General features: G+C 33.6%; 1 protein-coding gene across 1 annotated transcript; it reads left to right on the top strand.

Moving 5' to 3' along the window:
- The first annotated feature begins 18,023 nt into the window (after positions 1-18,023).
- On the top strand, positions 18,024-90,745 carry LOC127564916 (sodium-coupled neutral amino acid symporter 1-like). Its single transcript, XM_052001765.1, has 15 exons — positions 18,024-18,303; positions 22,350-22,484; positions 27,651-27,766; positions 43,583-43,656; positions 44,571-44,663; positions 45,019-45,100; positions 45,965-46,047; positions 61,838-61,896; positions 62,008-62,124; positions 64,549-64,628; positions 66,241-66,341; positions 76,239-76,354; positions 88,184-88,325; positions 88,421-88,518; positions 90,454-90,745. The coding sequence occupies exons 1-15, from the start codon at positions 18,289-18,291 to the stop codon at positions 90,553-90,555; spliced, it is 1,413 nt and encodes a 470-aa protein (XP_051857725.1). The 5' UTR covers positions 18,024-18,288; the 3' UTR covers positions 90,556-90,745.
- The last annotated feature ends 19,778 nt before the right edge of the window (positions 90,746-110,523 follow it).

Genomic DNA, 110,523 nt, shown 5'->3' on the forward strand with positions numbered 1-110,523 from the left:
AGTCCCTCCTGGCAAGGGACTTCCAGAGAGACTCGTAGATGCTTTCAGTGTGGAAAAGTAGGGCATCTGAAAGCTCAATGTTGGTATAGAGACAGAATGGGAAAACAGGGCAGGAGAACAAGACCCAATACCCCATGTCCAAAATGCAACAGAGGCTTCCATTGGGCCTCAGAATGTAGACAGATTCAGGGAAAGGGGATGAGGGGCCCAAGGCAAAAAACACTTGGGCATGATGGCAGCCAATGGTCACCCAGAGAATGCCTAGAAGTCCAGTACCCAGACATGGTCAGTCAGCCAGAAAGCCATATGATGGGAGAAGGGGATTACACAGTCAACCAGCCAGGAAGCAACCTGATGGCAAAAAGAAATTACAATTGGGGAGAATAGAGCTGTCTACAGCTGGGACAACTGAGATACCCCCTGGAGAGGTGAAATCTGTTCCTCTCCAGCCTATGGATCCCTTACCTGCAGGCACAGTAGGCTTGACCATTTCACCTCCTTTTTATACGTACAAAACAGTGTCCATCCACACATTGATGTGGGAAACTGGGGAATGTGTAGATAATATTATCCCAGTCACTAATACAGGTAGACAATATGTGACTTATTATCACCCAGAAGAAGTAGTAGCATCAGGTTTACTCATACAGAATCCTAATAAGCAACCTGGTGATAGTCACCCAGATTCTGACTCCAGACCACAAAATCCAGGAATATACTGGACAACAGCTGTAACAGCTGACCGACCTATGCTCACGATCTATATAAATGGCCTACCATTGGAAGGATTGGTAGAGACAGGTGCAGCTCATACAGTTATTAGAGGTGCCAATTGGGCCAGTCACTGGCCAAAGATTAAAGCAGACACCTTCATGTCTGGCGTAGGAGGATTAATAGTAGCTGAAGTTAGTGCTGCTCCTATGAGATAGACTTTTGAAGGCAAAACAGGAGTTTTTACTCCTTTTATAGTTGAAAAAATCCCCATCAATCTATGGGGAAGAGATGTTTTACAGCAATTAGGGTTAAAAATGAGTACTTTGGTTTTTTAAGCAGGGCTGCTGTTGAAGGCCTGTCAACACTTTCACCTGTTCCTATCCAATGGAAAACTGATACACTGGTGTGGATAGAACAGTGGCCCTTAGGTCGTGATAAAATTCAGGTCTTATTAGATATAATACAGGAACAACTTGACCAAGGACACTTACAATTTTCTCTAAGTCCTTGGAATTCCCCAGTGTTTGTTGTAAAAAAAGAAATCTGGAAAAATGGAGGATGTTGACTGATTTAAGAAAGGTAAATGAACAGATGGAAACTATGGGAGCTCTTTAGCCTGGACTTCGATCTCCTACTCAATTGCCTAGAGAATAGCCTCTTTGGGTTATAGATAGTAAGCATTGTTTCTATTTTATCCTTCTGGATAAGGAAGATATGAAAAGATTTGCCTTTTTTTAGTGCCCAGCATTAACTTAGCTGAGCCTTATAAAAGATATGAATGGACAGTTTTACCACAGGGAATGAAAACCAGCCCCACTCTGTGTCAAATGTATGTTGCTGCTGCTCTTGCTCCAGTAAGAAAAGCATTTCCAAAAGTTATGCTATTACATTATATGGATGATATATTGGGATGTGTAGAAGCATGTCTACAAAAGACCATAGAAACACTAAGATACTACAAATTGTACATAGCTGAAGAGAAAATTCAAAGATATGCTCCTTTTCAATATTTAGGATATGAAGTATACCCTAAGGTGCTTACAGTACAAAAACTGTCCTTAAGTACAGAGAAGCTAAACACCTTAAATGATTTTCAGAAATTGATAGGAGCTATCCAATGGATGCGACCAGTGTTAGGCTTGACTACCTATCAGTTACAACCATTATATGACATTTTAAGGGGAGACAGTGCTTTAAATTCACCACGCCAGCTTACAAAAGAAGCTCAAGAGACTTTGAGAAAAGTTGAACTAGCTTTATCCAATGTGATTGAAAGAGTCACTCAGAAACCCTTGAAAATATCAGTTTTTGCCACACAAGAGGCACCCACAGTAGTCCTTCATCAAGGAATCAGTGTGATAGAGTGGGTGAACCTCCCGGCACAACCAGAACAAAGTCTTACTCCTTACCCAGTGCTTGTGGCCAGAATTTTATTAAAGGCCATTAAGCGAGCAGTACAATTATCTGGGAGAAGACCTGATAAGATATATACCTTTTACACCAATACACAAATTAATGTGTGCTGTGAGACCATCCCAGAGTGGCAAATTTTATTAGCCATGGCTCCAAATTTTACACATGAGTCTTCATTAAAGATAACCAGACTTTTACAAAATTGGTGATGGATTCTTGAAGAAAAAGTTTCTAAAGTTCCTCTTAAAGGACCAACTATCTTTATAGATGCATCCAAACACAATATTTGTGCTGTATACTCTCATGACTTAACTATAAAGAGAGTAGTCAGAACTCCTTTTCAGTCCACTCAGCACAACGAATTATATGCGATCATGCTAGCTCTCACTTATTACCCATGCGACATAAATATAATATCTGATTCAGCCTATTCAGTAGGTGTGGTACAAAGAATTGCCACAGCCCAAATAAAATTTGTAGCTTTTAATATATATCAGCTCTTTAAGGAACTTCAGGAGCAAGTGAGAAAGCATCCAGGAAAGATTTTATACCTTGCATGTCCGCTCACATAGTGGACTTCCAGGTCCTATTTTTGATGGAAATTCAAAGGCAGATAGCCTTTTAACTATGTTAGCCAGTACACCTTTATTTCAGGAGGCCCAGGAATCCCATTCTAAATGCCATCAAGCTGCTCGAGCTTTGCATTTACAATTTGAGACACCAAAAGAGGAAGCTAGGAGCATAGTAAAAAGCTGTACAGCTTGCCTTCCTTTCCACGCTCCTACACTGCCTCCAGAGAAGAACCCTCGTGGTTTGAGACCCAATGAAATCTGGCAAATGGATGTGCCCCATTATAAATCTTTCAGTCATTTGTCTTTTATCCATGTTGTGGTAGACACCTTTTCAGGATTCACTTTTGCAATACCAGCAGCAAAAAAGACAGCCCGAGTGGTCACTGAATTCCTCACACAAGCATTTGCCATTATGGGTGTGCCACAAGCAATAAAAACAGACAATGGTCCTGCATATACCTCCAACATTTTGCACACTTCTGTGCACCGTATAAGATTTTACACATCACTGGCATACCCTTTAATCCTCAAGCACAGGCAATGATAGAGAGGAGAAACAGAGACATTGAGATGCTACTCCAAAAACAAAAGAAAGGGGGAGCCACAGATAACCCTAGAGAACTACTAAATCTAACCCTTTATACTATTAACTTCTTGATTTTTGACAAAGATGCACTGGCTCTGGCAGACAGGTTTTATAACCCACCGGAAGGGCAATGTCCAGTGCGAGCAGCTCCACTATCTTTAGATAATCGCCAGGTGATATGGAGAGACTCAGAAAGTGGTGAATGGAAGGGACCAGATAGGCTAGCTGCTTGGGGGAGAAGGTTTGCTTGTATCTCTACAGGTGGAGAAGGAATCAGATGGGTCTCAACAAGCTATATTCGCCTTGTCCATCATAGAGAGACGGAGCAGACCCTTGAAATGAAGGAGAAGACCCAAGAAACATCGGGTGGTTCTGTTGCTGATTGTGCTCACCATTGAAAGAGTGTGGCAGTTATGGCATTTGACTCATGGACATAGAAAATCATTGGATTTCAAAACCCTTAGGAATTATTGGATTCTCTGAGACATGATAAAATTGTTGTAGGACTTTAAATCCCTCAGGAATCATCGGATTCTTTGAGACATAAGACTTGAAAGCCCTCAGGAATCATTGGATTTTCTGAGAAATGATAAGACTGTTGTTACAGGACTTCAAAATCTGCTGGAATCATTGGATTCCCTAAGACATAAAAAGACTCTTGCTGGACTTTAAAAACTTGGGGGGATCATTGGATTCCCTGATATGTGAAGCAATGGACAATAGATTGGTTTTGGACTATCTCTTGGCTGCTGAAGAAGGTGTATGTGTGACTGCTGTTTACATACTCTCCTTCTAGGACTTCTGGCAATCTTTTACAGCACCATGTTGATTTATATTGCTTGTCATACCGTTACTTGAGTGTACAATTCACGTTTGTTATACCACATCAAGCCTGCACTGACTGTGGGGAGAGTCATCACTAACAGCCTCTGTGTTGTTGCTATGTGCTTGTGTAATACCTCCCATGCTGATGGGTTTGTACATAATAAGACCCTTCAGCCCAGAAACCCACTAGCAACCCCTACTTCCCTTTGGTGCTTTTCATTTCCCTTCCTGAGATGTCAGGGAGGGTGTGATTATCTCCTTTTTAGTGCTTTCACCTCCCTTCCTGAGAAGTCAGGGAAGTGATCACACCCCTTGGGGGCTCTGACCTCCCTGAGGAGTCAGGGATGGCATGATCACCTGTGTTCTAAAACAAAAGAAAGCAGGAGATGTAATGGTCTGAGGCTTGAATTGATGCACTGAGGTCCCAAGCACATGAGGCTAAATAGTAATTGGACCATACTCTATTAATATATAAGCTTGGAGAAAGAATGGCCCTCGCCCACTCTTTGTGCAAGTCCTGATGTGTTGTATAGGAAATGACGATTTTGGTGGGTGGAGGCAGGGGAGTGGAAAAGGAAGGGGAAGGAGAGACTGCTTGTATTGCCATTGCGACGGCTTTTCAGCTCAGGTCTCTCTCTGCTAGCTGGCTTCCTGTCACAGCTGCCCATATTGCTATTGCAATCCTTCTTGCCCATATTGCTATCATAATCTTTTTTCACCTCACCTTCAATAAAGATTGAAGATTTTTCCCTTAACCTGAATTCCTGACTCTGGCTGATTTTAAATACGCGGTCATTACAAATATACACTCTAATAATCTGTATTCTTCTTCTTGATTATTTGCTTAATTGTGTCCAACTCATTGTGACTTCATATATCATGGTATGCCAGTATCTCTTATTCTCCACTATTTCTCAAAGTCTGTCCAAGTTCATGTTCATTGTTTCCATGACACTATTTATCCATCTCATCTTCTGTCATTTCCTTTTCCTTTCATCTTCAATCTTTCCCAACATCAAAGTTATTTCCAATAACTTTTGTCTCCTCATTACGTAGTCAAAGTACTAAAACTTCAGCTTTAGTTTTGACCTTCCAATGAATAACCTGAATTAATTTCTTCTAAGTATTGACTGATTTGACCTCCTTCTCCAGCACCACAATTTGAAAGTGTAATTTCTGCAAAGCTTAGCGTTCCTTTTAGTCTAACTCTCAAATACATATATTGCCACTGGAAAATTCATAATTTTGTCACCAATGTAATTATTCTGTTTTTTATGTTGTTCAGATTTGTCATAGTGACAAGTGATCTTTGAGCCCAAGAACATAAAATCTGACATTATTTTCATTTTTTTTTCCTCTCTCAATGTGCTAGGAAGTAATTGGACCAGTTACCAAGATCTTAATTTCTGGGTTATTTTTTTTTCAATGTTAAGCTTCAAGCCATCTTTTATACTCTTCTTCAGCAGTTCTTATTGTGGTGGCAAAAAATAACAACTAGAAACAGTATAACCATTAGATTTCTTACTGTTTTACAGATTTCTTCCCTCAGTGGAAAATTTATGCTTCCCAGACATGTAATAATTTTATGTCAAAGTAATTATGTGATTGGCATGTGATAATTTCACATTTTTTGTTTCAAATTGGCCAAGCAATAAATATGTTAGATAATTTAGTTCCAATGTGTCTAAAAAAATTTAAACCTAAGTCTCTGGTAATACTGAACTAACTTTGTTCATAATTTTAAGACTGAAGTGCATTCTCATTGCTACAAATTTTCACATATTGTTCCCTCTCCCTGACTAGTTTTGTCTTTCCTTTTCTACTTTCTGAACCCTCCTGATTGATCTTCAAGGTCCACCTCAATGTTTACTTTTTCCATGTGACCAACTGTGATGAATGAAAAGTTTGAGAGGCATAATTTATGGGTAATTAATGATCAATTAATTATGACTAGCAAATAATTAATAGATTGAGGTCAGTGGCTTTTTCTCTATAAACCAAAGGTTGGAAATAAACTCTGGTTAATAATCAATGAGAAAGTGGACGTTTTAATGAGATGGGCAAAAAGTCATCAGCTCCTTTTACTGAGTGTATGACATAATCACGAGACTCAGACACCTTTAGTAATCTGGACAGAAGAATCCAGCTCTATCCAAATCATTCTAAGTAGTTTTTCCCTCCAAAAGCTGTATCACTTTATATTCTAATGGAAGGTTCCAAAGACAGGGGCCTATTTCCTAAGCACAGGATCTCATCTACATTCTGTCTGTAAGGTTTTCTAATCTAAAGATCTAAAAACATGTACCCTGAGGATTTGGGCAATCTCATCTATCAGCAATGTCTTTTAGAGAATGACTAAATAACCTATGGAGGCTGGTTTTTAACTGAGGAAATAGGAAGGGCAAACCTCAATCTTAATTTAATAATTGCTTATTATCATAAGAGAAAAATAATAATTTATTTCATTATGTTGTCATTCAGTTTGGTCTTACTCTGTGTGACCCCTTTTGGGATTTTCTTGGCAAAGATACTAGAGTGGTTTGCCATTTCCTTCTCTAGTTCATTTTACAGATGAGGAAACTGAGGCAAATAAAGTTAAGTGACAGTGAGTTAAGGATCACACACAGTTAGCATCTGAGACCAGATTTGAAGTCAGGAAGATGATTCCATAAGATTACAGGTCTGCTACTCTATCCACTGGATAGAGTTGCCCCCATGTAGCCTATACCATTTCTATGTCATTCATTTGTTATTTATTTTGTGAAGATATTAGAAGAAAAAAAAACAACAGCAACAACAAAAAATGAAACTAATATACTTCAAGTTGCATTCAAATTCCAAGGTTCTTTCTCTTGATGTGGATAGCATTTTTCATCATGGATCTTTTGGAATTGTCTTAGATTATTGTTTTAGATTATTCCTTCAGGGGAAAAGGTAGATATTCAGTGAAATAAAGGATTTTCAAATGTTTGTTATGAAAAGATTAGTGCTGAAAAGAAAACAAAACTTGATTTTCAAATAAAGGACTCTGGAGAAGCACATGGAGGAAATCAGGAAAGGGATATCATAAAGTATTTAATAAGCTTTATATGTTTACATTCCTACATGGAAGGATGATCCTTATACTCATTCTAACTTTCTCATTATTAGGGCAGTTAGAAAGAGTATATATAGACAGAAGGTACAGGTGTAAGTTGAATATGAAGGGATAATATCTAAAACTAATAAAATTGAGGAGAGAGGAATGTATTGGGAAAATGGGAAATGGAGATGTGGAATGGTATAAATTATCTGCCATTAAAGAGGCTAGAAAAAAACTTTTACAATGGAGGGGAAGGGGAGTGAGTTGGCCTTATTCTCATCAGAATTGGCTCAAATTAAAAATAACACACACTCAGTATGGATTTAAAAATCTATCTTAATAATGGTCAAAAGATATGAATAGAAAATTTTCAGATGAAGAAATTAAAACTATTTCTAGTCAGTGCCACACCAATCAAACTCCCAAGAAATTATTTTACGGAGCTAGAAAAAATAATAACAAAGTTTATCTGGAAGAACAAAAGGTCAAGAATTTCAAGGAAATTCATGAAAAAATGCAAATGAAAGTTGCCTAGCCATACTAGACCTAAAACTATATTATAAAGAAGCGTGGTCATCTATTTGGAACTGGCTAAGAAATACAGTAATTGATCAATGGAATAGTCAATGACTATAGTGATCTAGTGTTTGATAAACCCAAAGACACCAGATTTTCAGATAAGAACTCACTATATGACAAAAACTGCTGGAAAAATTAGAAATTAGTATGACAGAAACTAGGCAGTGAGCTACATCTAATACCCTACACCAAAATAAGGTAGAAATGGATTCACAATTTAGACATAAAGAATATTATAAGCAAATTAGAAGAACAAAATATAGTTGACCTCTCAGGTATGTAAATAAGAAAGGAATTTGTGGGAAAAGAAGAACAATAATACATTATTGAACACAAAATGGATAATTCTGATCATATTAAATTAAAAAAGTTTTGTACAAACAAAACCAATGCAAACAAGATTAGAAGGGAAGCAGAAAACTGGGAAATTTTTTTTTTACATTCAAGGATTCTGTAAAGGCCTTATTTTAAAAAATATATAGGAAATTGGTCATATTTATAAGAATTCAAGCCATTGTCCAATTGATAAATGGTCAAAGGATATGACCAGACAATTTTTAGATGAAATTAAAACCATTTTTAATCATATGAAAAGGTGCTCTAAATCACTCAGAGTTTGATTGGCAAATCAAGACAACTTTGAGCTACCACTACACACTCTCAGATTGGCTAAGATGACAGGAAAAGATAATGATGAATGTTGAAGAGCATGTGGGGAAACTGGGACACTAATACTGTTGTATTCTGTTGTGAACTGATTCAAGCATTCTGGAGAGCATTTTGGATCTATGCCCAAAAGGCTATCAAACTGTGCAAACCCTTTGATTCAGCAGGATTTCTACTGGGCTTATATCCCAAAGAGATCTTAAAGGAGGGAAAGGGACCCACGTGTGCAAAATATTTGTGGCAGCTCTTTTTGAGGTGGCAAGAAATTGGAAACTGAGTGGATGCTCATCAATTGAAGAATGGCTGAATAAATTATGGTATGTGGATGTTATGGATTATTATTGTTCTATAAGAAACTATCAGCAGGATGATTTTAGAGAGGTCTGGAGAGACTTATGAACTGATACTAAGTGAAATAAGCAGAATCAGGAGATCACTATGTACAGCAACAACAAGATTATATGATGATCAATTCTGATGGAAGTGGCTCTTTGTAGCAATGAGATGATTCATGCCAGTTCCAATGGTCTTGTGATGAAGAGAGCCATCTACATCCAGAAAGAGGACTGTGGGAACTAAGTATCACAACATTGTATTTTCACTCTTTGTTGTTTGCTTGCATTTTGTATTGTTTCTCATTTTCTTTGCTTTTTTTCTTGTGCAACATATTTGTGAAAATACGCATAGAAGAATTGCACATGTTTAACATATATTGAATTACTTGCCATATAGGGGAGGGGATAGGGGAAAGGGAGGGAAAAAATTTGGAACACAAGGTTTTGCAAGGGTGAAAGTTGAAAATTATCCATGCATATGTTTTGAAAATATAAAGCTTTAATAATAAAAAAATAAATCTATCTTACCTTGAAGGAAAGTGGGAAGGGAAAGTTCTATGGGAAGGTGGGGGATAATAGAACATATATTGGGGAAGGGAGTGGTCAATAGCAAAACACTTCTGAGTAAGTGAAAGGAGGTGAAAGGAGAAAGAATAGAATGAATAGTGACAAAATACAATTAACATTAGAAATTGGGAAAAGAATTTTGAACCAAGTTCTCTGATGAAAACATTTCTCAAATATTTAGGGAGGTAAGTAAAAATGTATTAAAAAAAAATAAGAGCCATTCTTCAATTGATAAATGATCAAAAGATATGGACAATGCCCAAAGGGCTTTAAAATCATATATATTATTTGATGTAACAATACCACTACTAGGCATAAATCACAAAAGAGATAAAATAACAAAGAAAAAAAATTAAAAATGTTTATAGCAGCTCTCTTCTCACTGGAATTTGAGGAGATGCCCATCAATTGGAAAATGGCTGAATAAACTGTGGTATGTGATTATGATGGAACATTAGTATTCTATGAGAAATAATGAGCAGGATGTTCTCAGAAAAATCTGGAAAGTCCTCTATAAACTCAAGTAAAACGAAATATACTGTTTACAAAGTAATAGTGATGTTGTGGGATGATCATCTATGAATGACTTTGTCATTCTCAGCAATACAATGATCCACAACTACTCTGAAAAACTTATGATGAAAAAATGCTGTCCACATCCAGAGAAAGAACTGATTGCTTCTGAATATAGGCATGACCTCTTTTTAAAAACTTTTTATCTCAATGGTTTTTTTGGGGGATGTAATGACCGCGTATTTAAAATCAGCCAGAGTCAGGAATTCAGTGTTTAAGGGGAAAATCTTCAATCTTTATTGAGTGAAGAGGTGAATAAGGATTGTGATAGCAATATGGGCAGCTGCGACAGGAAGCCAGCTAACAGAGGGGGATCTGAACTGAAAGGGCCGTCGCAATGGCAATGCAAGCAGTCTCTCCTTCCCCTTCCTTTTCCACTCCCCTGCCTCCACCCACCAAAATCGTCATTTCCTATACAACACATCAAGACTTGCACAAAGAGTGGGTGGGGGCCATTCTTTCTCTAAACTTATATATTAATAGAGTATGATCCAATTACTATTTAGCCTCACGGGCTTGGGACCTCAGTGCATCAATCCAAGCCTCAGCCCATTGCATTCACTTTCTTTTGTTTTAGAACACAGGTGGTCATGCCATCCCTGACTCCTCAGGGAGGTCAGAGCCCCCAAGAGGATGTGATCACACCCTCCCTGACTTCTCAGGAAAGGAGGTGAAAGCACCGAAAAGGAGGTGATCACGACCCCCCTGACTTCTCAAAAAGGGAGGTGAAAACACTAAAAAGGAGATAATCACACCCGACATCTCAGGAAGGGAGATGAAAAGCACCAAAGGGAAGTAGGGGTTGCTAGCAGGTTTCTGGCTGAAGGGTCTTATTATGCACAAACCCATCAGCATGAAAAGTATTACATAAGCACATAGCAACAACGCAGAGGCTATTAGTGATGACTCTCCCCAAAGTCAGTGCAGGCTTGATGTGGTGTAACAAACATGAATTATACACCCAAGTAATGGTATAACAAACAATATAAATCAACATGGTGTTGTAAAAGATTGTCAGAAGTCCTAGAAGGAGAGTATGTAAACAGCAGTCACACATACACCTTCTTCAGCAGCCAAGAGATAGTCCAAAACCAATCTATTGTCCATTGCTTCACATATCAGGGAATCCAATGATCCCCCCAAGTTTTTAAAGTCCAGCAAGAGTCTTTTTATGTCTTAGGGAATCCAATGATTCCAGCAAATTTTGAAGTCCTGTAACAACAGTCTTATCATTTCTCAGAAAATCCAATGATTCCTGAGGGATTTCAAGTCTTATGTCTCAAAGAATCCGATGATTCCTGAGGGATTTAAAGTCCTACAACAATCTAATGTCTCAGAGAATCCAATGATTTCTGAGGGTTTTGAAATCCAATGATTTTCTATGTCCATGCGTCAAACGCCATAATTGCCACACTCTTTCGATGGTGAGCACAATCAGCAACAGAACCACCGATATTTCTTGGGTCTTCTCCTTCGTTTCAAGGGTCTGCTCCGTCTCTCTGTGATGGACAAGGAGAATACGGCTCGTTGGCACCCATCTGATTCCTTCTCCACCTGTAGAGATACAAGCAAACTTTCTCCCCCAAGCAGTTAGCCTATCTGGTCCCTTCCATTCACCACTTTCTGGGTCTCTCCACATCACCTGGCGATTATCTAAAGAGAGTGGAGCTGCTCGCACTGGACAGTGCCCTTCCGGTGGGTTATAAAACCTGTCTGCCAGAGCCAGTGCATCTTTGTCAAAAATCAAGAAGTGAATAGTATAAAGGGTTAGATTTAGTAGTTCTCTAGGGTTACCTGTGGCTTCCCCTTTCTTTTGTTTTTGGAGCAGCTTCTTAATGTCTCTGTTTCTCCTCTCTACTATTGTCTGTCCTTGAGGATTAAAGGGTATGCCTGTTGGAATCTTTACAAACTGCTAACTAATTAGAGTTGATCTAATCTTACAAGAAGATGTTTTGGGCCAGAACCTGAAACAAGGTACTAAGTAGAACTAATTAGTACGATGCTTGTGTTCACACCTTTACTCATCGGAGTTCACAAGTTTGCCAGATTCACAAAGTAAACTTTGTAACTTTGTGAGTTCACACCTCCCTTGAAGCTCTTTGGGCCAGAGAGCACTATGGGAGAAAACCCATAATCCCATTCTCTCAGAAGAGATATAAAGCCAGTGAAGAGAGAGCTATTCCAGAATATATTCCACTTGGCTGGCTGGTCGAAGAAGAGAGTTCAGCTGCATTGGAGAGGAGCACTCTGGTGCAGACACAGAGCACTTTGAGAGATTTCACCTGAATGACATGAAGAGTGGAACTGGCTGGAGGCTGAAGAAAGCAGAGGCAGAGGCTGAAGGACAAAACCTTTGGATTTGGAGACATTTGGAGGGAGCTCTTGGAACCAAGCAGAGAGATAGACCTCTAAGCTAACCGGGCTATATTGGAGATAATAAAAGATCTGAACTTTTATCACCTGGCTGTGTTTTGAGTGCTATGTGTTTATGTAAATTATGTATAATGCTTCCCATATTGATGGATTTATGTATACCATGTATATCTGTTTCAAAGATCTGGCCTATACTGATGGATTTATGTGTACCTGTTTCAAGTGAGCCCCTTCAGAAACCCGCTAATCTGATTTGACTTCCTATTTCCTTTGGTGTTTTCATCTCCCTTCCTGAGGTGTCAGGGAAGGCGTGATCACCCTTTTTGGGGGGTTCTTACCTCCTTGAGAAGTCAGGGAGGTCATGACCACCCTATGTTCTAAAACAAAAGAAAGGGGGAGATGTTGGAATCTTTACAAACTAACTAATTAGAGTTGATCTAATCTTACAAGAAGATGTTTTGGGCCAGAACCTGAAACAAGGTACTAAGTAGAATTAATTAGTACAATGCTTGTGTTCACACCTTTACTCATTGGAGTTCACAAGTATGCCAGCTTCACAAAGTAAACTTTGTAACTTTGTGAGTTCACACCTCCCTTGAAGCTCTTTGGGCCAGAGAGCACTATGGGAGAAAACCCATAATCCCATTCTCTCAGAAGAGATATAAAGCCAGTGAAGAGAGAGCTATTCCAGAATATATTCCACTTGGCTGGCTGGTCGAAGAAGAGAGTTCAGCTGCATTGGAGAGGAGCACTCTGGTACAGACACAGAGCACTTTGAGAGATTTCACCTGAATGACATGAAGAGTGGAACTGGCTGGAGGCTGAAGAAAGCAGAGGCAGAGGCTGAAGGACAAAACCTTTGGATTTGGCGACATTTGGAGGGAGCTCTTGGAACCAAGCAGAGAGATAGGCCTCTAAGCTAACCGGGCTATATTGGATATAATAAAAGATCTGAACTTTTATCACCTGGCGGTGTTTTGGGAAGAAGATCACCACATGTTGGCGCCCGAACAGGGACCGACAAAATCCTGATTCCAGGGAAGGCACCCAGAGAGAACTTTTATAATATTTTATAGAAGAACAAGAACCCAACATATGCCAGTGGTGTGTAAAATCTTATACTGTGCACAAAAGTGTGCAAAATGTTTGGAGGTGTATGCAGGACCATTGTCTGTTTTTATTGCTTGTGGCACACCCATAATGGCGAATGCTTGTGTGAGGAATTCAGTGACCACTCAGGCTGTCTCTTTTGCTGCTGGTATGGCAAAAGTGAATCCTGAAAAGGTGTCTACCACAACATGGATAAAAGACAGACGACCGAAAGATTTATAATGGGTCACATCCATTTGCCAGATTTCATTGGGTCTCAAACCACGAGGGTTCTTCCCTGGAGGCAGTGTAGGAGTGTGAAAAGGAAGGCAAACTGTACAGCTTTTTACTATGCTCCTAGCTTCCTCTTTTGTTATCCCAAATTGTAAACGCAAAGCTCAAGCAGCCTGATGGTATTTAGAATGGGATTCCTGGGCCTCCTGAAATAAAGGCGTACTGGCTAACATAGTCCGTAGAGCATGAGACTCTTAATCTAAGGGTCGTGGTTTTGTGCCCCACATTGGGTGCCAATTGTAATGACCGCGTATTTAAAATCAGCCGGAGTCAGGAATTCAGGTTAAGGGAAAAATCTTCAATCTTTACTGAAGTGAAGAGGTGAATAAGGATTGCAATAGCAATATGGGCAAGAAAGATTGCGATAGCAATATGGGCAGCTGTGACAGGAAGCCAGCTATCAGAGGGGGATCTGAGCTGAAAGGGCCGTCTCAATGGCAATGCAAGCAGTCTCTCCTTCCCCTTCCTTTTCCACTCCCCTGCCTCCACCCACCAAAATCGTCATTTCCTATACAACACATCAGGACTTGCACAAAGAGTGGGTGGGGGCCATTTTTTCTCCAAGCTTATATATTAATAGAGTATGGTCCAATTACTATTTAGCCTCACTTGCTTGGGACCTCAGTGCATCAACTCAAGCCTCAGTCCATTACAGGGGGAGGGAGGAATTTATGTTTTCTTTTACATGACTCTTATGGAAATGTTTTGGATAGTTTCAAATGAACCTTTTTAAAGGGGGCTGAGGTGAGGAGTAAGGGAGAAAGTCTGGAACTCAAAGTTTAAAAACAAATGTAAAATATTATTTTACTTGTAACTAGGGAAAATAAAATATTGAATATAATGAGAATTAAATTTTAAAAAATGGGAACTCAGATGAAACTCTGCTTTAAGGCCTTATTAGATCAGAATTGTATGCAAGAAAAATACCGCTTTGCACAGTTCTGAAAAACATCCAAAAAGTACTCTTCTAATTAGAAAAAAAAAAAAGTCTCATCCAACATTGTGTGTGGTATTTTTTCCATCACAGGCTATTAAATATCATTGCTGATGATCTCATATGTCATATTTCATCTATCACAAATATTTTCATGAACAATATTTTGATTAACATAATATTGACATGTTCTTAAGTAGCTAAAATACATTGTTTTTATAGTAAATTTATTTCAGATTGTGAAAGCAAAAGAAGTTTTTAAAATAGTCTTTTGAAAACACAGGAATGGGATTGAATATGTAAGTTTTGTCATATACACTGTTTTTAACTTATTTTTAAAAACAAATTTATGTATAATCTGGGATAGTTTTAATTGCCAGATCATAAGATGCATAATATAATACACAGAATCCATAAAATTGCATTTTTCAAGCTGTTCTGCATAATTCTAGTGTTGCATACAATGTATATAGGAGTTTCAATAGAATTTCCACTTGTGTTAAAATTTTATCTTGTTCTTATTGCTCTGACTCCTGTTTCCCTTCCAGTCAGTATAGTAAATATCCAATATAAAGTGGCAATAGCAAGAACTTAGATTGCAAAAGGGAATATAGAAGTTATACACAAACTTTCCAAAGATCAAATGACTATAATTTGCAAAGTGCATCACATATTAACCAGAAATTACATTTTGAGACTATGGGCTTAGTCAGGGAAATCCATCTAGGCTTTGCTATCAGGGATTTTTGGTCTTATAATGTGTAAATCTCAGATAAGCTCTACACATAGACCAGCAGAACACCGAAGAGTGCTGATAACTTTGAGATGACGTGAATATTTTAAATTTAAAGTTTCACTTAAATTTAATGTTTTATCAGCAACTTTAAGATAAAGTGATTTGTTCAAAGCTATCCCTAAGATTGCTGGCCTTTCTTTACCACTGTAACTGAGTCTCTATATCATCTGTCTCTATTAACCCTTTTTGATGCTTGTCTTTATAATTTTGTTTTGTTTTTTCCCTTTTTTAATAGCTTATTATTTTTCCAAATACATGCAAAGATAATTTTCAATATTCACCTTTGCAAAACTTTGTGTTTCCCCTTTCCTTCCATAGAAAACATATGATCCAATATAGGTTAAACATGTGCAATTCTTCAAAACATATTTCTGTATTTGTCATGCTGCACAAGAAAAATCATCTCATGATTCAGATCATTTCCAATGATCTTGTGATGAAGAGAGCCATCTACATTCAAAGAGAGGACTGTAGGAGCTGAGTGTGGACCACAACATAGCATTCTCACTCTTTCTGTTGTTGTTTGCTTTCATTTTGTTTTCTTTCCCAATTTTTTTTTCTTTCTATATCCGATTTTTCTTGGGCAGCAAGATATCTGTATAAATATATATATATACATATATTGGATTTAACATATATTTTTAACATATTTAACATGTATTAGACTACCTGTTATCTAGGGAAGGGGATGGAGGAAAGAAAGGGATAATTTGGAACAGAAAGCTTTGCAAGGGTCAGTATTGAAAAATTATCCATGTATATGTTTTGTAAATAAAAAGCTTTAATAAAAAAATTTTAAAAAAAAGAAAAATCATCTCTGTACTTTTTGTGCTATTTTTCTCTAAACCCTCTCAGTTTTATTAAAGTGTGATTACCATCTAGCTTCCTGTTGCCAACAGGGTCTTTCCCAAGAGTACTCAAAGAACTGGACTTCCTGCCTCATTTAATAATCTTAAATTAATTGCAATTCAATTCAATTGGCCACAATAACCAAGGTGCTCTAAGGGAAACTGCATCAGCCAGCTAATTAGCCAAGTGAATCCAACTATTAGATATTTTAGCTAAGAGGTATAGAGGGCTAGTAAACACATTCTTTACTTTTCAAGGGTAATCTTGCCCAATTGTATTGCCTGCTTCCAGAGACAGCAGAGGTCATTTACATCCCCTAGCCTGTTTGGGAACTGCATACTTATTCTCAATTGAAGTGTATGTGTAAAGAGTTAAAGCTGTTACAAGGAATTTTAAAAGGACAGTTTTTTTCCCCCTTCTGTACTTGGTATCTTTGTTGTATTCTTCCCTTCCCCTTCCTTTGTCCCTTCTACTGTTCTCTTCTCATGCACAATAAATTGCTACCTGTCTTCACAAGCTGTAGTCCCCCTCCCGAAATCACCCCAATTCTTCTCCTTCTATCTCTTCCCCACCCCCATTCCCTTCAAGAGTGGTCCTGATGGAGGTGCAGCTTCTAAGAGAAATACAGCAGTAATTCTGAGGCCCCCAGACCTTAGAAGTGCTATTGTTCTAATAATCTATCAATGATCCTAAAGTCTCCGGGCTTTAGGAATATTATAGTACAGTCCTAGAAACGTTCCTGACTGCCAGATAACAATCTGTTGGTCAGTAATAAAAGAGTTTTGTTGAGGTGCATTCCAGACCACCCCTCAGCTCTACCTCTGGGCCATAAAATTAACATATCAGTGACACAAAGAACCAAATCTCACTATCTTTTCTTATAAATTTGTCTTCTTGCTCTTGGTTCTTTCCTAAAATTCCTTTGGAACTTAGCCCATTTCAATTGCTGTTATAATTACAATAAACTTGGGCCCTTGACTTGGAGATGGGTTCAAGCCTGCAAATTATTTTGAGACACCTTGCAACACCGGTTTGTGACCCCAAACTTTTGAATCTCAACAGCCCTTTCCTTTCCCCATGTCCAAAGCAAGCTGAAGCAACCCTATGCCCTGGCTATATTCTCTCACTTCCTCTTAATTCACAGAAATGTTGGTTAAAGAGTAGGGCTTTTAATCTAGGAAAAAGGATCATTTTTGTGCTATATAGAGTTCCCTAAAAAAGCCATGATTGAATCATTTTCCTAAGTTCAAATCCGGCCTCAGATACTTACTAGCTATATGATCCTGGGCAATGAACTTAATCTTGTTTGCCTCAATTTCCTCATCTGAAAAATGAGGTAGAGAAGGATATGGTGAACTCCTTCAGTATCTTTGCCAAGAAAACTCCAGTTGGAGTAACAACTGAACAATAACAACATGTGTCTTGAGTGGTAAGCTGTTTTTTGGCTGGTTGGGAGAGGGAAGATATTTCTTCCTCTCACAGAAGCATAGTCACAGGTGGATTGGTTAGCATCTCCCCAGTGCTGGCAATAGTGGGAATAACCTATCGTGGGCAAGAATAAGCCTGTGTGAGGTAGTTTTAGGGAATATGTAAGTCCAAGGCACATGTCTTCAGGAGACGTTAGGAAAACAGACAGCCACCAACAGAAGACCACCCCCTCTCACTCCATAGTCTTGAACTATTCTAAGAACTATGTGTATCTCCTTCCTGGTTACTGGGTACCCTGGCAACCAATATAGCTACTATATAATACAGAGGCAAGGAAGATGGCTTGGAGCATCATTGTCCTGTATTTACTATTGTTGTTACTGGAGTTATTTTCCTAGTCTGGTGGATTCTGGAGTCTGCTGAATTCCTAGACTGTCCTAGTCTGAGTTTTGTTCATAAATTGGACAAGTTTTGTCTGAGGAATCCCTTATTCCCACACTTGCTGGGGCCCTGAAGTATTTGCCAATTCTGGACATCTATTGAGATTGATGAATGATTGTGATTGCATTTCCTAACCACTTCTTGTCACAACTATAAAGAATTATAAAGGAAAATGTCTTCCGGAGAGGTATGCTGAATATCTACCTTTATTCTGTCCTCCCCGCCCCTTTTTCCCCTTTTTAGAAAGACGAGGAAGCTGATGAAGAAAATTTAAAAAGTAAGGTATCCAACCTCCCAGCAACTGGACCAAACTTTTCTTCTCACCACTAGAAAAACAGCTAGGAGAGGAAGCTGTTGGATTGGAATTTCATGGTGAAATTAGCTTGAAATACAAACCAGTGCGGGCTTTATTCTGAAAATCAGAGAAATGAAACAATTGGCTTTTTTATGTAGGGATGCAGAATGACTGAGTAGCTACCTAAAAAACCCTGGGAAACTTATGAAAATAATTATACTGATGTCCAGAGGGGGTAATCTCTCTTTATAATTGCTCTTGTGGGTTTTCTGGGTTGTGGAATATTACACATCCTTCCTTACTGTCTATCACAGCTAAAGTACAGACCCAGTGGATTATTTTAAAGGAAGGTCAAGCTTTAAACCAGGTCATGGACGGGCACTCTGTAGTGGCTTTATCATAATACTTTGTACCTTATTTGAAGAAGCCTTGGAAAAGACGAAAGGATATCCAACTAGATGAGGAAAGCAACTCTGTGTTCCTGGAAGGGGCTGTCATCCTCCTTCCTGTGATGGCAGGAACTGAGACCCTTTAGATATGCTGGACCTTGTTGGGAGACGCCAAAGTCAGACTGAGACTCAGGTATCTGCCATCCAAAGGAATGAGGATCACAGACAAGGCACAGGTAAGTGTAATAATAATATACCAATCACTGACCTGTGGCCCAAGTCCTAAACTGAGCACGGTAAAAGGCATGTAAGGGATGCTTGAGGCTGAGGATTAGAGGATCAGCATCTTACAGTGCAAGGTACTTCATGGTGGAGAGCAAGGGAATTGGGCTCCTCTAACTGGGCAAGAAATCCAGGCCCCCTGAAGATTTAGTCCTAATACTTTCTAATACTTCCAGAGGCTATTGAACTCTGGCAAAGTGTGAATGGCAAAGTCCTCTGAAGACCCCACAGAAACCTGACAGCTCTAAGGACATTGGGCCCCTCACGACAATCACCTGCTTATGAGACTCACAATGTTGTGGGACTCTGGAAAACAGCAGTATTGGAGTATGGAGCAGACCACCGGATTTCAGATCACTCTAGTCCCAGGCAACTCTGACATATATAGCAGTTATATATGTGTATTGTGTATGTGTGTGTGTATGTATAGTTATATATATGTTATATAGTTATATATACATGTGTATGTATTATTATATATATTATATATATTTGTGTGAATATATATGTATATATGTATATACATATGTATATATAGGATCCACTAATCCTATATAAAGAAAGACAGGGTGCCTACTATCCAAGGCACCCAGATCACTATGGATTTTGTTATGGGAAAAATCAGAGTATACTGCTCCCAGTAGTTTTTATATATACGTGTGTGTATGTGTGTGTGTGTGTGTGTGTGTGTGTGTGTGTGTGTAGTTATATATTATAATTATATATGTGTGTATCTATAGTTATATATTATATATATATATTCATGTGTACATATATGTACATACATGCTGTATACGCATATATGTATATGTGTATGTGTATATATACACACACTCCACTAACCCCATATAAAGGAAGACAGGGTGCCTACTATCCAAGGCACCCAGATCACTGTGGATTTTGTTATGGGAAAAATTAGAGTATACTGCTCCCAATAGTTTTATATATATATACACACGCACAATATAGTTTATATATATAATGTATCTATTGTGTGGTTTTATATATGTGTACATATATAGTTATATAATATAGTTATGTATGTTGTATATTTGTGTGTATGTATTATATATATATATGTATGTGTAAATATACATGTGTGTGTGTATATGTGCGTACACACACACACACACACACATATTCCACTAACCCCATATAAGGAATGAGACATGCTACTATCCAAGATACCCAGATCACTATGAATCTCGTAATGAGAGAAATCAGAGTATACTGTTCCCAGTAGTTATTTTTAATATTTGTGTATATGTGTATGTATAGCTTTATATATACATGTGTGTATATGTATAGTTATATACATATGTGTGTATGTATAGTTAAATATTATATGTCTATTTGTGTGTGTGTCTATAGATAGATAGATAGATAGATAGATCTATGTATATATGTATATATAGGCTCCACTAACTCCATGTAAGGAATGAAAGGCCCTACTACCCAGATCACTGTGGATCATGTTATGGAAGAAATTGGAGGATACAGCTCCCAGTAGTTAGAGTCCCTGAGCAATCCACCCCTTTGTACAAAATTGGTATAGATGTCCTAGGACATTAGTGGGATGCTTGGACCAACCTAAGGTAATAACACTGATGATAGGAAAGGCTAAATGGGAGATAACATTATTACCCTTCTCTATGAGAATTAGTAAATCCCACAGTTTAAGCTTAGGCAAGGAATAAAATGCCTACATTTCATTCTAAAAGATTTAGTCATTGAAGGTGTGATTACCCTCCTTCAACTCACTAGTCTGGTCTGCAAAAAGCAGGCAAAGATGAATGGAGACTGATTGTGAACTATAGAAATTTGAATAAGGTTGTTTTCCTGGTTAAAGCCTTACTATCTAATATTATAGAGGTGAGAGAAGAGGTTCAATCCTTTGACCACTTTTGTTTTGCAGTACTTGACTTAGCCAATATGTTTTATTCTATGACCATATCTTCAGAATCCCATTTGAGGAAACATAATATATTTTCACCAGGCTACCCATGGGATATCTGAATAGTCCCACTATTGCCCATGCTCTGTGGGACTCAGAGGACAACCTGGGACCTGAGGGATCCATAGATGGTACTACATGGTCAGAGTACTCCTGTCTTCATCCAAGCCTATCTCAAAGCTATAGTCAAATTTCTAGCCAGTCATGGTTGTCCAATAGCTCCCATAAAACACAAGCTCCCTCACAGTGTGTGAAATTTTAGGGTAAATATGGATTTATAAGAATAGGGACATCTCTGTCCTGATTTGAGATTAGCTACTCTCTCACAAAGCTCCCACTAATGTTAAGGGAGTTCAATATCCAGAAAGCATTTCTGGGTTTTGAAGAGAAGTTATCTGTTCCCACCAAGGTTTCTAGGGGGAAATTGGAACTTATATGGGTACAGAATTCCTGAAGCATTCTACACAAAGACAAGCCCTCCCCACCCCATGGCTCTTTTAGTCCCCAGTGCAACCCTACTACTTACCACCTCCTTGTCCTTGTCTCATTCTGCAGAGCAAGGCTGATATCCCCAAGGGAATCCTAGATCTTTCAACCACCCCCGTTAAGGGGAATCTCTACGGCTTCTTCCTTGTAGTAGTCAGGGACCGGGGGACAGGAGGGTGAATCAGTGTGAGTGGAAGACAAAAGAGCCTTTATGTCATGGAATCTTCTAATCACAGAGAAAAGGAAATACCCTCAGTACCAGTAGCCAGACCATCTCATTCCATCATGTTCTCCCCAGCCCTGAGCACTGATGGCATGATTCACCATCACCTAGACTCTGTCCTCACTCTCCTGGTAATTACCAAGCCATGGTCTGGGGAGGAGGGAGAGATGAAGGAATTCATAACACTAGGAAAGCCCTTCACCCAAGATGGTTATCAGCTCCAATCAGAGGCACCAAGCCTGTACCAGAAGGAAATTCAACCTTAAATAAGGCAGCAAGCAACACAGAGAATGCCAAAGAAATGGTTTTACTGATGGTACAAAGCACTGGTAGACTCATAAATCTGCAAAATATTACTTGTAGTCCACTAATAACTAATGGACTCATGATCCAGGGGGCAATGACTCCTGGTAAAATGCTTAAAACATCACTGGCTGGGAAAGACAAGCCACCCATATATTCCCTCTGCCTTGTTCAAAGGCCCCAGAGGCCCTCCTGCCTTTATACTAGGTGGTTCTTCTAGTCACCATATCTTTAATTTCCTGTTTGTTATCAGTACCAGCTGTAAAGGAATCCCCTGACTTTCTTCTTTCTTCTACATTAGGTGCCGGAGGTGTCGGGGGTACAGGAGGAGAAGCCTGAGGTGCAGGAGGGAACCGGGGGGCAGCAGGTAGAGCAGGAGCAGTCGAAGGAGATGCAGCAGGAGATGGATAAGACGCAGTTGAGGGATCAAGATCAGGTATAGTAATTTAGGGTACAGTGGTACAGCTTGTATTGGTGGCCAATTGGGAAATTCCTCAGAAAGACCCCTACCCCAGAAACTCCAGAAGCTTTAACTAATGCAGAAGTTCCCAGATGTGAGCCAAAGGACCAGCTAGAACCCAGAGTCAGGACCTAAGCCCCATTAGTCTGGCCTAGGTGCTGGCCTGGGATTTCCAGGATCCCAAACACTGATAAATACAGCCCTCACAGCTGTGTCCATTCCTCTATTTATCTCATTCTTGGGTACATGGCGTTACTCACTGATATCTGAACTGACAAAGGTCAGTTTAACTAACTGGTGAGCTCAGCATTCTGTCCAGGTACAAGTGGGGACCATCCAGACCCATGTACTACCTCCCACAGTCTGGCCACCTTAATATGTCTTATGTGACAAATGAAATTTGAAATAACTGAAAAAAAGGGTCAAGGTTCTGACCATATCAATTTATTAAGCAGTACATGCCAATTGTATAACAAATCAGAACTAGGCCTCTTCAACTTGTACTGGACCCTAAATACAAAGACAGATTTTTATGTATTAAAAGAAAATAATTGACAGAATCTAAACCAGAATGGAAGATTAAATAATCTGATGAACACTTCTGTTTTTTAAAATTATCAGATACTTTAAAATTGGAAAATAATTTCACTTTTTTTTTTACAATTATCATTGCAATTTTATATATAAAATCCTTAATCAAATTCTGAAAGCTTATTACTAAATCATACTCAAAGTCTGAATTTCCTTACCAAATTCTTTTGGAAGTCCATCAAATGTATGTAGTTCTCAGAGAAAATAGTCTAATCCTGTTACTTTTCCAAAATTTACTATTCCATTTAATTAGAAAACTTTTACATCACATATTTACTTTGTTCTTAAGAAAATGAATTCCTCTGCTCCCCTTAGAAGGATATAATCTTTTAGACAAATCTATGTTTGGATTTCAAACAATGTAGCTAATCTATTGGAATTATGCTCTCTGCAGGACAATTTGAATTCTTATAATTCAGCTCAAGAAAGGACCTCAAATGCCCATTACCTTTTCTTGCCAGCTGATCTTCAGATACTTCCTAAGACAATTCAAATGGAAGCAGTTTATTTTTTCTGATATGGCATTGGTAGACCGTCTTTATTTCACAGATATTCCAAGAGTTCAGCACAATGACTCTGTAGTGTGATAGATAACCATAATACCGCCTCTTTCTTGCACTTTTTGGAGCTTCATCATCTGGGTGTACATCCCCGGAAAGTATACTGAGGCAAGTGAACTTATCCACACCATTCAGACTCCACTGACCTGCCACATTATTCTAAGGCAAAATATATATTTGCTCAAAAGACTATTTTACAGAGAACTCATGGTCAGACACTCACAGGGTCTCTCTGAAGAACTTTTGCATTGACTGTGAGACATAGGAGGCACTGAAATAGCACCATCCAGTACGGCATGCCCTCATCAAAAAAGACGCTGTGCTCTACAAGCAAAGCAAAAATGCAGTAGTTCAAAAGTAAAGATTTAGAGACCTCTCCTCTTCAAATGTTCATATGGATTATTTGTGCCCAATTTGTGGTAGAGCCTTGTAAGTTCATAGTGGTCTGATCAAGCACAGCCAGACATGTTGTACATTGACTCCAACATCAAGTCAGTTTAGTCCCCTTCATGTACAAAGGATAACAATAATAGGAAAATATTGTCTCTATGTCATTTATCACAAATGATTAATTATTATGATTAAAATGATATTATTAAATTAATTTGATTAAATGATTAATGATTAAAATGATATTTTTCACTCTTACATCCTTATATAAATTTGCAATGTTACAGTATCAATCTATTAATTAATATACTTAATTTAACATCTCCCAAGCACTTCACAATCACTATTCAGCTTTCATCCTCACAACAATCCTAGAAAATGGATATCATTTTCCTCTCTACTGATCAGATCACTGAGGTAAATAGAGATAAAATCATTTGCCTAAGCAAGCAATCACACAACTAATAAATTCTTGGACTGGAATGTAACAGTTTTCTCTGATCCATGCAATTTTCTGGCTTTTTTTTTTTTGCATTTGATGCCACAATTAATTGTAGTTATCCATTCAGTCATGATCAGAACTGTCTAGGAGGGTTTTCTTGGCAAAGATACTGAAGTGGTTTGTCATTTCCTTCTCCAATGGAGAACCTAGAATGAAAGAAAAGGAGAGATTCCAAGTGGCAGCATCAAATTCCCCAACAAGAGTTGCTTTGGAATTCAAGATTTAAAAACTTCTAGGGGTGTATTCCCCTGGAAAGTTTGTCCTGGAGTAGAGCCTTGAATTTACTCATCATATCCCCAACTAATTTTTATTCCATAGAATTTATCCTTTGCAAGTTAGTATATAACTTTACTTAACTTCAATTAATTGTAATATTGTTACTTTGTGGGGGTTTCTAAGAGTTTGCAAATGTATGCTTTTTTCCCTTATTTTCTTTGGTTATGTTGATTCTAGTTTATTTAAATAATAAATTCTGTTATATAAAGTTTTGAAAGTTTGATTTTGATCTTTCCAAAAGATCTAGTTCCTAATCACCTCCCCCATTCCCATCATTGTTTATTAAATAATGCATACCAACTACATAACAAATTGGAGCCAAGCTTCCTCAGCAGACCCTAAATACAGGGGGAGACATGCATTGTTGTTCAATTGTTCAGTCATATTTGACTTTTGTGACACTTTCCTTCCTTTGCTGAAAAATTTATTTATTCAATATTTTCCCCCAGTTATATTTAAAACAATTTTTTATATTTGTTCTTAAAACTTTTGAGTTCCATATTCTCTAATTATTCCCACCCCAGAAAATACCACATGTGACATTATGCAAAATATTTCCATAAAATGTTGTGAAAGAAAACATAAATCTCCCACCCCCCCAAAAAAAAACCATCAAGCAAAAACAAAACATGTGTGTGTGTGTGTGTGTGTGTGTGTGTGTGTGTGTGTGTAAAGAGAAAGTGCTTCAATATACATATACAGTCAGTTCCTTCTTTGTATATGGATAAATTTTTTCATCATAAGTTTTTCAGAGTATTTGTGGACTGCTGTACTTACTGCTGAGAACAGCAAAGTCATTCACAGCTGGTCATCCCAGAATATTGCTATTATTTTGTACACAGTACATTTCACTTCACTTGAGTTAATGGAGGACTTTACAGGTTTTTCTGAGAGTATCCTGCTCATCATTTTCCACATAACAATAATATTTCATCACATACTACAATTTATTTAGCCAAATGATGGGTAACTTCTCATTTTTTTGCCCTGAGAAGAGAGCTGCTAAATTTTTGTACATATATCTATATCCTTTTTCTTTTTTTTAAAGTCTCTCTTAGGATTCATGCCTATTAGTTATATTGTTATATTTTGACATTTTTCTTGATAGTGGAATGGTTTTCCATTTCCTTCTCTGGTGGGTCCCCATTTTAACAATGAGGAGCGAGGCAAAGAGCTGTTAAAAGACATATTAGTTCACACAGCTAACAAGTATCTGAATCCGGCTTTGAACTCAGAGGTTCCTGACTTCAGGCCCCATGCTCTATACATAGTACCACCTAGACACCTCTTTTTATGCATTAAAAGAAAAATATTAACAGGATATCATTGAGGAGATAAAATTGGGTGATCTGATTTCTACTTGGAAGAATGATTAGAGACTTTCTGGGCTAGAGGGAAATGAGTGAGTTTCAAGAGTTGGAAGGGATGAGAGTGAGTAGGAGGACTTTTCTGGATGTGAAACAGGATGTCACTCAATTCCCAGGATTGACAAACAGGTGGAATTTACAGAATAAAACTCAGGTTTCAAAGTACAATCAGTTTTACAAGAGTGTGTCAGCTTGGTCCACACAATTCTTACAATTCCCTTACCTAAATTCACAAATTCACGAATTTCACAAGCACCCTATAGGGTTAATAAGAGTATGTGAAACTCCAACCATGTAAATCTCTCCAAATTTATTGATCTGTTTTACAAATAGTGTTCTGAAAAGATTGGAATATTATTAAGCCATTATATAGGCTCTCTATCAAAGAACAGTTTCCACATGGCAATAGTCAAAGTTGCTGGCCCTGATGGAATGTTAACCAGTATAGGACATGTTACAAACCATCAACATTTGGGGAAGAATGAGTCACCAACACAGTTAATTGGCTATACACTTAATCTTGCCAAAGTTTTGCCACTAGATAAGGGAAAAACATCAGTCATCCACTGCCCATGAATTACTTTATCCCAAAGCACAGGGCACTACATATATTCCTGACACCAGGAAAGCTCTTAACACATATGCTGTTGAAAAAAGTTGAAAAAGTCATGCAATTGTTGTGATTCCCCTAAAGGATCTACCTTTCTTTCTTCCTTCTTTCCTTTTTTCTTCATTCCTTTCCTCCCTTCCTTCCCTTCCTCCTTCCCTCTTTCCTTCTTTTTTTCCATTTTTCTTCCTTCCTTCCTTCCCTTCTTGTTTTCTCCCTCTCTCCCTTCCTTCCCTCCTTCCTTTTTTCCTTCATTCCATTCTTTTCTTCTTCCCTCCCTCTCTTTCTTCTTCCTGCCTTCCTTCCTTCCTTTTCTTCCTTTCCTATTTTCCTTTCTTCCTTGCTTTCCTTCTCTTCTCTTCCTTCTTTTTCTTAGATAGCAACTCATATTTGTATAGTATGTTAAGGTATATTAAGCAATTTATATACATCATCTCGTTTAACTCTTATAACAATCTTCTGAGTAATAATAATAGTTAATATTTACTTATTAGTTTGAGGTTTCTAGAGTGCTTTATTATCTCATTGTATCTTACCAAAGAGTAGTTGTTATTATTATCTTTATTTTACATATGAAAAAAGCAGCTCAGAGAAACTAATTTGCTCAGAAATGGAGGCATGATTCCTGACTTCATATCCACTATTTTACACTATTATCTTTCAAACCCATATTTATTACATTGCCTATTGTATTAGCCTATATTTTATATCACAAGTATCGTTTTATAAATATAGTGCAAAATAAACTCCTGCCCCAAATGATCTTTTGTGTTCATGTTGTATTGTAAAATTCAATTTATGTGTTATATGTTTTTGTTTTTTTTTACTGTTTTTTTTTTCATTATATAGATCGAAGGAACTTCCTCAATTGGCATATCTATTTTTAATCTAGCCAACTCCATTTTGGGCAGTGGAATTTTAGGACTTTCCTATGCTCTAGCAAACACAGGAATTCTATTCTTTTTGTAAGTATCAACAATGAAGTGAGTATTACATTTTTAGAATAAGACTGGAAAATGTTTTTAGATAATTGAGAATGTTCTGATTTTCTTGCATTTATCAGTAGATAATAGGTAATACTCTATATTTTAAAATTATGTATATATATATATATGTGTGTATTATAGATATCTATAATATAGAGAGATTATATTTATTATCTATAATATTTCATTTGATCCTCACAATGAACCTGGGGGATATAAAAGTATAATTATCCTCATTTTGTAGGTAATAAAAATTCAGTTATAGAGAAGTTGGCTTGCCAGTAAGAGGCAAAATTCATGTTTTCTAACTTTAAATTGTCTTTCTTTGTCTATCTTACCATGGCTGTCTCTCATTAACTTTACTGATTCACTAGTTTTTGCTCAAAAAAAATTCTAAAGTCAGTGTCTGACAATTAGGTGTGACAGTCTCAAAATGACTATTATTTGATTCCTTAGAGTTCGCCTACTAAGTAAAAAGGAAAAGGAAAAAACATTTTTAAAAGAGTACTGTGCCATGCATCATAATAACATTTGAAAATGGAAATGTAATATATGTTGTCTTTGTGATTTCAAAACTAGTTCATATGGACCTGGTCATTTGAGTTCAGCAAGAACTGTTATGTGGTCTCTTATTATCTCCTTACTGTTAACTAACAGGTAACTTTCAACTTCCTATTAACCATTTTGTTATCATTAAAGAGAAAACAAAATTAAAACAAACTTGAATAGTTTTGTTTTTTCTTTGTTATCCATTATTATTGTCACATCCATGGGACCTTCTCCCAGTTGTTGTGTAGGAATGATATGATTTTCAGTATGTTAGAAAGAGACAATAAAATTCTAAATTCTCAACTCTGATATTGATTTCTTGTGGAATTTTGGAATCACTTTCATCTCCCTCTGTATGTGAGACTTCTACTTTCTTTGCTCCTACCTGATCTCCAGCCTCAGGTGAGAAGAGGAATGATCACTCTCCCTCTGTCTCCTACTACATATAGCCCCTGGAAGAGGAAGAAGAAAATTAGTGGAGAGTGAGACTTCTAACTCCTGCTGTGCAGGTCTATCTCTTGGTGCACTTGGCCCCTGACAGAAGAAGGGGAGGAAAATTAGTGGGAAACAGTTGTTCTATCTCCTGTTACACTGTCTTCTGTCTTTTGAGAGGAAAAACAAAAGGGAAACATTGTAACCTCTCTTCTTAAGGTTTGTGTAATCTATATTTACCTATGTAGCATCATCTTCTCCTTAGTCCCTGGACCACTTATCATATCACCCATTGCTCCCTGCCAAGTCTGAGCTTTGGATCATTCCCACTGTCTGATACCTTTGCTCTTAACACATATGCTGCTGAAAAAGGTTGAAAAAGTCATGCAATTGTTATGATTCATCTAAAAATTTGTTATACTGATTTCTCATTGTTGCTCACATCAATTCATTCTTCCAGTCTTCACAACCAGCTCTCCCAAACCTCATCCCTTATCAAATGATCTACCTCCTCTCACCTTCTCAACTGAAAACCTCATTTAATATTTTATAGGAAAAAAATATGAGGCTTTCTGGTGCCCCTTTTTTCCTTCCTTCTTCATCTACCATCATTTAGGTCCCTTCTGTCACTCATTCTTCCTTCATCTCACATGATGATTAGGCCTTACTCCTTACTAAGGTTCATATCTCTTCATGTCAAGATTTTATTTCATCCAATCTCCAACAGATTTCTCCCTCTGTTATTCCCATTTTCTCACTGATATTCACTCTTTCCAATTGTTAGCTCCTTCCCTATAGCCCACAAATATATCCATGTTTTCCCTATCCTCAAACTCTCATTTGGTCCTTTCATCCCTATTAACATCCAACATTCTGCCATTTGTTGCTAAACTCCTTGAGAAGGCCATCTACATATATGCCTCTTAGTTTTCTCTCTTCAAAGCCACAGAACTAATTCTGAAAACAACAGCATGAAAAAACCTAAATCTTGAGACTGTGTCTCTCTTTACCACCCAGGGGAACAGAGCCCAACTCTAATATAGAGTTCAAAGTCAGGAAATAGGTGGAAGAATGTGTAAGTAACAACAACAACAAAATAACTTGATCATGAAAAGATACTATAGCGTCAGGGAAAACAGAACACAAATTTAGAAGAAAACAACAATGTGAAAATGACTACTCATGAAGCCACAAAGAAAAATGCAAATTAAACTCAGGTCCATGAAGAATTCCTAGAAGAGTTAAAGAAAAAAATTAGGGAAAGAAGAGTGATACAAGAAAATTATGAAAAGAAAATTAATAGTATAGTAAAAGAAGCACAAAAATTCATTGAAGAAAAGAATTCTTTGAAAAGAGGTTAGACAGTGCAGTGTGTAGAGCACTGAGTTTAGAATCAGGAAGGCCTGAATTCAAATGCTGTCATAGACACTTAACTATGTGACCCTGAGCAAGACACTAAGTCCTTATTTGTCCTCAATTTTTCAGTTGTTAAACAAGGACACATTGAAGAAGGAAACAGCAAACCATTTTAGTATATTTGTCAAGAAAATATCATAGATAAGTCCATGGAGTCACAAAAATCAGACATGAGTGAACAACAAAAAATAAATTCTAAAAAGCAGAATAGAATTTTCCTATTAAAAAAAAGGTATAAAAGCTCAGTGAAGAAAATAATTTCTTAAAAATTAAAAACTGGGCAGGTAGAAGCTGATGATTTCAAGGGATTTCAAGAAATCAAATCAAAAGAATTTTAAAAATAGAAAATGTGAAATATCTCACTGGAAAAACAACTGACCTGAAAAATATATCAGTAATTCTTAAATGTACTGAATCATCTGAAAGCCATGATCAAAAAGAGACTTAAATATCATCATTTAAGAAATTACAAAGAAAAACTTCCCTGATAGCATAGAACCAGTTGATAAGTAAGAAACTAAAGGAATACACTGATCATCTCCTAAAAGAGATCCCAAAAAGATAATTCCTAGAAATATTGAAACTCATAGAGCTCACAGATCAAAGAGAAAATGCTGCAAATAGATCCCAAAAAAATCCAAATATTGCAGAACCAAAGCCACGATTATAGAGGCTATAGGAGCTTCTACATTAAAAGATTAGAGGGCTTGGAACATGATATTCCAAAAGGCAAAGGATCTAGGATTCCCATCAAGAATGATGTACCAGCAAAACTGAGCATTATCATTCAGGGGAAAATGGATATTCAATGAATTAGAGGACTTTTAAGCATTGATAAGAAAAAGGTTGAACTAAACAGAAAATTTCATTTTCAAATACAATACTCAAGAAAAACATAACAAGGTAAAGAGGAAAGAGAAAATAAAAAGGATACAACAATTGTGTATATCTTTACATAGGAAGATGATACTTGTAACTTTTAAGAATTGTGTCACTATTGAGGTAGTTAGAAAAAGAATTATAGAGGATGTGGTTATAAGTTAACTCTGATGGGATGATATCCATAAAATAAAAATTAAGCATGAGAAAAAAAGATTTCACTGGGAGAAAAAATAGGGGAAAAAAACTATCATGGTGATGAAAAAATGGAAGTCGGTGGACATTTCTTGAACATTTTTCTCATTGGAATTGATTCAAAAGAGGAATAACATACATATTCATTTATGTATAGAAATCTATATTACCTATAGGGAAGTAATAAAGGGGATGTATACGGAAAGGGGACAGGAACTGATAGAAAGGAGGGCAGATTAGGAGAGGTCAGAGTCAAAAGAAAAATGCTTTTAGGAGGGACAGGATTGAAAGAGAGACAGAATGACAGAGACAGACACACAGAGAGATAGAGAAACAGAGAAAGAAACACACAGAAGAGTAAACAGGAAAAATAAAATGGAAGGAAATATACTGAATCATACTATGAATGGGTTGAACTTACTGACAAAATGGAAGTGAATAGTAGAATGCCTTCAATAATATTTACAAGAAAAACATTTGAAAGCAGAGAGATATAGGGTAAAGAAAAAGGGACTGAAACATTCTGTTATGCTTCAGATGAAGAAAAATAAAACAGGGGTAATAACCATAATCTTAAACAAAGCAAAAATAAAACTAAAAGAGATAAAGAAGGAAACAACATCTTGCTCAAAGGTACTATAGACAATGAAGTAATCTATCAGTACAAAACATATATGCACTGAAATGTATAGCACACATATTTCAAAAGGAGAAATAAAACCATTTATAAGAGGAAATAACAAAATTATACTTGGAGGGGACCTCAGCTTTCCCCTGTAAGAACTAGATGAATTTAACTTAAAAAAATAAATAAGCAAGAAGTTAAGGAGATGATTAAAGTTTTAGAAAAGTTAAATATGAATTTCTGTGGGAAACTGAATAGATATAGAAAATAATATACCTTTATTCAGTAGTACTTGAAACCTACACAAAAATTCAGCATGTATTAGGGCACAAAAACATCATAAGTAAATGCAGAAAAGCAGAAATATTAAATGCAGAAAATAATCCAATAAAAACTATTTTCAATAAAAGATCATAGAAAGATAGATACAAATTTAATTGGAAAGTAAACATTTTAATACCAAAATCTAATCTCATTAAAAAGAATGGCATAAATTAGACAATATCCCAACATTTATGGGGATATAGCTACAGAAATACTTAGGGAAAATTTTATCTCTAACTCTTACTTCAGTAAAATCGGGAAAGAGCTGATCAAATATTGGGGCATGCAACTAAAAAGAACTATAAGAATCCCCAATTAAACATCAACATAAAAATCTTGAAAATTAAAGGAGAGATTAATAAAATTGAAAATAAGAAAATTATTGAACTAATAATAAAAGTAAGCTTGTTTTATGAAAAAAGATAAAATAAACCATTGTTTAATTTGATTTAAAAAAGAAAGAGGAAAAACAAATTACCATATCAAAAATGAAAAAAAGGTGAATTTACCACCAATGAAGAGAAAAATAAAGCAAAAATTGAGGGCTATTTTATCCAATTTTATGTTAACAAATCCAACAATCTAAGTGAAATAAATGAATATTTACAAAAATATAAATTGCCCAGATTAACAGAATAGGAAGTAGAATGCTTAAATAACCTTATCTTTAAAAAATTGAATAAGCCATTAATAAGTTCCCCAACAAACCCCCTTTCCCAGGCCAGGTGGTTGCATTAAGAGAATTCTATCCAAACATTTAAAAAAATTAATTCCAATATTCTGTAAACTATTTAAATATATATATACAATAGTAAATGGCCATAGTAATCTAGTTGTTTATAAATTGCACAATCCAAGCTTTTGTGACAAATCAGTATTTGACAAAAATTGCTGGACAGCAGTTTGGCAGAAACTAGTCACAGACTAGCATCTTTTACTATATACCAAGATATGTATATGATTTAGAAATAAAAGGTAATATCATAAGCAAATTAGGAAAGCATGGAAAATTTTACCAATCAGATCTAGAAAAGAGAAAATTTATGACCAAGTAAGAAATAGAGAGCATTACAAAATGTAAATTGGATAATTTTTATTAATGTTTTTACATGAACAAAACTAATGCTGCCAAGTTAAAAGAAAAGCAAGAAATTGGGTGGAGAGAATATAATAGGTGTCTTATAAAGGCTTCTTTTAAAAAAAATATGTAGATAACTGAATCGAATTTATAAGAATACAAGTCATTCCCCAATTGATAAATAGTCAAAAGTATATAAACAGGCAGTTTTAAGAATAAATCAAAGATGTATTACAGTGGAAGGAAAGATGGGTAAAGGTGGTTTGTGGGGAATGCTTTAACCTTACTGTCTTGGCTCAAAGAGGGAATAACATACATACTCAGTTGGATATAGAAATTTATTTTACCCTACAGGGGAGTAGAAGAGGAAGGGGATAGGAGAAGGGAGGAGCTGATATAAGGAGCAGCTGAATGGGGGAAGTAGTGGTCAGAAGCAAAACACTTTTAAGAAAGTTCAGAATAAAAAGAAAGAAGGCTAAATGGAGAAAGGAGGATGGAGAGAAAAACACAGTAATCATAATTGTGAAATCATTATACCAAGTTTCTCTTAATAAAGGCCTCATTTCTTAACTATATGAAGAACTAAATTAAATTTATAAGAATACCAGCTATTCCACAATTGATAAACCGTAAAAGGATATGAACAGCCAATTTTTAAATAAATGAAGTCAAAGTAATCTATAGTTAAATAAAAATGCTCTAAGTCATTATTGATTAAAGGAGTACAAATTAATTCTGAGGTACCACCTCACCTGTGGAAAAATTGGATCATTAATGCATTGTTGGTGGCATTGTGAACAGAATTAGCCATTCTAAAGAGCAATTTAGAATTATGCTCAAAGAGCTATCAAACTGCCTTTGACTTAGTAATACTACCATTAGTACAGTACTCCATAGGGATAAAAGAAAAAGGATACACACACACACACACACACACACACACACACAATATTTATAGTAGTTCTTTTTGAGATGGTAAAGAATTTGAACTTGAATAGATGCCTATCATTTGGGAAATACTCAAACAAGTTGCAGTATGATTGTGCTAAAATATTACTGTGCTATAAGAAATGATGCGTAGAAGGCTTTCAGAGAAATCTTGGAAGACATATATCAATTGATGCAAAGTGAAGTGAGAAAAACCAGAGAAGCTTGTACAAAGTAATAGCAATATCATATGATAATCAACTTTTATTAATTTAGCTATGCTCAACAATACAATGATACAAGATAATGCCAAAAGATCTATGATGCAAAATGGCATCCATCTCCATAGAAAAGAAACTATAGTAGAGGTTTTAAACTTTAAAAAATCGCTTGCTTTCTCAAGCAGAGTGAGAGGGTGATAAAGGAGGGAGAGAATTAGAAAACAAAAGGATAAAATAGAGCAATAAATCAAATAACTGGACCTTAAGTGTCTACTTGACGAGAGACACATAGTAACCAATGAACAAAATTACAAAATATTTCTCAAAGATTTAAATACCTTAAGAAATATTCACTCAATATAATTAAACTGATACAACCTAAATTAATTTACTTATTAGTTAACTTACCAATAAAAATACTAAAGAATTACTTTATAGAATTAGGAAATATAATTAAAACACTTATCTTGGAGGAAAGAAAAGTCAATATTAAAGAAATTGATGAAAAGAAAAGAGAAGAAAGGGGGTACCAGATATCAACATTTACTATAAAACTAAAATTGTCAAAACAATTTGGAACTGAGTAAGATATTAAGGATTTGATCAGTGGAACCAATTAGAAACTAATGAGTATATTTACCTAATATTTATCAAACCCAAAAGATATCAGCTAATGGGGTATGACTTCACAATGTAAAATACGGGGAAATTAGAATTATCTAGCTGAAAATAGGCATAGACTAATATCTCACAATGTAAATCAACATAAACTCTAAAAGATTATAACTTAAATTTTTGGAGCATTAAAGAAATTGAATTTCATATCTATGAATAGAAGAATTTATGACTAAATGAAATCATTTCATATTAAGTGAAATGAGTTGTTTACATAGATTAAGATACTTTTTCACAAACAAAGCCAATGGAATCAAAATGAGAAGAAAAACAAGAAACTGGACAAAACCCTAATAGCAAATTTTATAAAAGTCTCACTACTTAAATATATATAGAACTAAGTCAAATAACAAAAGAGCTATTCCCCTACTGATAAAAGGTCAAAGGACATGAATAGGTAGTTTTCAAAAGAAGAAATAAAAGCTCTCAATAGTTATATTTTTAAAAATCCTTTAAATCACTGATAATTATGCAAACTAAAACAACTCTGAAGTACTACTTATCAGATTGGCTAAGATGACAGAAAAGAAACTGACAAATACTGGAGGGATTTTAGGAAATTCGGTATACTAATATACTATTAGTGGAACTGTGAACTGGTTTAATCATTGGGAAAGCCATTTGGAACTATGGCCAAAAAGCTATTAAATCCTGCCTACTCTTTTACTCAGCAATGCTTTTAATAGATCTATATCCCGAAGAGATTTTCCAAAGAGGAAAATATATAGCATATCTTTTTGTGGTAGTCAAGAATCAGAAACTGGAATGACACCCATCACTTGGAAAATGACTAAACAAGTTATGATATCTGAATATGATAGAATAATGTGCTGTAAAAATGAAGGGTATGGTTTAGAAAATTCTGGGAAATCTCTATGAACTAATTCAAAATGAAGGGAGCATAACCTTGAAAATAATTTAAACAATAACATATTATAAAAGTAATCAATTACCAATAGTCCATTCTCTCTGATTTACACAATGACCAACCATGATTTCACGATGAAACCTTCTGTTTCACAGAAAAAAAAAGAGAACTAATGGACTCAGAGTGTAGAATGAAGTATATATAGACAGAAAAATTTTATGTAGCTCATTTGGAAATATATTTTTCAAGTCTATATAAATACATATATGTGTGTGTGTGATGAGTTTTGTTTTTCTTGCCTTCTCAATGAGTGGGAAAGGAATAGGGACATAGAAGTAATTTGGAAATAAAAAATTTAAAGTGTTTATGCATTAAAAACATAATATTAAAATAAAAAATAAGCATCAATATTCACTAGAAATATTGGTCTATAATTTTCCTTCTATTCTGACTCTTGCAAGTATAAGTATTAAGATTATATCTGTATCAGAAAAAGCATTAGATAAGATCTCTTGATTATTTCAAAAAGCTTGTGTTATATTGGAACTAAATATTCTTCTAAATGTTTGAATTCATTTCCAAATTCTTCTGGTCTTGAAAGCTCATTTATGGCTTATCCAATTTCTTTTCTTTTCTTTTGGATAATGAGTTATTTGAAAAAGATCATATACAAAGAACACATGAATATTATGTGTATAGTTTGTTGGTTTTAATAGTTTATCCAATTACATTTTTTATTTCTCTATTTTATTCCCAAAATTTTTGCCAGAGCAAAATTTTGTGTGTGTGTGTGTGTGTGTGTGTGTGTGTGTGTGTGTGTGTTGGGATCTATTGGGTGTCACTGGCATGGGCAATTTTAAGTATACACACTCCCTATATTGCTGCCATAGAGAACAACTTATCTGGTACCTAATTGTTTTTCTCGCTTTTGAGCAGGCCAACTGAGCATATTCAATAAAAATATCATCTATTTAATTGTATAACAAATTTATATATTTAGTCCAAAATGGAAACAGATGTTAATTTTAATCAATGTGTTATATTTCTATGGTCCTCTCACTCTGTCCTCTAAATGTATCCATTGTATTAAATTGCTTCTTTCAAAAAATTTCCTCTAAACAGTTTAAACAAAGTATTTTAATAATATCTAGACTTCACTACCATAGCTAATTCACTAATATCTAGACTTCATTACAATAGCAAATATTTTTAGAATTTGAAAGGTGGGATTTACTAAATGAGTGCTTTGTAATCAAAAGAGATCACAAAATCACAGAATTTTGTAGTTGGAAGAAACATCTAATTCAACCCAAACTTCCAAAACAACTCTTCTCTTTCTACAATTCTGTATTTTAATTGTTAAGAAGTTTTCCTTCTATCAGTTCACAAGACCCTGAAGTCCTTTACCATCCAGACTACCTTTCTTTCTTTCTTTCTTTTTTTTCTTTCTTTCTTTCTTTCTTTCTTTCTTTTTTTGCAAGATGATTGGGGTTAAATGACTTGCTTAGAGTCACACAGCTAGTAAATATTAAGTGTCTGAGGCAGATTTAAATTCAGGACTTCCTGATTCCTTCTGATTACCTTCTTTATGTTACTAGTAAGGGTTTCCCCCCCTAAAACATGGTACCTAGAACTGAACACAAAAACTACATTGGGACTACAGCTTCCTTTTTATTGTAAGTTAGTTTACTTTTAATACCAAGATCACATTAATCTTTTGGTCTTCCATATCAAACTCATATTGACTTTTTATTAGATCATTAAAATCCCTACATCTTTTTAAGAATAATGTCTAATTGGGGCAGCTAGGTGGTTCAGTGGATAGAGCAGCAGCCCTGAAGTCAGGAGGATCTGAGTTCAAATCTGATCTCAGACACTTACTTCCTATCTGTGTGCCCCTGGGCAAGTCACTTAACCCCAATTGTCTCAGCAAAAATAACAATAATAATGTCTAATTGTGCTGCCTACTTCTTGTGCTTTTGAAGTTGCTTTTTTCTGAACCAAGGGGCAAGACATCTTTATATTTATCCCTATTACATATTATTTTAGAAGCAGTGTGACATTATAAAGAACCTAAGTTAGTTTTAGAAAAAACTAGATTAAAATCTTGCCTCCAACACTAGAAATGTGGGGTTCAAACAAGTAACTCAAACCTCTGAGAATCCCAAGCAAATCTCTAAGCCTATAAATTATAGCTTAAGAATCACATCTTCATTAATGTAGAAAATTTCTACACTGAATTCCCCTCCTCAATAAAATCACACGTCCAGACAAAAATCTGATATGAATACAATTTGGGGCTTTAGGAATTAATAAAATAACAATTTTAGTGGATCCAAACAGATCCCAAGGGCACTCAATTGGAGATCTATTTTATTTCTAAGCTGATTTTGTCCCACAAATGATTGATTTGGGGAGTCCAGTCTTTCATTTACTAATAACAGTAATTTGAGTAATATCTAGTTTCAAAAAAAACTGTCACACAGTCTCAAAGGGACAAAGAGAGCTGAGATTGAATAAACTAATGAAAATTAGTTTGAAATGTTAGTTGATGAAAATGAATTTCTTGGATCTTTCATTTTAGAAGAAAGCTTTATTCTTAAAATGTGATGGTACTAGTTTAACCATGAAGAAAAGTGACCTACAACTATGACAACAGGAGAGAATGGCAAACGTTAGCAAATCCCAACTCATGTAGGCATGAAGGCAAGATACTTTTTTTAAAGCAGTGGAGGTAACACTATAGCCCAGGTCTCTCCCAGAGCTACTCCAACAAAGAACCTCAGAATAAGGAAATCTAAGGAAAAATCAGAGTTAATCTTTTTTTCCATCCAAGATAAGAATAAAGATATAGATTTTGTTTGAGGACACCAGGAATAAAGTCATAGAATCTAACAGCACAAGGCCTGAATTGAGGTCTTTAGATGTTAACCAGAAAAGAAGGTGTCCTATGTCTAGCAGAAATGGTCCAGATAATATGCAGGAAGCAGGAATAAAGGCCAAACTGTGCTTCTCTTTCTCCTGATTGCTTCCTTCCTGTCTACAAATACTTTCATAATTCTAAAACTCAAATGAGATTTCTGGAGGAAATAACTAGAAAAGCAATGAAACTGGGGAGAAACAGAAAGCAAAGGTGCCTTTTGCTCAGATGGTGTCTGGGAAAGTCAGTGAGAGGATCTTAAATATAGTAGATGAGCAACTGAGAACCGCAGTCCTGGCTTAGTAGCAGAGCAGGCCAGTGGGACAACTTCCAGTTCCAGTTCAGAAGGCAAATTCTGGGTTGTTTGTTATAACAAACTTATATTTTGGCAACCTGAATAGTGCCATTGGAGCTAGAAAGTCCTGTTCCTTATTGCTCTAGAACTCAAGGCTAAGGAAAAAGGTGAGCATTTTCAGAAAATATGTCAAATTCTAAATATTTTATTAAGATAATAAAGATATTTTTAATTATTTAAAACAATATTGGAGTTGATTTCTTTGGTGGATTTTTAAAAATTTTGTCTGTTGTTTTTTAATGATTTTCTTTAGTGGATTTTTTTTTTTTTTTGCATTTGGCTAATTGTGTTTAAGGAATTGATTTCTTCCCTGGATTTTTTTTTCCTTCCTTTTCCAAGCTGTTGACAATCTCTTGCATAGTCCTCATTTCTTTTCTCATTTTTTTTTTCATCTATTTTTTTTCTTGGCCTTTTAAAGTCTTTTATGAACATTTCCAAGGTCTCTTTGCTCTTGAAACCAATTCATATCACTCTTTGAGATTTCATCTGTGGACATTTTGTCCTTTGTCTGAATTGGTAGTTTTTATCTTGCTTGTCATCATAATAGCTTTCTTTTCTGTTTCTTGCTCATTTTCTTTTTTTCTTCCTATTTTGTGACTTCTGAAGTCAATCACTGCTCCTGGGGTACAGAAGGTGTCATCACAAGCTTCCTGTACCACTCTGAGCCTTGGCTTTAAGCATAGGGCCCCTTGCGTTTGGTATCTGACTCACCACAGAGGGTAGCCCTATCTGCTCTTTCCAGGAAACCACCTGGTTTCCCAAAATTTGCCTTCTGATATGGGATTGGAGACTGCCCTACTGGTCTGCCCTGCTACTGATCCAGAATTAAGTGTCTCAGTTGCTTATCTGCTGTGATTAAGACCCTCTCACTGACTTTCCAGGACACTGATTGAGCTGGGCTGAACACCCCTTTCATCCCAGTAAGACTGACCTTTTTTAAAGTCCTTCCAATCTATCTTGAGCTGGAGAGTGGTTCCATTCCATCAGACTCTGTTCAGAAACTTGGTTTTACATGGTTTTTGAGGGAAACTGGGAGAGTTCCAGCAGCTTCCTGGTTTCACTGCTTAGTTGGCTTCATCCTTGGAATTCTTAAAACAAAATTGGAGACAGTGATATGTTGTGCTTTGAACACTTGTTTTCATTAAGTGAATAGAACTGAAGCAATAATTTGTCAAAGTTTTTTTTTTTTTTACTCTCTTATGAATAAGTAGATTTTCCTAAGCTTTCTATTTAAAAAAATCAAAAATGGAATACAAATATATTTTTTTATCTCAGCTTTGACTTGATTGCTAAGTATTTCAAGTAAATAATCTTTTCTTCAAAAGAGGGTAATGAGAATTTTTTATTGACCAAGATGGAAGAGTGAAGCCAGCAAATTGATTGCGCTCTCCCAGTTTCCCTCTAAAACAATATGGACCCAAATCTCTGAATAGAGTTTGATGGAATGGAAACACTCTCCAGCTGAAGATAAACTGGAAAAACTTCAAGAAAGGTTAGTTTCACTGGGGTGAAAAGGGTGTTCAGTCCAATTTAGACAGACTCTTGGAAAGTCAATGAAAGGATATTAATCACAGAAGATCAGCAACTGAAACTGTTGGTTCTAGCTCAGTAGCAGAGCAGACTAGTGGGGTGGCTTCTAGCCCTAGCTCAGAAGGCAAATTCTGGGAAATCAGGCTGTTTCCTGGAAAGAACATTACCCTCTGCTGTGACTGAGACACCAAACCCAAGGGGCTCCTGTGATCAAAGCCAAGGCTCAGAGGTGCACAGAAAGCTTGGGACAGCAGACAGTGTAGCCCAGGAGCAAAGCTAGATCATAAAAGGTACCAAGAAGAAATTAAAAAAGAAAAGGAAACTAAATGAATAAGAAGTAGAAAAGAACCTTAACCATAGAAACAAGGAAGATCAAAACACCAACTCAGATGAGGACAGAATGCCCACAGAGGAAATCTCAAAAAGTAATATGCCTTGATCCCAAGCCCAAAGAACTTCTTGGAAATGCTCATGAAAGACTTTAAAATGCAAATAAGAGAGGTAGAAAAAAATAAGAAAAGAAATGAGTAGTATGCAGGAGAGAGAATAATCAGCTTGAAAAAGGAAGGAAAAATTGACTGAAGAAAACAGTTTCCTAAATACTATAACCAGCCAAATAAAAAAAATCCACTAAAGAAATCAATTCCTTAAAAAAAAAAATCCACTGAAGAAAACAACACCTTGAAAAGTAGAATTAATCAAATCGAAAAAGGAGATACAAAAACTAATTGAATAAAATCACACAAAAGAGGGTAATGAAAAACATTAATATAAAATACTACAAAAACGCTAATGTAACTGTCCAGATTATCCCTTTTATTTTACATGAATATTAAGATTCTAATGTTAGTGAGATGGCTAATCAATCATTAGTACAAAGAAACCAGAGGTTTAAAAACTTCTCTATGCTCCCAGTATACATACTCAAAAATTAATTATAAAATCTTATAATTAGAAAAAACAAGCATTAGGTGATCAAGTTTAAGCCCTTCAACTTACAAAATGGGGAAACTAAGACTTAGAGGAATAAGGTTGAGGTTGTTTTGCCCCAGTTAACATGATACATCATTGGTTTTAAGAGTCCTCATTCCCTCTTGCTCCCATATCCTGTTTGAAATATGAAACATAAATCCATATTTAAAACATAAAATCTTTTTTTCATAATGTTGTTTAAGAATTATCTGTATAAGGATAGTTTATCTCTCAGAACTGTGGAAGGGAAAGGAATTTATGACTAAAGAAGAACTAAAGAGCATTACTGATCACAAAATAGAAAATTTTGATTATATCAAACTGAAAAGTTTTTGTACAAACAAAACTAATGCAGACAAGATTAGAAGGGAAGCAATAAACTGGGAAAATATTTTTTACAGTCAAAGGTTCTGATAACGGCCTCATTTTCAAAATATATAGAAAATTGACTCTAATTTATAAAAAATTAAGCCATTCTCCAATTGATAAATGGTCAAAGGATATGAACAGACAATTCTCAGACAAAGAAATTGAAACTATTTCTAGTCATATGAAAAGATGCTCCAAGTCATTATTAATCAGAGACATGCAAATTAAGACAACTCTGAGATACCACTACACACCTGTCAGATTGGCTAGAATAACAGGGAAAGATAATGTGGAATGTTGGAAGGGATGTGGGAAAACAGGAACACTAATACATTGTTGGTGGAGTTGTGAATACATCCAACCATTCTGGAGAGCAATTTGGAACTATGCTCAAAAAGTTATCAGACTCTGCATACCCTTTGATCCAGTAGTGTTACTCCTGGGCTTATATCCCAAAGAGATCATAAGGAAGGGAAAGGGACCTGTAAGTGCCCAAATGTTTGTAGCAGCCCTTTTTGTAGTGACCAGAAACTGGAAACTGAGTAGATGCCCATCAATTGGAGAATGGCTGAATAAATTGTGGTATATGAATATTATGGAATATTATTGTTCTGTAAGAAATGACCAACAGGATGATTTCAGAAAGGCCTGGAGAGACTTACAGAAACTGATGTTGAGTGAAATGATCAGGGACAGGAAATCATTATATACTTCAACAACAATACTATATGATGATCAGTTCTGATGGACCTGGCCATCTTCAGCAATGAGATGAACCAAATCAGTTCCAATGGAGCAGTAATGAACTGAACCATCTATGCCCAGCGAAAGAACTCTGGGAGATGACTAAGAACCATTACATTGAATTCCCAATCTCTATATTCTTGCCTGCCTGCATTTTGGATTTCCTTCCCAGGCTAATTGTACAATATTTCAAAGTCCGATTCTTTTTGTACAGCAAAATAATGGTTTGGTTATGTACACTTATTGTGTATTTAATTTATACTTTAATATATTTAACATCTACTGGTCATCCTGCCACCTAAGGGAGGGGATGAGGGGAAGGAGGGGAAAAATTGGAATAAAAGGTTTGACAATTGTCAATGCTGTAAAATTACCCATACATATAACTTGTAAATAAAAAGCTATTAAAAATAAAAATAAAATAAAAAAGAATTATCTGTATAAATCCAATGAAAGAATTCAAACTTTGAACTGACCAAAGTTTTTATAATTCTGTGGTGTCTGACTAGCAGGATCATTTAAAACATTTTAAATACATATTTTTAAAAAATATTCTTAATGTAGATTTTTTAAAAGAGGAGATGAATAATAGACTATAAACTTGGCATTTCTTAGCAGAATGATTCTGCCCATTCAACTAAACTTTTGCCTGTCTAAAAGTCAATTCCAAAGCCATTTTTCTTTTTAACTAATTATATTTTTTCTCCTTGTTTTAGGTTCCTTTTTATTATAGTATCATTGCTGACTAGTTATTCAATCCATCTTATGTTGGTATGTTCAGAGGCAACAGGTAAGTTGAGACAAAATGCAATTTAGGTAAGTGGAAGAAGGTCAGAAGAGAAAGATTTTCATGATGATATTGTTAGCCAAATTTCCTTTTGCCCTTTCAGCAACCTGATTATGTAGAAACAGCAATTGGGATAGTAGTCACGAAACTCCTTTGGTGCTCACTTGGAGTTAAGGCAAAATGCAGTATCAATTGCATTATTGCAGTTCATAAAGAAAGTGAGAAATATTATTTAAAGAGAACTTTCAATTAGGCTTATTTTTCTCAGTTGGAGATTATTCTACTTTTATTTTGTCTTCCTCAGTTTTTTGATAGCTATTTTTAAACTGAGGTCATTATCAAAATTGTTTGATTCCTAGTGCCATGACTTCTATGATCACTCCAAGCAAATTCTTTTATTTATTAAGCATGATGCTTGACAGAATGAAATTAAGAGAAAGACACATAAAACCCAATTCTATATAACTTCAATTATTTCAGTCAAGGCAAAAAAAATTCTGATTATTTGAGCTATTTAAAGCAAGATACTTTTGGGATGGAGAGGAAGTGGCCAGAAAAGAGAGGGTTATCAGTATAATTGCTTCAGTTTTCTTATTTCATTATTACTAGGTAGACTGGGTCTAAGAATGTCCAAAATAGAACTCTGCTTATTTGAAAAAATTAAAAATAAGCTATATGATCTATTAGATCACTTTATATATTTTTGCAATCAAATAAAAAAAGAGAAATGATGATCATTCTTGACACTTAAATTTATTTTTAATAAGGACATTTTGAAACAATGCTTCCTTCATCCTTAGAACAATCCAGAACACTGATTTTGACAGGACAGGACTATAGAACTGAAGTATTCTGGATCTTGGGTGTTTTGATTTTATGACTCTTGTCACTTTTTATTTTTCCTTAAATTCATACAGGATGTTTGAATTATGAAAAAATAGGTGAGAGAACCTTTGGCTTCAAAGGAAAGTATACGGTATTTGGAACCACCTTTCTCCAGACCTTGGGAGGTAAATGCAAAATACAATCTTCACCCCTTGTCTTCCTACCCTAACAAACATGTCTCTGTACACACTTTTAAGTGGAATGATTACAAATATTTTTCTTTTGAGTAGTTGTGTCACATCAATTTAATGTGAGAAAATTAGAATATGACCTTTTCTTTTATCTAAAATTATTTGTGATATATAGTATATTTTAGTTTTATCTTTTCCTTACAGCTAACAAAATTGCCAGAGTATCTAAAATGTTTTTTGTACCTTAATACATCAACTTGGGAACAAGATTTTGTAACCTTTTATATGGCTTTCAAGATGAACTACATGTCTCCTTTCTTTTAAAAAATGTTCTTATTTTCCTCCTTAGGCATTCTAACTTACCTTTTTATAATAAAAAATGAACTACCCTGGGTAATGAAAGTTCTTATGGGAAAGGAAGAAACATTTACGTAAGTTAAAAGGATATTTTTTCCTATTCTAATTTAAAATTTATATGTTTACTAATCAGAATTTTAAAATAAAATCCTAGTTTACTGAACTTTTAGTAGATTGATTTGGTATGAGAAAAATAAAGGGGAAAAAAGAGAGATGACTAGGTAGAAAACAAAAAGTTTGGTAGATGAAAACTCACTTAACATCAATACAGGAATGCTGTTGGAATTTTACTGAAACCTACAACTAGTTTGCTTGAAATTTACTGTAGTATTTTCAACAGACTTGCAAAAATAAAAGTCAAAACATTGTTGAAGAAAAGACACCATGCTAGGAATGGATATTTTATATGATCTGGACCTTCTTAAAAAAGATTTAAGTAGTCTTGGACACATCTGACCTACATGCCACTTTGATTCCATTTTCTTTTGCAATTCTCTTTTATAGCTGTTTTTTCCCTATTTTCCTTCAAGCAAAAAACCACAGAAGCCTTTAGTCCCAAACTTCTTATTCTTATAGTAACATATTAAATATAGAAAAGCAGGAAATAAATAACTACCTCTCATAAATTTTTACTTGCTGATATTAGCTTTACAAAATCAAACCAAACTCGCCAAAAGCATTTTCTTTCAATTATTGATAGGATGTCTTATAATCTGACTGAATTTGATGTGTGCATTCAATTTTGAAGTCATTTCAATAACTCAAAATGAATGCTATATTTCAAACAGTGGGAAAGAAAAAAAGACTATTATAAGCAGAGCAAAAGTATATAAAAGTCTGAAGTCATGAAAAGGAATATGCTATGAAATTGTTACTTGAGTGAAATAAACTTCTAACAAAATGTGTATATATTTTTTGATATTTAAAATATCTTACAGAGCATGGTATGTGGATGATCGGATCCTTGTTATATTAGTTACTACTATTATTGTTTTTCCTCTCTGTCTCATGAAGCATTTAGGTAAGGAAAGATCCTGTATTATTCTTTTAAATTGTACCTTAGTGAATTAAAGACATACAAAAATGCAAATACTTTTATGTCTATTTTTGCTAGTTTAAGGAAGAAACATGTATATCAGATTCAACCTTGAAAATCTGTGCTCTCTACTATATTATGCCTACTCTTCCTCATTGTTCATTACTAAAGTATTTCTCCCTGCTGTTTCCTGTCAGATTAAGAAGTGATCCTCTGCTTAACAAAGAAATGCTTCTAAATTACCCTGGCATGGATTCTGTCAATATAAAGTTATTATTAAATTAAAAAAAAAAAAAAACAAAGAAATGCTTCTGTCTCTACCGGTGATGTCATCTCTTCCTGTTTCTCTAGCAACTCATTCTCACTATCATTTTTCCTCTCCCTTATCTTCAGTACTTTCCTATATATTGAATTCTACACTATTGCCCATAAACATGCCTTATTTTTTTCATCCCTAAAACCCTCACCTAATGTGATTACCGTAATTATCCTCCCATAGTTGCCCTTCCTTTTATGGTTAAAATCCTTGAGAAAGCTGCTTATAATTGGTTCAGAGCTCCATTCCTTTTCTCTCTCTGTTTTAGACCCTCTGCAATCTGGCTTCTAATCTTCACAACTGAAAATGTCTTCTTTCAAGTTACCAGTCATGTCTTAATGTCCATATCTAATAGCCTTTTCTTTAGCCTGATCACTCACGGTACTGCTAAACTCTTCCTCCTGGATAGTCTCTCTTCTTTAGATTTTCATGACATTGCTTTTTTTTTTTTCATGCCATACTCACTAAATTTCTCCAAAGCTTCTGTCCTGGCACCCCTTCATCTTGTGATATAGACAATCTCAGTTGGAGTTTTTATTGGCTCCCATATGTTCAATGATCATTTCTGTTGGAATTCACAGGAGCTTTTGGAATACATGAGAGCCATCTCTCAATGACTGCTAGAGATCCAACCCACAATGGATCTCCTCTTGTGAGAGGATGATACAAGGAGACTGAGAGACAGTTGCTGTTCTCTGACCTCTCTGACTGAGAGGCCATCGCGTTGTCTGATCTCTCTCCTCTTCCCTCTGCCTCCAATTTATTTCATTCCCAGTCTACAACACCTGTGTCAGCAAAGGCTGCCTTGAAACTTTTTCAGATGCTGTGATCCACAGCTGTGGAGGCTCTTAGAGAACTGACCTGTCCCTTAACAATTTCTGTGCATATGATATATATATATATATATATATATATATATATATATATATATATATCCAATGCCCTAGTCTCTCTGTTAAGCTATAGTCACTCATATAGTCACACACAGCTGCTTCTTGGATATCTCATATTGTTGAATATGTCTAAACATGTCTAAAATAAAACTCATCTTTCTGCAACCAGTACTCTTCCCTCTTCTGAACTTTCATTTTACTTTGGAGGGCACCATCATCACCTCAGTCACTCAGGCGCATAAACTCAGGTCATCTTGACACCTCACTCTCACCCCCATATCTAATTCACAGGAAAAAAGATCTTGTTATTTTTACCTTCACAACTCTGTCTCTCTTCTTTTCTATAGAAACAACCAAACTCTTCATTCATATTCTTATCTTTTCTCTCTAGTACAAGTACAAAAGCCTTCTAAAGGTTTCTCTGCCTCAAATTTCTCCCCACTTCAGCCAATCTTCCAGTCAGCTGCTAAAGTATTTTTTTTCCTTAAATGTAGGTCTGGATCATTTTATTGTTGTGCGTTCCCCTCCCCCCCCCCCCCCAAGGTACTTTCTTGAGTGTATTTCATTATCTTCAGAATCAAATGTAAAATCCTTTATTTGGCATCTAAAGTTCTTCTTAATCTGGACTGTTACTACCTTTCAACCTATCTATACTATCTTCCCCATGAACTCTTATGATCTAGCCACTTGGGTCTATATGTAATTCCGCTAACAGGTCCCTCATCTCCTGTCTCTATGTCCTTTAGTTGTCACCTATGTTTAGAATGCTTTACTTCCTCTACTATGTCTCTTAGTTTCTTTTAAAATATAATTTTATTTTTTTCAAATAACTAAAATTTATTTTTCTTCTGCCTTCTATCTCCTTCCAATCATTAGAAAAAAACCAAAACACTTAACTAACAACATAGTTGAGTAAAACAAATTCTCACATTGATCATGTTCAAATAGGAGATAAATTGAATGTTTCATCTGGAATCATGGTACGTCATTTTGTGGATCAAAGTTCTTAAATCTTTCAAAGTTGTTTATCTTTACAATGTTTCATTATTGTTCTCCTAGTTCTACTCATGTCACTGTATCATTTCATACAAATCTCAGATTTTTCTGAAAATGTCCTTTTCATAATTTCTTAACAGCACATCAGTATTCCATATATATTCATATCCCATAATTTTTTATACACTTGTCACCGTAGATTGATGGATGTCACCGTAGATTCTAATTTTTTGATACCTCCAAATAGTTGCTGAATTGTTATACATGTTTCCTTCTTTGATCTCTGATATGTTGATATACTAGTATGCAGTTTAATAACTTTTTGATTATAGATCCAAATTATTTCCCAAAACAACTGAGCCAATTCACAAAGTCTACCAGTAGTACATTAATATGCCTTTTTATCCACAGACTTTCCAGCATTTGAAATGTTCCCTTTTTTAGTCAATGTTGCCAATCCCTATTAGGGAAACCAAAAATTGATTTGATTCACATTTCCTCTAATTATTGTGGTTTGGTATATATTTTTTTGTATATGCCTCTTGTTAGATTGGATATTTTTTTGAAAACTGCTTAGTCATATGTTTGATCATATATTAACTTGAGAATAATTCCTATTCTTGCAAGCTTGGAAATGAATTCCTTATAAGGACACCTACTGCAAAGTTTTCCCCAGTTTACTTGCTTTCCTCTTAATTTAAATCTTATTGATTTTGTTTGTCCAAAATTTTAATTTTATATAATTAAATTGTTCATTTTATCTTTTCAAAAAATTTATTAATTTTATTTTCCCCAATTACATGTAAAAAAGATTTTATTCTAAAATCTTTGTTTTAAAAAAGATTTAAATTTTGTTTTTTTGTTTGAAATTCTCTCTTCCTCCCTTTTCCCCATATTATACATATGTTATGCATATGTAATACATATGTAATCATGCAAAACACATTTCTATATAAGTCATGCTGTGAAAGAAAATACAGATAAATTTCTTAAAAACCCCAAATAAAGAATGTAAAGAAAAGGTATCTTCATTCTACATTCAGGTTCTACCAGTTCTTTCTCTGGAGATGAACAGTATCTTTCATCATAAGTCCTTCAGAATTGCCTTAGATTATTGAGAATAATTGCTGAGGATTGCTGTTATTCACAATATATCAGTTACTAGGTACAGTGTTTTCCTTGTTCTGCTCCTTTCACTTTGCATCAGTTCATGTAAGCCTTTCCAGGTTTCTCTGAAAGCATTATGCTCATCATTTCTTATCACTCAATAGAATTTCATCATATCATATACAGCATATATATATTCAGCAGTTCCTCAATTGATGGGCCTCTTCTAAATTTCCAATTTTATGACATCACTAAAAAGCTGCTACAAATTTTTTATGTATTTTTTTGCTTTTTTATCTCTTTGGGATATAGATCTGATAATGGTATTGTTGGGTCAAAGGGTATGCATGATTTTATAGCCCTTTGGGACATAGTTCCAAATTGTTCTCTGAATGTTTGTATCGATATACATCTTCACCAACAGTGTATTTGTATTTTGATTTTCTCATATCCTCTTTGACATTTATCATTTTCCTTTTCTGTCATATTAGGCATTCTGATAAGTACATGGTGGTACCTCAAAGTTGTCTTGATTTGCTTTTTCCTAAATAATTATGATTTAGAGGATTTTTTCATATAACTATGGATAGCTCTGATTTTTTCTGAAAACTACCTGCTCAAATCCTTTGACTATTTATCAGTTGAGAAATGGTCTTATTTCTATAAATTTGGCTCAGTTTTCTATATATTTGATAAAAAAAGTCTTTATCATAAAAACTTGCTATAAAAATATTTTTCACAGTTAATGATTACTATGTGTTTCCCTCCATCCTTCTTCCCCCTTTATTTATTCTATTCCACCTTTTACTTTGTTCATTCTCAATAAGTGTTTTGCTTCTAACTTTTATCTTTCCCAATCTGCCCTTCATTCTACCAATCCTACCTCTATTCTTCCTTTTCCCTCCCAATTTCCTGTATTAGATTTTTATGTCCAACTGAGTTTGTATGTTATTCCTACTTTGAGCCAATTCTGATATGAGTAAGGTGTATGCTCTCCCCCGTTCTTACCATTTCCCCCATCTTTCCTTTCACTGTTAAAACATTTTAATGCCTCTTTTATGTCAGATAATTCTACTTCTCCCTTTCTCCTTCTCCCAGGGCATTCTTCTTTCTTACTGATTAATTTTATTTTTTAGATAACTATCCCATCATATTTAACTCATACCTGTGTCTTCTATTAATGTAAACTCCTTCTAACTGCCCTAATTTTAAGAAAGTTAAAAGTGTTTTCCCATGTAGGAATATAAATAGTTTTACCTTACTGAATCCCTTATGATTTTTCTTTCCTCTTTATGCTTCTTCTCCATCTTTTATTTTGAAAGTCAAATATTTTATTCAGCTCTCATCTTTTCATCAAGAATGCTTACAAATCCTCACTTTCATTTAATATCCATTTTCTCCCTGAAGGATTATACTCAGTTTTTTTTTGAGCAGATGATTCTTGCAGTTCTAACTCTTTTGCCTCTGGAACATTATCCACCAAGTCCTCTGATCCTTTAATGTACAAACTGCTAAACTTTGTGTTATTCTGATTGTGGCTACAAAATACTTGCATTGTTTGTTTCTGGATACTTGCAATATTTGCTTCTTGACATGGGATCTCTCAATTTGCCTAGAATATTTTTGGGAATTTTCATTTTGTGATCTTTCTAAGGAGGTGATCAGTAAAGTCCTTCAATTTCCATCTTACCCAATAGTTCTAAAATATAGAAGCAGCTTTTCTTGATAATTTCTTGAAAGATGATGTCTAAGATCTTTTTTTTTTATCATGGCTTTCAGGTAGTTCAATAATTCTTCAAGTATCTCTCCTGGATCTATTTTCAAATCAGTTTTTTTTCCAATGACATAATTTACAATTTTGTCCACTTCTTTCATTCTTATGATTTTATTTGTTTCTTGACATATCACAAAGTCATTAGCTTATACTTGCCCTATTTTAATTTTTTAAAAATTATTTTCTTTGGTGGGCTTTTATACCTCCTTTTCCATTTTGCCAGTTCTACTTTTTAAGGAGTTTTCTTCAGTGAATCTTTATACTTCTTTTTCCACTTGGCCAATTCTGCTTTTTAAGTAGTTTTTCCCTTCAATAAATTTTAGTATTTCTTTTTCCATTTGGACAATTTTCTTTTTAAGGCATTCATTGGATTTTGTGCATCTTTTATTCTTTGGTCTATTATGTTTTTAACTATTTTCAGTATTTTTCATGCTCATCAGACTCATTTCTCTTCCCAATTTTTCTCTGTTTGTCCCACTGATTTTTTTTAAATGTTTAGAGCTTTTCCTTGTTTTAGGCTCAATTTATATTTTTCTTTAAGATTTTAAATGTAGGAGTTTTGACTTTGTTGTCTTTTGAGTTTGTGTTTTGATCTTTATCACTATGGTAACTTTCTATAACCAGGGTCTTTTTCTGTAATTGCTCATTTTCCAGCCTATTCTTTGACCTTTAACTCTATGCCAAAGTAGGGCTCTGCTTTTGGAATGGAGGGAGTACCATCCAAAGCTTCAGGTTTTTTATGCAGCTGTTTTCATAGGTAATTCTGAGAACCTGCAAACTTTCAGTTTTTCCAGTTTTAGTAATAATGGATCTACTCTGAATTTCTTGTATAAATCTAACCTAGTCACAACATGTATTTTTTATGATATGTTATTGAAGAATAATAGGGAGAGATGTTTATTACTCCCTTGTACTGTGTACTGGTCTATGAGCCACCAGAAGTGCTCTTTTCCACTCTGGAACTGTAATCAGAGTTTTTAACTCTGCTGAGACTGCAAGCTCTGGGTGCTTGTGATCCTTCTGGCCCTGGGCTAAGACCCAGGACTATGACCCAGATTCAAGGATGGGCAGTGTAACAGAATCCTACTTCCTGTGCCAATAAATGGACCTCTGTTATCTCCTTCTGACTTGTTCAATCCTCTTATTATCTTGCTACTGAAAGGTCTGGAAACTGCCACTGTTACCACTGATTCAGTTGCCCCCAAGGTCTGCTCATGGTTTGATGGGGCCTGCTTTGCACCAGTATGACCTACTCTGAATTGTGCTCTACTCTCACCCTGGTGCAAAAGACCTTTCCTCCCAATCTTGTAAATTGTCTTGGATTGGAAAATTGTTTCATGCTATTCTTTTTTAGTTTCTGCCACTCAACTTGTTTTGGGTCATTAATTAAAGGAGTTTGGAGGGGTTTTGGAGAGAGCTCTGTTGAATCCCTTTTTTTTTCTCCACCATCTTGGCTCCACTTCCTTGTGCATTTTATTTTCTTGGATTTTCTCAAGCCTTTGTTTGGTTATGAACAAGAGTTCCTTAACCATAGATCTGAATTTTCTATAACATTTTCTTGCTCCTTTGATTTGTTTATGATATTACTCTTTATATATAAATTATATAGCCTTTTGGAGTTTATCTTCATTTATAGTGTAAGACATTAGTCTATATATCGTCTCTGTCAAACCACATTCCAGTTTTTCTATCAACTTTTGTTTTTATCCTATTACCAGGAGTTTTGGATTATCAGGTATTTTTGTTGTTGTTTGGTCATTCACTTATGGTCCAATCAGGCAAAGAAATTGGAGTAGTTTGTCATTTCTTTTTTCATGCGTTCCCACTTTACAAATGAAAAATTGAGGCAAATAGGGGTTAAATGGATTGCCTAGAGTCACACAGCTGTTATGTGTCTAAGCCTAGGTTTGAACTCAGATCTTTCTGACTCTGTGTTCTGGCCATTATGTTACCTATTTGTCCCTAGCATTATCAAATACTAAGTTATCATATTTTGATGATTGTGGCTTTGTAGTATTGTTTGAGATCTGATATCGCTAGTCTTCTTTTCCACTCCTCTCTTTCCCCATTATTTCCCTTGAGACTTGATCTCATTTTTGTTTTTCTAGATGAATTTTATTATTTCTCCCCAACTCTCTAGAGCAACATTTGTGCAGTTGGGTTGGAATGACACTAAATAAATAAACTAATTTAGGTTGTATTTTCATTTTTGTAATATTGGTTCAGTCTTCCCAAGAGCAATTAGTAGTTCTCTAATTATTTAGATCTGTCTTTATTTGTATAGAAGATGTTTTATAGTTGTGTTCAGTGTTCATATGTCTTGTTAGGTAGAAGCCTAAGTATTTTATATTATCTGAAATTATTTTAAGTGGAATTTTTTCTTTCTTTTCCTAGAGGGGTATTTTAGTAATATGCAGAAATGTGGGTGATTTGTATGGGTGTTTTTTTTTTTAATGTCTTGCAACTTTGCTGAAGTTAATTGTTACAATTAATTTTAAGTTCATTTCTAGTGTTCTGAAAGTAAATCATCATATAATCTGCAAAGAAACGATCATTTTTGTTTCCTCTTTGCCAATACTTATTCTCTCAATTTCTTTTTCTTATTACTCTTATCATTTCTAATGCTACCAAATAATTATGGTGATAATCCCTGCTTTATCCCTGATAGTATTAGACATGCTTGTCCTTAGTTTTTATCATCATACTATGGAAAGCCTCATGTTTTCAAGTGTTTTTAATAAGAATGTGGTCAAAAGCCTTCATTATTAATATAATTATGTGACTTTTTTCTTGTTATTAATGTGATCTATTATGCTGATAGTTTTAGTAATAATGGACTCACCCTGAATTTCTTGTATAAATCCAACCTAGTTACAACATATATTTTTTTGTGATATATTATTGAAGTTTTCTTGCTAATATTTTATTTGATATTTTTATGTTGTTTCTTTTAGTTTTCCATAATTTTCTTCATTTTGATTCTACTGTTTTAGTTAACAAGACTCATATTTAAATCAAAAGGGACTTTAGCTTGACCCTTTATATTTTAAAAGGCAGGAAGTCTTTTTTTTTTTAAAGATTATATAATATTAGAATTAATTGTTCTTTGAATGTTTGATAGAATTTGCTTACAACTATATCTGGTCTTAGAGGTTTTTCTTGGAGTATTTATTTACTTTTTCAATTTCTTTTCCTGAAATTAGATTTTTTAAATCCTTTGTTTCCTGTCTTTTTATTCTGGATATTTTATATCTTCCTAAATATTCCTATGTTTTATTCAAGTTATTAATTTCAGGCATACAATTTATTCTAATAATTTCCTTTTTTCTTCATTTGTATCAACTAATTTATTTTTGATATTAAGAAACATGGTTTTCATCTTTCCATTTAAAAACAAATTAGTTAATTCTTTATTAATTGTGTTTTGCTTTCAATTTTGTAAATTTGTTAAAATGTTATTGTTTTTGCTTTCTAGTATTTTTTAGTTTTGTTCATTTATTCACTCTTCCCACTCCCACCCTTATTTTTATCAAAGTGTTTGGAAATATACATTTCCCTCTAAGGAATACTTTGGCCTTATCCCAAAAATTTTAATATTTTTTTTCATTGTTGTTATTATCCTTAATGAAACTATTGAGTTTTTCTATGATTTGTTTCTTGATTCACACCAATCATTTAGAATTCAATTAAACCACAACCCTTTCTTCAATGAGTATTATTTTAATATAATTTTATTTAATTATAATCAATAAAAATATGGTGTAATGTTTCTGCTTTTCACCATTAGATTTGTGAGGTTTCTATCCAGGAATCACCAAAAGTCTGTCAGATTTACTTCAAATTCTTAAATTCTTTCTTTCTTTTTTGTTATTTTTCTCTAGGTTTCAAAGGAATACACTGAGGTCCTCTATGATTACAGTTTATTATATATTTCTCATTAAAACTTTCCATTAAATATTTAGATGTTTTAACATTTAATGCATATATGTTTAGCACTGATATTAATTTATTGTCTTTCAACAAAATTTAGTTTCTTTGTTTATTTTTGTAATTAATACCATTTTCCTATTGCCTTGTCCAAGATCATGATCATATCTGGTCATTCTGAGTTTAGCTAAAGCATAATAGATTTTATTTCAACCCTTTATTTTTGCTCTTTAAGAATTTTTATCTTTTTTAAATCATTCAGATTTCATGTAAATAATCTATTGATTAATTCTGTTTTTAAATTTTTTACTTAATATTTTATTTTCCCCAGTTACATGTAAAACAATTTTTAACATTTGTTTTTTAAACTTTGAGTTTCAGATTCTCTCCCTTCTTCCCCCACTGAGAAGGCACATGTGAAGTTATATATTTCCATTGGTTTTTCTGAGTAAGTGAATCCTTGATTGTGATCCTAGCTTCTTTTTTCTCTGGAATATCATATTCCAAGTACTTAAATTTTTTGAATACAGAAGTTACAAAATCTTGTATTATCCTGTCTGTAGCTCCATTATACTTGAATTGTTTCTTTCTGGATGCTTGCAATATTTTCTCCTTCACCTAGGAGTTCCAGAATTTGACTAGAATATTCCTGGGAGTTTTCATTTTGGGATCTCTTTCAGGGGGTGACCTGTGGATTCTTTCAATTTCCATTTTACCCCCCCGGTTTTGAAATATTAGAACAGTTTTTCTTCCTAATTTCTTGAAGGTGATGTGCAGGCTTTTTTTTTATCATGGTTTTCAGATAGACCAATAGTTTTTTAGTTATCTTTCCTAGATCTATTTTCCAGGTCAGATAGTTTGAGAGAGTTTCACATTGTTTTCTACTTGTCATTCTTTTGGTCTTGTTTTATTGTTTCTTGATTTCTCATAAAGTTATTAGCTTTCATTAGCTTAATTATAATTTTCAAGGAATTATTTTCTTCAGTGAGCTTTTTGTACCTCCTTTCCCATTCGGCCAGTTTTGCTTTTGAAGCTATTCTTCTCATTAGCTTTTTGTATTTCTTTTTGCACCACTCTTAATTTCTCTTTCCATTTTTTCTCTATTTCTCCTCCTTGATTTTCAAAATCCCTGTTGAGCTCTTCCATGGCTTGAGACCAATTATTATTTTTCTTGGAAGCTTTGTATGTAGGAGCTTTGATTTTGTTATCTTCTCAGTGTGTTTTGATCTTTCTTGCACCACAGTGTCTTTATATGGTCAAATTTTTTTTCTGTTGTTTGTTCATTTTCCCAGCTTATTGCCTGGCCTTTCACTCTTTGTTAAATTAGGCTCTCTTTCCAGGGTGGAAGGCACATTGTCCCAGTGTCAGCAGTTTTGTGCAGCTGTTTTCAGAGATCCTACTAGTGACCTGTAAGTTTTCAGTTCTTGAAAGAAGTGTATTTGAGAAACCTCAACATTCTTTTCTGCCCTGGAATTGTGAGGTGGGTCCCTGCTCCATTATGGCTGTAATTTCCAGTGTGCTTAAAGTACAGAGTCTTTCCTCTTTGCTAGTAAAAAAGGACATCCTTATGACCAGTTATTTGACTCTCTACCATGTCTGAGCAGATATTTCTGGAAATTGCCAATGCTGCTACTATTACCATTGTCACTGCCATCATCTCTATGCAGCTGCTGTTATTACTGCTGATGGTTTCTAAGGTCCTCTCATCCTCTCACAATCTTCCAAGTGGTCTTTGGTGGTCTCTAGACTGAGAGGTCTGGAAAACTCCAATGTCGCTGCTGTTTCAGAGGCCCCGAGCTCTGTCTCCTCTGCTGGGGTCAGGGCTGGTGATAGGATTGCATACTGGACTCCCATCCTGGTGTAACAGACTTTTCCTGCTGGCTTAGTCTTCAACTGAAAAATAGTTTCACTCCATCTCTTTATGTGTTCTGACCCCCTAAAATTTGTTTGGAGTCATTATTTAGAGGGATTTGGGGGAGCCCTGTGGCTGGTGGGAAGGGACCCGAAGCACTGTGGGGAGATCTCAATACTTATACTCAATACTGACTGTGCAATGAGCTGTAGCCTTGACAATGAGGAGTGACAGCAACCATATGATATGTTTGATTCATAATAGGGCTTCTTGACAGAAACAATTCTGGGATTTTGCTGTGACCAAGAGGGTGAGTGTAAAGGATTGATGTTATGCTAAACTTACCTCACAGCTTACTTGCTGGATCTTAGCTCTGGAAAAGAGGTTGTCTCTTAATATTGTGACACTTTTACAACCTTCTTTTTTCAGTCTTTTGACTTTGTTTTAGTATTTTTCAATTAACTGATTCACTGACTTGTTTTTACATGGAGTCATTAAATTCTTTTATTCAAATTTTATTCAAATATTCAAACAGTTTCTTGCTTGGGTAAAGTTTTGTATCTCTTATACTATGTTATTAATTCTCCTTCTATGATTTTCCTTTAAAGTACTTATTTTTTATTTCTCTCCTCTCCCATTTTTTCCGTTGTAAATGTACTGTTTGTTGAGAGAGATTTGAAAGGAGAGAAGGAATATTCTAGAATTACAAAAGTGACTAATATTAATCAATTGTCATTGACCAAGCTCAACAGAGACAATGATAGACAGGTAGACATTTTGCATTCTCCCCACTCTATCCTGCTCCACCCCTCCACTAGAACATGGAATGAAGGGTCCTGAGCATGTCCTAAGTGTGATAACTTAGTTGTTCCATGCAATAATTGGTAGAGGTATGGATCCTTTTTCAGAAGAAAGGGTGAATGTCAATCATTCTTCTCAGAAACAATGAAAGGAGCACCAGATAATGAATAGATGTCCCTAAGAGGGACTGAGGCATTCTATTCTGATTTCACATATCGTACAGTCTAGCAGGTAAATTTAGGCAGCACAAATGGTAGCTGTCTGAGTTGTAATATGTAAGATTCATATTCTCAAATTGTTTTTGTGTGGATTTCTATACCCACTCCCAAAACTTGATGCAGAGTATAAACCTAGTCCAATCCTTGGGGTATATGGAGATGTATAATAGACATATTCCACAATAGGAAACAGGGACTTGCAGAACTGTTTCATCTTCTTGATGAGATGCAGATTCAGCCTTTGGCATTCATCCTGATAGTTGAGGATGCAGTCACCTTTTAGTGATAATACTTTAAAAATACTTAAAATTTTTTTTTTGAAGTAGGACCTATGGGTCTGTAACAACATCAAAGTCATCTTGATGCTGTTGCATGAATTTCAAGCTGCCTTACATACATGGCAACAGGATATACCATGCACAGCCATTTTTTTAGAGACCTCAATTCATTAATAATCCAAAGAATGAAGTCATTCTGGTATCTGGTCACCTTCCTTAAATAAAAGTCCTGAAAACTAATGAATCTGACTAACAAGCCTTTGGAGCTAGGATTTGAACGACTTGGGGTCTAGAATAACCTGAGCTATCTATTTGATCCTTGCATAATTAAGAATTTATTTTTCTATCTATATTTTAGAGTCTATAGAAGGGGCTTCAAAAGAATTTGATTCAAAGCATTAACAAGATTCTCCTAAGGAACACAATGAACAAGAAAAGCAACCAACTTTTATTTGAATGATCCTCTTCACCTTTGTAAACCTTAACTTTAAATAAATCAGGAAGAATTCCTGCTCCCCTAATATCCTCATCAATCTAGTACTGGCTCATGTCTTTACTGAAGGAGGAATTATTTTTTTACCTTCTTTTTTGCTCATAGAAGCTTGGCTCATAGAAAGAACTTAGCATATGCTTGTTGACATGACAAAGAAACAAACTGTTTTGTTCACTGTTATGAGCTATTTAAAATTTGTTTTCACATTTTAGTTTTCATTTGTTTCTGTTCAGTGATTCAGTCATGACTTCCAATTCTTTGTGACAATGTGAACCATAACATGCCAGGCTCTTCCACCTTCTACTATCTCCTGAAGTCTGTTCAAGTTCATGTTCATTACTTCCATGACATTATCTATTCACCTCATTCTTTGTCCTTTAACCTTCAATCTTTCCCAACATCTTTTTCAATGAGTTCTGTATTCTCATTATGTGACCAAAGTATTTAAGTTTCAATTTCAATATTTGTCCTTCCAGTGAATAGTCTTTTAGTATGGACTGATTTGACCTCCTTGCTGTCTAAGGGTTGTTCATAAATCTTTACAGCACCACAATTCAAAAACTTTCTTTATTGTCCAACTCTCACAGTCACACATTGCTACTGGAAAAAAAAAAAACATAGCTTTGATTTATGGATTCTTGCCCTCAAGGTGATGTCTTTTCTTTTAAGTATGTAGTCCATATAAGCCACAGCTTTTCTTTCAAGGAACAAGTGTTTTTTAATTTCATGGCTGCAGTCACTGTCTGCAGTGATCTTTGAGTCCAAGAATACAGAATCTAAAACTGTTTCTACTTTTTTCTCCTATTTACTAGAAGTGTTGGGACCATTTTCCAAGAATTTAGGGTTTTTTGTTTGTTTTTTTCTGTTTTACAAGCTTGCTTACACAATCTTCTCTTTCACCCTTATTCATCCTATATACTACTTTAATTGTCTTAATTCCTCTTCATTTTTCTGCCATCAGACTGGTATCACATGAATATCTGAGATGGTTGATATTTCTCCAACAACCTTAATGTTGGCTTTTGATTCATTCAATCTCCTATTTCACATAAGATGCTCTTCATTTAACTTAAATAAATAAGGTGACAATATACAACCTTGTCATACCCCTTTTCCAATCTTAAATCATTTAGTTATTCAATGTTCAGTTCTAACCTTTGCTACTTGGACTACACATAAATTCCTCAGTAGACAAGTAAGATGATTTGGTACTTCCATCTTTTTGAGGACTTGCCACATTTTATTGCAATCCACATGTGTCAAAGGCTTTAGTGTAGTTAATGAAGCAGAAATAAAAATTTTTTTCTGGAACTTCCTAACTTCTCCATAATCAGGCAATTGTTGGCAATTTGGTCTCTAGTTTCTACCACTTTGAAAACTAACCAGCAATTCTATTAATTCTAAATTCACATTAGGCAGAAGCCTAGTTTGCATAATCTTAAACATGATCTTAAACCGACATTAAATGAATGCAATTTTTTTGTAATTTGAAAATTCTCTGGCAGTGCCCTCTTTTAGATTTGAGATGTAAATTGATCTTTTCCAATCCAGTTTTCCAAGTCTATTGGCACCTTAATAGCATCATCTTTTAAGACGTTATTCAACAGTTAAGCTACAATTCTGATATTTCCATGAGTCTTATTGTTAACAATACTGTCTAATGCCCAATTAACATAATTTTTCCAGGATGTTTGGCTCTAGATCAGTAATAATGCCATAATGGTTATTAGAGACATTAAAATCTTTCTTGTAGAGTTCTATGCATTGTTGCCACATCTTCTTACTCTCTTCTACCATTTTTGTCTTTTATCATGCCTATTTTCATACAAAATTTTCCCTTGATATCTCTTAATTTCCTTGAAGAGATTCTTGTCTTTTTCTATTCTATAGTTTTATTTCTTTACATTGCTCATTTGAAAAAGCAAGTATTTTCAGTTAATTTAGTAATGTTTAGTGAAAGCAAAAAAGGGTTTTATAACACTACTAAACTAAATGAAAATATTTGAAATATAGTGCTTATTTCACTTTTATCTCATCCTTATAAAACTTTTGTGTATCTTTTATAAGATATATGATATTGATATAATAGTATATGTGTATAATTTATATAAAACAAATATAAAGTATGCATACTCAAAATACTTTCATTGTAGGATTGCACAGTTTAAAATGTTTGAAAACTACTACTTTAATTGCCAAAATAAATTCAATAAATATTATTTATATCAATGGAATCAGAAATATAAACAATTCCCAAGTCATTTTAATTTGATTTTGGAATATGCTGTTTTATTTCTATTTAAATATAGGCATGTCCAATGTACTGGGAACTCATTTTTAATCAAGTTGATTTAATCACATTGATTTAGGAAGATTTGGGAAACCATTCTATCAATAGCTCTTATAATTTTTTGAGTTCTGGACTATCTGTCCAAAATTGCTGAATTTTTTTATGAGTTCTTTTACTGAGAAATATTTCCTACATATGTCATGCCAAAAGGTCTTCAAAAAGATAAAAATTAATGCTGCTCAGATTTCTTTTTTATATATTTATGTATCGAGGCCAAGGGATCAGCAGAGGGGATTTTTTTTCCTGAAGTTTGAGAGTGGAGTAACTTACAAATGATAACTGATAATGCTTCTTAATAGCTGAATCTGCTATCAAAAGAAAAAAACACATATCTAGAAATACCCAGGCATTTCTACTGGGATTAGGTAGGTTCCTAACAATTTGTTCTTTCTCTTTGCATGCAACTGGGATTAGCAGAGAAGTGCTTAATAAAGGTTTCTTGAATGGATTGATCTAAACATAGAACTTCAACTATAGGACAAGCAATTGAGATCTCTGGTGCAGTTTTTAGGATTTTCTTTTTCATATAGGTTTGGAAATACAAATTCTTCAATGTATAGAAAGAACTTAATTCATTATAAATCCCATGTTTCACTGTCTGATATTAGTGTCTTAATTTCTGTTAAATACCTGCATTTTGAAATAAAATATTTGATAGTTCCTGTAATTACTTGGCAGACACATGTAATGTGTGAACTTAAGCTACATTTTGAAATTCTAAGCTAAAAGATGAGAAATGACATAAAAATTTAAGTTATTGTTTCGTTTAGGGTTCCTTGGATATTCCAGTGGACTTTCCTTGTCATGTATGGTTTTCTTTCTCTTTGTGGTAAGTTTTGGTTTAAAGAATTGGATTGAAGTTTCTGTGATAGTTCCATTTAACAACTATTTTGACTTCACATAATGTAATCTATCACGTTTCTTTTTTATATAATTAAAGATTATCTATGAGAAATTTAGAATCCCGTGTCCCGGGTCAGGATTTAATTCATCAACTATTCCTGAAGAAGAACTTCAGAAAATGTGTAAACCAAGATACATTTTATTTAATTTTAAGGTATGCTTTTTAATACAAAATTTATTTTGCTATTAGTGACACTATTAATCAATTCCTTACAAAATTGCATGGAGGTATAGGCAGTTTCCTTTTCCTCTCTTTCTGTCAAGGGCCTAGGTTGATGGAGAAAGGCTAATGGAAAGACTCAGTGTGTGGTGGTGAGCATAATTGTCATGGTGTCAAAAGACTTATTCCTTAATCTAAATGGTGACATTGGTGGATAAACAAGTTACTTGATCTCTCTGAAGCTGTTTTATTATCTATAAAATGGGGCTGACAATATTTGAATCACCTGCCTCACAGAGCTTCCATAGGGAGAGTGTTATGCAAACTTTGAGTACCATATAACTATGAGTGATTAAAGGATTTTTAACTTAAAACTACAATCTCAATTATATCAGGGGTGAAGAATCAAATGAGTAGATATGCACTCAGATGGTGCTCTATGAAGTCATCAGAGCTAACATAGATGGAGTACTTTCATGTTGTGTGGTAAGGGCCCTGAGTAGCAGAATATTGAAGATAAATCTCATGAGAATAATGACAGATGGCTAGCTTCTGTTCTGTGCCATTGTTTTGTTTTTAAAATTTTCGTGATCATTTGTTTTCAATGATCTCTCTCCCTGTTCCCCTATCCAGTGTTTCTTAATTCAAATATAGCCATCCCTTGCAATAAAAAATGAAAATGAAAGAGAAAAAAAGATAGTTTTACAGCTTATAATTATTCAAAGTTTACTTTTTTCTTCTTTCCTTTCCCTTTCCTTCTTTCCTTCCTTCCTTTTTTTTACATTATTTTCATTAATTTTATTGTAATCATTGTATATGCAACTTTATGAATCCTCTGGCATTAGTTCATATAAATCATTACATACTTCTTTTTGTATTCACATTTTTTGGGTATATGTGTTGCCCACTTTTTTTCTCCTAAGTCCTCAGAGCTAGTGTCTCTACAGCTTTGTTTTAAATTATTTATCATTACCCTTTGATCCAGCAGTGTTTCTATTGGGCTTATATCCCAAAGAAATACTAAAGAAGGGAAAGGGACCTATATGTGCCAAAATGCTTGTAGCAGCCCTGTTTGTAGTGGCTAGAAACTGGAAATTGAATGGATGCCCATCAATTGGAGAATGGCTGGGTAAATTGTGGTATATGAATGTTATGGAATATTATTGTTCTGTAAGAAATGACCAGCAGGATGAATACAGAGAGGCTTGGAGAGACCTACATGGACTGATGCTAAGTGAAATGAGCAGAACCAGGAGATCATTATACCCTTTGACAACGATATTGTATGAGGACATATCTTGATGGAAGTGGATTTCTTTGACAAAGAGACCTAACTCAGTTTCAATTGATAAATGATGGACAGAAACAGCTACACCCAAAGAAAGAACACTGGGAAACGAATGTGAACTATCTGCATTTTTGTTTTTCTTCCCGGGTTATTTTTACCTTCTGAATCCAATTCTCCCTGTGCAACAAGAGAACTGTTCGGTTCTGCAAACATATATTGTATCTAGGATATACTGCAACATATCTAACATATATAAAACTGCTTACCATCTAGGGGAGGGGGTGGAGGGAGGGAGGGGAAAAATCGGAACAGAAACGAGTGCAAGGGATAATGTTGTAAAAAAATTACCCTGGCATGGATCCTGGCAATATAAAGTAATTATTAAATAAAAATTAAAAAAATAAATTATTTATCATTCAAATAACAACTAATGAAATTCTGGATTTCATTAATCAATCAGCAATTCAGTATAAAACTCAATTCAACTTTTTTTCATTGAAGAAAATTGTTGCTTCCATGAACTAGCTAAACTCACTCACTGTTTTGGTGGCATACAGGCAGAGTCCTAATTTTTCTCTTACACAACCAGAAAGTAGGTTTCAAACTGAATTCTTAGAAATATCTTTTGTTAAGTGCTGAATGTCCTTTTTGGGCTTTTTTAACAGGTGGACAGTGAAATTTTGAGTTTTTATTATGTGAAATGACATAGTCAAAGATTGTAGAAAGATAGGAAAAGAGCTAGAAGATAGAAGAGATGAATGTCATAATATCTTGAAATACCTTATTATGAAAATTTCCTTTAGTTAATACATATATTTTTCATATAAATTTTAGTGTTAAAATAGTACAAGGTAAAATGTATACACATATATGTATACATATACATATATATACATAAACACAGGAATTAACTTCTCCTATTTAACATCAAAGTCTATATGAAAAATACTTCTTTATAGATTAACTTTCTTAAAAGAGATGCTGTTGTTAAGTAGATCAAATGCTTCCTAATAATAATTTAACAATTTTGTAAAGGTTAAGAAATAAAATGAAAGCTCCACAAAGTCATAGCTAAGTAATTTGTGGGGGGGAAATGACTTTTCCTAATACATTAATTTCTTTTCTCCCAGACAGTTTATGCTTTACCCACCATTGCATTTGCATATGTCTGCCATCAAGCAGTCCTGCCAGTTTACAGTAATCTTAGAAAGTAAGACATATAATTTAATTTTTATGGCTAAATACTTTGTCTATAAAATATAATTTATTTGCAGAGCTTTCTCTTTTTACTAGTGTTTTGTGAAATATGAAAATAAGAATAGAAGTCTATGAGTTGAGGCTATAGGAAAAGTTTGAAGTATGTGAATCAGAGATTTGGGTTTTTGGTTGTTTCAATTATATTGGTTTTGGTGCTTTAGGTTCTGTGATTTGCTAGACATTAAGGGGTTCTAACATACACTGAGTGGTCATTATCAAACATGCTATTTTAAACTATGTAATAGTATAGCTTGGTGAGGAGATAGATTAAATAACATGTATGGTCCCTTCCAAGGCTAAATGGCTGTGATTCTGTTACTCATGCTTGTTTCATAAGCCTGCAGAGGTATTTGTTAAACATAATGTCAAAATATGCTAATATAATTGGAACTATTTGCCAGTTCTTTACCAAGCAAACAATAGATATAAGGCATAACAGTAAAAATTAATATTACTATGGACTACATGTCATGTTACTTTCATGCTACTACAACCAATTGCCTTTCCATTTAAGAATTAAAAGTTCTTATATATTCTTTTTCCAATTTAATTTGTAAGAGTACCTATGAATTGTAGTATTATAATAACATTATTACATATAAATCTCTTTTTCCTTATTATAGGTTCTCAAGAAAGTGGAAAAAAAGTTAAAATAAATTTCTCAGTAAATTTAATTGGGAGTTTCTCAATGAAAATTTCCTTTCATTTTTGAAATATGTATAGGACAACTACTTTTTTCAATGATTTAAATCCAAATATGCCTTAAATTTTTAAAAATTAGTCAAACTAAAATTTTCAATTTCTTCTGTCTTTTTAGAAGTGGGGACTTTGATTTTGACACATCCTTTGCAATTGTCTTCCAAATATTTATGACTTGCCAGCTTGGCAGATTGGATATTCTCTCAAAATATATATTTTAGGGCACACCTCAACAACAGTCATCTTTGCATGAGATACTTCTCTGTATCATTGGGGAAATTTCAAATCTTTCCAGTCATTATTGTGGCTACTTAGAGGATTAGGAATACCTTTTTACAAGTTTACTACTACCACTACCACCTTCAGTCCATTCCCCTTCACTCTCTTCTCCACCTCCCCCACCAAAAGAGCATCTTAGAGTTGGGAATACCTGAGAACATCTATTGATATCTTTTGGGAATTACAGAAGACCATTTTAAATGTATTAAGCCATTTTTATACATAGGTGATAATGGAAAACATTACTATCAAATATAAAGTACTTTCAGATACCCAACTTAGGCCTTTTGAAAACGAGAACGTTCACATAGGTGAAGTCAGGTATCATGGGTTCTTTCTCTCGCAATAACCACATTGAACATTTAAAAATATCTAATCAATGTAAATACACTTTGCCAAGTCAGATATCAATTTTTACAATTACATGAATTAGCTAAATGATTCTATCAATATATCTTTATGTCTATGGAAAAAACATAGTAAGCACTTAATTACTGTTTTTGAATTAAATATGTATTCTACAATGTTAATATGATTGAATAAATACAATGCACATACTTTTTAATGTTTCAAATTTTTTTTAACAGCCGTTCATTGAAAAGAATGGAGATTGTTTCCAATGTCTCCATTTTCTCCATATGTATTATGTATCTCTTCACTGCGTTTTTTGGCTACTTTACGTTCTATGGTAAGCAAGTAACTTATCAACATTTAGATATGTATATTACCTATATATTTAAATAAACATTTATTTTTGTTTAAATTATATAAATTTCTATGTATTTAATTAAAAACACAGCAAACAAATCTGTACCATTTAAATCAAAGAAAGCAATTAAATGTTACATGATCATGATTTTTCTTCTTAAAGAGGTGACAATTTTTATTTGTCCATTAGGCTAAATGTAAATAAATACTAATATTTATTTAATTTAATAATTAATAAATAAAGTAAATAAATACTTATATGGTCTACTATTTTCTTTGGAATTTTCATAGGAATTAATTGAGGTTTTAGTAGATATCTTTACTGAAAAAAGTTTGGTAATATATTGAAAAATATAAAGGAAGACTCCCTTAAATGATACTTGAAAATTGGAACAGTCTACCTTAATAGAAAAGAAATGGTGAGATACATGTTAAAGTTAGAAAAAACAGTGATAGTATTTAAAATACTATTCTTCAATTAAAAAATAGAGTTCTTAATATTCACTGGAAAGAAAAACATTAATGATTTGAAGGAGAAAATTGAAAGTTAAAAGAAATGTTACTTGAAAAAGAGAATAAGGAATTTTTATTTTATTGGATCCACTGAACTTGCGGCCACTTTACTATTTTAACTGTTCAAGCAATCATTAGGGTCTTCTACTCTTTGGCTTATTTAATGTTGAAGGCTTACTTTTTTATTCAGTCTAATAAGTCATAATTTTTCAGAAATAGTTGAATGTACCTTAATATTATAGAACAAAATGAACAGGAAGCAGGCCTGCATGAACTGCCCAATAGTTTGAATTTTAAAATGTTTTAAGAAAAATATTTATAAGCATTTTAAGCATTTATACATATTACTTTTAAGCATATGGCATAATAAAATTCATTGATCATTTATACATTTGGTTTGTTTTAAGATGGCATTCCTCAAAATTTCTTGCAAAGTTTGATATGAGTTTAAAAAATCATTTAAATATTTCTTCTTCTTTACATGATTAGTTTCCTTAATACACTTTTCTTCTCTTTATCATAAATTCAAACCATTTGCTTATTTGTAAATGATCTTGAATTCTAAATGCAAGTGAATATCATTAAGGCTTTACTATAAAATCAAAATCTCGAACAAATGGAATGGTTTTTTCTTTTTTTTTTTTCTTTAACAGTATTCTATTTTTCCAAACACATGCAAAGAATCATCTTTGAAAAACCTTGTGTTCCAAATTTGTTCTCCCTCTCTCTCCCTACCTCCTCCCCTAGACAAAAAGCAATCTGATATATATTACACATGTACAATTTTTCTAAACATATATCCATATTCATCATGCTGCACAAGAAAAATCTGATCAAAAGAGGGGGGAACACAAGAAAGAAATAACAAACCAACTAAAAGGTGATGATACTATTCTTTCATCCACAGTCTTTATAGTTCTCTTTTCATTACTAGTCTATTGGATTGCCTTAAATCAACTCACTGTGAAAAGATCATAGTTGATCATCACATCATCATGTTACTGTGTACAATGTTCTCTTGAATCTACTTACTTCACTTAGCATCACTTCATGTAAGTCTCTCCAGGTCTTTCTGAAATCATCCAGCTCATTGTTTCTTATAGAACAATATCTCATTACATTCGTATAACTTATCGATCCTTTCCTCAACTGATAGGTATCCACTCAAGTTTTTAGCTCCTTGCCACATAAAAAGGGCTGCTAAAAACATTTTTGCACATATGGGCCCTTTCCCCTTTTTATGATTTTTTTGGGATATAGACCCAATAGAGACACTACTGAATCAAAGGGTATTTATAGTTTTAGGCACAATTGCAGAATGGTTGCAATCCATTGCAGAATGATTCTCTAGAATGGTTGGATCATTTCACAACTTCATCAACAATGCATTAGTGTCCCAATTTTCCCCACATTCCCTCCAACATTTATCATATTTTCTTGTCATCTTAGCTAATCTGAGAAATAGGAAGTGGTACCTCAGAACTGTCTTAATTTTCATTTGTCTAATTGATAGTGATTTAGAGCATTTTTTCATATGATCAGAAATGGCTTTTAATTTCTTCATCTGAAAATTTTCTGTTCATATCCTTTGGCCATTTAACAATTAGGGAATGACTTATATTCTTATAAGTTAAGTCAGTTAGAAATGAGACTTTTATCAGAAATACTGAATGTAAAAATTTTTCCCCAGCTTTCTGTTTTTCTTCTAATCTTGTTTGCATTCATTTTCTTTGTGCAAAACCTTTTAAATTTAATGTAACCAAAATTAAGCAGGTTTGTTTTTGCATTTTATAATGTTCTCTAGTTCTTCATTGGTCATAAATTCCTCCCTTCATAGATATGAGAAACAGACTATTCTCTGTTCTCCTAATTTGCTTGCAGTATCACTCCTTATTTCTAAATCATGAACCCATTTCAATGTTATCTTGGTACAGTGTGTGAAATGTTAATCAATGCCTAGTTTCTCCTATGTATTTTCCAATTTTCCCAGCAATTTTTGTCAAATAGTGAATTCTTATTCTAGAACCTGGAGTTTTGGGGGTTATTGTTTATCAAACACTACATTACTATAATCATTAATTCCCTTGAAATTCTTGACCTTTTTTCTTTTAGATGAGTTTTGTTTTTAATTTCTCTAGCTCTATAACATAATTTTTGGCAGTTTGATGTGGCACTGAATAAATAAATTAATTTAAGTAGAATTTTCATTTTTATTAGCCCAGCATATCTATAAATCATTGACATTTTTCTGATTGTTTAGATCTAAATTTTATTTGTGTGAAAAGTGTTTTATAATTGTGTTCATATAGTTCCTGTCCTTGTCTAGGCAGATAGACTCCCACATATTTTATATTACCTATAATTACTGGTAACATATAGAAAGGCTGATGATTTATGTTGGTTTATTTTATATTCTGCAATTTGGCTAAAGTTAATTATTTCTAGTGTTTTTTTAGTTGATTCTCCATCATATCATCTGCAAAAAGTGATAATTTTGTTTCTACATTACTCATTCTAATTCCTTCATATTATTTTTCTTCTCTTAAAGCTAACATTTCTGGTATAATATTGAATAGTAGTGGTGATAATGGTCAACCTTATTTCACCCCTTCTCTCTCAGGAAATGAACAGTGGATTCTTTCAATGACTACTTTACCCTTTGATTATAGAATATCAGACCTCTTTTGCTTGTCTGATTTCTTGAAACATGTTGTGCAGACCCTTTTTTGTTTTCATCATGGCTCTATAGCCATGATATAGCTTTATATAGACCAATAATTCTCAATTGTCTCTTCTAGATTTATTTTCCAAGTCAGTTGTTTTTCCAATGAGGCATTTTACATTTTTTTATTACTTTTTTTTTTTTGTTTGACTAATTCTTGATGTCTCATTGAGGCATTCCCTCCATTTAATGAATTATCTTCTTCAATTAGCTTTTTACCTCCTTTTGCATGGCCAATTCTTCTTTTAAATGAGATATGTTTTGTGCAATAAGTTTTTTTTCCTGTTTCACCAATTCTATTTTTAAGGAGTTGGGTTTTTTTCCATTTCACCAAATTTATTTTTTAAAAAGTTGTTTTTTTCAATTTCTGCATTTCCTTTTCCAAGTTGTTGACTTTTCCCCAAAACTTTCATAACTCTCATAGCTTTCATTCCTTTTCCCCATTTTTCTTCAATCTCTCTTTTAAGATTCTTTTTGAACTCTTCCAAGAGAGCCTTTTGAGCTGGAACCCAATTTATATCCCTCTTTGAGACTTTACCTGAAGGCATTTTGCCTTTGCTGTCTTCTTCTGGTTTGTGTTCTGATCTTCCCTGTCTCCATAGTTGCTCTCTATGATCAGAGACTTTTTTTCCCTTCTTTATTCATTTTTAAAAGTTGAGGTCTGCTCTTAGGGCACAAGGAATGTTGTCTTGAACTTCCTCTAATGGTCGACAGGGGCTTCTCACTGACTACCTTGGAATTGATGGTGCTGCAGGCTTCCTTACTGCACTGAGTGGGCCTGGCCAACTTTTGCCTGTTATTCTGAGATTTGAAGGCTCGCAATTTGCCTTTTATATTTGCATTGAAGGTCTCATAGTTACTTATCCACTGGCCTTCTAAGTCAGAATAGAGTAACATTACTATATTTTGGCTAAAAGCCTCCTGTTACATTTCCTGTGCCTGGCCTCCTAATACTAGGCCTACTTGCACTGTACCTGCACTGGGCCACATTTCTCCCTACTCAACTGAGACAGACTTTTCTTGAAGTCCTTTCAAGATATATTAAGCTGGAAAATTATTGATTCTCAATATTTCTGGGTTCTATTACTCCAAAATCCATTCAGACGCTTGATTCTGAGGACAAGTAGGGAGAGCTCAGGCAATGTCTTATCTACTCTCCACCATCTTAATTCCACTACTGAAATTATTTGTTTGTTTGTTTGCTTATTTACTTATTTATTTAGTATTTTCTTTTTCACCAGTTACTGACAAAAACAATTTTTAACATTTATTTGTAAAACTTTGATTTCCAAATTCCCTCCCATCCTCACTTCTACACCACCTTATTGAGAAGGCTGGCCTTCAATATTAAATTCAATATAAATCATACATGTGTAGTCATGCAGAACATTTCCATGTTGTGAAAGAAAACTTAAGCCAAAAAAAACCCTCAAGAAAAAATAAAGTTAAAAAAGGATGTTTCAATATTTATTCAGTTATCATCAGTTTTTTCTCTGAAGATGGAAAGCATTTTTCATCGTAAGATTTTCAAAATTGTCTTAGATCATTGTATTGCTAATAGCTAAGTCATTCACACCTGATCACCCCACAATAATGCTGTTATTTTGTAAGTAATGCATTTCACTTTGTACTGGCTCATGTAGATCTTTTCAGGTTTTCTGAGAGCATTCTATTCATCATTTCTTATAGCATAATAGTACTCCATCAGAGCTAGAACCAAGATGACAAAGTAAAGGCAGGAACTTGCATGAGCTCTCCAACAAACCTCTCCAAATAACTTTCTATATTTAGAATCTAAACAGATTCTAAAGCAGTGAAACCCACAAAAAGACAAGAGTACAATAATTTTCCAGTACATAACATCTTGGAAGTTTATCAGAAAAGGTTTGTGACACTAGGGTGAGGGTAGAGTGTAGTCTAGCTCAGGCCACTCTAGCACTGCCCTGGTCCCAGCAAATCAGGAACAGGTCTGAAGTGGCCAAATCGGTGTCAGCAGTGGTGGTTTCCAGACCTTTCATCCTATAGACACCAAAGACAACTTGAAAGGTCAGCAAGAAAGATTTGTAAACATATGGCTGAGACTGGAGCATAATCCAGCATCCAGTAAACCAGGAGCAAGTCTTGGGAGAGACTGAATCAGCAGCAGAAGCAACTGCTTCTGGAGCTCTCAACTCACAGACAGTAAAGGGAATCAAGCAAATGGTTGGAAGAAGAGTTTTAGTTGCAGGGCAAGGAAGGGCATACAGCCATAGTGTAGCAGGGAACCCTCTCATAATTTCAGGGCAGAAAAGAAAACTTGTGGTCACTTACAGACCAAATTATGGGCCAGGAAAGGCGTAAACACACCTCTCCTTAAATTATACTACCTTGGAAGAACTGAAAATTTACAGGTTTGTAGAAGTATCTTTGAAAACAGCTGCAAAACTCTGATTGGGACAGTGCACCCTTCATTCTTGAAGCAGAGCCCTACTTTTAGCAAAGAGTTAAAAGTCAAGTACTTAGGCTGGGGAAATAAATAAACAACATAAAAGAGTATCGACTATTGAAAGTTACTTATGGTGACAAGGAAGATCAAAATGCACATTCAAAAGAAGATAACAAAGCTGCTACATCCAAGCCTCCCAAAAAAATACCATTTGGTCTCAGGTCATGGAAAAAAAAACAAAATGAATTTTGAAAATCAGATAAGAGAGAAAGATGAATTGGGAAGAGAAATGAGTGATGCAAAAAAAAAAATGAAAAACAAGTCAACATCTTTGATAGAAGAGACATAGAAAAATACTGAAGAAAATAAAATGTTAAAAAACAGACTAAGCCAAATGGTAAACAAATTATAAAAAGCCAGGAGGAAAAGAATGCCTTAAAAAGCAGAATTGGCTAAATGGAAAGGCACAAAAATTCACTGAAGAAAAAAGCTCCTTAAAGAGAAGAATTGGCCAAATAGGAGAAAAAATCTACTGAGATAAATGGCTCCTTTGAAAGTAGGATTGGACAAGTACAAAAAGAGGAACAAAAGCTCACTGCAGAAAATAATTTTTTTTAAAAATCAGAATTGAGAAGATGGAAATTAATGCCTTTATTAGAAATCAAGATACAATATTAAAACAAAATTAAAAGAATGGAAAAATAGAAGAGAATTGAAAATATCTCATTGTAAAAAACAACTTATCTGGAAAATAGATCCAGGAAATATAATTGAATATTATTGGGCTATCTGAAAGTCATGATCATAAAAAAGCCTAGCTATTATCTTTCAAAAAATTGTAGAGGAAAACTGTCCTGATATTTCAGAACCAAAAGATAAAATGGAAATTGAAAGGAACCACCAATTAAACTCCTAAGATTCCAAAATGAAAACTCCCAGGAATATTCTGCCCAAATTCCAGTCCAAGCTCTCACTTCAAGCAGAAAATATTGAAAGCATCCAGAAAGAAATAATTTAGGTATTGTGGAGCTACAGGATAACACAATATTTAGTAGCTTCTACGTTAAAAGATCAAAAGGGTTGAAATATAATATTCTGAAGGGCAAAGAAGCTAGGATTACAACCAAAAATAAGCTGCCCAGAAAAACTGAAATAATAATCCTTCACAGGAAAAAATAAAGACATTCAATGAAACTGAAGATTTTCAACCATTCTTGATTAAAAGATCAGAACTGAATAGAATATCTGACTTTCAAATACAAGATTGAAAAAAAAAAACCCAAAAAGGTAAACAGGAAAGGGAAATCATAAGGGATTTGATGAAGTTGTGCTGCATACATTGCTATATGGGAAGATGTGATTATGATGAAATACTACTGGTTTTTTAAAAAAAAGAAGATCTAATTCAGCCTTGTTCCTGGCTTGCTGGAAGTAGATTGGTGTTTTGCAACTAGAGATGAAGTGTGGTCCACTTTCACCCAAGTACAACAGATCTTTTATGATGACCTTCCAATTTGTATTTGGTTGAAAAATTATTTCACCTCATCTTTTCGTGGGTTTTGCTGCTTCAAGAATTATTTTATGGCAATATTTAAAGGTATTTGCAGGAGTTTGGGGAAGAACTCAGTCAAGTCATTGCCTCTTCTCTACCATCTTGTTTCTGTCCCAAAAAAGGAATTTTTCAATGAAGAACTGTGAAGCATAAAAACTTGAGGTTGCAAACATAAAATTTTGCTTATGTGACTAGCAGACATAGTCAAATGACAAAAAAATTATTCTTAGTAAAAATAATAAATTATCTAATTCCATTAGTGACAATAATTAGCAAAAGTATTATTTAGTTGAATATTTCATTACAGAAAAAATTAATAAACAAATATATAAGTTTATTAGGATAGAGATAAGGAAAGGAGGACAGATATTTTTCTGATGATTGACTATTACCTTAATAATAGTTGTAGATTACAAGTAAGATAAGAAATAATAATCTGTGGACTCAAACTCTCTAGAGACTGTTGAATAGCCAGATCCCAGAAAACAACAAAAGTGAGAAAAGAAAACATTGATTTTGTATTTTATAATTCTGTAATTGATCTTATTCTGTAACTTTATTCTGTGTTTTATATAACAATCTAATCCTTTACTCTGTTTCTGAATGAAAAATCTCATGAGTTCAAAAGTTGTTTTCCTTTCTTGTTAGATGCAAAGATTTAAATATTCCCACAATCACTTTTAAGTAAAGAAAAACTCTGAGCTAGGTTTACAGGTTCAATACTCTTATAAAACACTTTAGTTCTAGGAGAATTGTATCCTCAGCACTATTTGCAAAACACTTTGTGCCAAGGAAACATGTTATCCCACATAATCTCATCTTCTGATAAACTCTTATGACATTGGCATATTATCTTGGTTCACTCAGAAACTCACCTAGTTTCAGTCTAGCCCATCTTTGCCCAATTAAAAATAGTATTATCTCATTTTCATGAGCCACTGAATCTATTCTCCCTAGTGTATTATCAATAGACTCAGGAATCAGCTGGGTTCCAAAAAATCAATAAAACATTCCTCTAAGACAGAGAGGGATGGTCTTGTTTCCACATGTAATTTTGCCTGTTTTCCTTAATGTGATCAATCGTCCTCACCCCTAAGATAGTATCAAACCTGTAACCAATTGTATTTTTCTTTTACCTATCCTGCTCTTTGTTCTATGGTTATAAAAAAGAGTTGCATCTTCATCTTAGAGTCTTTTGATCTAAACTGAGATAATCATTGGAAAGTTAAATGGCACAACGAATAGAGTCAGAAAGACTCATCATCCTGAGCTCAATCTGATCTCAGACACTTACTAGCAGTGTAACTTTGAGCAAATCACTTAACCCTCTTTGCCTCATATCCTCATCTGCAAAATAGACACAGTAGAGAAAAAAAGTAGCAAATCACTCCAATATCTTTGCCAAGAAAACTCCATGGACAAGTGGACCAGTTTACTGTTTTTCAATAGAACTTTTGTTTATAATCCTACTTTATGTATTCCCACTTCTGTGATTTCTTTTAGTGAAATTAATTAAATGTAAATTACATTTACTTTAAAAGGAAGAAAATTTTCAAATAGCTTTTAAAATCTTATTTAGTTAAATAGTGGAATCTCTTTCATTGAGATATAATTTTTATAGGTTTAAAAATTGTCTTCTAAATTTCAATTGTTCAATTCCCTGCCTTGTCATGAGCTTCTAAATCACTGGTTGTTAAGGGGAAAGTTGCAAAATGATGTGAATGATTGTCTCTTTTTAAAAACATTTGTCTACTCTGAGACACTACTATACACCTCTCAGATTTGCTAAGGTGATGAATGTTGGAGGTGATGTAGGAAAACTGGGACCTGTTTACGGATCTAGCCATTCTGGAGAGCAGTTTGGAACTATGCTCAAAAAGTTATCAAACTGTGCATACTCTTTGATTCAGTAGTGTTTCTACCGGAATTATATTCCAAAGAGATCTTAAAGGAGTTGGGAAAGGGACCCACATGTGCAAAAATGTTCGGCAACTCTTTTCATAGTGGCAAGAAACCGGAAACTGAGTGGATGCCTATCAGTTTGGAGAATGGCTGAATAAGTTATGGTATATAAATGTTATGGAATATTATTGTTCTATGAGAAATGAGCAGGAGGATGATTTTAGAGAGGTCTGGAGAGACTGAAGCTAAATTAAATGAGCAGAACCAGGAGATAATTGTACACAGTACCATCAATATTATACGACGATCAATTCTGATGAACATGACTCTTTCCAACAATGAGATGATTCATGCCAGTTCCAATGATCTTGTGATGAAGAGAGCCATCTGCACCCAGAGAGAGGACTGTGGGAACTGAATGTAGATGACAACATAATGTTCTCACTCTTTTTGTTGATGTTCACTTACATTTTGTTTTCTTAATCATTTTCTTTCCTTTTTGATCTGACTTTTCTTGTGCAACAAAAGAATCTATAAATACTTTTACACATATTGTTTACATAACATATATTTTAACATGTATAACATATATTGGGTTGCTTGTCATCTAGGGGAGGGGATGGGGGAAAGGAAGGGAAGATCTGAAACAGGCTATACAAGGGTCAATGTTGACAAATTATCTTTGCATATGTTTTGAAAATAAAAAGCTTTAATAAAAAATAAAAATAAATTAAAAACATCTGTCTTATTTTCTCCTTTTTAGGTGAGGTACATTCAAGTTTACTTCATACATACACAGATAAAAGTCTTCTTATCCTAATAGTACGATTGTCAGTGATGATGGCAGTTACCCTCACAATTCCGGTATTATTTCTCACAGTAAGTTAAAGTCATATGCAATCTGATAAAAGCAAAGATAATACCTTTCCATCTATATTTTGGAAATTGCCAATGAGGAAGCCATATTGGGCAAGGTTTCTAGGTCACTGAAACTATAACAGAAATGGGTTCCCAAGTCTATTTTGGGGAAAAAATGATAAGTAATAAATTTACTCTATGATATATGATAGTTCTAATATTCTGTCTATCTCTATTAAATAGTAACTGTTTATCAGATTAAAGTAATTGGAGCCAAGGTCCCAAATAATAAGAAAACATGGAAAGAATAATTAAGAAATTAATTTTAAATTTGGTATTCAGGAAAAATATCTATCTTATCCCCAAAAACCCACATTTATAAACAAAGATGCATTTGGTCTTAATATTTAATTCAATCTCAAATTACTAATACACACACACAAACACAAAAAATTAATAGGTAAAAAACCAAGATACTGGATTATCTAGGAAAATATCAAAGCAACTCCAAAAAGATTTAGAAAGTGTGCAAGACTAAGTTCTGACAAGAAAATCAAAGAAAAAAGTCATTGTGATTTTTTTAGGCCAATTTGGTATAAGAAGACAGAAAGGGCTACAACCAGGGGTTAACTAGGACTAATCAGGACTACCCAGGAACATATCATGCAGAGTTCCAGAGTAAGAAGAGGTTCCAAATCCACATAAAGGGACCCAGCTTTTTGTGAAATAACAATTGGCAACATGGTTAATCTCTCCATTTTAGTTATTTATGCAGAACAGATTAAAGAAGGGATATACTTATAAGAATGGAATTCCAGGAAAAAGATTGGTTGTAGGTTTTGGGTTGAATACTGACAAAAAAAAAAAGAAGTTCAAAAACAAGCAGCAACTATGTAACTCTAATCCCAGAATGGAGTGAGGTCTCAGTTCCAGCATCCAGTGAAGTTTGAAGCCTGAAAGGGAATACCCAGGAAAGGAACCCCAAATAAAACCCTTCAGGAGAACTTTCTAGCTAGTTGATAGTGATTTTTCCAGCAATAATCTAATGGAAATCCAATGCGAAACAAACCCACAATTGTGCACCTCAGATTCAAACCTTTATCTGAAACTTAGAGAGCTCCAACCATCAGGATTATATTCCCTATATTGAACTACTTTAGGAATGCTGAACACTTGTAGGCCCCAGTTTGAGCAGTCTCTGAGATCCTAGAATAATATAATACTTAATTCTCTTAAGAAAGCATGTAAAGACCCAAGAAAACAAAAACTAAGCCCAGACATTCCCTAAAAAAAGTATGTAGGACTTGATTCCAAGATAAAATCTAAAGTCAAAATGCAGAATGACTGGAAGAATTACCAGACTTAGTGGTGGTGGTAGGGATAATTTTGCTTTAAAGAATAATTATGACAATAGGGATATTTAAAACACAAACTTAAAAGAAGAGAATGGCCTCAAAATAGCAGCAAATAATACCTCAAATAAAAAACATAACTTTGCTGTAAATTTAATCAAATTTATGAAGAAATGAAATAAGGTTTTTTTTAAGGTATTAAAATGGTTTTTAAAATCAAGTGAAAGTGCTAGAGGAAAAAATTGAAAAGGAAGTGAAAGTTTTATGGAAAAGAGAATTGGAAAGAGAATTAGTAGCTTGGCAAAAATTTTATCCAAGAAACAAATTCCCTAAAAGTTAGATTGATTAAAAAAAAGCTGTTGGTTTCATAAGACAATAAGAAATATTAAAGCAACATCAAAAGACTGGGAAAAAATAAACACATGAAATATTTTATATCAAAGACAACTGATTTGTTAAAAATATTTATAGAAGTAGAATAGAAATAATTATATCATTATTAAACCAGAAACTCGGGGCATCATATTTCAAGAAATTATGAAAAAATGCCAATAACTATTAGAATCAAAAAGCAAAGTAAAATAGAAAGAATCCAGTGGTCACCAATTGAAAGAAAATGTAAACTCTCAGGAAGATCAGTCATAATATGTGTCTTCTAAGTCTAAAAGAAGAATTACTGAAAGCAGCTAAAAAGAAAAAAAAATTAAGAATTGAGAACTATATTTGATATCACATCTGATTTAGCAGGCACCAATATAAGAAGTGGAGAACTTGGAATAATATTTTTTTTCTTTTCTTTACTTTTTTTTTTCTGAGGCAATTGGGGTTTAGTGACTTGCCCAGGGTCACATAGCTAGGAAGTGTTTAGTATTTGAGGCCCTGACTTCAGGGCTGGTACTCTATCAACTAGCTGCCCCAGGATAATATATTCTTGAAGGCAAAGAATACAAAAAAAGGCATAGATACACGTGGATTAAGAGGAAGGAGAGGGAAAATGGGAAAATTATTCCACATAATTAGGGTGAAGAACATATTGTTGTTGTTTGTCCTTCATTTTTAAAAAGTGCCAATAATGTCTTGACGTATGCAGGAATTGGGTTTAAGTGAGGCAGAATTGTGAGCCTCATTATCTTACAGAATCATCAAATTCCAGTGGCAGGACAAAAGTCAAAATGATTAGCAATGGCCTGGGATTCAGTGAATGAAAAACTTGGAGTCTTTGATACCTGACCAAGCTCTAAATACTCCATAGCACCTGCTTCATGATTGATGGAACAAATTATTGTCATTAACTCATTCCCCTGGGTAAAGTCTTCACATGCTTGGGGTACAACTCACTGACAGTCAGTCTGCCTGTTGAAATGATTTACTGGAATATGACTGCGGTACCTTGGAACCACAGGTAGAGAGCTGGGTGAATCAGGTGGACACAAAAGATGGATAAGAAAAAAAAAAGTCATCATGCCAGAAGTACTGATCTTCCTGAACACTGCATACATTCTAAAAGAACTCTATATAAAAAAGACAGGAAGGAATATGGGCAGAGGAGGTACTTGAACTTTACTTTTATCTAAATTGGTCAAAAGAAAAAAATACAAAGTTGGGTAAAGAAATATATTTCCCTTAATGAAAACACAAGGGAAGGGGGGAAAGAAACATGTAGAATAAAAGGAGACAAAACATTAAGGAAAGGATTAATTGTAAGCAATCCAAACTCTTAATTAAGGAGAGTGGATCCTATAAAAGAAGGAGATAGAAAAAACACTTACTGAACAATCATTACTATGAATGTGAATGGGATATACTCACTCACAAAATGGAAGAGGAGAGCAAAATGGATTTGAAATTAGAATCCAATTAGAATTCTGTTATTTATTTTAAAAATTAAGTTTTTGTTTATATTTTCTGTTTCTTACAGCAACATAGTATTGAATATATCCCTTCCCATATTTCCTCCAGAGACAAAAAATCCATCACAACTTATCCATACATTGAAAAAAATACAAAAATATGTACAATGTGTAATACCTGTAGACATTCTACTTCTATGAGAGGTTGGATTGGAAGTGTCTTCTTGCATGTGATAATTTTGTTACATTTATTTTTAAATTTTGGTTATGTAGTTCTTTCCATTTACATTGTTAGAGTTAATGTGTGTATTGTTTTCTTGGCTTTGCTTACTTCATTCTGAATTACTTCCTATAGTAATATTTCCATTATGCTCATGTACATAATGGGTTTAGCCATTGACCAGATCATCAGCATCTACATTGTTTCACCAAAAGAGTAGCTATAAATACTTTGGTATATGTGGGAGCTTTCTTATCAATGGAAATATAAGCCTTGAAATGAAGTCTCTGGTTCAAATGTTTGAATTTTAGCCACTTTATTGATACAATTCCAAATTGCTTTCCAAAAGAATTGCACCATTTTACAACTCTCAACAATGTATTGGTGTGCCTGTCTTTCCATAGCCTCTACAATATTGGCTGTTGCCATTTTTTAAATCATTCTTCTAGTTTTCAGATTATAAGCTAAAACTTTAGGGCTGTTTTTATTTCATTTTCCTTATTGGGTTATTTAGAAGGTTTTTTCATGTGGGTATGACTACATTGCAGTTCTTTTGAGAGCTGTTTGTTCATATCCTTTGATCATTTAACTATTGAGGAATGATCATCATAAATATAGATAGATAGATAGATAGATAGATTGATTTACATATACATATGGGTAACTAGGTGGGGCAGTAGATATTGGACTTGGAATCAGGAAGACCTGTGTTCAAATATAGCCTTAGCACTTAGTAGTTATGTGACCCAGGCCAAATCACCTAACTCCTATTTGCCTCAGTTTCTCACCTATAAAATGTAAAATGAAATGGCAAAACACTTCAGTATCTTTGCCAAGAAAATGCCATAAACAATTCCAGAGGGTCATGAAGAATTGGGCATGACTGAACAACTGAACAACAAATATATGTATGCATGCATGTATTTTGCAATTGAAATTAAGGCAAACTGAGGCAACACAATTTTGAACACTTTCAATTTATTGATAAATGCTAACAGTTAACAACAAAAATTGTCTTTAGCTCCTCAACAAGCCAAAAGATCATGAATGAGAATTGCTAGATTATTTTATGGACAAAAGGAGGAGTATGTCCACTAGAGGGCAGCATTATAGATGGGATTTATAACCAAGATGATTAGTTACAAAATACAGAAGCATAAAAGACATAGAAGACAATATGATTGACTGGAAATTTGGAATATAGAGTTGCAATAACCCTTCCATCTTGTTGTTATGAAAGATCATTGATGGAGTCCACCTACATGGCTAATTGGTACCACAACAATAACAGATCAGACTCCTTGGCATCTACCTTTCAAGGGTAATAGATTTCCTTGACACAAGAATAGAATAGTGATTAGCAGGAATAGTGAAAGTCTAAACTTAACTCAAATGCAATGAGTGATTTACAGGAAAACTGAAGTTCCATATTTAACTCAGAGACAAATTCAACATGACTTAAGCAGTTACACAAAATGTCAGTAGTGATACAAATTGGATTTTTTCAACTTTCAGTATGTCTGTATTTATGTATATGTTATCTGTTTTTCAGTTTCTAGTAATCAAGGTATCTTATTTCACCTTTTTTAATTGCCTCCCTATATCTTGTTTGTCTAAGAATACATTTCCTACTCATATGAGTAGGTAAATGGTCTGTTTCTCTTTCAATTTTTCTATACTATGATTTTTAATATTATGGTAATATCTCCATTTAGAACATATTGTGTAGTATTGCATAAAGTATTGATGCTTAAGCCTCATTTCTGTTGACTGCTTTCCAGTTTTCCTGGTAGTATTTATAAAATGGGAAGTTTTGCAGATAATTTATGTTTTCCACTTTATCAACCTCTGAGTTATTGAATTCTGCTATTTCTGAATGTCCTTTTTCTAATCTATTTAATTGATCTATCTATTTGGTAACCAATATCGGATGATTTTGATGACTACTATTTTATAATATAGTTTGAGGTTTTCCCTTTGTCCTTACTTTTTCTATAATTTTCCTGATATTATAGATTTTTTTTTCTAAATTAATTTAACATCAAGTTCTGTAATGTATTCCACTAGAAATTTTATTGGTATAATAATAAAAGCATAAATTAATTTTGGTTATGTTATCATTTTTATAATATTTCCACAGCCTGGTCATGAACATTGAATATTCCTTTGATATCTAAGTTGTTATTTCTTTAAGAAGCATTTTGTAATTGAAAATAGACAGATCTTTTGAGTATTTCTAGAAATTAATTCCCAGATAATTTATGCATTTCATAGTTATTTGGAATGAGACTTCCATTTCTATTATTGTTTATTGTAGTTTTTCTATTATTATGTAAAATTATATTGATTTTGGAAGATTTATTTTATAGCCTGCAACTTTGCTAAAGCTATTGTCTCAATTAGCACATTTGTTGATTCTTTAGGGGATTTTCCAAGTACATTGTCGTATTATTAGAAAGTAAGGATGCTTTTATCTCCTCTCTACTTATCTTTTGCCTTTAATTAGGTTTTTTGTCTTTTTGCTATTGCTAGCATTTCAAAAACTATATCAAATAATACTGAAGAAAGTAGGCATCCTTGATTCATTCCCATATTTACTGGAACAGGTTCTAGTGTATATGCAATTCATATGATGCTTACTTTTGATTTGAGAGAGATGGTTTTTGTGGTCTTAAACAAAGATCCCTCTACTTTGCAAGATTTTAAACATAAAATAATATTATACTTTGTTGTTAAATCTATACAGAGGTGATCATGTGGTTATTTTAAATTAATTAAGTTAGAAACAATAATTATGTAAAGGAAAATGATAATGAAGAAACAACATGCCAAAGTTTCTGGATGAACCTAACACATCCTTTAGGAGGAAAAATCCTTAGGAGCTTCCCGCCAGGATCATTTTATGAAACAAATATAGTTTTATTACCTTAAAGAGGGAGGAATAAAGTGCAGAAATAAAACTATAAGCCAATAATATAAATGAATATTAGCTCAAAAATATTAAATAAAATCCTATCAAACTATAGCAACTTATCCAAGAAATAATTCATTATGATCAAGTGGAATTTATACAAGAGATTGTTTAACAATGAGGAAAACAATCAACATAATTCTATTAAAAACCGAAACATATATGTTAAATTTAAATAAAATATCAAGGTGACTATAGTAACATATCACAAAAACTATGTACTATGACTGGATCAGATTTATACCAGAAAGCAGGCTTGATTCAGTATGAGGAAAACTATAAACATAATTAGCCATGTTAATAAAAAAAAATCCTATTAAGATTTTGAAAGATACAATGCCCATTCCTTTTAAAGTACAAGAAAGCATACATATAAATTGAACTTTCCTTTAAATGATAAGGGGCATCTCTCTAAAATCAAAAGTCAGCCTTATCTGTATTGAAGTTAAAGTGAAAGGCCTTTCCAGTAAGATCAAGAGGATAGCAAAAGATGTCCATTATTATTCAGTAGTGTAAGAATTGATAGCTATTAGCAATAAGGTAAGAAAAAATAAATGGAAAGAATAAGTATAAACAAGGAAAAAAATGTCATTTTTAAAGATTATATGATGATTTACTCAGAGAACCAAAAAGAGTCAATTTTTTAAATTAATCAAAACCATTAACAACTTCAAGACTTATGACTTATAAAGTAAACCCAAACAAATCATCAGAATCTCTGTATATAGAGCAGCTAGGTTGTGCAGTGGACAGAGCACCAGGCCTGAAATCAGGAGGACCTGAGTTCAAATCTGACCTCAGACACTTAACACTTCCTAGCTATGTGACCTTGGACAAGTCTTAACCCCAATTGTCTCAGCAAAAAAAAAAAAAAAAGAATCTGTATATAACCAACAAAGTCCATCAGGTAGAAATAGACAAGTTTCCTTGAAAAATAATTTCAGAATACATAAAATACTTGGGAAATCTACCTATCATGACATAGATAGGAATTATAGGAATATAACTCTAAAACAATCTTTATGTAAATAAATACATTTAAATAACTAAAGAAATATTATTTATACATAGAATGAGCCAATATAATAAAAATTCCATTACTATGAAAATTAGCTTATTCAATGCCATATCAATCTATTTACCAAAGATTACTTGAAAGCGCAAAAAAAAAAAAAAAATCAAAAACAAAAACAAAAACAAAAAAATTTATCCAGAGGAATAAAAGGTCAAAAATCTCAAGAGAAATAATGAAAAAAGTGGGAAGGCAGGAAAACTAAAAGTGACAGAAATTAAATTATATTTCAATATAGCAATAACAAAAATTATATAATAACTAGCAAAGAAATAAAGAGGCAGATCCATGGAATCAGTTAGATATACAATAAAGAGAAGTAAATGAGCACAATATTTGCAAACCCAAAGATGCCAGTTATTGGGCCAAAAACTTAATATTTAGCAAAAACTGCTGGGAAAATTGGAAGGCAGTTTTGCAGAAAGTAGGTATGTTATAACAACTCACGTCATATGCCCAAGATAAGTTCCAAATGTGTACATTATTTAAAGCAAAGGATGACATTACATGAAGAACAAGAAAGAGATATTGGCGAGAAAGAAGTCATGATAAAACAAGGATCACAGGATGTTAAATGGCTAGTTTTATTTCATAAAATTAAAAAGTTAGAGCACCAAAAAACCCCAATGCATCTAAAATTAGAAGAAATACATGAAAATGAGGGGAAATCTTTACAACAAAGTTGTTTAATATCTCATTTCAAGGATAATGTGTTAAAAGGACATGAATAGACCATTCTCAGATATGAAAAATGCTCAAAATTACTACTAAGAGAAATACAAATTAAAATAATTGAGGTTTTATATCACACCATGCAAATTGTTAAAATTGATCAAAAAGGAAAATGATAAATGTTTGAGTGTCTCAAGGAAAATAGGTATATTACTGTACCATTGATAGAACTATAAAGTGCTTCTGTCACTCTAGAAAGAGTTGGAACTATGCTTAAAAAGCTATAAAACTAGGGATGCCCTTTCTATATCTTTTCTACAAGACCATTTCTAGATCTATATCCCAAAGAGATCAAAAAAATAAAGACACATGTGTACAAAAAATATTTCAAGTACATATTTTTGCATTGGCAAAATACCTAAAAGCAAAGGGTTGTCTATCAGAGAATAGCTGAAAAAGTTATTATATATGAAAGTAAAAAAATACCATAACGCTGAAGGAAATTATGGTTTCAGAATACCCTGGGAAGATGGAAGATGGAAGAATGAAGTGAGCAAAACCAGGAGAACAATTTATACAATTACAATAATATTGTAAGAGGATTTGCAGAGATAGAACAAGATGGCAGAGTGGAGAAAGCACTCAGCTGAGCTCTCCCTACATTTTCCTCCAAACAATTTTAAAATAATTCTTCACATAACATTCTGGAGTGGCAGAAGCAACAAAAAGTCAGAGTGAGACATTCTTCTTACCAAAGACAATAACAATAACAAATCAGTGACTAAAAGACTGATCCAGAGTCAAAGAAGATAAAGCACTATTAGTGGAATTGGAGAGTGACAACAGAAGCAACAGAAGGTGACAACAGAAGCAACAGAAGGTGACAACAGAGACTACAAAAAATCTGTCCTAACACTAGATGCAAGACCAGAAGCTATTTGGCAACTCCATTGTCTATTTCCCATTGCTTATATCATTGATGAAGAATGGAGAAGAGTATGTTTAGTCAAGAGAGAGCAGGAACCCTGAGGAGGAGTATAAATGTCAATGCCAGCATTAGCTAGGACTATGAAGAGGAGGATCAATTGCAATTCCAAGGGGAAAGGGTCCCTTCCTGGGTAAGGACCAAAGTGCAGACCAGAAGAACAGTGACTACATCTCTCTCTAGATCACATCATTTTAGAATAATCAAAAACTCTCAACATTCTCAAACAAGCTCTGAATATAGCAGTGTAAAAAAGTCTATAGAGTTTGGAGCAGTGTCTATCCACATGCAGAAAAAAGTTAAACTTTAATATAAAGTTTAAAATCAAGAAATAAGCTAGAAAAATGCGCAAACAACAAGAACATGACCATAAAAAGCTACCAAGTTGAAAGGGAAGATCAAAATACAAACTCAGAAGAAGACAAGTCAAAACAGCTACAAACAAACCCTCTTCTTCCCCCAAAAAATGAATTGGACACAAGACTAAAAAGAATTACTGGAAGAGCTTAAATATTTTGATTTTCAAAATCAAATAAGATAGAAAGAGACATAAAGAAAGAATTTAAAGCAAAGGAAAAATTCCATTTTAACAGGTTGATAAAAGGGACATAAAAATACAGAAGAAAATAACACCTTAAAAAACAGAATTGTGCAACAAGAAAAAGAAGTACAAAAATTCAATAAAGATGAGATCTACTTAAAACATAATTGGTTAAGTAAAGAAGAGATACAAAAAAAAAGAGATACTCACAGAAGAAAATATCTTAAAAATTAAACGGGGCAATTGGAAACTTAATGAATCTGTATGACATCCAGAAAGAATAAATCAAAATCAAAAGAATGAAAATATGGAAGAAAATGTCAACTGTCTCTTAGAAAAACATCTAAGCTAGAAAGTGGATAAAAGGGAGAAAATTTAAGAATTATTGGATCACCTGAAAGCCTTGATCAAAGAAACATCCTAGACACCATATTTCAAAAAATTGTCAAGGAAAACTATCCTGATTTCCTCAAACTAGAGGGTAAAATAGAAATTCAAAGACTCTGTTGATCATACCCTAAAAGAAATCCAGGCATATTATAGCCAAATTTCAGAAATCCCATGTCTAAGAGAAAATACTTCAATAAGCCAGGAAAAAAACCCACCAGACAACTTTCTAATATTGTTAAATTATAGTTAGGCTCACACAAGACTTAAAAGCTACCATATTAAAGAAGTAGAAGACTTGGAAACTGATATTCTAGAAAACAAAAGATTTGAGATTATAACCAAAAAATAACTTAACTTGGCAAAACTTGGTATAATCCTTCAAGAAGGAAAATTAATATTTAATGAAATAGAAGAACTTCAAGTATTCCTGATAAGAAGCCCAAAGCTAAATAAAAATTTCACTTTGAAATATAAGACTCAAGAAACATAAAAAGATAAATATGACAGAAAAATGACAAGGGACTCAATATTAAAATGCTTATTATTATGAGGGCAATTAGATTCTATATAGATGATTTAGAAATGAGTAGATCATGTTTGGATAATGTAAAACAATGGATAGAGAAAGTCTATTTTATGAAATCTGTTAAAATTGTTATTATGGGGGTGTTTATCATTGTATCACAGATAGAAAAACTGGGCTATGACTTTTCAAGTAATGGAAAGATCTTCTAAAATAAATATTCTTTTTCAATCACCTTTGAGTATTTTTTAAATTTTTAAATTAAAATTAAATTTATTTTTTAATGGCCTATAAGGTTATCTTACAAAACTTTAACTAAAAGAAATTAACAACTTTCACAACTAATATGAAATAAAATTGGATTAAAAATGAAAGAAACAATTGCTTTTTTTCGGTCTAGAAGAGAAATTCTCTATTGCAGTCTTTTAGGGAATCTTTCCACCTGTCATCTGGTATAATGTTGGTAAATAACATTGAATGAAGGCAAAGATAGCATGGTAACATTTAGTGGTGATAAAAAGATGTAGTCAAGTTTTTGCCTAGAATGAGAGGCAGAATCCCATAGAGGTGAAATTCCAAAAAGAAAAATGTGGAACTTAAAAAAATAAAAATAATGATTATTTCCTTTTAGTGAAATATAGTTGCTTCAGGATATTGTAAATTCAATTCAAGTTAGTTATTAAGAGCAGCCAAAAAAGTGAAAATGATATTAAGTTACAGAGCAATATTTGGAGAAAAAGAAGTGATATTCTTATTATATTCTAATCTAATCAAACCAATTTGAAAGAATGGTATTCAATTTTGGATACCACATTTTAAGAGGATGTCAGAAAAATCGATCTGTTTTGTCAAGTAGGCAAGACTAGAGACTGAGGACCTAAAGATATATTGCCTTAAGAAGAAAATTTAGGGAAAACATGGTAGCTATTTTTCATGAATTTGAATGATTATTGTATAGTAAAGGTCTAAACAGAGATAAATTTTGGTTCATTGTCTGTTAAAACTTCCTAACAAGTAAAAACCAAAATGAGATTTTTTTTTTGCCTTTATCACTGAAGGAATTTAAGAAAAGGCCAAATGATCACTTGTAAAAGATGCTACAAAGGAAAGAACTATTTAGACATAGGCTCAGTTGATGGCATCTTAGGTCCCTTTCAACTCTGACATTCCATAATTTTGAGATTCCATTAATGTAAAAGTTTCTGCACTAGAAGAAAATATTTGAATACTGTATACTCTCTACTAACAAAATTCTTTGCTTTCTTTTACCACAGGCTCGCGATTCTCTGGCTGAGCTACTTAAGAAACCAGTCTTCAATTTAATTGAACGTATTGTGATTGCTGTTATAATCTTGGGTTTTGTTGACACTTTAGTAATCTTTGTACCCACCATGAAAGACCTTTTTGGAGTTCTGGGTACAATATGGCAATTTTATACTAATTATTCAATAACAGCTTTAGGGAGTTTAAATTTCATAATAACAGAAAACTGGTTTTTATTCATTTTATAGGAACAACCACTTCCAATATGTTGATCTTCATTCTTCCTACAACTATGTTTTTAAAAATCACAAAGGATGATCCTGAGAAAGAAAATCAAAGATTTGGGGTATGTTTTATGGCTACTGATATATTTTTTCATTTTGTATGTCATTAAAATTATCAAAAATTAGTTTGGGTAGTTCATAATCATACTGTAAATATGTTATAAGTTACTGTTGTCTTGATGGGCTGCATAGCATTGATTAATCAAGTTAAAATAGAACATCATTCTTCTCTGTTCCCTCAGATAATGTTTATTAGATTTCACTTATATTTGATGAGAAAATTATCTAGGTTAGATATATCTCTTTATATATCTATAGGATAATACCTAATTCTAAACACACTTTAGGACAATCCATCTCCATGAAAATACCTCATACAGTCAAAAGAACATAAAGTTACATGAAATAAATAAAATAGGCAAATTAGTTAAAATATTCTTCCCATGTTAAATAGGTATAATAACTGTTAGCAACTCCATACTTTGATGTCTCACTGTGGCATGAAGGTGACACTGAATATTAGAAAGCTCTACTAGGAGAGCACAAGTTCTGACAGATAGGTGCTACCAATCTGGAAAGAATATAAATACAGAGAAGCAAAAGACTTAATGATTGCTGTCTACAGACCAATCTGGTTAAACTCAGAAGTTTGTCCATTAAATAGGTTTTGATTTTTTTTCTGAACATGATAACTTACAGAAACTGTGTACTAAGATAGAAAGATATTATGATCTTCATTGGTAAAGGAAATACCTACAGCAATAAGACCAAAGATTCTTAAATATTTAAAGAAGTAGATCAAAAGTGCTTTGACCTAATAAGATTGGATTCTTTTCAATATTTGGGAAACTTGTTTCCAAATCTGATTTAAATTCAATGGCATCTTGAATTTCTTACACATGGAAACTAAACAGTAAGGAAAGGTGAGCAGTGATTGCTTGGTTGAATACCTTCCAGAACACCAATTTTAGTATCCTGAAGGCTTCTCAGTTGCTTTCCCAGCTAGTGTAAACATCTGGGATGTTACCTGAGATGAGAGTTTTCCCAAAATAAGCATATATGTGACTTCTTAGAATGACTCTACATTGCTATTCAAAGTAGGTAAATAAGAGACATTTTTACATATATTTAAAAAAAATCTTCACTTGACAAAGTATGAAATTTATAGCTGGATCCCTAGCTACTTGTTATTGTTGGGTCCTTCAGCCATGTCCAACTCTTTGTGACTTTATGGATTATGTTCTTGGGATTTTCTTGGCAAAAAGACTGAAATGGTCTGCCATTTCCTTTTCTAGTGTGTCCCTATTTTACAGATAGAGGTTAAACATCTTGTCCAGAATCACAGAGCTAGTAAATGTCATGTTTTGAACTCAGACCTTCTTGGATAGCAGACCCACTTCTCTATCACTTATCTGGCTGTCCCTAGCTGCTAAGGACTTACTAAAATATGACCAATAAGAATTAGGAAAAAGCAAGAGTGTTCATAGAATCCATTCCTAATCATCTTCAACTACCAAGAACCTCTCTCCTTATTTCCCTTGTATTTATATTGTTTACTCTGTATATATTTACCTATATAAATGTTGTCTCTCCTACAGAATATAAACTCCTTCAGAGTAAGAATTATTTTATTTTTTCATATTTGTATCACCAGTGCCTAGCACAGTATCCAGCTCATGAATAAATGCAATTGATTGATAAATTTTTAATATTAAAGTGAGTGGAGATTAAATTTAAAAATGGTGGAAATGTGTTATCCACAAATCCTGTTTACCATGCACCTTCATTTTCTAATAAAAATTGATTCCTTTGTATTTCTTAATTTTATTCACTTTTCTTTCTTCTCTGATCAGTATTTTCTCACCCTATTCCAGTTTTTCATCTTAATAAGGAAAAAGCAGGAACAGGGAAAAGGGGATATATTCTAACTTTATCAAAAATCTTTGTTTTAGGAAAATACTAATTTACCTAATTATATGTACTTATTTTCCTCTCAGGTTTCTCTTCTCTTGGGATTAGGAATCCTGTTCTCTCTCATCAGCATTCCTCTGGTCATCTATGATTGGATAGCTTCTACATCTACACCTGAAGGAAATTGAAGCAGTCTAGATTTGGGAAATTAACATATTCTTGTTTGCTGTTTATTCAACTTACCTTCAATCAAATTCTCTCCTCCATTGCTATGTTTACTAGTTTACATTGTAAAAAAAAAATTGTAAACAGCTGAGATTGTATAACCAGACACCCATTTGAAATACAGTTATATCTCTCTGTTTGGGATCATTTTAAGGATTCTGTTATTAGTTTTTCATATTTTTTGTAATCCTGCCTAATATTTTTCATAACCAATTACATTTAATTTGTCCATCTCTAGATTTTGAGATTTTATAGTCTCTCAGGACTTTGAAAACAAGTCTCAATCATTGAGCCAGGAATTTTATTTATCATATATTTAGGTCATGAAATAATTTTTCTACAAGGAAAGTGCCGGTTGCTTAACTATGTATAATACTTGAGCCTTTCCTAGAAAATAGTAAGTGAGGATGGCTGGCCCAGTAGTTTGATGACAAATACATTATTACACTCTTATACACAGGTATGTTCTGTGGCAAATAATCTCAATTCCAATGGGATTATAATTTTAAAATATGTATATTGAAGTTCTAATGTGGGGTCTTTCCTCATAAATGACCCTTTTATCTGCCTTTGTCAAAGCCACCATACTCCAGATCAACTTCAGAAGAGAATATAGTACCTTTGCAGTGATGCACATATTAGAATCATTTAACTTTTACCTAAGTTGTCTAGAAAATTATGTTTATGAAAAATCTATGTTCATGCAAAGTGATCCTACCTTGTTACAGCTGTATTGTCAAAAGAGAAGGAAAAAAAGTCAAACATTGATTAAAATATAAACCCTATAGCTTTATTCATACCCCATAGCTTTTGCATTATACAGTATGTCTTACTAGCATTATACAGTAATGTATTACATTATTACAAAATGTCTTCATGAAAATGAGTCTTTTTGATTCCAGGTCCAGCACTCTATCCACCACACCACTTATCTGCTCTTAAAGTGACTTGAAATATACTTATTTAGCAAGAAACATGAGTTTGTTGATGTCTATGCTCCAGTATTGTTTAATCTTCTGTTTGTGTTTTTTAATTACTCAGCACATTTTAATATTCCACACTGTAATTTGGTATATTTAGGCAGCTAGATGACATAATTCATAAAGATCCAGACCCAAAGTTAGAAAAACTTATTTTCCTGAGTTAAAATCTGGCCTCAGATACTTACAAGCTGAGTGACCCGAGCAAATCATTTAACGTCTTAGTTCCTTTTCTGTAAAATGATCTAGCAAACCAGTCCAGTATCTTTGCCAAGAAAACCCCAGTTTGGGTCATGAAGAATCAAATATAGCATGAAGAGTCAAAACACAACTGAAAATGAATAAACAACAATAACATAATTTATCCAATGTCATCGATGAATAACATTTCTTCAGGATTAACTATAAAGTATACTGTTGTTGTTCCTTTTATTCAAAATAGTTAACATGTAACCAAAATGCATATATCACAGATAATTAGAACTTAACACAGTAAAGTTCTATGTCAGTTCTTTTCCTTAATTAAATGGGATGTAGGGACAAAAGTACTATTATCTTAGGAAATAGTAGCATGATTTTCTTTAGTCAATGTTTTCAATTCCTGCAAAAAAAAAAGTCTCACAGTTTGCATTTAGAAATTCTTTGTAGTTATTGTACTTTCTCTACAATGTAACATTCTTTAGAGAGCTGCTTAGAGCTCTAAGAAATTCAGTGTCTTGCATAGGCTCACATACAAACTAGTATGTATCAAAGCAGGATATAAAGTCGGTGGTCTTGGATTTAAGCAGCTATCTACTCTTACACTTTACATTTCTCTATTACCCTCACCAGGCAACACCTACTATAGTTAATAGAAATTGAAAAATAGAGAGAGGACTTCTGTGGATACCTAGTATTATATACAAGGCAAGAGTGGTAATCTTCAGGGCATTTCTTAAAACAGGCTGAATCCCTAGTAAATACCCTTTTCTTTCTTTAGACACAAAACAAGATTGCCTTCTTACTTCCCTTTCTTGCTTCATCTTTCCTTTTAAGGACAAAATAGTTGCCTCTGGTCCATAAAGTCAACATACATATACCTCTTAGATTTCCTAAGGATATTTTTTATAGATACACAATGTCATCCCCACTCCCCACCTTTTTTTCCACTTAGATTCTCTAGGAAAATAAAAAACCCACATAAATAATAATTTTGTGTTCTAAGTATCAAAAAGATTTTTTTCCATAGTAAAACCTTGGCCCAACTGTCCTGAATAGTTTCATTTTTATATATAATGGTACTTCTGTTTATCATTTATTTTATCATTATATATAAAAAATTAAAATCAAAATGTTGGCATATATTTTCTTCTCCTTTTAAAAATTATTTTAAATATTTTAAAACATTTTTGAGTTCCATATTCTATTCCTTTCCATCCCCTCCCCCAACTTACTGAGAAGGCAAATATATCTATTACATATATGAATCATACAAAATATATTTACATATTAACCATAACACCAACAAAGAGGAGAAAAATAAAGTAAGGAAATAATTATTCAATTTGCCAACTCAGAGATCATCAGTTCATGCTCTGGAGGTGGGTAATATATTTTTTTTTCATCATGAGTATCTTGGAATTATTTTGGATCACTGTCTTGATCAAAATAGTTAAGTTTTCCACAGTTGTTCATTCTTACAATATTGCTATTACTATGTACAATGATCTCCTGGTTCTGCTCACTTCGCTTTGTATTCCTATAGAACTCATATTTTTCTGAAATCATTCTCCTTGACATTCCCTAGGACAAAGTGGATACCTAGTATTAGGACTCCATTATAATCCACAATTTGTTCAGCCATTCTCCTGTTGACAGGCATCTCCTAAATTTCCAATTCTTTGCCACCACAAAAAGAATTAACATAAATATTTTTGCACATATGAGTCCTTTTCATTTTTCTTTGATCTTTTTGAAATACAGAGAGATCTTTGTTGGTATTGCTAGGTTAAAAGGTATGCACAGTTTTATTGCTCTTTGGGTGTAGTTCCAAATTGTTCTCCAAAATGGTTGGATTAGTTCCTACTTCACCCATAATTCATTAGTAGACCCATTTTCTCTCATCCCTCTAGCAATTGTTACTTCTGGTAAGTGTAAAATGGTATTTCAGATTTGTTTTAATTCGATTTATGTCTAATCATTAGTAGTGGCAGCAAGTGGCGTAGTGGATAGACTGAGGAGGCTGAAATTAGGAAGACTCATCTTCCTGAGTCCAAATCTGGCCCCAGACATTTGCTAACTGATCCTGGGCAGATCACTTAACCCAGTTTGCCTCAGTTCCTTATCTGTATGATAAACTGGAGAAAGAAATGGCAAACACTCCAGTATCTTTGCCAAGAAAATACAAAAGAGGTAACGAACAGCTGGATATGACTAAAGCAATTTTTAAAAAAACGATTAGTCACAGCATCTTATACTCGGAGCATTCATAGGAGTCAGAATACCCAGTACCTTTTGTAAAGGGCCCCTCTGCTCTGGATCTGGGTATACAGTTTGACCAGGTTCAGGCTTAAGGAGCCTGCTCACTAACACAATGTGCTCTCTTTTTTCATAGACCCTAGTTCATAAAACCCCATCTTAATCCTTGGGATGATTTAATTATAAACAAGTTTATCCCTGTGATTTTCCTGAAAGAAAAATTACAATTACAAAAAAAAATACAATAAGAATCAGATATAAGGCTTTTTAAAATTTCCTGCACACAAGTGAAATACACCAAAAAATCACAAGAACTTACTGATAATAAAATTTCAAACAAGATTTCTCATTGTAGTTACAAGTAACATTTGCAATTATAGTTATATCTCTTGGGAGCTTAATATTTAAACTTTCGCAAACCATAGGATAGTTTCTGGAATTATTCATTAGTAATTCCTTCCTTGTCCAAATAAATCCTAGCATATATCCATTGGTAAAATAGCCAGACTTAAACCAATCGTCAGCCTTCCTCTCTAATGAAAATAAGCTTTACTTACCATCAGAAGGCTCCATTCATTAAGGCCAGGACCTCTGGACCTCTCATACTCAAAGTTATTTGCAAACCTGGATATTATCATCTCTAGGAAACCCATAATATAAAAAACATCCAGAATCTTGAGCATAAGCATAAGATCATTTAGTTGAAGGTGTAATCAGATGAAAGATCATCCCTCCCTCATCACCTCACAGGAAGCTGAGAGAGTACAATTTTTTTTTTTTTTGCTAATGGCAATGAGAGTGTGAGGAGACTAAAACAAGATGGGAAAATATAGTGAAAATAACCAAAAGCTATTTCTTCTTTAAAAAAAAAATCCATGGAATTACCTGCTGCTTTGGCTCAGCACATAGTGTGGAGAATTACTTTGTCATTTGGAAGCACATAATGTCTTTCACTATTAAGCCACCACATTATTGAAAGCAGTTGGAAAGTTCATTATTTCTGATGAGCCAAATGCTAATGCCCCTGAAGTCCCCAGAAGTTTCCTGGGGAGCTATTAGAACATGTCCTTCTAAATAGCCAATTCCAGTTGTTTACAGGAAACCCACCTGAAGCGGGGAGATACATGCAGGTTAAAGGTAAAAGGTTGGAGCAAAATCTACTATGCTTCAGGTGAAGTCAAAAAAGCAGGGGTAGCCATCCTGATCTCAGATCAAGCTAAAGCAAAAATTGATCTAGTCAAAAGAGATAGGGAAGGGCACTATATCTTGCTAAAGGATAGAATGAATAATGAAGCAGTATCTATATTAAACATATATGCACCAAGTGGTGTAGCATCTAAATTTTTAAAAGAGAAATTAAGAGAGCTGCAAGAAGAAATAGACAGCAAAACTATAATAGTGGGAGATCTCAACCTTGCACTCTCGGAATTAGATAAATCAAACCACAAAATAAATAAGAAAGAAGTCAAAGAGATAAATAGAATACTAGAAAAATTAGATATGATAGATCTCTGGAGAAAATGTAATGGGGACAGAAAGGAGTACACCTTCTTTTCAGCAGTTCATGGAACTTATACAAAAATTGACCATATATTAGGACATAAAAACCTCAAACTCAAATGCAGTAAGGCAGAAATAGTGAATGCATCCTTTTCAGACCATGATGCATTGAAAATTACATTCAATAAAAAACCACGGGAAAGTAGACCAAAAAATAATTGGAAACTAAATAATCTCATACTAAAGAATGATTGGGTGAAACAGCAAATTATAGATATAATTAATAACTTCATCCAAGAAAACGATAATAATGAGACATCATACCAAAATGTATGGGATGCAGCCAAAGCGGTAATAAGGGGAAATCTCATATCTCTAGAGGCCTATTTGTATAAAATAGAGAAAGAGAAGGTCAATGAATTGGGCTTGCAACTAAAAATGCTAGGAAAGGAACAAATTAAAAACCCCCAGTCAAACACTAAACTTGAAATTCTAAAAATAAAAGGAGAGATCAATAAAATTAAAAGTAAAAAAACTATTGAATTAATTAATAAAACTAAGAGTTGGTTCTATGAAAAAACAAACAAAATAGACAAACCCTTAGTAAATCTGATTAAAAAAAGGAAAGAGGAAAATCAAATTGTTAGTCTTAAAAATGAAAAGGGAGAACTCACCACTAACGAAGAGGAAATTAGAGCAATAATTAGGAGTTACTTTGCCCAACTTTACGCCAATAAATTCGACAACTTAAATGAAATAGAAGAATACCTCAAAAAATATAGCTTGCCTAAACTAACAGAGGAAAAAGTAAATATCCTAAACACTCCCATCTCAGAAAAAGAAATAGAACAAACTATCAATCAACTCCCTAAGAAAAAATCCCCAGGACCAGATGGATTTACATCTGAATTCTATCAAACATTTAAAGATCAATTAACTCCAATGCTAAATAAACTATTTGAAAAAGTAGGGATTGAAGGAGTCCTACCAAACTCCTTTTATGACATAGACATGGTACTGATACCTAAACCAGGTAGGCTGAAAACAGAGAAAGAAAATTATAGACCAATCTCCCTAGTGAATATTAATGCTAAAATCTTAAATAAAATATTAGCAAAAAGATTACAGAAAATCATCCCCAGGATAATACACTATGACCAAGTAGGATTTATACCAGGAATGCAGGGCTGGTTCAATATTAGGAAAACTATTAACATAATTGACTATATCAATAACCAACCAAACAAAAACCATATGATCATCTCAATAGATGCAGAAAAAGCATTTGATAAAATCCAACAGCCATTCCTAATAAAAACACTTGAGAGCATAGGAATAAAAGGACTTTTCCTTAAAATAGACAGGAGCATATATTTAAAACCTTCAGTAAGCATCATATGCAATGGAGAAAAACTGGAACCTTTCCCAGTAAGATCTGGAGTGAAGCAAGGTTGCCCACTATCACCATTATTATTCAATATTGTATTAGAAACACTAGCCTCGGCAATAAGAGTCGAGAAAGAGATTAAAGGAATTAGAATAGGCAATGAGGAAACCAAACTATCACTCTTTGCAGATGATATGATGGTATACCTAGAGAACCCCAGAGATTCTACTAAAAAGCTATTAGAAATAATTCATAATTTTAGCAAAGTAGCAGGATACAAAATAAATCCCCATAAATCCTCAGCATTTTTATACACCACCAACAAAATCCAAGAGCAAGAGATACAAAGAGAAATTCCATTCAAAATAATTGATGATAGCATAAAATATTTGGGAATCTACCTACCAAAGGAAAGTCAGGAATTATATGAGCAAAATTACAAAAAAGTTTCCACACAAATAAAGTCAGACTTAAATAATTGGAAAAATATTAAGTGCTCTTGGATAGGCCGAGCGAATATAATAAAGATGACAATACTCCCTAAACTAATCTATTTATTTAGTGCTATACCAATCAGACTTCCAAGAAAATATTTTAATGATCTAGAAAAAATAACAACAAAATTCATATGGAACAATAAAAAGTCGAGAATCTCAAGGGAATTAATGAAAAAAAAATCAAATGAAGGTGGTCTAGCTGTACCTGATCTAAAATTATATTATAAAGCAGCAGTCACCAAAACCATTTGGTATTGGCTAAGAAATAGGTTAGTTGATCAGTGGAAAAGGTTAGGTTCACAAGACAGAATAATCAACTATAGCAATCTAGTGGTTGACAAACCCAAAGATCCTAACTTTTGGGATAGGATTTCATTATTTGATAAAAACTGCTGGGATAATTGGAAATTAGTATGGCAGAAATTAGGCAAGGACCCAAACTTAACACCATATACCAAGATAAGATCAAAATGGGTCCATGACCTAGGCATAAAGAACGAGATTATAAATAAATTGGAGGAACACAGGATAGTTTATCTCTCAGACTTGTGGAGGAGAAAGAAATTTGTGACCAAAGATGAACTAGAGACCATTACTGATCACAAAATAGAAAATTTTGATTATATCAAATTAAAAAGCCTTTGTACAAACAGAACGAATGCAAACAAGATTAGTAGGGAAGCAACAAACTGGGAAAACATCTTTACAATTAAAGGTTCTGATAAAGGCCTCATTTCCAAAATATATAGAGAACTGACTCAAATTTATAAAAAATCAAGCCATTCTCCAATTGATAAATGGTCAAAGGATATGAACAGACAATTTTCAGATGATGAAATTGAAACTATTACCACTCACATGAAAGTGTTCCAAATCACTATTGATCAGAGAAATGCAAATTAAGACAACTCTGAGATATCACTACACACCTGTCAGATTGGCTAAGATGACAGGAAAAAATAATGATGAATGTTGGAGGGGATGCGGGAAAACGGGGACACTGATGCATTGTTGGTGGAGCTGTGAACGAATCCAGCCATTCTGGAGAGCAATCTGGAATTATGCCAAAAAGTTATCAAAATGTGCATACCCTTTGATCCAGCAGTGTTTCTATTGGGCTTATACCCCAAAGAGATACTAAAAAAGGGAAAGGGACCTGTATGTGCCAAAATGTTTGTAGCAGCCCTGTTTGTAGTGGCTAGAAACTGGAAAATGAATGGATGCCCATCAATTGGAGAATGGCTGGGTAAATTGTGGTATATGAATGTTATGGAATATTATTGCTCTGTAAGGAATGACCAGCAGGATGAATACAGAGAGGCTTGGAGAGACCTACATGGACTGATGCTGAGTGAGATGAGCAGAACCAGGAGATCATTATACATTTCAACAACGATATTGTATGAGGATGTATTCTGATGGAAGTTGATTTCTATGACAAAGAGACCTAACTGAGTTTCAATGGATAAATGATGGACAGAAACAGCTACACCCAAAGAAGGAACACTGGGAAACGAATGTGAACTATTTGCATTTTTGATTTTCTTCCCGAGTTATTTTTACCTTCTGAATCCAATTCTCCCTGTGCAACAGGAGAACTGTTTGGTTCTGCAAATATGTATTGTATCTAGGATATACTGCAACATATTTAACATATATAGGACTGCTTGCCATGTTGGGGGGGGGGGGTGGAGGGAGGGAGGGGAAAAATTGAAATATAAGCGAGTGCAAGGGATAATGTTGTAAAAAATTACCCTGGCATGGATTCTGTCAATACAAAGTTATTATTAAATAAAATAAAATTTAAATATAAAAATAAATAAATAAATAAATAGCCAATTCTAACTTTTGCTGGAGTAGATCAATTTTATTATGATGCACTACTAGTATATAAGTAAAATGTTCTTATGTTTTATTCATGTAATTTTCCTACTCTGGTAGTCAGTACCATTTTACATTCGAAGTTTTTAATATAGATGGGGATTTATGTCATTTCTGATTTTAATGTACATTACTACTTGAAAGTCCAAAATAAAAAGAACTGTTTATTCCATCAGTCTTTAGGTCCATTTTACTAATAGCCTTAACTTGCCCCATTTAGTTCATAGATTCATACAAGTAGTTTGATCACTCTAGCTGAGATACTAACCAATCAGCTGAAAATTTCAAATTAATTCTACTTTGTAATTGATTCTATATTATATTGATTTAATATTGTATTTGATTCTCGTTCTGTTTAGGTCCCCTTTCTATGTCCTTTAGTTAAGTTCAGGAATTTAGCTTTCTCCTCAGAGCAAATTTAAACATCAACCTGATCACAAGTTATTGTAATTGAAAGGAGAGTGTTATCTTCTATATCATTAGCTTTGGAATAAATATCAAAACCTCTGTTATTAACCTTCTATTGTTAGATAGCTCTAAGAAATATATTATCCCTGAACATTAAAGAAAGTTATTTTTCTAACAAAACTTTCTTGGTGCCAAGGAGTCAACAAAACTCTGAACCATACCAAAAATTACAGGATGCAGATGGATCCCATAAATCAACCAACATTTTTAATGACAGTGAAATGCTCACTAGTCCAACAGGTATTAGCCTGCATTTGTCAGGAAATCTAATAATATTCCTGCTACCATGATGATGTCAGATCTACTGCCAGTCATAATGTTCTCCCAATCCTGCTTCTTGTTTTTTATTAATAAAAAGGGTTGCCTGTGCTAATTTTTGTCTCTAATATACTTGAGGTATCCATTAACTCTCTCTATTAATAAATTCATATTTGATTAATAAACTAATAGTGCTTAGAACTATATTTGCCTTTGCTTACCACCAGAACCTAGAGTTATTGCCAAAGATAAAATTGCTGATATTGTAGTGCTCTTGAGAAACCTTCAAAAATATGCCTCAAAATTAATAGCATTGTATTTTTCCAAACATATGCAAATATAGCTTTCAACATTCATCTTTGCAAAACCTTGCACTCCAAATTTCTTTCCCTGAGCAAGAATCCAATATAGGTTAAATTTGTGCTATTCCTCTATACATTTCCATTTTCATCATTCTACATAAGAAAAATCAGATCAAAAGAGAAAAATCATGAGAAATAAAAAAAATTTTTAAAAAAGATGAAAATATTATGCTTTGATCCACAGGCTCCACATTTCTTTGGATGTGTATGGCTTTTTCCATCACAATTCTATCAGAATTTGGGAAAAAGATTGTTAACTTTTTGTGTCATGGACTCTGTTAGCTGTCTGATGAAACTTAGTGACCCTCTCTCAGAAGAATATTTTGAATGTATGATATAAAATACATAGCATTACAAAGAAATTATCTTGATATAGTTATCAAAATATTAAAAATAAAACAAAGTTTAACAATGCAAGTTAAAACCCCATGTTATAGGGCATTACAATATAGACCAAATATTTGCTAATGAGAAAACTAAAATTATTCTCTATCATTTAATAATTATATTCTGCATAAGATCCTTTTCTGTATTATTGCCCCATTTTGTATAATTGTTCATTCCATATTTTCTGTCTTTGAATTATCTTTTCTTTGGAATTAAAGTAACAAGTTAAATTATTATCTCCCAAAAGTATATTTTTCATCCTTACCTAATTTTGTACAATTTTTATTTGTGGACCACAAAATTTTAATATTTAACAAAAAGTCATTTAGAAATCTGAGGATATTCAATTTATAAAAGATCTTCATGGCCCTTAATCAGTTGGGTCCAAGGTCTTCCACAAAGTCAATGATCTCAATTCTTAGCGGCTGAGGGATTTTGAGATGTTGGGAAATCCATGAGGGGTTCCTTAATCCTTGGGAGTTCCCTTCAGAAGATTAAAAACTCCTATGATTGGTTAATCTTCAGAAGCAGAGTCATTTCCATAATTGGCTAAGGCTAGTGTTATCATTTATAATTGCTATTATCAATAGACCTTTCACAGATTGTTAGCTACACATCATCAACTAAATTAGTCTGTCAAACTACAAACCATCTCAGCAGGGGTTTTCCTTGCCAACAGTTTCTCAGAGCCTTCCACAAGTCACGTGTTTGACCAATAATATCCAAAGAAGTTGTGATTTTGAAACAAAGGTCATTAGGAAGTAAATGTCATTATTTACATGGATGGAGAACCAAATGAACCTTATTATAAACACTACACTTGGAACTGTATGGATATATGTGTATACACACACACACACACACACACACACGCACACACACACACATATATATATATTGGATTTAACATATATTTTAACATGTATTGGAATAACTACCTCTAGGGGAAGGAGTGGGGGGAAGGAGGGGAAAATTTAGAACAGAAGGTTTCGCAATTTTGAAAAATTACCCATGAATATGTTTTGCAAATAAAAAATTATAATAAAAAATAAATAAAAATTTAAGGAGAAATAAATTAATTAGAAACAACAAAAAAGAAATAATAAAACTAAAATCAGGTTCTTTAAAAAGACTTAAAAAATTAGAAAATCTCTATATACAATTTCACTGATATGAGTGTAATATCCAAAATATTAACAACATTCCCTAATGTCCCAAAAGACATGAACAAACAGAAAAGAAAAATTGCAAAGTATTCACATTCATATGAAAGAATACTCTAAATCCCTAGTCATATGAGAAATACAAATCAAAATAATCATAATTCACCCCACAGCTTGACAATTCAAAAAGGTGACAAAATGATAACAATGTTAAAAGAGTTAAGGGGTGATAAACACACTAATACATTGTTGGTGGGTCTGTGAAATAGTACAATCATTTTGGAAAGCAGTTTGAAATTATGGAAATAAACTGACTAAAGTGTTCATATCCTTTGAACCAGAAACTCATTTATTAGGCTTTTACCTCAAGGAAGCATTTGATAAGAAGAGAGTCTATGTGCATATCAAAATTTTTAAGGCAGAATTTTTTGTGATAGCAAAGAATTGGAAAACAAATAGATAACCATGGCTAAACAAATTATAGTATATTGAGGTAATGGAATATTAATGTACTGTAAAAAATTATGTATCTGACAAACTGAAAGAAGAGAGGAAAGAGAAAAACTGGAAAGATCTACATGAATTGATGCAGAGTGAAGTAAAAAGAGCTAAGATAATAATATATACATTGACCACAATAGTATAAATGGAAAGAATAACCATATACACAAATATCAAAAATGAATGAAGCAAAAACATAAAAATTAGATATGACTCAGAAGATTTATGACATTCCCTCAATCCACCTCTTTGTGAAGATGGGAGGTCCACAGGTTTTGTATACTATACATGTTCAAACATTTTCATTGTATTTTGGTTCTATTGATTTTTTCCTTTTTTTTTGAAATACTATTTGTAAATGGAATGGCTCTCTTGGAGGGATAATAATATTCCAGTTTAAGATATCTTTCTTCAGGAAAGGTCTGTTTCAATGGGCATAAGGAAAATACAGCCCAGTGCAGAAGCAGGGCAGAGAGACAGATGTAGAGAAAGCCAGTGTGGGGAACTAAGTGGGAGGTTCTTAGCCAAAATACAGCAACATTACCTACCTTGTCTTGCTTCAGAAGGTCAATGGATCAACAGACCTACTTGTGAGACCACCAATGCAACTACACAAGGCAAATTGTGAGCCCTCAAACCCAGCATAGCAAGCAAGACTTGGTGAGACCACCCCAGTACAGTGGAAAAGCTCTAGCATGGTGGAAAGTCATTGAAAGGCCCCTGTTCCCCTGCAAAAGAAGCTTTGGACAATCTTCCCTTTACTACAGGAATAGAGCTTCAACTTTTTAAAATGACCAAAAAAGCAAAAAGAGCTCTGGCCATAGAAAGCTTCTATGGGGACAGAAAAGAACAGAATAGAAACTCAGAAGAATACAGTAATGGCAAAATTCCTACAGGGGAAGCCTCAAAGTGGGATATGAACTAATTTCAAGATCAAAAGACTCTCTTGGAGAAGCTCAAAAAAAGGAACTAAAAAAAGAGATAGAAGAAAAATAGGGGAAAGAAATGATAGCTATGCAGGAGAATTATAAAAGTTGCAGGAGCAGGGGGGTGGGAGGGGCTAACAGCTTTGAGAAGGAAGCACAGAAATTGACTGAAAAAAACTGTTAAAGAATTGGCAAAATGGTAAAAGAAAACAACTCTTTTTTATTGCTTTTTATTTTTCCAAATACAATAACATTCCATTATATCCATATAACCTATTCAACCATTCCCCAACTGATCGGCATCCACTACATTTTCATTTCTTTGTCACTACAAAAAAAAAAAAAAAAAGACTTCTGTAAACATTTTTGCACATGTGGTTTCGTTTTCCTTTTTATGATCTCTTTGGAATATAGATTTAGTAGACTCACTGTTGGATCAAAAAAAACAAAAAACAAAAAAAACCCTGTATGCACAGTTTGATAGCTTTTGGGGCATAGTTCCAAATTACTTTACAGAATGGTTGGATCAGTTCACAACTCTGCCAACAATGTATTAGTATCTCAATTTTCCCACATTTCCTCCAATATTTATCATTATCTTTAAAAAAGCAACTCATTAAAAATAAATTTGATAAAATAGAAAAATATTTATCTATATATGTATATATAAATATATGCATATATTTATATTTATACACACACACACACACACACAGAAGAAAACAACTCCTTAAAAATAGAATTGGTGAAATGGAAAAAGAAAACTCTTAAAAATACATCTGGCACACCAACAAAACCCAACAGCAAGAGATACAAAGAGAAATTCCATTCAGAATAACTGTTGATAGCATAAAATATTTGGGAATCTATCTACCAAAGGAAAGTCAGGAATTATATGAGCAAAATTATAAAAAAGTCTCCACACAAATAAAGTCAGACTTAAATAATTGGAAAAATATTAAGTGCTCTTGGATCGGCCGAGCGAACATAATAAAGATAACAATACTCCCTAAACTAATCTATTTATTTAGTGCTATACCAATCAGACTTCCAAGAAAATATTTTATTGATCTAGAAAAAATAACAACAAAATTCATATGGAACAATAAAAAGTCGAGAATCTCAAGGGAATTAATGAAAAAAAAATCAAATGAAGGTGGCCTAGCTGTACCTGATCTAAAATTATATTATAAAGCAGCAGTCACCAAAACCATTTGGTATTGGCTAAGAAATAGATTAGTGGATCAGTGGAAAAGGCTAGGCTCACAAGACAGAATAGTTAATTATAGCAATCTAGTGTTTGACAAATCCAAAGCCCCTAACTTCTGGGAAAAGAATTCATTATTTGATAAAAACTGCTGGGATAATTGGAAATTAGTATGGCAGAAATTAGGCATGGACCCACACTTAACACCATATACCAAGATAAGATCAAAATGGGTCTATGACCTAGGTATAAAGAACGAGATTATAAATAAATTAGAGGAACATAGAATAGTTTATCTCTCAGACTTGTGGAGGAGAAAGAAATTTGTGACCAAAGATGAACTAGAGACCATTACTGATCACAGAATAGAAAATTTCGATTACATCAAATTAAAAAGCCTTTGTACAAATAAAACTAATGCAAACAAGATTAGAAGGGAAGCAACAAACTGGGAAAACATTTTCACAGTTAAAGGTTCTGATAAAGGCCTCATTTCCAAAATATATAGAGAACTGACTCAAATTTATAAGAAATCAAGCCATTCTCCAATTGATAAATGGTCAAAGGATATGAACAGACAATTTTCAGAGGATGAGATTGAAACTATTACCACTCATATGAAAGAGTGTTCCAAATCATTATTGATCAGAGAAATGCAAATTAAGACAACTCTGAGATACCACTACACACCTGTCAGATTGGCTAAGATGACAGGAAAAAATAATGATGAATGTTGGAGGGGATGCGGGAAAACTGGGACACTAATGCATTGTTGGTGGAGTTGTGAACGAATCCAACCATTCTGGAGAGCAATCTGGAATTATGCCCAAAAAATTATCAAATTGTGCATACCCTTTGACCCAGCAGTGTTTCTATTGGGCTTATACCCCAAAGAGATACTAAAAAAGGGAGGGGGACCTGTATGTGCCAAAATGTTTGTAGCAGCCCTGTTTGTAGTGGCTAGAAACTGGAAAATGAATGGATGCCCATCAATTGGAGAATGGCTGGGTAAATTGTGGTATATGAATGTTATGGAATATTATTGTTCTGAAAGAAATGACCAGCAGGATGAATACAGAGAGGCTTGGAGAGACCTACATGAACTGATGCTAAGTGAAATGAGCAGAACCAGGAGATCATTATACACTTCGACAACGATATTGTATGAGGACATATTTTGATGGAAGTGGATTTCTTTGACAAAGAGACCTGAGTTTCAATTGATAAATGACGGACAAAAGCAGCTACACCCAAAGAAAGAACACTGGGAAACGAATGTGAACTATCTGCATTTTTGTTTTTCTTCCCGGATTATTTATACCTTCTGAATCCAATTCTCCCTACGCAACAAGAGAACTGTTCGGTTCTGCAAACATATATTGTATCTAGGATATACTGCAACATATCCAACATATAAAGGACTGCTTGCCATCTAGGGGAGGGGGTGGAGGGAGGGAGGGGAAAAAAAAATCGGAACAGAAATGAGTGTCAATATAATGTAATTATTAAATAAAAAATTTAAAAAAAAAAAAAGAAATCAAGCCATTCTCCAATTGATAAATGGTCAAAGGATATGAACAGACAATTTTCAGAGGATGAGATTGAAACTATTACCACTCATATGAAAGAGTGTTCCAAATCATTATTGATCAGAGAAATGCAAATTAAGACAACTCTGAGATACCACTACACACCTGTCAGATTGGCTAAGATGACAGGAAAAAATAATGATGAATGTTGGAGGGGATGCGGGAAAACTGGGACACTAATGCATTGTTGGTGGAGTTGTGAACGAATCCAACCATTCTGGAGAGCAATCTGGAATTATGCCCAAAAAATTATCAAATTGTGCATACCCTTTGACCCAGCAGTGTTTCTATTGGGCTTATATCCCAAAGAAATACTAAAGAAGGGAAAGGGACCTGTATGTGCCAAAATGTTTGTAGCAGCCCTGTTTGTAGTGGCTAGAAACTGGAAAATGAATGGATGCCCATCAATTGGAGAATGGCTGGGTAAATTGTGGTATATGAATATTATGGAATATTATTGTTCTGTAAGAAATGACCAGCAGGATAAAAAAAGAGATAGAAGAAAAATAGGGGAAAGAAATGATAGCTATGCAGGAGAATTATAAAAGTTGCAGGAGCAGGGGGGTGGGAGGGGCTAACAGCTTTGAGAAGGAAGCACAGAAATTGACTGAAAAAAACTGTTAAAGAATTGGCAAAAGTAAAAGAAAACAACTCTTTTTTATTGCTTTTTATTTTTCCAAATACAATAACATTCCATTATATCCATATAACCTATTCAACCATTCCCCAACTGATCGGCATCCACTACATTTTCATTTCTTTGTCACTACAAAAAAAAAAAAAAAAAAAAAAAAAAAGACTTCTGTAAACATTTTTGCACATGTGGTTTCGTTTTCCTTTTTATGATCTCTTTGGAATATAGATTTAGTAGACTCACTGTTGGATCAAAAAAAACAAAAAACAAAAAAAACCCTGTATGCACAGTTTGATAGCTTTTGGGGCACAGTTCCAAATTACTCTCCAGAATGGTTGGATCAGTTCACAACTCTGCCAACAATGTATTAGTATCTCAATTTTCCCACATTTCCTCCAATATTTATCATTATCTTTAAAAAAGCAACTCATTAAAAATAAATTTGATAAAATAGAAAAATATTTATCTATATATGTATATATAAATATATGCATATATTTATATTTATACACACACACACACACATACACACACACAGAAGAAAACAACTCCTTAAAAATAGAATTGGTGAAATGGAAAAAGAAAACTCTTAAAAATACATCTGGCAAAAGCAGAAAAATATACTGAACAAAATAACTTCTTTAAAATTACAATTGGCCAAATGAAAAAGGAGGTAAAAAAGCTAACCAAAGAATTCATTAAAAAATAGAATTGGACAAATGGAAGTGAATGATTCAATGAGACATCAAGAATCAGTCAAATAAAATTTAAAAAAAGAAAAAATAGAAGAAAATGAAAAAAATATTTCATTAGAAAAACAACCAACTAGAATATAGATCTAGGAGAAATAATCTAAGAATTACTGGACCGCCTGAAAGCCATGATCAAAAAAGCAATATTTTTCAAGTAATCATCAAAGAAAATTGATATCCTAGAACCAGATGATATAATAGTCATTGAAAGAATCTACCTATAACAGTTGAGGGGAAGAAAGGAGGGAATAAGCATTGTTTGAATCTCAATCTCATCAGATTTTGCTCAAACAATAAATAATATACTTAGTTTGGTATAGAAATTTGTCTCACCCTATAAGGAAGTAGAAGGAGAAAGAGGAAAGAAAAGGGAGAGATTAATAGAAGAGAAAGCAAAAATAAAAAGAGAAAAGGAAAAGAGAGGAGCTGATAAAAAAAAAAAGGAGGACAGATGGAGGAAGGTAGGGATCAGAAACACAACACTGGTGAGAAAAGGAAGGGTGAAAAGAGAGAGAAAAAATGTAATTTAGGAAAATTAGAATGGTTGGAAATACAGAGATAGTAACATTAATTGTGAATGTTAATGGGATGAACTTTTCCTTAAAATGGAAGTGATTGCAGAGTGGATTAAAAAGCAGAATTCTATAATATGTTATTTACAAGAAATACATTTGACAAGAAACATACTGACAAGGTAAAAGGCTAGAGCAGAAAATACTATGCTTCAGCTGAAGTAAAAGAGCAGAAGGAACAATGCTGACCTCAGACCAAGGAAAAGCAAAAATAGATCTAATTAAAAGAGAAAAGGAAGGAAATTACACCTTGCTAAAAGATACCAAAGATAACGAAGAAATATAAATCCTAAACATATATGCATGAAGTGGTATAGCATCCAAAGTCTTAGAGAAGTTAAGTGAGTTGCATTACCTAATCCTATCCAATTGCTCAAATATATTTTATTTCTCTTGAATTCTATAGTTTTGAATATTCTTTGATTCCTTTATATTTGATGCTTCATAATAACTAATGTTTTTGATTTCATTAAAGATATAGTTTTTGCTTTGCATGATAGTACCCATTTGATGGATGTTATTAGTGATTATATGCCTTCATCTTTTATCTTTTATAACAATGTATTCCTAGCTCTTCTCTTCTTTAATGTAATAGTTCTCAGGTCTTGTGTTTCTTTCAGGTCTTTCTTTCTGATTATTTGAAATATTTTTTTTCTTTGAAATGAAAGCTCTGGATTTTGACTCTGACGTTTCTGTAAATTTTTCATTTTTCATTTTGGACCTTCTTTCAAGATATGGCTAGTAGAATTTTTTTTTTTTACTTCATCATCTGGTTCTAAAAGTCTGAGAGCTTTCATTCATTATTTCTTAAAATAAAGCAACTAGGCTTTTTATGGTTTATGATTCTTGGATTATAATTCCTTGACTTGTTTTGATATCAGAGATATATTAGTCTATTTTTAAAGTTAAATTTATTTTTTCAATCAATAATAATCTTGCTTCTTTCTGTCCAACCCCAACCCAATTGAAAAATAAAAACAAAACTTCTGTTACAAACATGTAATCAAGTAAAATAAATTCTCAAATCGTATATATATTATACTACATAAATATATGTATACATATGTGTATGTTTATGGGGAAATGGGGAGTCTGGAGGCCAGTAGACAACAGATTAGATAGTAAATAAGGATTGAGACAACCTCAAAGAAGAAGTCTTAAATGAGGGTAGTAAATCAAACTTCTTGGGCTACTGGTAGCTCCAGATTGTTAGTATAAAGATTGGGTTTTTATAACTCTTCTGGCTCTCTTCTAATTATTTTTCCCCAATTATATGTAAAGACAAAATTTTAAATTAGTTAATTAATTTAAACTTAAGTACAAAATAGAAAAAAGAAAAAAATTGCCACATGCACAGTGGAATATAAAAGAGAATTCAAAATATAAAGCAATATATATTTCCATCTAAGGAAGCTTTTATAATAAATACTACACATTATGAACAGAAGTGTCCATTTTTGCTTACTTTTAGATTTTCTTTTGTTCTCTACTTTATTCTTTATTTTATAATTTCATATAAATTATATTATTCTTTTTCTCCCTTATCCCACCTCCCTCAAGAAGACTATACTTAAGCACGGGTGTTACATACATATATACTCATACCTATATATAAATGTGTGTATACACACATACATATACATAAATATTTACAATCATATATATGTATATATATATATATATATTTTATATACATTTATATAACCTATACTATATTTGTTTTGCTCTCTCAAAAGATAGATAACATCATGCTTCATAAGTCCAAGTTTTTCCATATCTTTTTAAATCCACCAACTCATTATTTCCTACACCATAGCAATATTCCAACCTTTTTTGTCTAGTTATTTTAATTATATTGATTATATGGCTGACATATAGTAGTTTCCCTATTTTCCTTTTTTGATTAAATTTATTTTAGCTTTAACTTTGTCTGAGATCAATGATTACTACCCCTTATTTTTTCCTAATAAATTCTACTCTTGTTTATTATTATTATGCTTGTGTGTATCTCTTATTTCCTATCCTTGCTGATTCCTCTGCTTTACTTCTACCTACCATCTTGCCTTGCTATTACTTAACTTACTCTTCTACCCAGGATCCCTCCCTTATACTCTCCCCAACATTTTCCCTCCTTCTTTATTCTTTTCCCATCAATCTACACAACTTATCACATTCCTGTTAATCTACACACCCTTCTATATTCCTCCCCCTTATCCTATTCTCTCTCCTCATTACTTTATAAATTTAAAAGGCAATCATACATACATATATATATAGTTCACTCTTTAACCCATTCTTGGTAAGAGGAGGATTCCAGAAATATTAGAGTTCCCCCCCATCTAATTCCTCTCTATCAGTTCTTGTTTATATAGTGTAAATACTTTTTTTTACAATTTTCCATATAGTTTTG

The sequence above is a fragment of the Antechinus flavipes genome, chromosome 5 (assembly GCF_016432865.1).
Source record: "Antechinus flavipes isolate AdamAnt ecotype Samford, QLD, Australia chromosome 5, AdamAnt_v2, whole genome shotgun sequence".
In the NCBI taxonomy this organism is placed as follows: domain Eukaryota; kingdom Metazoa; phylum Chordata; class Mammalia; order Dasyuromorphia; family Dasyuridae; genus Antechinus; species Antechinus flavipes.

What these genes read in the sequence shown, in the direction of transcription:
- LOC127564916 (XM_052001765.1), top strand. An exon ending in AGTTGAGGGATCAAGATCAG is followed by an intron (nt 22,485 to 27,650) that starts GTATAGTAATTT and finishes TTCATTATATAG; the next exon opens with ATCGAAGGAACTTCCTCAAT. An exon ending in GGTATGTTCAGAGGCAACAG is followed by an intron (nt 43,657 to 44,570) that starts GTAAGTTGAGAC and finishes AAATTCATACAG; the next exon opens with GATGTTTGAATTATGAAAAA.